Raw genomic sequence first — 144,179 nt, forward strand, 5'->3', positions numbered from 1 at the left:
CAAGCACGGAGTTCTGAGCCAATGGGATTTGAGCACATGTTCTGGGTTCTGTGAGCTTTACTCCGGGCTCCGTTTTATTTACTCTGTAAACTTTCACCGATTTCACCTTATCGGTACACTAAAATCTGTTTCTGAAAACATTTGAGGCTAGAAACAAGCAATCCATTTGCTAAATATTCACTCATATTAGATCTACAAGGCCTAATTTAAAAGTTGGTTCCAACTTTGGTGGCGTGCTCCAGGCTTGTGGAAGACTGGGACACCCCACGACACACCGGAACTCTCGGAAGCGGGAATCTTTGGTTTCATGTAAACGTTGGACAATAAAACAAAATAAAATAAATAAAATAAATATGATAGATAAATACATCTACGATAAAAACACGCTCTTTTTATTGGTTTTGTTTGGAGAAACACATGAATGACCATATAAAGACCATTTAAATTATGTTTCATAACGTAGTCATTTTGTATCATACAGCGATGAAAGTGAGATTGTTTTCATTGAAGCAAAATAATTGTTACTTAAATTACTGACTGATTTAACACTGATTCACATTTATTCAGACAGTTTAAACAAAAGAGAAAATACATGGTGAGATCATTTCAAGACAGTCCACAATTTACAACAGTGCTTTGGGAAATGAGGCTTTTGAACATGACGGAGAAAGAGATGACAGGGGAAAGAAGGTGTGTGTGTGTGTGTGTGTATGGTTGCGTGCATGCGTGCGTGTGTGTGAGATAGAAAAGGAATGGGGTGACAAAGTGGAAGAGAAGACGGGATGGGGTCTGTCTCTGTTAACCAGGTCTTCAGCTAAAATAACCAAAAGAGTCATTTTGTTATCTTCATATCCTGCTCTTGTTTAGTTATCTTGCTATGGAAGGTCCACATCTTTACCTGGTGAGTGTCCCATTTGACACCTTAATTATTTGGGGATGAAGAAAAGAGTTAACATAACTACCCCCACCACATTGAGCAGAAGTTAGAGAAAGAGAAGGGCGAGACGAGGTAAGTTGAGATTGGATGAAATGTGTTCTAACACCGAAAAAGAATAAGTGCAGAGAAATTATCAAATTGACCGCATCTCCCAGAATCCCTCAGATGCCTATCAGCCAACCACATCCTGATCCCACTAATCACTGCAGTTGCGATAACCGGATTATCCAATAATAATTATAAATAAATAAATAAATGACTGCAGTCCCCGCTCTCTCACTCTCTCTCTGGGGTATGCTTCAACTCCTGTGAACTGCCGCCGTTTCCAAGCCCCTCATTTGAACCCTCGGGCCCAAGTTCGGATAGGATCTCTATGAGTTTAAGTGGGACTAAAGTCCCTTTCCTACTGGACAAAAAACAAACACCCACTAACATCTGGCTTAAGTGTTTAGTGAGAAAGGTTACCGTGGCAGATGAGAGGACATGGTTAAGCCGCGTTCGGACTCGGCCAATCAGCCCGCTGGCACTTATTGGTCCGAGTCGGCTGGGAGAGTGTTCTTATGTGTTGTTTGTCTTACACTGAGGAACATGTGGTGCAGGAGCCAAGAGCCTGAGGACCAAATCACAAAACCGCCACAGACGCACACTGAGTAACCGGATTTATATGTTAGGTTCACGTTTGGCCAGCGTGCCCTGATATTGTTGTTTTATTATAATAAAAACCCTGCCGTGTTGGCACCTCACTGCCAGGAAGTCTCCGTCTCCCTCCCTGAACCTGTGCCCTGTGTCCGCCACCTGTGTTACAATCGGCATTCATTCCCGGTACAAAACAATCTGCAGTAGTTGCGGGTATTCATGGGCTCCAGCTCCAATTGGCAGTGACGGAAACATGATAGACATGCACATTTTCGTTCCTTTTCCAGCGAGATGCTATGACACGCTTGAAGCTCCAGATGTTGGCGCGGAAATACACAGGAAAAACAGCAATATTGTTCTTCGTATCGTGCAGGATTGCAACACTGCAAGGTGAGAGAGCTTTTCCTGATTTGAGGGGAAGAGGAAATCAGAAGAAAAAAGAAGATAAAAGAAGAAGAAGATAAAAAAGGAGTCACCACCATAACATTTTCACTGGCCTCCATGCTGCTTTCTACTGTTTTTTTTCCCAATCACACCAGAAACATGACACACCCATTAATGTTTGACCCCTTTTCCAGCGCATTCAGCGCATAACGTCAAACGTGACACCCCAGAAAAAAACACTCAAACAACAAGGCATAATCGTCTACTGGCAATGGGAAAGGAATCAATTGCTTATTTTAAGTAGGTTTCCCATGTTTAAAAAAGCAGATAACAGCCAATTTCGGTGGAAAAACAGTAAGATAAAAACAAAAACAGTCAATATCCTGTCATAGGACATTTTACATTGGAGTTCTAGTGATACCCATCTACACCATAATATGGGGTTGGATGGGATATAAACAGGTATGTAGATTGTACGATCTGTGCTTTAAGGTCAACTACCGTTTTATTTAGCACTGCCATACACAGCTGACCCGGGACCTAATTCAGGCTGGTCCATGACAGTTAGGCTTCAAATGCATGTGGTCTTCTGCTTTTTCTTTCAGGTGCTCCCGTTAGGGGTAGCCACAGCAGATAATCTGCCTCCAATACCTTCTGTTCTGCGCATCTTCCTCCCTTACACCAACCACCTACATGTCCTCCCTCACCACATCCATAAACCTTCTCTTTGGCCTTCCTCTTTTCCTCTTGCCTGGCAGCTCCATCCTCAGCATCCTTCTCCCAATATAACTCTCAACTCTCCTACACACGTGTCCAAACCATCTAAATCTGGCCTCTCTCACTTTTCCACGAAACTGTCCAACCTGAGCTGTCCCTCTAATGTACTCATTCTTAATCCTGTCCATCCTTGTCACTCCCAATGAAAATCTCAACATCCTCAACTCTGCCAGCTCAAGTTCACCCACGGCCTTTTTGTCAGTGCCACCACCTCTAAACCGTTCAACATAGCTGGTCTCACTACCGTCCTGTAGACCTTGCCCTTCGCTCTTGCTGGAACCCTTCTGTCACAGATCACTCCGGACACTCTTCTCCACCCACTCCAACCTGCCTGTTATCTCTTCTTCACCTATCTCCCACACTCTCCGCTGCTTTGGACGAACGACTCCAAGTACTTGAACTCATCCGCCTTCTCTACCTCCACTCCTTGCATTCTCAGCTTTTGCTGCCCTCCTTCCCATTCAGGCACATGTATTCTGTCTTACTCCTGCTGACTTTCATTCCTCTTCTCACCCCTGCAAACAAGAAAAGGCTCAGACCTGATCCTTGATGCAATCCCACCTCCACTTTGAATGCCTTTGTCACACCTACTGCGCACCTACTACTGTCTGACTGCCCTCATACATATCCTGTACCACTCTTACGTACTTCTCTGCCACCCCCGACTTCCTCATGCAATTCCATACTTCCTCTCTCGGCACCCTATCATATGCTTTCTCTAAATCCACAAAGACATAGTGCCACTCCCTCTGGCCTTCCCTGTACTTTTCCATCAGCATTCTTAAAGCAAACATTGAATCTGTAGTACTCTTTCCTGGCATGAAACCATACTGCTGCTCGCGTATCCCCACCTCTCCTCTTAACCCAGATCCTCTTAGCCTCCACTACCCTTTCCCATAGCTTCATGCTGTGGCTGATCAACTTTATTCCCCTGTAGTTAGCACAGCTCTGTACGTCTCTCTTATTCTTGAAGATGGGTACCGGTACACTTCTTCTCCACTCCTCCGGTATCCTCTCCCTTTCCAGGATGGTGTTAAACAGTCTTGTTGGGAATGCCACTGCCATCTCATCTAAACATTTCCATGCTTCCCCAGGTATGTCATCTGGGCCAACTGCCTTTCCACTCTTCATCTTCTTTAATGCTGTTCTCACCTCATCCTTGCTAATTTGCTGTACTTCTTGATCCACTACCCCCACATCATCCACTCTTCTTTCCCTCTCATTTTCTTCATTCATCAACTCCTCAAAGTACTCCTTCCACCTTCTGAACCCACTCTCCTCACTAGTCAGCACATTCCCATCATTATCCTTCATCTCCCTAACCTGCTGTACATCCTTGCCAGGTTGGTCCCTTTGTCTTGCCAATCGGTGCAAGTCCTTTTCTCCTTCCTTACTGTCCAACCTCTCATACAACTCGTCGTATCCCTTTTCCTTTGCCTTTGCCATTTCACTCTTTACCTTGTGCCACATCAGCTTTTACTCCTGTTACTTATTTTCCTTTCTTCATCTCTCTGACTATCCCATTTCTTCTTTGTCGACCTCTTCTGCTCCATGCTCTCCTGTACTTCCTCATTCCACCACCAAGAGTCCTTGTATTCCTTCCTCTTCCCACATGATACACCGAGTACCTTCTTGGTCTTCTCCCTAACCACTTCTGCGGTTGTTTCCCAGTCATCTGTTAACCGTTCATTCATTGTATACAACACTCCTCCTTTTTCAACTTCTACCATTGTATCTTTGGCGCTTCTTTAACTCTTTTCCTCTTCTTGGCCTCCAGAGTCATCCTACAGACTCTGCATGTAGGCACCAACGACTTTAAAATGCAACAATCAGAGAAACTTAAAGAACATTTTGTCAGCCTCATAATCAGTGTTTTGAACATGAACAAACAATGCATTGTGTCAGGCCCACTGCTCTCCCCCCATTTTGGCAACATTTTATGTTGTTTAGCCCATTAGGGCAGCTGCACTTCTGGCTGAAGGGCTACTGCTGCAACAGAGGCATCCCCTATGTGGACAACTTCACCACCTTCTACAATAGACTGGATCTTTTTAAGGACGATCATCTCCATCCAAACCATGACTGATCCCATCTACTTCCATAATCATTGGACTCACACTACTCTCCTGCAATGCATTCACCTCCTGACAGTCATTGAGTCCCACACATACACTCACTATACAGTCACCTCCTCCATCCGTTACTCCTTCATCCCACTCAGCTCTCCTAAATGGGACTGGTATGCCATCAACTATAATGACTATCATTTCCTTTCATAGACCTTTGGTAGCACATTCATTACCATGCCCTCTTGAGGCTAATCATAATAACATCATTTGAGTTCCTCAACAACCTCTGTTACCTTCTGCTGCTGCTATTTGTAAACCTGTGAACTTTGGTCAGATCTGTAAATAACAAATTACTTTTGTTATTTTACCCCCCCCCCCCCCCCATCATGACTTTTTATGTCATGATGGGGGGGGGGGGGGGGGGTGTTTGCTGCTATCTATAGAAAGGATTATATTTTCTTTTTCCTTTTTTTTTTCTTTTCTTTTTTTTATTATTATTATTTTATAGAAAGGATTTTAAAAGCACTCCCATTTCATATAATAGTTTTACATCATTTTAAGATCTTGGTTTTATGTTAAATTCTAATGATCCGGTGATATATATACTGACTGCCTAGACCAAATAATGCCTTTACCCAAGAATTTGCTGAGTTGTTATTTGATTTTATGTCAAAATATGACAAACTTCCGATTTTAGTTGATTTTAACATACATGTCTACTGCCCCAGCCACACTTTTGACACGTCCATGACACAATGCCAACTGTCCTGGAGTCTGTCACCCCATACAAAGACAAAAAGTCAAAACACTGCAGCCCTGGCTAAATTAATCCACCCATGACCTAAAGAGAGACTGTAGGAGAAAGGAACGTAAATGGAAGAAGAGTGGTTTACACATATTTTATGAGATCTGGAAATACACTTTGCACAATTATCAAAGGTCAGCTCAAGAAGCAAGAGCAACTTTCTTCTCTAACCTGATTGTTGCAAACCATTCTTACCCCAGAATATTGTATAACACCGTCTTAACACTTAAGTTGGCATCAAGGACACTGCACTTGGCTGGTTTTATTCCTACCTTAGAAAGAACCTTCGTTGTCACCATAGGTAACGACTCATCCTCTACAACTCACATTAACTGTGGTGTACAGCAAGGTTCTATTTTAGGTCCAATTTTATTTTCAATCAATCGACTGCTGTAACAGCAGCTGTTACCTCGCTGCTGTTCTACAGTAGATTGCCTCAATAATATCAACAGTCGGATGGCACAGAATTTTCGGGGAGAACACGGGGAGAACGGGGAGAACCTGCAAACTCCACACAGAAAGGCTCCTATTTGGGAGATAACCTGCCGGAGCACAGTGCCAAAAGCGCCCCAGGCGGGAATCGAACCCAGGACCTTCTTGCTGTGAGGCAGCAGTGCAATGCAAAGTCACTCTCCCGCCTCCAACTAGTTCGGAATAATAATAATATTAATAATAATAATAATAATAATAATAATAATAATAATAATAATAATAATAATAATAATAATAACCTTTATTTGTATAGCACATTTCATAAACTACATGAAACCCAAAGTGCTTACATTAAAATAAGGCCATCAAATAGTAACAATAAAAGAAAAGCAAACAAGCAAAATACATATACGGTACATTACATACATTTAAAGTAGAATAATAAAATAATTAAAATAATGAAATTGGTAAAAACAAGAATAAGCTAATAAAATATACAAAAAATATTAAATTAAATAAAAAAAATATTAAATGTTCCATAATTAAAGAGCCTTCACAGTCTTGAAGAAAAAGGGTTGATTTGTGTCCTTTATTGTCACAACGAAGGCAGAATCTGGAGATGGAAGAGCAGAGGCGGGATAAGCAGTTTTCTGCCAGAAAGGGTGAATTTGAAGGGGATTGAGTCATATTTTCAGAAAGCGGGAGGGAGGGGGGACTTCAATGCAGATATGGAGCCGAATTAAAGCTTAATCAATTACGCAGCCTTATTGAAAAGACCTTGGAGAGTGACCTTCGCTTCATGTGGTGGATACACGGGTGTTTAAAAAAAAAAGAAAAAATATGCAATAATTTCTCTCGGCTTGCTTTGATGAATGTCAAGCGCTCCTATCACCTCAATTAACCAGTCAGAGAGTTTTCAGGCCTCCCTGATGGCTTGCTGTGTCAGTGGTTCTGTGTGATTATGTATGTATGTGCGCCGTCCGGACAGTTGAAAGTGGTATTGGGAAGGCTGCTTGGAGGGGTGGCCTGATTGGTGGGCTGCAGATGGTCCCGGGCAACAGGCGTACAGCTTTCACTGATCCCGGGCACAATCCTCTCAACCCAGGAGGTGTGGCTGCTAAAACCACACCACCCACCCACCACAGTAAGGTATCATATTAGTGTAGGTTTGAAATTTTGAACTTTTGGTTTGAAAACCAGTTCTGACAGACAACTCTTTAAAATTAGTAAATTAATTAAAACAAATTTAAAATTATATATTCTGTATACGTATATATACAGTATATACAGTATATATACTGTATATACAATGTGTGTGTGTGTGTGTGTATATATATATATATACTGTATATATATATATATATATATATATATATATTGGACTGATGAGCTTCAATCCCACTAATAGATAAAAGAGTCCAACTACTGGATTCAGAGGATGTGGAGGTGGAGGGAGTACAGCAAAGCAAGCAGGCAGCAATAGGCCAAAAGGGCGTGGAAGGGTGTGTCCCCGTCGAGTTGTCTGACAGTAGCTTTGCAACATCTCCTTGTGAAAAATATCCGGTGGTTACTGGCTATGATGTATTGCAGCAGGGAGTGCCATAGAAAAACATTTGATAACTCCAAAATGCAAAGAAAAAATGTAAATGAACTCAAATTAGAATACAGGCGGTGGTGTTTAAATAATACCACCAAACCACTCAAAGTGGGCGCATGGCAGCTTGTATCAGATAATAATTTCCCATAATGAGGGGAAGCCAGCACTACAAGAGGAATGATACGATTGTTGTTTTTGGGAGTGTGCGTTCTTCCAGAGCAGATGGTGGTGTTTCTGACGGTGGTGGCAAGTGTGCAGGTTGATGAGTCGCCTCTCAGTTGTCAAAGCCGCTCATTAAGTGGGTTGTCATTAAAGCGGCTACAGCCGAGGTGGGTGACACCGTCTGCCAGCCGGTTAAAACGATTCCATGTACCCACTGGAGGAGGAGGGGTTGTTGACGGAGTGGAGTGCGGTGTGGGGGTCTTCTCGCTCAGAGACCGTTTCCCTTAACGGCACAGTTCATATGCGTGCCACATGAGTGTATTTTTCCTTTCGTGTAAGTAGCTGTATATCCAAATGCACCGACCCCAGGCACGGCTGATACAGCAGCACATGCACACACACACACAGATGGTGAGTTCTGTGACTACTGAGACAGCCAGCTCCGCCTGGTGTGGTCGAGTATCTCAATGAAGTGCAGCCCCACTGTGGCATTTACCAAAACAGGATTGCCAGGAGAGATCACAGTCCTCCACTGTAGCTTGACACAACGGCTCACAAACCTCAAGCCCGTAATACCATTCACTCATCGTTGAATGCATAAAAATAAACTCCTTCAGCTCCTTCATGTTTTCGCGAAGTTTATGCTTTTTTTTATACTGTAAAAAGACCAAAAAGATCACAATGCGACATCATAAACCACTCTTTGATGCTTTCACGGGCGAGTGAGCAACCAAATAGTCAAGAGGCCGCACCACAGTCAGCTAATAAAAATAGATGGGGGTAAGAAAATTTGAATAATAATAATTTATAGAGCTCTGTCCTATAGGCACAAAATACAATCATTCAGTCTTGAGGTAAAGACAGAGGAGTGCTCTTGTGTGTGTGTGTGTAAGTGTGTGTGTGTGTGTGTGTGTGTGTGTGTCTGTGTGTGTGTGTGTGTGTGTGTGTGTGTGTGTGTGTGTGTGTGTGTGTGTGTGTGTGTGACTGGCCTAGTTTTGGGGAGAATGGATTAATAAAACATGTCTGGCAATGGATGTAGCTCTCCCAGACCTGATTGGAGGGGAGAGGAAAAAAAAGGGAGTTGCCAATGCGTTGTGGGTCTCGCCTGCGCGTCCACTCCTGACAATGTCCCATGCTTAAAACTAAAAGGCTAATACAGTGCTTCATTTGGTTTTGACCTTATTTCCCTATAGCTTCTCTACATCTCTTCTTTTTCACAGTGGCCCGTAACTGCCATTATCAGAGGAATCCCTGGTGAAAACATACATTCGAAATACAGGATTTTATAGAATCCCAAAATATTCTATAGTAAATACTATGGTATATTGTGGTCTCTATAATATGCCTATGGTAGTACATGTATTCCTTTGAGATCCTATAGGTTAGGGTTGCTATAGGAATCCTATTCGGAATCCTGTAGGATTCTATAAGAGTTTGATGATAGTTTGGGACAAGTTCAAGTTCAAGTCAAAGTTCAAGAGATTATTTGTCACATACATACACATACGGTCGTACATATATGCAGTGAAATGTCATGACACCCGGTGATTATGCACAATAAGCTCTATAAGCTCGAAAAATACGAAAAATACTCAAATGTGCGTAATCGACACACGGTGCCCGCGCAGGCGGCCGCAAGGGGCGGAGCCACAATCGCGATCCTGGGTTCTATAATTATATAATAGAATTAATAGTCTGTGTTGTATTAAATATACATCTAAATCCTCCTAAATGAAACTTTACCATAACTTACCCCCAGTACTTACCTCACAGAGCTTGCATCCAGCAAAGTGCGGGCGCCGTGTAGAACTTGGCAAAACGAAACTCGAAAAACTGTTAGCTTTTTGCAGGCACCACTCAACGGACTTCATCTTCGGGGGCAGCCCTAAGTTTTTGCACACCATCCAAAACGACAAAGACTCCTATAAGAATTTCTATAGGATTTTCTATAACATTCTACATTCTATCCACATCCTAATGCTGGCTTAAAGGTCAGTCAATTCTCAGTGTCTGCTGGTATTAGAGGAATCCTTTATGGAAAAATGCTTTAGAAATATTGGATCGTATAGGATCCAAAAGTATTCTATAGTAAATCCTATTGCATCATATAGTATATTGTGGTCTTTAATTATACTATAATAGTACAAGTAAGTTAGGGTTTCTATGGGAAATCCTATAGGAATCGTATAGGATTCTATAGGAGTTCTCTAAGAATTTCTATAGTATAATTTCTATAACATTCTATAATACATCCTATCCTACACTATGGTATATTGTAGTTTCTTAAATATGCTATAATAGAATATGTATAGCTATAAGATCCTATAGGTTATGGTTCCTATAGGAAATTCTATAGCAATCCTATCGGGGATCCTAAGACTCCTAAAATAATTTCTAGAGGATTTTCTGTAATATTCAATAGTACGCCGGATAGAAATTTGTAAGGAATCTACTGTTAAACATGTGCCACTTAAATGCCAACACTGTGCAAGACGTCAGTCAATGCCCCCTGTGGAAGGGGTCAGCTGTGGTTTTTGAAACCACTTTCGCTGAATGTCTATGGATTTATAGTATACGTACCGGAAAAGCTGATCGTTTTCCATCGGAAAACCGATTCAAAGACAATAAATAATGAGTCCTCTGCTGAACCAAGCACAGTGTGCGTTCATCTGCAAAAATGTCCCTCTGGCGGGCCCCGAGACCCAATTTGGTTTCAGCACTGCTGACGAGATTACAGTGAATTTCTAAATGGCACGAAGAATGCGTTCCCCGTGATGTAATGGTCAGCGAGATCATTATTTTTCACGTTTAATAACAGTGGCAAGGAGAGAAGAAAAAGAGATGAGGGTAGAATGTTAAAGAGAGAGAGAGAGAGAGAGAGAGAGAGAGAGAGAGAGAGAGAAATACAAACAGAGGGGAGAAACTGGGAGATGGTGAAAACCGATCCCTCACCGAAAGACGATTTGAGCAATGGTTGCCATCGCAGTCATTTTGGGTGGGATTTGGCCCTGAGTGAGTTGAGTGAGCTGTCCAAACACCTGGAGCTGTTTGAATTACTGCTGTACACGCAGAGTAACAGGCAGGGGAGAAAATGAAGATGGATGACCCCAGAGCTTTGGAAAACACCCCCTCCCACCACCACCACCACCACCACCACCAACACCAACCCCACCCCCCCAAGTCAGAAACGAATGCAGCTACTGCCTCTCTCTGGAGCCCTCGTCCAGCTCTAATCCTCGCTAGAATTTAAGGAGATATCAACATGGCACCATGTGCAAGGTTATTCTAGCTTCCCCTTTTTAATTATTATAATGTTCTACTCCAGTTCCAAGATTTCATTTCAATAGTGGTTTGGATTTTAGTTATGTTTTCCCATGAGCCTTTCTGCCATTCCTATATTTTGGGGGCATTTTCTGACCATCCAAACAACCAGTGGATTCATTCAGTGGTACTCACGTCACACGCTTCCACGCCCTTATGGGCCGGCCTATTTAAGCAGCCAATCCCTCTGGCCCTACTTGCTTTGCTGCCTGCTTTGCTTGCTGTGTTGCTGCGCTCCCTCCACCTCCCCTGCATCCACCTGTTGGGTTCTACTCTTCTATCCAATGGGGGGATTTGAGCAAATCACTCCAATATTTCTAGCTCATTAAGTATGCCTATGTTTTCTCTACACCTCGCCCGGAGTGATGAGCACTCGAGCCCAACTGAAACGATGCTATTTGTGGCAGAGGAGGGGTGTGGTTAAGCCAGGGTCTGTGGGTGATGACATGGTAGGTCAAAGCCCCTCCCCCTAGTCCAGGCATCGTTCGAAAGAGGGAGCTATGGACCTCATCGGGCCATTAGACCGTAGTGCTCGCGGGCATCGTTTTGTGGATTATACAACCCGGTACCTGGCAGAGGGGCTGTGGGGGCAGGCGCAGCTGTGCCAGATCGCCCCAATCGGTCCCACTGCCGCTGATTGGCCCGACCCGACTGGGAGAGTTTTCATATGTGTCTTGCAGTGAGGATCGCGTGGTGCAGTAGCAGGAGCATGCGGGCCAGATCGCCACCAAACCGAACTGGCAGATTAATTTATTTGAGCCTTATGTTTACATTGGCCAGCGAGCCTTTTTGTTGGGCTGGAAATAAAAACAAACCTTGTTGACGCCTCACTGCCCAACCGACTCCGTCTCCCTTGGTGAACTGTGTGTGTCCGTGGGTAGAGTCACCCACTCTCAATAAATAAAGATTATTTCAAATTAAATCAAAGAGTTAAGAGAAAATCTTTTTAGGTCATTCATTTAAGTAAAAAACATAAAAAGTTTTAATTATTTTTTGTTTGTTTCCATTTTCCTTAGCGGTGTTAACATTGTGCTATTGCTAATTCATTTTGTATTATTTTTAAATCAGTTTGCTCCCTTGTTTTCAGCCAGAAAAAGAGACAAGCTTAATCCTCAATTGCATCTCAGGGGAAGTCAACAGCGTAGCGCAAATGTTTTAAATCCAATTGTCTACAATACAGCGATGGTGATGATCGCTTTTCCATTACCGCTGTTGTTTTCTAGAAATGAAATCTCAAAGACATTCGTTTCCCATTAGAACAGCATTATCATGCAGCCCCAGGAAGGTCGGGCAACGTGTCGCTCTGCTTTGCCTCCTCTCTCGATGTGGATTCACTTCATAGCAATAGCTGCAAAAGTCACAATTTCCTTGTCATTTTGGAGGAAAGTGACTTACTACCTCGATTTCTAATTTTCGTCGTATTGAACCTGATTTTAAAGAGAATTTTTTGAAATTTCTGTGAAGGGATAGTAGAAATTTTGAATGAAAGTGCAAGGTTATGGTCTGTTACCCGACGCATGGAGCTACGCAAGGTCTCCTTGCGATCTTGCGTAGCAAAAATTTGAAATGCCACGCCAACGGTGTTCCTCGTGTTACCCATATACTGTTTTCACACCAAATTAGCAGGTTGACCCAGGTTGTTTTAACCCGGGTCAACCCGCAAAAATTAGCCGATTGACACCTTTCCCATTGCCAGGAACAATGTTGTTTTTTTCTGCCGCATGTTTTCTGGTCATGTTCAACGTCACGAATGTGCCGGAAAGGGGCGTGTCAAGGTTCCAGTGTAATTGGGAACAAAACAGTAGAGGAAACAGCAACTTAAACAAACAACAACATAAAACTAAAAAACTTGAAAAAAACTATTTTAAGGCCGTTCAAAACAATCGGATTGTTCATGAACGACCCAACACTACAGTAGAAGCAGCGTGGAGCAGCGTGGAGCACCGGCAGCACGGATTATCCATGCTGCTCACCGTTCCTTTGGCAGCGGAGAGCATGGCGAGCAGGGAGCGTGGGGGTTCTCCGCTGTGGTCCCCATGGTGCCATCACCACTTTTTATTATTGTTATTATCCCTGATTTTTATTTTGGATTCTAAATGTGATATAAAATGATGGAATGAAACATGGATACTCCTGTCTATTTATGCGCCAGCGTCCGGAATTTCAACGCGTGTCGCATGGCAGGTATAGGAGCCAAAACATCAGAGCCAATTAGAGGTGGAGCCAATTAATACCCGGGTCTATTGCAGGGTCATTTGACTGAGATCTGGGTTTTATCTTTCCCCCTGGTGACAAATACTGATTGTTAGTGGGTGTTACCGGGTTTTTGGTGTGGTGGAAAAGGGGTATTTGAGGCGCTTAATACAAATACAACTCAACAAACGACACAACTGAAGAAGTGACCGTTTCAGGGACATTTACATTTTACATTACACTTTATGAGTGAAGGTTCCAATACGTTAAATACGTCGGCTTAAAAATTGTTTTATTTTTGTATTAAATTTGTATTAAATAAATAAACAGATTTATCATTTTATTTTGCATTCTTGTAGTATTTAATCATCGCATCTTCTCATTTATTTTTCTCCTTCAGTAGCCATTTTTAAATACCCTGTCCTTCTCTACCAAATTAGTGATTTTGACGCCCCCTTGTGGATTGACTCCGGCAGAGCCCCAAAACGCGCAGCATGGTATGTAAGCAAAACAGCCACGTACCTGCGTTTAGATATGTAAGGCCTAACAAGGTTAGCAAAATAAAAACTGTGAAAGCTCCAGCACAAGCCACAGATGTGTCTTGATTCCAAAAGTTTGAAAATGAGTTGGTGGGGATGAGACGGCGACTCTTTTTAAAATGTTGTATAATTAGTGACGTAGAAAGCAACTAAAAGTATGAATATACGGGAGTATCCTCCCTGCGTTTCATTGGAGAAGAGTTGTGTATTATAGTTAACAGAAATTTCGCCACTCAGATTCTTGCTTGTAGTCCGCACAATCTGCTCTGAACGGATGCTATCTGTAAACTAAACAATGCGTGACATGTGATGGGGGGTGTGATGTGACTGAGATGTTAGTGAACCATAACCCTCCAAGCCAAAGCCTGCGGCGCAGGGGGCGGGCCACAAGAATTCCAAAAAACAGCTGGCATGAGCGTGGTTCAAAGGCGGGTTTGTCTCCGTTTAGAAGCTGCCCGCCCACCGCTTACCCTACGTTTTAAATGCACACGGTAACCAAGAAGAAAGTCTATATATTTTTAAAGGTACCACAAAGTTAAAGCCTCACACTTGCCTTTCTAGCTTCGCGCACAGAAGCCAACTGAATATTTCATGAGTTACATTTGTATTGAAGGTGTGTCATCTGAAAGATCAGTCACTACTGGTGGGTTGGACCGGCAGTCCGGTGGATGTTAGTTTTCACTGTATTGACCACACACGTCGTGCATTTAAACATGATAATACAATTCACATCCAGCACATTAAATACATTGACTACGAAGTAACTAACTATAATGATTTGCATTTAATGTCAGCACCTGTAGTTGGCATGGTTACCATTGGTCCACATTGGTTATCGTGTGCATACTACTGCATTTTAAGTCGCATTCTAAAATGACGGGGAACCAACATGTTAATAAGGCCTTTGTTGAAAAATAGCAATGGTATCCTTTAAAATGGTGCAAACTCCCAAGTTCTTAGCATCACATATTGACAGACACTCTCTATCACCCTCTTTTATTTTTTTAGAGGTGGGGCGTGGTATTTGGGGTATCATGGGGGAAACATAGACATGGGCTGGGTGCCTAGAGCACCTACCAGATGAGGATGGATGAGGACATATTGGCTGACAGGGATGGGGGAGCTGGCTATCTAGCTTATTCAGACATGCACAGGGGAAGGGCCAGACATTGAGGAGAGGGGGTGGGGGTGTTGGGGGAGGGAGGGTTGGGGGTGGGTGGGTGTTTTCTTGTAAAGGCTAATGTGGCCTTCTCGTGCACTCTCCTATATGATGTGTTTCATAAAGTCTTTGTGTTATCTTTGAAATAAGCAAAATAAAAAAATAAAAAAGAGGATCGTCAATAATGTTTTTTTTGTGCCAGAAACCATCATTTTTCTCTCTTGGCTGTCTAGAGCCACCATGGTATTTGTAAACTCTCGTGAGGGTGACCTTCCCTGACTCCGCATTTATTACAGCGAAATCGCAGGGTTTTCTTTCCACATCAGTGGTGGCCAGGGGAGTTACCGTAGACAACCAGAATAAGCCCTCTGTGAGTCGGCAATTGATTTGGCTCGAACCCTCTCTTCAGGAGGGTGTTGCAGAGGAGCCTTTGAGCAGCGGTCGGGTATCCGAAAACAAATACAAACAGCGGGGAGGGAGCGGGAAACGCTGCACAACCCTATCCACGGGCTGCTTTATCAATCAATATGACCTTCAAGCTTCTCCGCTCTCTGCCTCAATCCCCCAGCATCCTCCGGCCCTCCAGCATACTCAAGGCCAGCTGGGTAACGTAGGCTTTCAGCGAGCCATCAGAGCTCATTAGCTAGACATCCTTTTAAGAGATATCGGCTGGGTTTGTGTCAATATCCTTTTGCGTTTTTCGGCAGACTCTCGATTCAGATGGCCTCATTTAAAAAAAAAAAATTAATGACAAAAAAACAAAACAACAACATGACTTGTACTTGTGGAGTCATTCCTTAGTGGTGAATTAAAGTCAGCTCTTGAAAATAAAGGAAACAAGAAATGGATTTAATAAATGTATACGGTGCCCTTGGGAAATCGAGTCCGGAACGTTTTAACTCACTTCCGTCTGGAGTGCCGGGCTCTCTAATCGGGTTACGTGGGCTCAGCGAGGAAGTAGTCAGGCTTCAGGGGGTTTTATTTGCACCTGGGCCAGTTTCGACAAACCCACTTCGCCCCCAATAGGCCCTTTAAGGTTCAGCTGCCTGATGAATCACTCCAGATGAAGTTCTTTAGGTTCTGAGGTGACCGGGCTAGTGTGGACCAGAGGCCACACAACTGGGCCTAAGGTTTATTTGTTTGCTTTATGGCCTCTAAAATACGCTCAGACAGTAAATGCTTCAGATTAGTAGTATTCAATGACTTCAAAAAAAACTCTCACACACATAAAAAAAATAAAATAAATTCTCAGAGGGGCATTTTAATTATCTGTGTCGGAAATTCATTAAGTACATTTAATGATAAGGTGTGACTTAAGGTTGTTCAGCCTTTGGACCTAAATTGTGTCAGGCCGCAGCAGTCGACAGCCTTCAGATGGAATGCCAAGCCGCTCTGCTAGCACAGATGTTGAGATGTATTCCACCTGCTGCGATGTGGGGGACTGAATTATGGCCCTGGGGTCAGAATGACTTTCCTCCATTATCCACAGCGCAGCGCGGGCAGCGTGGCCAAGGCATGGAGCAGACACAGCCACTGCTGGTAACAGCTGGTAAGGGCATACAAATGGCCAGCTGCTGATGACATGGGGGTGGTAGTCACTGAATCAATTGTAAAAAAAAGTATTCAGTTTGTTAAACCTATGTTTTTTTTTTGTTTTCCTCAACGTGTGTGTGTGTGTGTGTGTGTGTGTGTGTGTGTGTGTGTGTGTGTGTGTGTGTGTGTGTGTGTGTGTGTGTGTGTGTGTGTTAATATATATATATATATATATATATATATATATATATATATATATATATATATATATATATATATATATACCTGAATAAATACCACAATAAATAAAAAAAATCTATATATATTTTAAAAATATATATATTATTGTGTACAAATTTGTAAACACCTAGGTAGTCACTGAATCAACTGTAAAAAAAGTATTCAATTTGTAAAACCTATGTTTTCTTTTTTGTTTTCCCTCAACATATGTGTGTATGTATATATACAGTATAGATATGTAATAAATTCCACAATCAAAAAATGTACAATATATATACATTTAAAAATATATATATATTATTGTGTAGCAGTTAATTTTTCAGGATTATATTGCCTACATTTTCAATTTGTCAGGTTTATTTTCCATTATCCTGCCATATTTTATTGTGTGTATCAATTGTGAGGGTTATTGTATTATTGTGTATTATATACGTATTATATAATTATATATTATATTATATTGACATTTTCATTGTTACATTTCTATATTTTTATTCTATTGTTTGTAAGCAGGGCCGACTCTTCTAATAGAAGGCCGCCTAGAGTGCCATCCTGAGGGGGGGCGCGGAGAGGGAGCGATAGGGGCGCAATTTGCGCACCTGTCTCCCTCTCCGACGGTACCGACGGTGCCTACGGGGTGCCGCCAAAGGAGTGACAGAACAGTGTGGTTTTATTTTGGATGTAGGTAATATGACTGTCTCCGTCGCCGTCATTTTGCCTAGAGCGGCAACATGGCTAGAGCCGGCCTGTTTGTAACTATGTCTATCTATCTATCTATCTATCTATCTATCTATCTATCTATATCTTTATTACAAATGTTAAAACCTTTAGGCTGCACTTACCATTATATGTCACATTTTCAATTACTTTTTGGATGAAGTTTTTTTGTTTTTTTTTACATTATATGATTTAGGCTATGCGTACTATGTGTGTGTTTTACTATTTTTTTACTTGATCCAATAAAAATGTCTGTGCATTATATTGCATTGCACCAGTCCTTGTGTCGTTGTGGGCACACATATTATGTGTGCTTCTATAAAGATGGCTACGGCCACGGCTTCCTGAGTGGAATTGAAATTAATGACCGTAATCAGACAGCAAACAGTGAGCCAGGCAAGGGCAATTAATACAAGCAGGCGAGCAGAGGAGCTGCACCGGGGGCCATGCAGCCAGGACTTGGGGGGGCCCGCTGGTCCGGATGCCAGGCTGAAGCTGAAGAGATAGAGGATTAAGATACAGCAGCAGACTGACTCTGCAGAGCTACTATACCAAGACTAATGCACAAACACACAAACACACACACACACACACACACACACACACACACACACACACACACACACACACACAAAACACACACACACACACAGACACGCAGATGTCTGTAAAGGCGCTGGGAGGCTGGCAGCGAAGCACACCCAGTGCAAACCGGCCATGTGCTTGCCCACGCCAGCGTCAATGCCAATGCGAGCTGACAACCTCTTGGCAATGTTCTGATAATGGGGGGGTTTGCAGCGCCGCGGGAGGGAATGATCAGGACGGGCAAGAACTGCGCTGCGCAGGAGGAAAAAGCAGGACGGAGGGCTACAGTGGCAGCAGCTACCTATGATGGGCCCCTGGTGCAATGTTTTTGTTGTGGACCCTTCCTCAACCTCAGGTGCACGCAAAAATGCATTCAGTCCATTTTTCCCACAATTCACTGTACGTCAGGAATGTTAATAACATGAATGGATAACGGTAATAACGGCATGATGGAGGTAATGGACAACTGAATTGCTGTTTCCTTAATTCTAACCGATTGTTCCAGTGTAAAGGCCTGTGCAGTTGTGGAGTTCAATGCGGGTGCTCTAAGGCCATTGGCCCCAGCGCAGCTGCACTGCCTACGTCTCCATCACTGAAGAGATATGTAGCGGGGGGGGGGGGGGTTGTGCACTGTGTGTAATCCAAAATAAGTCTCAATGTGGTGTTTACATTTTTTGGGGCGGGGGGAGGGGTTACTTTTCTTCCTGATTGAAACATCCTTGGCTGTGTCCATTTGAGCATGTGTCTGGCATATATTTTCCTCTGGTGTAAGCAAACACAATGTAAACAAAGTGTAACCCCCCCAAACACACACACACACACACATACACACACACACGCATGCCCTCCGTCCTGCAGAAATTGCTCGGCTCCCCATAATTGACGCTAAACGAGAATGTCACCGCTCAGGATCTCTTCACTCAGCCCTTGTTTTGTTGCATGGGATTCGGCACATTCCCTGGAGGTCTCAGTTTCCACTGTTTACGCGAGATAATTATGCGTGCATGTGTATGGATACACCGGAGGGTGGAGGAGGGGGGCGGGCGGCTTACGAGAGGAGGTGCATTGACAGGAGCTGGCGACGGGCTGCCCGAACAGTCCAAACCAATTTGTGTCGAAATGGAACAATGATGTCGACTGATGGGGCCTGCCGTCCCCGACACAGGAGAGATGATAGATCTTGGGATTCAAGGATTCTAACGAACTCCCCCAAAAAATAACTACCTCCCTTATCAAAGGAAGCCATAACCATGCCTCCCAGCCTTTTAGCTGTGGAATTATTACTAAATTATTTGGGGGGTATATCATCTTCGGAGACAATAAAAAAGGCCTATGGGTAGGAACAAACTTTGAAAGAGCTGCTATATGAAAGCTGCTCTGTTGGAGAGGCAGTCCTGTAGTATACAGAAAATGACAAACCGATAAGACCAAACTTTGATTGCTTTCTCATCTGCCACATATTTGTAATTCGGTGGGCAGGAGAAATACCCGCTATTGACTAGGCTACCCTCTCATTCATAAATCCTTTTTTTCGATTGCCTTAAAGCTGTCACCTTCACCGACACCTTTGCGGCAAATCAATAAATAATCCTCGAGAATTCCATGACTCCTGGAATACAACATTGAACAGCAACCGCTTTAATGTGTCTGCCTCTTAGAAGCCTATTAATTTAACGGAGACAGTTCAAATTTGGAGATTTATCGTGTTTTTTCATGGCCAAATACACTCTCTGTTGCCAATAAACTTGCTCAGGTGGTTGTAGGCCCTACTCGGAAATTGATGAATTTCCACTTATGTAATAAGCGCTAAAAGATTTTTTGCTCTGGCCCAGGATCAACACATTTTCTCTGGTGTGGTTTGTCTGCCCTCTTCTGGTCTTTTTGTGTCAGATAATCATATGGGGGATGGGGGAGTGGTGGGCGAACTAGTAGGATGGAATAATGACTGGGAGTCTGTAAAAGTTTATTAAAAAAAAATCCCATATTTGGTATTCATCCCATATTTATTTACCTAGCACTTTATAAGAAACAGCCAGTCAATGTATTTGTGTTGCGCATGTGCTCCTACAGTGTATGTTGTTCCCATTGTTTGTGGCGTGGTCATCCTGTCCCGTCAAGAACACATTGATCGGACATGTGCAAGAAGTGAAAGGCAGCTGTGGCGAATTTGCTAGACCAGCGTAGCTAGTTTGTGGTCACTAAAGTGACAATATGGATGAACATTCACAAAGAAGAAAAGCACCCTCGGACGAAAAAATATCACCACCACCTCAAGTGACGAAGAAGTCAACTCAACTCAAATCGATCGATCGGAAGAGGTGATACCTTTGTGAAAAGTAAGCGACCATCTCGGAGCGAGGGTGGAAGTAAACCCGGATGTAAAAAAAAAAAAGTAGCAATTTCAAATTAAATTCAGGGACTTTGAGTGTAAACCAACCGACATAGATGTTATGGATTCGCACTTTTATCGCTAATTAAAGTTGGGACCCATTTAGTTGAACTAACACAGGCATGTATACCAAAGTGTGCAAATGAAGAACAAATATAGAATAAAGAATAAAAAAAACAATTCTGTGTGTGTGTGGGGGTTGGGATACATATACGTTGTTATCCATCAAGAACGTAAATTATGATTTTTTTACAATTTAAGTCAGTCTTTTATGGTTCACCACACATAGGCTGTTTCAAAAGGCCCATGGTTTCAAGTTGAGCTTGTTTCCTTATGAGAAACACACTCTCCTATTAGAAGTTAGGGAGGGGGCGGCATTCTCCAGAGTCTGAACCCCTCGCAGACGCCACTGTAGTGGTATTCCTGAAGCCGTGCGTCAGCACTGTGCCTGTGGCCAAACCGCTTATTAAAACGCAGAGGATGCTCGGGCTGTAAAAGCAGGAGGCGAGCAGCTTGTTATTATTCTTTTAGAGAGGTGAAACGGCCTCAGATCAATGGCAGGAGCGGTTTCCCTCTCACCGCAGCTATGGCCCCTGTAGAGTACAAAGGGGCCAACCCCATAGTCAAGAAATATTAACTATTCCAGAGCCGTTTTTTGTTTTTTTTGTTTTTTTTTAAGGGCAGCCAAGAATAATTCCCCACATTTAAGATGTGTTCCCACCAAAGCCAGGCGGTCTGGTGTATTCCTTGTCCCGTTGCTTTACATTTAACATGAGTGAGAGTGCCCGTGTGGAACATGAATCACCAAGAAGCATTCATTTCCTGAACTGAAACTTTGTGGAACTCAGCTGTAGAACATCTATGGTATATAGATATATGGGACATTTTATTTGAGTATTAGATATACACACTAGGTTAAAAGACAAGGAGATTAATGAAATTGCAGTGAAATTCAGGGAATGACTGAGAAACATTTCTGGGGGTGTTACTGCTGCCCAGACCACAATGGACCCCAACATAACCAGCCCAAGGCAGCAAAGGCTTTCCCCCTGATGCAGCCGGCCACTGTGGCTAATAAGAAGCAGGGTGCGCCAAAGAGAATTCAAGTAAGCATATACGTAAACAAATGTAGGTAGGAAATTAATTTGTAAAGGCATATGTAGAGAAAATGAGAAACTCTAAATAAGGTGTGAAATATGTTTACATGATCCCGACTCATCGCCCACAATCACCCTTCAATATTCCTGAACTTCAACAAAGATAGCTGTAGTCATTCATAACAGCAAAATGTTATTTAAAAATGTGCAAAGTCTTGAATACTAGACAGTTAAATATATTAAACTTAAGCTTGGATAACGTGAGAAGTTGTGAACTTGTTGTGGTGCATTCTAGGCGCCAAATAAATACACTACTCACAAAAAGTTAGGGATATTCGGATTTTGGGTGAAATTTCAGGATGAATCTAAAATGCACTATAACCTTTACAGGTGAACTTAATTTGACCTTCTCTAAACTTTTGAATGCACATGTCCAACTGTTCAATGTTTCAGTACTTTTTGCACAACTTGCTGTTCTCTCACAAGGAGCTGAACAGCTTGACGTCAGACCATTGTAAATTCGAAATTGGCGTGGTCTACGTTCTAGACGACCTGCAAGGGTACCTGACCACACCACTAGGCACAGGCATCATCGTCTTGCACGGGCCAAGGAGCATTTACGCTGGACGAGGGAGCAGTGGCCTCACTGCTGTTCTCTGATGAAAGTCGATTCACGTTGAGCAGAAATGATGACCGCCAACGATGTTGGAGACGTCAAGGAGAGCGCTACGCATCAGCCACTGTTGTCACCAGACGAGCCTTTGGTGGTGGTGGTGTTACAGTGTGGGCAGGTGTGTCTAGTCAATACAGAACTGCCCAACACTTTATGAATGGTACAGTGACAAGCCCATACTACCTGAACGACATCATTAATCCAGTCATTGTGCCCCTGCATGAACAACACAGGCATCATTTCATCTTCATGGACGACAATGCTCCAGCTCATCGAGGTCTCATCATCAGGGAATGGCTGCTGGAGACTGGGGTACCTCAAATGGAGTGGCCTGCACTTTCTCCAGACCTGAATCCCATAGAAAACCTATGGGATCAGCTGAGTCGCCGTGTAGAGGCTCGCAACTCTGTACCCCAGAACCTCAATGACCTGAGGGCCACCCTTCAAGAAGAGTGGGGGTCCATGCCTCAGCAGACAATAAGTCGACTTGTGCACAGCATGAGAAGTCGTTGTCAAGCTGTAATTGATGCTCAAGGCCACATGACAAGTTGAGACATTGACATTTCCTGTTGTGGTGTACCCACAACTGTTGTTGGCTTTTGTTTCAAATAATTGCTTGAGATGAGGAAATCACCATTGCTTGCTTCTACTTAAATGCCATACTTTCATGATATATCACTGTAGCGTGAACTTTTTACATTTTCCATAAATTTCACCCGAAAGCCATATATCCCTAACTTTTTGTGAGTAGTGTATATGGCTGTGGCAGTTTCTCCTACCACGTACCACCCAAGTGGTGGTTCAGGGACCTCCGGCACAGAAGACAGGATTGTAAACACCAGTTTATTGCAGAGAGAAGGCTAGGTGGAATTAGCCATGGAGCAGTGTCATGACAGGGCTCCTATCTAGGGTGTGTGGGGATTTTAACATGTTGCTCGTTAGACCAACTAACGAGCAACGGGTATTGACGAGGCCACTCTGACCCAATCACCTAGATCCAGGTCAGGCCTGGCTGTTCAAATCACACCAACCCCAAACCACAATAGCAAATTATGGAGACAGACAACTGAGTTTTATGCGGGAGGCATTAAAACATTTGTGCACTTAAGAATCATTTCAAATCTTTAGTATATCACATATTTACAAAAAGATGCCACCTTAACCCAACGGACGGACATAAATTACTGATGTAATCGAATAAATCCTCAAGGCATGATAAACGTTTATTTTCCCATAATTTCTTTCTTCTGGTAGGTGACCCTTCAAAATGAACAGGTGAGAGCGTCTCGTCACCTGCAGAGGAGCTGCAGCTCATTGGAATCCAACGTCAGGGAGGGCGACAGCTCTTCTGCCCCCATTAAAATGTCCCGCCCCCTGATCCTCAAATTGACAAACTTAATTTTCCAGCTGTTGCTGTCCTGTGGGGAGCGGATGAGGCCAAATGCCTGCTCATAGATGCCCAGGCAGCTAGCGTCCCGGTGGATGGTTCCAGCCACGGCCACGAGCACCAGCCCATGGGCAGAAGAGGTGACCCGGAGGCCGTGCGGCTCCAGGTTGGGGCTAAAGATGAGGCGCTCGTCCTTCGCCAGGGCCAGGAGACGTAGGCTCACCAACTCAGCACCCTCAAACTCCTCCGTCTGATGGCTGTCAGTGCTGTTAATAGGATTTGTTTTAAATAAGTTTGGAAAAAATGCTTTCAGCGTGAATGTTGCATAATTCAAGTGTTCAGGTATTACATAATACAATCCACCAGACCTTTAAGTGTTTTATTTTACTATGGGGTTCCATGTTTTATACCCACACACATTCAGTGGCCACTTTATTAGGTAGACCTGCTCGTCAATGCAAATATCGAATCAGCCAATTATGTGGCAGCAACTCAATGCATAAAAGCATGCAGACATTGTCAAGGGGTTCAGTTGCTGTTGGGGCCAAACATTGAAATGGGAAGAAATTTGATCAAATTGACTTTGAGCCCGAATGATTGTTGGTGCCAGACATGAAGGTTTGAGAACCTCAGAAGAGATCTCAAGAAGTTCACCAAGAATGGTGCAAAAAACATAAACATCCAGTGAATGACAACTCTGCCTTGTTAATGATCATCTCTAAGGAATATTTCCAGCACCTTGTTGAATCCATGCCATGAAGCATTCAGGCTGTTCTGGGAGCAAAGTACAAAGAAAGGATTAAAGACAACTATCCAACCATCAAAAGCAAATTGTGCCTTGATGAGAAATGGGAAAACCTACAACTTTAGAGAAAAACAAAAAACGTAGTAATTGACATGGCTATGACGCAGTATAAATAAATAAATAAATAAATAAAAAACCCGACATCATTACCTAGATATTAGCCGTAATTTTGCATCTGGCCAGAAGTGCTGTGGTCCCCAGTCTTGGGGCTGCTGTCCCCGTGAAAGGTTCTGGCTGTTGAGAAGCTGGAAGAACCACTGGCAAAACTGCTGGCCCAAGACCAGCGGATTGAAGCTTGCATTTGCCTCCATCTGATCAGGCTTGATATTCATTTCTGCAGCCAGTAGCCTGGTCTCATTGGCAACCAGGACCTGTGTGGAAGGAAAAACAAAATCTTGAATTGTCTATTTTAATATCACTGGCCACATGCCACATTTTGTAAATTGTAATTTGGCAATCGTATGAAATTCCCTTTCCTGATATTACAAGAGAATTAAAAAGGATTGCATTCCCCAGAGGTCCCGCCCAGTAATTCAATAGACCAGCTCAATGCTCAAATTAACATTGTTATTTTTCCATATTGTAAGGTTCCATTTCGAAGACTTTGGGGAAGAGTTAATCGTTCTGGGAAATAACATGTTCTCCACCCTTTTGATAAATATGAACCTACGATCTATTCCATAGATGGTACTTTAGATTTATTGTTGGGAGAAAAACATGTGTCATCAATACAATCTAATCTTTAGAAGTATCCCATATGTTGTCTGTAAGATAACATATGATCTACAAATGATATAGTGATACAAATATTAAACTTATTCTCAGAAGCCACAACTAAAGTATGTTTCAGAATTTATTGCAATTTAATTCTATTTTAATTATATTTCCTTTGATTCAAATTTGAATTGCAATTCTACATTATGTTTTCTACTGCCATTCACTCAATTCCAATTAAAGAATTGCATTAACCCTGTAACACCATTGTATCAAATTTGATACATGAGTTTACATCTGGTCTATGTCATCAAGATGATCAATACTTCCCTGAAAAAAACTGTTGTATACAATATGAGACATGTCTTCTGCTCTCTGGTGGATTATCTGTGCACTGCAGGCAGTAGAGGGGCATTCAATTCTAAAAACCAATATGGCTGCCTTCATTTAGAGACCCTCATGTTTTTTTGCAAGGAAATCTTTACTAAATTAGGAAAAGTTAAAGCCAGAATAACATTTAAATTGTTACTCATTTTTCAATGTAAATATTTACTGGTTTGAAGCAACTAATAAATACTTAGTACCTTAAAAGTTCCTAAAGATTATTTGTACCTTTTTTATAGAACTAAAACTGTTGAAAATGTGTGTATAAAGATATCATACAGCAGGTATATGAGGTAATTTATCTGTGTGATCAATGTGTGATCCCTGTGATTACCCATCCTTGCGGGTGATCGGTGTGTACACTGTAGTGTGTACACTACTGAGACAGGAAACAAGTCTTCAAATGTGCTGCTCTCTTTTGGTGTGTGCCTACAATAAAATGTTCAATGTGGGGGACTACCACCTGCTTGTATTCATATTTCTACACAAGTACTCTAATTACTTATTCCAATATATGCATTATCTTGTTTATCCCTACCTTTCCAGAGGACCAATGGTCCAGCGTCCTTTTCACCAACACATGCTTCTCACTATTTGGGGGCATCACAATCCCCTCTTGGGCCAGGTACATGAATATGAGGTTGCGGTGCACTTTCTTTCTCTTCAACAGCTCTTCAGCATCTTTGGTGTAAGCAAGAATTGCTTCCGTTGCCTCTGTAACGAAATAACAGAATAATTGAAGCTGGGTTAGTGTCCATTCCGCAGAATAACATGCCCTATATTAGGGGTAGGCAACCCGCTGTTCTTTAATCCTAAAGTGATGCAAGACGAGCAAGACGGACATGTCTTTCTAATGACTCAGGTGTTGGGAGTCATGCCGGCAAAACAGTTGTTCGTTCGCAACTCTGTAAATGCAAAATAATCATCCGAATCTCAGCTTGAAAAGAGTTGTGAGTGATGCTGTCTTCAGCAGCCCAGAAACATGCCAAACAAGTTCCGTGAGTTTCGATTTCGGAGAGTGGGTGAGTGAATGCATCTTTGACTCAAAAACTGAAAATAATGGCCCAGGATAGCATCAACATTGAAAAAACACCATCCATACTTTGAGCCGGCCACCGAAGTCCTCCACCCATTATACAAACAGAATAAACGAGTCTGAAACCACTTGTTAACTGCTGAGTCTCAAAAAATATCAGTGTATATAGATTTTCATTATTTTCATTTGTTATGTTTTTACATTCCTCCATAGTAAAAACGCGTATGCAAAATAATAATAATAAAACAAATTCATCTCAACAATCCCTCCTCCAGATCACTTGGCACTGCTTTCTGTTTGTGGAAAATGAAACCTAATCCTTACGTTATTCGCGGGGGGAAAATAGTACAGAACTCTAAACCGGCTCTTCCGGTACTAATTTATCATTAAACAGTAGTGATTTGTGGCCTTTGTAAAGCAGCTTTTTTCAACTCACCTGTGGGATTTTCAACTGTGATCATCTTGTTTGTAACTGTGTCGCAAAGTAAGCTTAAATCACCGTTTGACATTGTGCCTAGCAACCTCCTGCACCCAACGCGCTCTGTTTCCGAGAGCCCCGTCATTTGAACCACCTTCACAAATACGAATTATGTCGTTTGAAGACAATTCCGGCTTCTGCGGCTCTTCATAAGGAGTCCGTCGGGAAATGTCGTCCCTGCGGAAACTAACTCCAGCAGAGAAACGTTCCGCGCTATAATTGCGACAACACCGGGGGGGAAGGTTTCGCCTCTTGTTTCAGATTCGGTTTCCGAACCGATCGACTCGGTGAAAGATAAAATAAAGAGTCGTTCGATTTTCCAACTCTTCGTTCGTTGGAGTCAGTAGGGTTTCGTGCACAGTGAGCGAGGCAGGACCTCCGGTGAGTGATGAGGGAAGACCAGAAGAGTCGGTTCAACTCTGTTGAAGAAGAACAAGAAGAAGGAGAACAATCTTTATTTGGGCACACAGCACACCACACTACAACGCCGTGCTTGCAAAAAGATACGAGCCAGCCGGGGGCTAATGGACGCAGAGCTCTCACAAAAAAACATTGAATGGTGTCAAAAGTAGTGATTTGGACAGAGTCAATAATACAGAAGGCTGCAAAGAAATGTGGATCTAAGAGAAAATCATTGAGACGCATTCTCTCAAAATGACTTGTGTTAATCACAAAAGCAATATACCTGTCAAATGATGATGATTATTATGGTGGAATGCAAAATGTAAATCATTCACATCCAACATGTCACATCCATCCACTCCTCTTCATTAATTTCAGATTCTTCGTTCGCCCACTCGCTTAATCGAAACTCGCGAAGTTTCCGAATCTAGAGCTAGTCTCAGCGAGTCCCTACGTTGCCGGTTGCAGTTAACCGTATCGTGGACGAAAAGAACGAACGAACGACTCTTTTGCCGGAGTGGCGTCCCGGGTCATTCGTTCGCTACGAACGAACCGTTCACGAGTCTACAGCAGACGAGGCAGCGCGCTGGCGTCAGGTGCCAGTAATGGGCCGTCACGTTGCCTTGTGTTGTGCAAGCGCGGGTATATACACGTTTTAATTAGGAGAATTTAACTGTTGTTTGGCACCTTGCAGCCCGTCTAAAAGGTGAGTTTCGGTGTTACGGTTAACCTGCACACTGGCAGGTTCCTACGCAGTATGGAGAAGTATGGGATTTGATTAGTTCTGGATAAATAAGGAAAAAGAAAAGAGAGCACAAGCAGACAGCCAGCGCAGCTATGTTTACCACCGTGTGAGGGAGCGCAGGCCAGGGCGAGCTTGATGTCTAAAGAAAGGAAAGAAGTGTTGTCCCAGTCTGCAAAACAGCTCTTCCCCTAGTGCCTTATAACTGGACCAAATTACTTTGAAAGAAAACGCGCCAATATCTTTGAATTGTGTCGAACGAATCAAAAATAACCAATAGTAAGCTTGTCTGAACATAGTCCCGTTGGGTCCCCCGCTCGTTTTCATTGGGACTTCTGCAAAGCGAGGTCCCGTCAAAATTGGAGCCATCCATGGCGAAGTGCTACTCAATCCCAAATAGTCAAAAAGGTACGGTGCACTTTTCAACACAAACATATACATGTTTGTGATTACCCGCTGCGATGGCGCAATATGTCAGTTGTGTGTAAATGCCAAAAATAAACGACACAAAATATAATTTCCACATTTAAAGTGTCAGCCGAATGGCTTTTTCTTCGCCGCTCGCATTGTTCACGCTGCTCCCTAACAAGATGCTCACTGCTGCGACTAGTGGTTGGAACATTATTTGCAACCATTGGGTCATAGTAAGCAGTGGAGGTTATAAAAAAAAAAAATACAGGTACTCCTCACTTAACGACCTACCTGTTAAACAACCGTTCGGACTTACGACTATCTCTCTTGACCAGTCTGTGTTGTGTGCGGCGTCAAGCATCTCATTGCGCATCACCCTATATATACTATATACACTATATATACTATAAACACTATATAGACACTATGTACACTATATATACTTTATTTACTATATCCACTGTATAAATCTCATCTCATCACCGCGCTCAGTCTCAGTCTCATTCCCGCATTCTGTCAGTATCCACTACACTAGTATTCTCAATGGCCACGGCCCCTTACCGTGAAATAACACGGGTCCTCGCTTATCGACCAATTCGCTTGACGACCTGGTCCCTGAAACGGAATATGGTCGTTAAGTGAGGACTACCCGTATTCAAATTAAATAAACTACAATTAATAAACAATTGCATCTAGTTAAGAGTTGTATATCTAAATAAATAACATTCACATACATAATAAAAGTGCCTTGTAAGTTTACATTTACATTTAGTCATTTAGCAGATGCTTTTATCCAAAGCGACTTACAAGGGAGAATAACATTCAAGCTACATTGCGACAGAGATTAGTGTAACAACAACATTAGTGTAACAAGTGTAAGTTCCCATGAGATGTATTGAATATCGTTCAATAGTTTAGTTCAATAGTTAGTATAGTTTTTAAAATGGTATGCCAATAATCCTGTCCACAGCTTTACTGCACATGCCATGAAAGTGATCTACATAACTACAGCAAAAAGCGCAAAAGATGAGCATACATTGACATACCCTTTCCGTTCCTTTACCAAAAAGTCCAAAGCATGCGCTGTTTCCAAACCCAGTTTGTAAAATGCAAAAAAACACTTTTCCCAATTGCAAAGTGTCTTTAATGCCATCTTTTGTTGCTTTTTTGAGGGGAAATGGGGAAACCTTGTCAATGATATTGAACCTTCGACCTTCACCGGGGCAGTGCAAGCCGCCGCATCCCAATACATGAAAATTGTTGCAATATATCTTCCAACCACTAGTTGCAGCAGTGACCATCTTGTTAGGGAGCAGAATCAAAGAAGCCATCCGGCACTTTGCATGCGGAAATGATCTTTTCTATCGCTTATTTTTGGCATTTACACACAACTGACTGGGGGGGTGTCACGATTATCCAAATCCACGATTCGATTTCACTTTGGATTTTAAGGTCACATTCTATTTTCAATTTAAACATGTATTTCATTTTTTCAGCACTAACGGCTATGCCATTGTTAGACTATCAAGTCTTGATTTGTAAAGAGAAACACTTGTTTCTCAATAAGTAACTTTTATTTTAATAATAACAGTTATAAAATATAGCTACCGGCAACAATACACAGGGTCCAGTTTAGTCATGTTAGGTACTATTATAGGTTTCCGAGGTTCCCGAATCTGCGCTCTGTGATTATATGGCGGGGCGTTTAGAGCAGACCGAGGGACTCTCTCCGACCATGTCAAGCCAGATGTCACTAAAAATCTCAGAGTCTTTCAGTAATCGCTCGGGTTGGGCAATGTTCAGGCTTGCACCTAGTCATGCCATAGGTCACACAGAGGTAAAATATACAGTACAGACATTGTTTAATACACATAGAGGAGCGTTTTATTGATGATAGCAACATCGCTGCCATTCCAAGACGATATCAAAGGATTGCTCTCATCGATCGTTTCTATTTTAATTTCTTCCAAACGTGGCTACTTGAGATCGCTGATGGGTGACCCGATCGCCGACGTGGAAAGAAATATTTATTTGTTTTTATTAAATAATTCTCTTTTTAGCATTTTTTTGTTTGTTCTTGACTTTAGAATTTAATTGGGATTAAAGATTTTGAATAATCATCTTAACTCAGCGTCTGACGGAGCTTTGAAATAATTGAACCTTTAAGCATTCTGCAAGTAATACAGTTAAAAGTTAGGTGAATACATTTTAATAAGGGGTGAACATTTTATTTAAACATTAAAAAAATTGATTTAATAAATATGTCTCCTTTATTCAAACAACGGCTCCCTTTTAAAAGTCTGTGTGTCCGTTCTTGGTGTGCAGGGGCGGAGTTAAAAGTCATTCAGACTGTCGGCCAGGCGAGAGTCGTTATTGGATTGGGGGCTCTAGGTTTGCAGTTTGTGATTTGTCTGAAATTGAGGTACACCTAAAAAGAAGTATATGTTTGTGACCATAAAGACAGCTACAGAACAAAATAAAAACAAATTCACGCGACGGAGGTAAACTTAAAAAGACGTGAGAACAAAATTCGTAAGAACCACATGTCCCAAAACACCGTCATCAGAATACTCAATAAGAACCCAATAAGGGCTGAAAGAAGCACCAACTCAACAGTGAGAGAAGGTGGCAGTGGCTTTGCTTTACAATTTTTTAATATTTTTTTTTTTTTATGAAAGACAAAAAAATAGTGAAATCAAACTCCCCAAACAATGTAATACACAATGTCATTTATTGACAGTACCCGTATTTCCTCAAATAGTGACTGAGGCTTTTATTTACCTCAACTGCAGCGGGTGCTAAGCTTTCATTGGAAGCAGGCCTATATATCTAAAACCAAAGCTAACTAGGGATGCACATTTAAAGGAATTTCCTTTATCGATAGTTATTAACTTTAACAAACAATCGTTGATTAATTGATAACATAAAAGCTAATGACGTCACCAGGGGGTTTTCCCATGGCATGTGGGGAACTACGCAACGCCCCACACCTCCGAGATTTTGTGACTTGGCGCAAGGAGCGCTTCTCCTCATTTCATTTCATTTCAAAATGGAGAAGTTTGAGGCAAGACTCGCTCAGTTGGTTTGCGCATACAGGAATATTTATGACCCGTCTCGGCGCAAGTAGAATATATAAGCTTTTTGCCATCCTCTGCGACGGAATGAGTCTAATGTTATGGAGCAGATAAAGTCTTTCGCAGATATGGACAACGAGAGGCTAATAAAAATACTAAACATTACTAAAATTATTATATATAATAACAAAATAATTTAGTTTGATATATTTTATTGGAGTCATCACCAAAGCAACATCGCTTGTTTCGTTTTGTCGTTGTACCTGTCCCTCGCTAGCACAGGAACTGCACAGGCGCATCGCTTGAGGAGAAGAGAACACACACACACACTGACTCAGATTCAGCCTTGTTTACCGGTTTATATTTGAGGAGATACGGTATCTTAATAGCATGCTCAGAATAAAAAACAAACACGCTTTTTGACCTGGGAAAAGGAGGAATGTTGAGTGACCCGGAAAGTAAGGTTTAAGTCCGTCCTCTGCAATGGGGCAATGGTATTTGGACCAATCGCAACAAGGGGAGCTCTCAGAGTGAGAGACAAATGACAAAGTTTGCCTCAAGGTCTTGCGCTGAGAACACCGCAAGATCCTACAGAGTTACGAGCCTCTACAAGGCGACTCAGCTGATCCCATAGGTTTTCTATGGGATTCAGGTCTGGAGAAAGTGCAGGCCATTCCATTTGAGGTACCCCAGTCTCCAGCAGCCGTTCCCTAAGGATGCGACCTCAGTGAGCTGGAGCATTGTCGTCCATGAAGATGAAATTAGGCCTGTGTTGTTCATGCAGGGGCACAATGACTGGATTAATGATGTTATTCAGGTAGTATGCGCTTGTCACTGTACCATTCACAAAGTGTTGGGCAGTTCTGTATTGACTAGACACACCTGCCCACACTGTAACACCACCACCACCAAAGGCTCGTCTTCCTGACAACAGTGGCTGATGCATAGCGCTCTCCTTGACGTCTCCAACATCGTTGGCGGCCATCATTTCTGCTCAACGTGAATCGACTTTTATCAGAGAACAGCACTGAGGCCCACTGGTGCCTCGTCCAGTGTAAATGCTCCCTTGCCCATGCAAGACGATGATGCCTGTGCCTGGTGGTGTGGTCAGGTACCCTTGCAGGTCATCTAGCACGCAGACCACGCTGATGTAAACGGTTTTGAATGGTCTGACGTGACACTTGGGTGCCTCTCACCTCCCTTAAATGTGCCTGGAGTTGAGTGGCATTCATCATCCGGTTCCGCAGTGCACTGTTCACAATGAAGCGCTCATCAGTGTGGGATGTGGCCAAAGGACGTCCACTTCTATGCCTTTCTGTGACTTTTCTAGTCTCTCTGTATCTCTGTTGCAACCTGCTGATGACACTCTGTGACACTCTAAGCTCAGTGGCCACTTCCCTCTGAGAACATCCTGTTTGACGCCTCGCAATGGCGAGGTACTGTTGATCAGTTGTTAGGTGTCGTCTTGGTCCCATGATGTCAAAATGTGAACAGCATGATGAAGAGGACTGTTTAAATACCAATTCTAATTGAACCAGGAAATGTATTGGTCGATTCATGGATCAAACACCTGTTGTGAATTTTGCCGTTCAGCTCCTTGTTAGAGAACAGCAAGTTGTGCAAAAAGTACTGAAACATTGAACAGTTGGACATGTGCATTCAAAAGTTTAGAGAATGTCAAATTAAGTTCACCTGTAAAGGTTATACTGCATTTTAGGTTCATCCTGAAAATTCACCCGAAAGCCAAATATCCCTAACTTTTTGTGAGTAGTGTATATCATATTTCCTCAGATGTAAAATAAAGTTCAGTGCTCAAATAAACGCCGGTAAACAAGGCACAATCTGAGTCAGTGTTTTTTATTTTATTTTATTTTATTTCTTTCTCTGCCCTTGCAACGGCGCGTGCCGGTCCACGGGTCGGTTTTCCTGTGTTTTTATTTATTTTAGATCTATTGTTTTCGTTAGTTTATACTTGTATGATACTAACGTTTTAATCCCAACTAATAAGGGATGTTCTGCCTTGGATCAGGACAGTGGATTGTGTAATTGAGAGAGAGAGCGATCTCTGGTCCACTGTGCATCCCGTGTCTCTGAACAAAAAAAGAACATGCACGTTTATTTTAGATGTATTGATTTTGAGGAGCACGGCACCCAGACATAAGTTGAGGTAAATAAAAGCCCCGCTCACTATTTGAGAAACTACTTGTACTGTCAATAAATGACATTGTGTAATACATTGTTTGAGTTTGATTTCACTATTATCCTCTTGCAAAGCCACTCCCTACTCCTCTCGCTGTCGAGTTTGTGCTTATTTCGCAGCCGAGTTCTTATTGAATATTTTGTTGACGGTGTTCTGGGACATGTTCTCCAGTGGTTCTTACGTCTTTTTAAGTTTATCTGCCGCTCCCCCTTCCAGACAAAAGCAGGGTCATTGACTGCATTTGTGGGTGTGTCAGCTCAAAATCGACTGGCTGTTGTGGATGCGCAAAACATTTCACATCTCTCCCCTTTTACATACAGTATTTTAGATACTGTACTCTCTACTTATTTGTTATTAAAATGGTGTAGTTTGTTTACTTGGCAAAATAAATAACTTCTTAAAAATAAATTACGTAAATAATCTTGCCATCCCTCCCTTAAAATAATGAATTGTCCCGGTCCAAAAAACATAAATTGACTTGTTCTTTATTTTATGGATAGTTTAAGTGACATTTTTCATTTAAAACAATGCGCAGTGGTCTCAGCATCCATTTGCCGAGGACCAGTACCATTTAGAGCGTATCTTCCCTCCCATTGGATGTCGCCCGGCACGTGGCGCTGCTCATTTGCATAAAGTGAAACCTGCTCAACTTTTTTTGTCGCCGTGAAGCTGTCAGCTCATCGCCGGTCGTCACTCCACCCCCTGCAGCCAGATGAAGCTGTGAATCATTTGAAATGCATTGCTTTTACAGTCGTTTAGTTTCTCCCATTGCCTTGCTAAACCTGTACTGTGCCTCTTTCAACCTGTCTCTGTCGCCACTCCTAAATGCCTCTTCCTTCTCCAACCTTAGCTGTCTGAGTTTTGCTGAGAACCAGGGTTTGTCGTTTTTGTAACTCACCCTGGTCCATGATGGTATACAGCTGTCCTTATAGAAGCAGATGCAGGGTTTTACAGCCTCTGTGAACTCATCCAGAGTATTGGTAGTAGTCCTTAAAACATCTCTGTCAGTACAGTCCTAGCACACCTGAAGATCCTCCACAGCTTCACTGGTCCACTTCTTAGATGTCCTCACCACAGGTTTACACAGCTTTAATCTCTGCCTGTATGCAGGAATCAGGTGGGCTATGACGTGGTCAGAGCAGCTCAGGGGACGGCGTGATAGGCACTGCTTACTGTGGTGTAACAGTGATCCAGAATGTTCTCCTCTCTGGTGGTGCATTTAATGAATTGTCTGTATTTGGGGAGTTCATGAGTGAGATTTATTTTCTTAAAGTTGCAGAGGACAATAACTAGGGAGTTAACTAGGGAGTTTGGCTTTGTCCACTTCACACATAGTTTCTGGTTGGCAAGCATGCACTGGGCCTCCTGCACTTTGGCCTGTGGTGCAATGTAAACATCGACCAGTATGAATGAAACAAACTCATGGGGGGAGCAAAAGGGTTTACAGTTAATGAAAAATGATTCCAGATCAGGAGAAAAGTGTTATAGGATCACTGTCACGTTGTTACACTAGCCACTGTTATACCCCTTTCCCACTGCACCAAAAACCGGGTAAGACCTACTGACATCCGGCCTTTGTCACCAGTGGGAAAGGAAAAACCCAGGTCTCAGTCCCAGGTCAAATGACCCGGCAGTAGACCCGGGTTTTAATCTGCAGACGAATGATGAAGGAGGATCAGAAGAGTCGGTTCAACTCTGTTGGATGCAGAATTCCCCCCCCACCCCCCCAGGGGGATTAATAAAATACCATGTAATTTCATTTGATCATTTTGAACGGGGGTGTGGCTTATTCCGAGTTGAGTGTAAACAAGGTGAAGAGCGAGTTTGATAAGAGTTGTTTGCTGGCACAAAGCTGTGTCATGACGAATGAGGAACTACATTCTTGGCCAAGGTTCTGCTAAATCTACCACTGACTTCCTCAATATTGACAAATCCTAAAATCAACATAACAGCACTGGAGTTTAGTACTGAATTACGAGCAACATTGTAAGCCACTCTGTTCTCCACTTCACAGCCGTAGATGGGGGAGTTTGAGAGCAGCACCCTGGGCCGGGTGACTGTGTACTCCATCCAGGGTTGCCCCCACTGCGTGCAGGCCAAGGCCACCCTGGAGCGTCTCAGCATGCCTGTGTGTGATGTCGACGTTGGGAGGCACCCTGAGCTGCGGGCGAGGGTGAAGGAGCTGACTGGGCGCACCACGGTCCCGCAGATCTTCTTTAATGGCGTTCACGTCGGGGGCAATGAAGACCTGCAAAATATGGTGAGAAGGAAACCTAGTCCAATTCTAATCCAACCGTAGACAGCTTTGTGGCGTATATGAGAGAGTAGAGTAAATCATCTGTTCTTGGATCCCCCTACTTGACTTCAAACCAGGATCTGCTTTTATTGCGTCACAAGGCTGTGGAAAAATAATAATTGACCTTATCCTTTGAGTTTCTTCAGCCTGGTCCACACTACAAGATTTTTCTAATCTTACAGATGTTGAAAGTTTTAAAGACCCCACACACAATGGCATATGATGATGAATTTAACAGTTTTGTTCCTATAGTACAGGGGTGCTCACACTTTTTCGACTTGCGAGCTACTTTTAAAGTGGCCAGGTCAAAAGGATCTAGCTGCATAATTATAAAATATAAATATACCTATTTATTTATTTATTTATTTATATACTGAGTATACTTTATATATACAATATATGTTGGCGTGCCTTGCATCACTGCATGAACCCTTACAGCACAATACAATTAAATACATTTATGGTCACTACCTTACTCTGATGACTTTTACTGAATGGAGTCGGCCAGGGCTGCATAGTCCGGGCAGTAGCTGCTGGTAGCCAGCCTCAAGCAGCTTCCAAATGATCATCAGTCATGGTGGAATGCTATTTGGACTTACCGTAATAATCTTCATGTGGGAAAAGGCTGACTCGCATATACTGTATAAGTAGGGCCAAATAATGCAGACAAGGAGGGAGCACAATTCCTCATGTTTGGGTAATTTTCCTCTGTGAGTAAGTTCCAAAACTGTCCATGAGCTCTGGACTTCAGCTGAATGTCAGCCTGTAGTGTCAAGATCTCATCCTCCACTGCAGACGAGTTCAGGTGAAACAGTGTTGGATTGACTCAACCTCAATATCTTCCCTCAATGGGTTGCACATAAATGTAGTGATTGGCTCGAGTCAAGCAAAGTCTTGAAACCGTTTGTCAAAGTCTGACAGACAGTTTTCAATCTGCTCTGAGTAGCGCGCACTGTCAAGTTGCGCCCGCCCGTTGGGGCGCTCCTTGCACCCCTCCCCTCTCTGCCTTCCCTTGGGTCTCCAGCACTGATGCGAGGTTTTGAAAATTCCCCAAATAATGGCGCTGCAGCTTTGAGGACAGAAGTTGCATTTTTCGTTTGAAAGCATTAACTGAACTGATCATGTTGACCACGGTTTTGTCTTTTCCTTGCAACTCTAAATTAAGCTCATTCAACATGTTGGTCAGGTCGGTTAAAAAAAATTATAATTTTTTGAATGGCGCGCGATCTACCCGCACTACCTTTGCGATCTATCAGTCGATCATGATCAACGTATTGGGCACCCCTGCTATAGTATGTGGAGAGCAACAATCTTCCCAAGCAAACCACACACTAAAACTGCTTTCACACATGCACTTCGGACAATGTCCTCACCTGATTATCTGATTATCTGAACATTGTCCGGCTTTACCCTTTCACACATGAAGCAAAGAAACTGAGATTGTTCGTGACAGACACGTTTACACTCCCTGGAAATAATCTGTTTGGTTTAGAAGAGGGGCGGAGCTTGGGTAGAGCATGCAGGAGGAATTTTACAGCACACCCAAGATGGCGGACAATTTTTGCGTTGATACGTATCTGCAATATAAACGAGAGAGAAGAAAGGAATACGCAGCTGCTATGCGCTGTGCACACAGATCTGGAAGAAAATAAATTACTGCCGCATTATATAGACGTCTTCAACACACGACACGCTGTGAATGATCTGGACAATTACCTGCTCTGTGCACACATACCACTCAATCGGACATTACCCAAATGTTGTACTAAGGTGAATGCTTTGTAAAGTCAGGGTAATGTCCAGGTCAAGTGATTCGGACATTTGCATTCACGCATACAGCTTCTCCGGGTAATGCCCAGATAATTTCAGGTTTATAGTGCATGTGTGAAACCAGCTCAACAGATTCTATTCACCAAAGATTTGACACCAAGGAGTGACTACGCAAGATTACCGGAGTTCTGACTTTCAAAACCATAAATCTCACAGGATCAAACGGGACTTAAAAGTAAACAAACATGACGGAGGACGGGCTATAACTAGCAATGCTATTTTATGCACTATTGATTGACAGAAAATCCAAAAGGGAAAAAGGAAAAAAACAATGGATGAAGTCAGGGAGACGCCATGAACATGAACTGAACATCATGCAACATGAGCTTTTGCTTCGCATTGTTTGCATTTGCAGCCATGGCTACTGTTGTGTTCATGACTTCTTCCGTTTCACTCAGCTTAGCTCCCAATTGGCTAGTGGTTCTTCCCACGTGAAAATCCACAGCCTGTGTCCTCGGCTCAGCATATTTGCGATCTGTGCCACCAGGATGGATTTCCAGTCAGATCGGTGGAAGTAAAAAAACACTTGTAACATACCTCACACCACAGGATAATCTGGCACGATAATTTTTAGAATCATCAAAAAATCAGGGCTTTGTTCACGATTGTCATAAGTGGGGGGATTTGGGGCCAAAATCAGCTTCAATATCTTGTAGTGTGTTTGTGTGTCTGATCATCTCAGGCTCCTGAGGAGCTGCAGAGGCTGGTGCGTTTGGTGAATGAGGAGCCTCTCTCGGCCGATGCCCCTCCACTGCCTGACAGAGACCAAATAGAGGACTCGGCGGGGGTGGCCGATGGAGGTGAGATGGGCGTCGTGAATGAAAGCACTTTTCTTTATTTTATTTATTTATTTATTTATTCAACCACAGTTGAAGACCAAATTCCTGCTTGAAACTTCTAACACATTTTTGTTTTACTCCATGCCAAAACTCCAGGGTTGGGTTAGAACCCCAAATTCCATTGGGGCAGACTTAGACGTGTGTGTGTGTGTGTGTGTGTGTGTGTGTGTGTGTGTGTGTGTGTGTGTGTGTGTGTGTGTGTGTGTGTGTGTGTGTGTGTGTGTGTGTGTGTGTGTGTGTGTGTGTGTGTGTGTGTGTGTGTGTGTGTGCTTGGTTGAGTAAGTGATGTCAGGGCCTTGGCAGATAGCTGGTGCGAGACACCAGATACTCTCACATATGACCCGGTGTTTCTCTGTTGAAATATTGGAATTTCAGTGCTTATGTGATTCAGGATGGGATTTCTTGCTTTTGAGTTGGGCTCTGAGGGCTGATAACACATTATGAGAGATGGAACATTTTGTTTGTAGAGCTTATCATGGAGCTGTTGCTTGCTTTAAACCCAAGGTGCTCTGGTCATTGCTTTGGTGGTCAGGTTTGGGGACTGGGGATCAGAATTCAATGGCTTTTTATTGTATTGACTGAATTCAAGTAGTTGACTGAATTCAAGTTGAATTCTGTGTTCAGTCTAGGACATATTGTGTGTAATCACCGGGTGTGTTGCATTGACATTTCACTGCATATATGTATGGAAGTATGTATATGTATGTGACGAATAAACCTCTTGAATCTTGAATTCTACCGATGGTATCAGAAAAAGCATTCAGTACCAAATTTTTATATCTAAGAAGCTTACTGTATGCTTTCTTTGTCAGAAAACCAATTATAAAATCAAAGAGGGTCATGCTATGTATTATTTCCAGTTATTTGTTTCACGTTCAAGTTGGGTTGGAACCCCAAATTCCATCGGGGCAGACTTAGACGTGTGTGTGTGTGTGTGTGTGTTCCAGTATTGTATTTTGTATATTTGTATATCTTGTCTGACTATTAATGTTTTTTTATTTTTGGGCTATTTCTAGATATTTGACAATTCAATTTAAGCTGTAATTTTTATATATATCTTTTTTCTTATTTTATTTTATTATCATTTACACCCCCCCCCCCCCCCCCCCCCACACACACACACACACACACACACACACACACACACACACACACACACACACACACACACACCCACCCTGTAGAGTTTGAATGTGAGCAGGATGAGCTGGCGAACCTGGTAGAGGACCTCAAACGGGGGAATGTGATTGGTCCCCATAGGATGGGGCTGAGCGTGATAAAACAGAGCTTCTCGGGGAATCAGCTGCTTGACTGGTTGCAGAACAAGAAGGGTATGGGTGAGTAAGGCCCAATAACCGTCTTTGGTCGTTACTCAAGTATGTTAAACATCATAACCTAGATATCCCTATAAAGTTCCGTTCACATAAAATCGTGTGTGTGTGTGTGTGTGTGTGTGTGTGTGTGTGTGTGTGTGTGTGTGTGTGTGTGTGTGTGTGTGTGTGTGTGTGTGTGTGTGTGTGTGTGTTAGCTCGGGCTGAGGCCTGTGACACTGGCCAGGCGTTGCTTCAGAGGAAGTACATGTTCGTTGTGCAGGGCTCTGGGAAGCGTCAGGCAGGGCATTTCGGAGAGGGGTGCGAAAGGGACACCCTGTACAGGCTGCTGGAGCACCACCCCCACTCCTCCCTCAACGCAGGCCAGACGGCGGCCTGCAGCCCCCTACAGGGTAGGTCCAGATGGAGGCCTCTGGGCGGAGAGGGGAAGCCCGCTGGGCCCCTTCTGCTTACTTCCAACAACTTCGCCGCTCTCAATTGGCTGCCAGTGTGATGATTCAAACTTGCGTTCCTCCTTTGCCTCTGGCTAGGTGTGGTGACTATTTGCCTATGTTTGAAATCGAAGCCAAGTGACGTCGCTGAACGGAACCACCTCTTCACCCTTGTTTCCTGGTTGGAGATTTGAATGGTGTATGGTGTGCCAACAGTCCTATAGACGGGTTTTCTGTTTGCAAACTGTGGAGGATGCGTAATAACAAATTGTGGATTGCTTTCAGCATTTAGAGATGTTACACATCAACAACTAAAAGTGTACAGTCTTTCATTACACACAATTCAATTACCTGGCCCCAATACTGTGCAGGTGTTTCCCTCCTGCAACGTTGCACATTTACCACTCATCAACTTTTCAATGTCAAGCATGTCACAGAGAAAGCCGTCTATCGAGGACCATTTAACAAGCCACACGAGTATACGTCAATGGATGTACTGTTTGTGTGAGTGCACATGTGTATTCTTCTTTTCACCTAAAACCATCTTCCTACCCTTTTCCTTTTCTACCAATTTACTGAATTCCGGTTTCCTGCTTTCTAACGCTGTTCCAATTCTGCGCTTCTCGAAGCTTGCTTAGTGTACTGTAAACTGTTCGAGATTGAACGTCACTTTCCCGGGTAAATAAAATTCAAGTCATGTAGATATGAAGAATTTGCTATATATACCTATATGTTTTACAAGTAAAGTTAAAGTTAGTGTTCGATTTCTATTATAACCCTTTCAAGGAAATTTGACTCTGAAAGAGTAGAAATGAGAGGACGATAAAGTCATCAACATGTCATTCACGGCAATGAAACATCCACTTGTAAGGAGCCTACATATATCAGGTCTTGAAAGACGGAAGGGGTGAAATACGTCATTCTATAGTACTAAAGGACCAAGGTAATGGAAAATGTTGTGACACACATCTAAAGTGCTTGAGTTTCTGGCCTTTATGGCTCTCTCTCTCTCTCTCTCTCAGCTGCCGAACTGTCAACCATAATGAGGGAGATGGTACTTAAGTTGTTTTCTGAACATCTGTCTGCTGATGGCAAGGTAATGTCTACCTACTCTCAGACACTCAGTTTGTTAGTTCTCAAAGTGTGGCGGCATCAAGCCAATGCTTCGTGATACACGAAACATAGCCACTCCTGGTCAACTTTCTTTTTCGTGGCCAATTGCTGAGCTTTTCTTTTATTTTCCACTTTTCATGCCATATCGTAGGCGGTTAACAAAGAACACACACCGCCCTGCACCACTGTTCAAATCTAATTGCGAACTCCCTCTACCATTAGTAGGTACAAACACAGTCTCCCCTAAGCATCAAAGCTACTGGTGTCTCAACACTAATATGAATATATTTTAGACCCCAGATTCAATAGCGGGACGCTATAAATAATATAAATATAAATATAAATAAAAAATATAAATAATAAGCATATATAAATAATGAGGTATTTATCAGTTGCTTTCGCTTTTATTCATTTATATCTGGCATGGACATGGTTTTAGATTCTGGATTCATATGAAGGTGTGTGTTTGCGCAGAGCGTGGACTACAAGGGCATGTCGGCGAGCCCGTTGTTCGAGCGCTATTGCCAGCTGGCCGTGCAGCTGCAGCGGGTGGAGCTGCAGTCCCTGAGCAGGGAGGAGAAGCTGGCCTTCTTCATCAACACCTACAACGCCCTCGTCATCCACGGCTACCTCCGCCTAGGGGCCCCCACCAACATGTGGCAGAGGTACCGGGTAGGTCTCGACCCACCACTGAATTTAGGAGCCCTTCATTTCACGGTTGGCGATTTAGCACAGGGGGTCTCCAGCGCCCCAGGGGCCTTTCAAAGTGTGTGTGTGTGTGTGTGTGTGTGTGTGTGTGTGTGTGTGTGTGTGTGTGTGTGTGCGACGATGGGTTCCAAGATTGCCTAGAACTAGTCTTTCAGCGTATTTCTTACATAATAGGTAAAAGATGACTAGTCGATTATTATTATGGAAAAACCTGGCAACTAGTTAAAATCCTTGTGAAACTCCTAGTTCATACATACATTGTATGAACTAGGGGTTACTGTAATCAAGGTGTATTTGAAGAGCAGATATGAAGTTGTCCACAATATCCACTTTTTCACTAGTCTTGCTACTGTATACCACTTTTATGATTAGTAATGCTGCAATACCGTAACTTTTACTTACTGTAGAATAACTGCAACTCTCCCATATTGGTCTCACTAATCGCTAGTTAGCATAGTGCCACTAGTTGGCATACTGTAGTGCTAACTCGTGTTAAGTTGTGTAGATATATAGTAAACATGTTTTTATTTCTTATTTTGTTTAAATTTGTATCTTTCTTGACCGGACAGTTTTTTTGGTGGGGATTATTTTTGCTGCTGTAACGCCTGAATTTCCCTCGAGGAAGATGAGACTAAAGTTTTACCCCCCCCCCCCCCCCCCCCGAATGACCAAACAGTTCTTCAACTACGTCAGCTACCTGATTGGGGGAGAGGTGTTCTCTCTGCAGGACATCGAGAACGGGGTGCTGAGGGGCAACCGGAAAGGCATGGCACAGCTTCTCAGGCCCTTCTCCAAGACAGACCCGCGGCTACAGGTGTGATATCCACCACTACTTATCCCAACACCTTTTATTCAATAGCAGCCGAAGGATTTTGTCCCATTAAAAGTGCATTTTCTTCCCTCGTTAGGTGGCACTGCCGGACGCCGAGCCACTCATTCACTTTGCCCTCAATTGTGGCGCAAAGGGCTGCCCCCCCATCAAGACCTATACCCCACAGGTGAGAAGGTTATAGTCGTGAGGGTGGGGGAAAAAAAAGGATAGTTTGTTCCATAAACATAGTTAATATAGTATAGTACTTATTCTCCAAAAAAAGTCAGAGCTGTCAGCTATATAAAAGGAGAAATTGGCCATATGAGACGTGCCTCGTTGAGATGAGAAGAAAAGTTAAATTCAATGCACGACGGTCATACTAAAAAAACATTTTTTCAATAGATAATTTAGGCTTATACAGTGTAAAGGCACAGGCTTATATACAGTATAGGCATAACTCACTTAGGCATATACAGTGGTACCTTGATTTACGAGTGCACTAACATACAAGTTTTCTGAGTTACGAGCCGTCGTTCTGTCAATTTTTTTTGTATTGATATGAGTTACGAGGAGCGAGCTTCAAGTACTCCGCCGCTAGTTGGCGTGGCGAGCGAATCCGGCCAGCATCTCGTGTCTCACTCTTTCACTTCACTTGGTTACCTGACCTTGGAAGCATCTCTTTTGTGTTTTGTGCTCGCATTTTGTGCTTTTTGTGCAGTTATTTTGCCCAAAAAATTATTCTAACCATGGGTCCTAAGAAAGTAAGTGCTGAGAAGAAGAAGCTGATGATGTCCATTGAATTAAAGCATGAAATCATAGAAAAACATGAGCGAGGTGTGCGTGTGATGGAATTGGCGAGGCAGTACGAGCGTAGTACTTCTACCATATGTACCATACTGAAGCGTGTCCATGAAAAGATGGAGAATCTGCTGTTGGTGTGGTTGACAGAGAAGCAGCTCGCAGGAGATAGCGATTTATTATGTTTTTATACAGTATTTGTTATTTATAAATACATTTTTCTTATTTAAAAATACGTAACAAAAAAAAACTGGGGTGTATTTTTGGGGGCTGGAACGGATTAATGGCATTTCAATTAATTTCAATGGGGAAAATTGATTTGCTACACGAGCAGATTGAATTACGAGCTCTGTCACTGAACGAATTCAACTCGCAAGTCAAAGTACCACTGTATTGGCATAGGCTCATATATAGGCATACCTTATTTAGGCATATACTGTATATAGGTATAACTCACTTAGGTATAGGTGTAGATATAAGCATAAATTATATCAGGCATATATAGACATAGGTTTATATATAGGTATAGGTCGCTTAGGCATATTTAGGGTTATATATAGACATAGGCTCATATATAGGCATAACTCACTTAGGCATACACCAATCAGCCATACCACTAATAACCACTAATATTGTGTAGCTCCCCCTCGTGTGGCCAAAGGTTTTGACCCGTGAAAACATGGACTCCACAAGACCTCTGAAGGTGTCCTGTGGTATCTGGCACCAAGACGTTAGCAGTAGATCCTCTAAGTCCTGTAAGTTGTGAAGTGGGGCCCCCATGGATCAGCTTGTTGTTCCAGCACATCCCACAGATGCTTGATGGGCTCTGACCCTAACCCCAGCCATCCACATGATGTAGAAGAAAACATGATTCATCAGACCAGGCCACCTTCTTCCATTGCTACATGGTCCAGTTCTGACGCTCACACGCCCATTGTAGACTCTTTTGGCAGTGGACAGGGGTCAGCATGGGCACTCTGACTGGTCTGCGGCTACACAGCCCCTTACGCAGCAAGCTGTGATGCACTGTGTGTTCTGACACCTTTCTATCATGGTCAGCATTAACTTTTTGAACAATTTATGCTACAGTAGCTCTGTGGGATTGGACCAGATGGTCCGTCCTTCGCTCTCCAGACTCATTGATCAATGAGCCTTGGGTGCCCATTAAACTGTCGCCGGTTCACCGGTTGTCCTCCCTTGGACCACTTCTGGTAGGTACTAACAACCCCGCAAGACCTTCCGTTTTGGAGATGCTCTGACCCAGTCGTCTAGTCATCACAATTTGGCTTTTGTCAAAGTGGCTCAGAACCTTACACTTACCAATTTTCCTGCTTCCAACACATCCACTTCAAGAACTTACTGTTCACTCCATGCTGTCTACTGCCGAAAGCGCCTACAATGGGCATGTAAGCATCAGAACTGGACCATGGAAAATGGAAGAAGGTGGCCAGGTCTGATGAATCATATGGATGGCCGGGTGCGTGTTTGTTGTTTACCTAGGGAAGAGATGGTACCAGGATACACTATGGAAAGAAGGCAAGCCGGCAGAGGCAGTGTGATGCTCTGGGCAATGTCGTGCCTCACTGCAAAAATCGTTCAGGAATGGTTTGAGGAACATGACAAAGAGTTCAAGGTGTTGACCTGGCCTCCAAATTCCCCAGATCTCAATCCGATCGAGCATCTGTGGGATGTGCTGGAACAACCAGCCGATCCATAGGAGCCCAACCTCACAACTTACAGAACTTAAAGGTTCTGCTGCTAACGTCTTGGTGCCAGATACCACAGGACACCTTCAGAGCTCTTGTGGAGTCCAGGCCTCAATGGGTCAGAGCTGTTTTGGTGGCACGAGGGGGAGCTACACAGTATAAGGTAGATGGTTTTAATGTTGTGGCTGATAGATGCATAGGCTTATACTGTATAGGCAAAACCCACTTAGGCAAAGGTGTGCAAAGCACAAACTGTAGATCACCATCGGTGAAGGTGGTCTACACTCGACTCGGTGTACCATCACGCTCTATTTGCTCAGAAGTCCACCTAACCCCCCCCCCACACACACACACACACACACACACACACACACACACACACACCTCTTCTAGGACATCGACAGCCAGCTACGCATTGCGGCGGAAGCCTTCCTGGAAAATGATGATGGCTGCCTGGTGGATCCCGGGAAGCGGGAAGTGCATCTCAGTCAGATCTTTAAGTGGTACAAGGCGGATTTCGGAGGCACGGACGACAAGGTAGTGCTGGAGTCAGGTTAACTCAAAATTGTTGAGCTCTTTTCAAACTTCACACAAACTAATTTTCTTTTTTTCTTTTTAATTAATGTTATTATTTATTTTTGTTCCAGTTGCTGAACTGGGTGCTGGAGCACATGGGTGACTCGCCTAAGAAGAGCAGCCTGCAGAGTGTCCTTTCTGCCGGGAAAACCAAAGTCAGCTACCTCCCTTATGACTGGAGCAGCAACAGCACTCGCTGAGGCACACACAAACACACACACACACACACACACACACACACACGCACACACACACGCACTGACACATACTAAATGGCAGCCCTGGCCATGCTAAAATGCAAAAAAAAAAAAAAACGGTTCTATCTATTAATAAATATGAAGGTCTTCCACATCTGAAGCACAGTTGGAACATATTCCTAAGCTCTCTATAATTATACTCCAATCCCATATTTCTGTTCCACTTCCTGGCTTAAGTTGTCTCGTTTCCCATGTTTTAGTTATTTACATTTTTATGAGCTCTTGTTTGAAATTATGCCCCCAAAAATATGACGTGATGTAGACAATAGGAACCAAATACATTTACAAAGTCCCAATTCCCAAGATTATGTTCTTCTGTCAATGCCTCATGCATTATCGACGAAGCAAAATATTGCCTTTACATTTTTTTTTTTTTTTTTTTTTTTTTTTGTGCACATCAAACCGTCAACTGTTTAAGAGGTTCTGCACCATAATCGTTTTATCAAGTTTTCGAAAAATCATCCAGGTTTCGGTTTGGCCGATGAGGGAACTTACTTGAAGGCTGCCTCCAGTGTGCATTTTTCACTTCAGTCCATTGATTCCACAGTCACTGCTGTACTATTTTAGAAAAATACTTGATTTGATCAGTCAGACTGCAGCCTATTGACCGGTCTATCGAGTTAGCCAGGTATTTGAACTGTGGAAAATACTGTCATTTGAGTGGTCACGAACTTGACTCAAGCTAGTAGCCTGGCATCCGTGATAATCTGCTTCGTTGCTATGGTGCTGCCAAATTGTAACGTATAATTACGAGCTACGTCCTTGTTTTCCGAAGTGAAATTGACTGGAGGTGGCCTTTCATCATAAGCATCCCTAGATAATTTTGCACAGTATTACACACCTATTACACACGCACACACACAATCACAACCGGCTCTCAAACCACGCACAGCACACCGGCCTCTGAGCAGCCAAACTTGTTATGCAAAACGGAGCATCTGAGGTGAGAGGTGAACTGAGAGCAAAAGAACAACTTGGCGGTTGGAAAAACTCGTGCTACCTTTCAGCCTTGATGAGCCATATAGAAGTGCCCAGCTTCTTCTTTCTTTCCCCCGCCAAGCACAGACAAATGCAGAAATGAATTTCAAATCATGGTTCCATGTCTTTCATGTTTTGATCTGCGTCTACCATTTTGAAACCGAGGTACTGAATTTCTTTTTTATTTTTATTTTAAGTGGGTATTAGCGGTGTCACGATTACGGTTCGATCAATATATTGGATTTCTGATATCGGGCCGATATTGGCGTTTGATTAGATATCAGATATCGGCCTGTCAACAACATAAAACCCAGTCCCTGGGTAGGGCTGTGCGGTATACAGACTTTTTTACGTTATATCGATATATTTTCAAACAAGATATCGGATGAGACAATACGATGTTGCGTTAAAATACATTTCCTGTTTCTCCCGTAAAGCTGAACCAGCGTGTACCCTGCCTGTGCTCAGAGGGTGAGTGGGGGCAGAGGGATAAAGGGAGTCCTCTTACGAGACTTTTTTTTTTTTTTTTTTTTTTTTTTTTCCTAGACGCTTGAAAAAAATCGCGGATTGCATTTTTGGGATTGATTGAGGGGGAAAAAATATATAAAATAAAAAAAAAAATCTGTTCATAGACTGATGTGGTCTGATTACAGCTGTCATGCACTTTTACTTTGCAAATGTAATTTTCTTTTCTTTGCACATTCTATTATATTAAAAGGGGGGAAAACGTTAATTATTCATTTAAAGGCAGTAATATATCCTGGAATTATTACACTTTTTTAGAACTTTTTTTGGCGTGAAGAATTTTGAATTTTACAATAGTGAATATCGGCACAAAATATCTGTATCTGTAGCCGCAGTCAAACGAATATCAGTATCGCTCCTTAAAAACCCATATGGGTCGAACCCTAGCCACGATTCGATTTGACTTACAGTTTTAAGGTCACGATTCGATTAGACTATCGAGTCTTGATTTGTAAAGAAAAACACTTGTTTCTCGATAAGTAACTTTTATTTGGATAATAACAATTATAAATAATAACACATATATGAGAACATTTAAACAACACAGCTAAACAGTTAAGAGCTTTATCAAAACTAGGCTCTAATAAACAGTTGAACGTTTACCACGCTATTAGCAATTTACACATTGTTTTTATGCCCTGACAACGGTCATTTACATTTTCAAATTCTTTAAGAAGATGAATATGTTCACATTCTATCAAGAGAGGGCTTCTCTTTGAGCTCTCACAATTTCCCCTGCCGTTGAGAACTCGGTAACATCGGACTTTACGCTTTCAAATCCTTCGCCGTGGTCTTGTGTAGCCCTGAGGTCTAGAGCATTCTCTCTCTCTCCTTACTCTCGTCCCATGATAAATGAACTCTGACTCCACTAGATTGTGCTGCAACTCTGCCGACAGGGAGCGGAAGTATTGTGCCGCCTGTTGTCAATATCCTCAGTCCCGCAGCAGCATGATTGCTCTGAACCTGGATATAAACTCAAATGTCAGGCAATAGTACCCACAAAAATACCAGGAGAACCGCAAAACCTGTTTGTGATTTCAAAGTTCGAAATCAAAGGCTCGTATCGATCAGGTTTCAAATCGGAATCGTGACATCCCTAGTAGCTATTCAGGATGGGAAGTGAAGGTATTCGACACTGTACCCAGACACTCTTTCTGTGTCTACAATCAGCTTTGAATGCTGTGCAGGAAGAAACCCCTTTTTGGGCCGCAAAAAATGTGCTGTGTTTTGGAAATGTGTAAGTCCTCTCGATTGTTTTGTTAATTTCCTCCTCGTGGTTGTTGAATTTACAGTGGTTCCGTTTCCCAACCTTTAAAAGTTCAAGGTTAATGTTATAAGCTGTTTGAGAACCTTGTGACGACTTCTTATTCTCTGATGGGCTTCTTGATCAAAAAAATAAATAAATGCCCCGCCGACATGAGTTGGGAGCCCCCGGACTCTTGGAAGTCTCCTTAGTGGGAGGGAACTTCCTCTGTAGCCAAATTGTGATTTGCGCAAACTCAGGTGAGAGAAAAATGTGCAAGCCTCCAAAGCAAAACAAAAAAATGCTTTATGAACCTGTGTTGTATACTGAATCCTGTTGACTGTGTGCCATTTTCTATACTTTTCGTTTCCTGCATGAATCACCGGATCGTACCTTTTTGGAAACTCTCAGAAAAGCATGCGTTGAAAATGAGTCCACCGGTCTGGCACGCCTTAAAAACCCTGCAGGAGGAAGACTGGACACACTTTATATATCTGCATTGAGCATTTTGTTGAGACCACCTGATCAACTGGACTTACAATGTTATTCTGCATTTCAGTAGGCAAGAGTCTCTTAAAGGATAGGTTTGGTATATATTTTGAGTGATTTATCCAAGATATTTTTTATTTTCAGGATTTGCCCCATTAGACAGCTTTTAAGCATAGTAAGAAGCAAAGCATTAAGGGAGGTTGGTCTATCAAGTTCTAAATGGTCAGAAGCAACATTTAAATCAGGGATTGGTTGAAAAATGACGAAACTATCCTTTAAATGGATTCTCCAGTTTCTTTTGGAGATATGTGAAATGTTGGTAAACTTTTATCTATCTTACCCAGATTCAAACAAGTTAAATTGTGTTGCTGTGTGTCCTGTACCAAGATAGCGACGGGCTGAACGCCAACTGTGTAAGCTCAATGCAAGGCTGCAGAGGGAAACAACTAGCCTAGCTCCTGTGAAATTAGGGAATTACAGCTTCCAGCAAAAGCTGAGTTATCAGCAATGCATTTTGCATCCTTATGACTAGTGGGGAAGAAAGGAAATGGGCAAGCTGGCAAAAAGCTAATTTCCCCTAAAAATGTAGTTTTATGTGTTTTGTGGTCTGCAGTATATACAAACTAAAACACCAAGCCAACTTATGGTTGACGTTTGCTGGGTTAATATGATTCAGAGAATAGTCACATTGAGTTTCCCAAAATACCTCTTGTAACCAGCCAAAAATATTAAGCTGGTTTTTATTTGTTGAAATCACTGTTTTCCAGAAACTGTATCCTTTGTCAGGAAGAAAATAAGCATGAATTTTGACACGCTTATCTTGTTGAAATGAACAATATTGATAAATCTGTTTTTTCTGCCTCTTGCTTGGATAGAGCTTTCACTTTAAAACTGAAGCAATACTTTTTGTGAATTAATGAAAATATGCAATGACCATTAAATAAATCCCATATTGTGATCTGTCTGCTGATCTATTCCCTCACAGCCAGAGCTCTTTGAAGTTTTTATTTTATTTTATCATGCATGGAAGTGAATTGGATTTTCACTCAAACAAGAAGACAAAGTTTTATGTTCATTTATTGAAACAAATAAGTCAATTCCTATTACAAAAATAGATTCTTTTCACAAAAATGTACATTTGTCCTAAAAACCAACATTGTTCAACAATGTCGTTGTATACAACATGTATATACAGACGGCTCACAAATATAAGGAAAAACCAACATACATCTCTGGAACTCTACTGGAGGGATGGAACATTATTCTCCCAAAGGATATTCGCTCACGGTGTTTGATTGATGATGGTGGTGGAGAGTGCTGTTGGTCCAAAATCTCCTGCTGTGTACCCCTGTGCTGCTCTGTCCTTATTGAACGAAACTAGAAGAGCACAGGGACACTTACTCACTCACTCCCTTTCCTCAGGATCTCCTGTGTTGGAGGGAAATTTCAGCACGTTAGTGAAAATTGTGCCCAGCCACGCAGCCAGTTCCCTCTGCTTGTTGAAGTTCACTACCAACTCCTTGGTGTTGTTCACATGAAGTTCCAGGCAGTTGTCACACAACCCCACAAACTCATGAAGAGCTGAGCTGTGGTGCTCTGAGGGGCCTGAAAGCAGATACAGGAGGACTGTGTCATCAGCCAGTTTGACCAAATTACAATTTTGTAGGGTGGCCCTGCAGTCATCAGTGTAGAGGATGAAGAGCAGAGGTGAGAGGACACATCCCGGCGGGAAACATGCGGTTGGGACTGAACCGTAGCATTTATCCAGTGTCTTTCCGTCTTAAAGATTTGGCAGCTGAGCAGTGATCCCAATCTATATGCAGAGTGTCATCGTCAATCCCATTTAACCATGTTTAAGTGAATGCAAGAATGGAGCCAGTCCAGTATTCGCACTTGATTAATGTTGGCTTGTAGTTTGTTTTATTGTGGAGGGAGGGAACATTAGCCAGGTTGACGGAAGGTGTTTACATTTTTCCCTTTTAAATCTGGCTCTAATTCTGCCCTTTTTCTTTGCCCTTCTTGTTACCTTATTTTTGTTGTGAGAGGAATCCCCTTGGTTGGAAGAGTACTTGCATAGTATTTCCTCTGAAAACTTATTTGTAATAGTCTTTATAACTTTTCTGCAGCAGAAAGTCTCTGGAGGCTGACGGGAAATAATGCAAAACGTGCAGAAACACCAGTTTTGAGTGTTGAGTGGTCGTAGCAGCTGACAGAAAGCAGAGCCGAAAAATAGACGGAGATAACTTTGCCAAAATATGTTAAGACTGCAACATAAGCAGCCAAACGTTAAACATAATATCCCTGTAGATATAAATGTAACATGAGCGACATACACAAAAAATAGCACACTGATAAATATTTTAAAAACGACTGTACGAGCCAGGGCAGTCACCACATAAGCAGTGCTGCGGAAGCCAATGCCATGCCAAAATAATGAAACCTTCTCACTTAGATCTTGTATTCTTGCTATCCTGATCCAAACTCATGGTCAACTGGGCCTGCTCAGCATTTTGTATACATGCCACCAGAGCATGATAGGATGTTCATTGCTAGGTTGTGTCATGCACTAAACCTGTATGGAAGCACCTGCGTTCGTTATGTTCCTCCATTCATCTATTCAGGTTTGTTACCCGTCTGTATATTGGAATGCATCCAATGTTGAATACACTAAAGTAGGGAAAAAACTGCTCATTTTAAATTCTCTAATTACATGTTAAGGTAGGAAATGTTTGGAAACAGGTAATTTACAATATCGAACTCCTCGAGCCACCAAAGCACTGTACAAAAGGTCCTTTGGACCAAATGCCATACCGTTGTTGAATTTTTAATGGTATTTAGTTCTTATATTAACCCGTCTTACAATGCTTCCCTGCACTGATTCTGCTTATATGTATTGTATGTAATGTATTGACATTTATTCTGTTGTGTGTGTATATGTTTCTAGGAACCACATGAAGCCAAAGGCAATTTTCCACCTCGTGCACAATAAAGTTTGTGTTCCAAACCTAGCTGGCCATGAACAGGCATCAGCCTTCGTTCAGTATAGTCCATCCTGGTCAGTCACTTGGAGAGTAAAGGTGCTCCACAAGTCTGTTTGCCAGCCAACACAGGATAAGTAGGTGATTAATACACTATTAGTCACCATTAATACACTATTATTCACCATGGGGAACCAGGAACCAACTCCAGATCTCAACTGATGCCTGTGAGGAGTGTCTAACTGCAACATGCATCTTTAGGTGCAAAGAAACCAGAGCATCTGGAGGAAACCCACGTGAACACGGAGAGAATATGCAAACTCCACTCAGAAAGGCCCAAGTCGGATTGGAACCCAGAGCCATCTCCCTGTGAAGGGACTGTGCTAACCAATGCAACAATCTGAGTTTGAGACCCCTGCTGTGCGCCCTCTGTGCCAATCACAAGTGCTACAAGGAGTAGACCCAGCAGGCTTATCAAATTCCTATAAGTTTATTGCGGGGTTTCGAGCCAGTCACATTCTGTTTACTTCCAATGTTACTATCCAGTTATTAGCCAATCGGGTTCTGCTTTGTGGACGTCAATATGTGATGCCCCATGATTTACTGCTCTTATAAAACAAATTATTTCACTGGGCCAATAGACAGCTTGGGAAGGAAAATATGAGGTGTGGCACTTTAAGATATTTAGGTGATGCATTAGGTGTCGCAATAAAAAGAAAATCTTGTTGGATTTTACTGAGACAAGAACTTTATGCAGCGCTCCTATCAGTTGCAGTATTCACCCAATATCTTAACACAATGGTATTCAACCCCCCATCCCGGGAGGTTTCAAAAAAGTGCAAATAAAAAATGTGTCATATGCAAACTAACATAGTTTGTAGGAAACCAGGTCGAACGGTCACATTCATTTGTGGCTTTTATTACTTATTCACACAGGCTAATGCGTCTAACTAAGGAAATTATAATGAAAAACAAATAAATTTGCAATAAATTGTATTATCTTCAATGAACTAATGAAAATAAAAACCCTTAAAGTTAGAAACTTGCCATATTTCATGAAGTTTGATTAGTCAAATTATTAAAAAATTATTAATTGCAATTCCTACATGCCCCACAGTTTGAATACCAGTGCCTTAATGGGTCTAACCATAGACAATGTGTTAATGTATCGCAAAGAAGGTGGCAGACTTGGAACTGTATATGTGCAAAAATACTTAAGATCATAGAGAAGATGTAATTGTGCAAGAATTGTGCACGTTTGCCATCTTCTACTGGCAGTGCAGTGAACTGCTCCAAGGTGACAGTTGAAAAGGCAATAGAAGCATGACAGTCTGCGACATGACCAGGGTATTGTAAGATCATTTGCGATACCAATGCCTCAACTTCGATACCAGTTCCTCAAGGATACCATTGTTTTGTATAACGGTTTCCTTTTTTTGAATATTTGGAAATGCTCAAAGGTCATTTTAAATAAATCACAAATAAATAATAATAAGAAGAATAAGAATAGCTCAAGGCAGAAATGAACGGGGTCTAGGTTAGTCACAGCAATTGCACCAATGTGAAAACAAGCCAAATAACGGAAAAAAACAATAACTAACGTACTACTACACAATGTAAACAGGAAACCCCCCCATTAGCCACAAATAATATTTTCATTTCAAACTAGTGTGAACATTTCACTGCTTTACCGCTTAGTTTTGTTTGAAATGTCACCAAAATCCAGATAAATGTGAAATTATATTAATTTGTGTTACAATAATCTATACTGTACTGAGATAAGCCTGCACTGTCCCTTTAAGAGTTTAAGTGGCCACTTTATGATGTCATCTCTGCTGCGCTCAGTTCGTGCTAGTCGAGAGAAGATTTGCCAATATAAGAGTGACCAAGGCAGCCGTGGAGGGAGTATCTTCTACAACGCGGACACAGAACACAACGAAGGGAATTTGCATGTTAACAGGTGTGCGACCAATAGACTTATTAAATACAGTACACACCCATTACATAAACACACAACGTTTGCACGATGCCGCAGAGCTCCCCTCGGAGGTCGGCGCCGACCCTGGAACGCAGCATCACCTGCTGCTGTTTCTCGTCTCGTCACCCGGAGCAACCAACGCACACCATTGAAAGTAGAGCACAGCGCACCCAAAGTGAAAGCCCCCGCCGGAGCCACATCCTGCACTATATGCCATATTGGAGGATCGTGTCACAAAGTGCTCTGCTCCACCACTCCCGGTCCCTTCGCTCAGCCTCTTCCAGTACATCGGCGCCACACATTTTTTTTACTAACTGCCCCTACAGATATAGTCCGATGTGGATCAAACTTGACTGACAGCATGTGTGGACTGCCCCCAATACTTATTAATTTGTGTCCGTGGGTTCGACGGTTTCTGAGTGCCAAGAAGAAATTGAACAAAAACAATGGGGTTCCCACCCTTAGGGCTGTGCCACTAATAATAATAATAGGTTAATCATTTTTAGTTATTGCAGGCATTTGCAATGTATTTATTGCATATTTTCATATCGCGACGATAACAACACGTCATGTAGCCCTAGTACTGATCTACAGATTGTTTTGAAACTCATCAATATAGACACAATTTTGGTTGATGGCATAAAAGTATTGAATATTGACACCCAACCTTAATTAAAATGAGACAGTGAACCATATTAACACCTTTCAATTTTTGTTAACTTTGCTCAAAATCCTGGTCATTCGTCAGCAGCTTTCCCTCAGTAACCTTCCAATTATGGGTTGGGGTCTATGGCATTCAAGCATCAGAGCAGTTCCAGTATTATACCAGAGAGGATCATGTTGAAAGCTGTTCTTTATCTACAGCCTGGCCAGCAGACTGCAGCGACCTTCCCACAGCTCCTCACTCTGCTAACCTGGGGAAAGGAAGACACAAGTAAATAAGGTAATTTAGCAAAAAAAAAAAAAAACCTGGGGGATTTTTTTTTTTTTTTTTTTTTTTACAATATAGGTGCGTTTATGCCTTTGCGTGTGTGTGCGTGTGCGTGTGTGTGTGTGTGCTGTGGCACTTTGCACCATTATTGTATTTTTGTAGCTCTTAAGTTTCAACACCATTAATTATAGCAACGTAAAGGGTTTTGGACTTCCTTGGACTCCTCTGACAAAAAAAACCTTTCCATATCAAGTCTACTCACTTTCGTCATCCGAGTCAAAACCAAAGAGTGCAGTGCAGGTGTTGAGGGCTTCATGTTTCGCCAGCTCCTCTGGGATGCTGAAGGAGGCCAGGCATTTCGTGCAGCGGCGCCTGGTGGAAGCTGGCTGAGGCTTGGCCATAACTGGCTGCTTCATCACCAGGTCGCTCTCCTTTTTGTGCTTGCTCTTCCTGGGCAAGTAGGTCATCTGTGCAGACCCAGAATCAAACCTCCTCTTCGGCATGATGAGCTCTGACTCAGCCAGGTAGGCGGAGGGCGGCAGCCTCTTGAGAGACTCTTTGAAGAAGGGCGCATGAGAGAGCACGCCAGGTTTGGGGGTATTGGGCTGGAGGATGTCGGATTCGTCCAGCATCCCTGTGTCGTCCTTGTTTTTCACATTCAGAGAGTCCAACTTGTCCGGCAACGCATTGTTACGAGCATCAGAAATGGATGTCTCCTGTTCCGGTGCTTGGTACCCTTCCTCAGACAGATGTCCGTTAGCGAGTGTTGGGTCGCTGTTGCCTCGGATCTCTGAGTTGTGCACCTTCCCTAGCGATGTCTCGGAGTGGCGCAGACTCGGTCCGCTGTCTGAAACCGTGTCGTTATAAACCTGCGCTTCTCTTTCATCGTTCTCTCCCAGCTGCTCCGAGTCGTTTGGTTCCAGGTGGGGAAACCTGGACAAACTCTCTTTCTGTCCCCTTCCATTCTGGAGCCAGAGCTCCTCAATCTTTACCCTCTGCTTCCAGGAAGCCTCAGCGCTCTGTGGCTTCTGCCTGAAGGCTGCCCAATCAACCTCCTCTCTCTGCGGTACTGGGATGTAGTGTCTCCACTCATGGTCGTAGAGGCCGTGGAGGCCCAGGAAGAGCCGACCACAGTCTGTGTAGGAGCACCGGGCTTTGAGAGGCTGGTGGACCTTGATGTGGTCCCTCAGTTCCTGAGCTGTGTTGAAGCGCTGCTTGCAGTCCTGGTGCGTGCAGAAGTGGAGGAGAGGGGCATCGTGGAGCTTCATGTGGTCCTTGTACTGCTGCAGGAACTGCATTGGCCTGTCGAAAGAGGAAAAAAGCTGAAAACCTAGCTGCTCCGGGAAGATTCCCGTGGGAAATACCTAACAGCTATTTCAGTAGTAGGACATCCAAGAGTTCAAAAACAAAATTTCAAAATCTATTAACTTTAATACAGCTGAAAATATTTGTGAAAACAGATTAGAGCGCAAGATAAGTTAGTATTACCAAACAACAAACTTCCAAAGGAATCCAAATAATAATAATAATATAATACTGTTAAAAAGCTTAACTTAAATGGTGTTGGGGGCAACAGTCTGTTAGCATTCTGTCCAAGGTGATTAAAAAATATATTTTTAGGTTTGATTGTTAGTGGACGCCTTACTGGAAGAGTAGCTCCAGTTAACTGACTAAGTTTTTAGTATATTGATACTGATCAGTTGTAGGTTAACTTATGGTCTACTTTTGCAGTGTCACTCTTTTAATGAAACGAGCAATCTGTATTGATGCACATTAAAAATATATCTGGCAACATTATCCAAGCTTAAAGTGTGTGCTTTAACCTGTGATGAATTTATATTAGCATTGAAATCAAACTTTGCAAATTACACTGAAAAATAAACCTGAAGTGACAGCTTTTTCAAAATTGCATTTTGAAAACTAGCAAACTAGGGATGTTAATTATTAACCATTAACTGACAATAAGAATTTGGACTGATTAATATTATCAGTTAAACTGTTAAAAAATATATTTTTAAGTAATCAAAAAAAAAAAGTTTGTTGCATGGTTAAAGAAAAATAGGCTATACAATCTATTTCTTAAATAGAACTCATGAGGGCCTCAGGTGCAACCAGACGTGCCTTTAATTTCAGGTATTCTTTCTATTAATTCTCAGGTGTTCTTTCCCGGAACACGGAAGTGCCAGCCCCGGTAAGCTAAGCTGTTTACAAACGAAACATAGCAACAAAATTAAAAAGCTATATTTATAATAAACTGTTTAAAAAGAATATACGGTCTGTGACTGGTTTATCTATTATTTAAAGTAACGCAATCGTTTTACCCCAACCTAATGGTGTGCACCATCTAGTAAAAATGTGACTATATGTTGAACAAATACTGACATCCAAAATGAGTATTCATACCCATCACTAACGTTGTCAACAAGTCAGAATATTGCTGTTATAATGATATGAAATGTTAACATTCGTCCATTCATAAATAGTACATTTTAATCTTAATAGTCAATCTTAACATTTAAAAATGATTGATTAACAAGGTTCGGTTATCGGTCAGAAAAATAAATTCTAAATTAGCATCCCTAGCATCTACAGAATGTGATCAATTCCACTATGAAATGGTTGCGAATGGGGTTGGATGGTGCACATTCATTTTAAGAAAAAAAAGAAAACCTTTCTGCTAAGTATTAATCCAAATAATATTTATATTAGCAAAGTGTTTAATTTTGTAATTCATGACCGCTGTCAAAAAGTAGCAATTTGAGTTTGATGGATAATATCCAAGGAATTAACAGAAAGTAATGCATTTCCATGTTTTGATTTGTTTTTCTACACTACCTGCCAGGGGTGTCACGATTCCAATTTTAAATAAAAAATCTATCGAAATGAGCGTTTGATTTCAAACTTAAAAATCACAAGCAGGTTCACGATTCTTCCCGTATTTTTGTGGGTAATAGTGTCCGAGATGGTCGCCATATTGGGGCGGTCAAGATCGGCCGATAAACAAAAGCAGTGTGCGCTGGGCGGTGTGGGTCCCTCCGGAGTCAACTGCGGCTCGCCCGGCTCCGAACCGACTTTCATTAAATTTGGTTCGGAGTTGGGTGAGCTGTGGTCGGCTCCACGGAGGGGTTCACTGCGCCGCATCCATTAATGCACACTGCACCTCGCTTTCTCACTTTGCGTGCCTGAAAATGGCAACTTTGCATAAGATTCAGAGGATCTCACAAAACCTTGTGCTGTGATGGAATATCCGCACCACCATCAGTTGTACATTTACTCATTTATAATTTATATATATATACACACACACACACACACACACAGACGTGGCCAAATTTGGTACCCTTACAGCTCATTGAAACAATGCTTCATTCCTCCGGAAAAGTGATGAAATTAAAAGCAATTTTATCATGTATACATGTATGCCCTTGGTATGTCATAGAGTATAGCAAAGAAACTGTCAAAAGAGATAAATTATTGGTAAAGAGATCAATTATATTCTAAAATGGCCTGGACGGATTTGTTGGTACACCTCAGAAAATATTATAAATAATTGGATTATAGTGATATTTTAAACTAACTGTTTTCTTTAATTAGTATCACACGTCTTCAATCTTATAACCAGTCATTCAGCCTATTGAAATGGAGAAAAGTAGTCACTCTGTTGTTTGGTATCATCGTGTGCATCACACTGAATATGGACCAGAGATAGCAAAGGAGAGAGTTGTCTGAGGAGATCAGAAAGAAAATTATAGACAAGCATGGTAAAGGTCAAGGCTATAAGACCATCTCCAAGCAGCTTGATGTTCCTGTGACTACAGTTGCAAATATTATGAAGGAGTTTAAGGTCCATAGGACTGTAGCCAACCTCCTTGGACGCGGCCTCAAGAGGAAAATCGCCCCCAGATTGAACAGAAAGATAGTGCGAATGGTAGAAAAAGAGCCAAGGACAACTTCCAAAGAGGTAGAAGCTGAACTCCAAGGTCAAGGTACATCAGTGTCTGATTGCACTACCTGTTGCTTTTTGAGTGACAGTGGGCTCCATGGAAGAAGACCCAGGAGGACTCCACTTTTGAAAGAAAAACATAAAAAGCCAGACTGGAATTTGCCAAAATGTATATTGACAAGCCACAATGCTTCTGGGAGAATGTCCTTTGGACAGATGAGTCAAAACTGGAGCTTATTGGCAAGTCACATCAGCTCTATGTTCACAGATGAAAAAATGAAGCTTTCAAAGAAAAGAACACCACACCTACTGTGAAACATGGAGGAGGCTTGGTTATGTTTTGGGGCTGCTTTGCTGCGTCTGGCACGGGGTGCATTGAATCTGTGCAAGGCACAATGACATCTCAAGACTATCAAGGCATTCTGGAGCGAAACGTTCTGCCCAGTGTCAGAAAGCTGTCTCAGTCGCAGGTCATGGGTCCTCCAACAGGATAATGACCCAAAACACACAGATAAAAGCACCCAAGAATGGTTAAGAACAAAACATTGGACTATTCTGAAGTGGCCTTCTATGAGCCCTGTTCTGAATGCTATCGAACATCTATGGAAAGAGCTGAAACGTGCAGTCTGGAGAAGGCACCCTCAAACCTGACACAGCTGGAGCAGTTTGCTCAGGAAGAGTGGGCCAGATTACCTGTTGACAGGTGCACAAGTCTCACTGAGAGCTACAGAAATCGCTTGATTGCAGTGATTGCCTCGTAAGGTTGTGCAACAAAATATTAGGTTATGGGTCCCATAATTTGTCCATGTCATTTTCATTTGTTTTTATGTTACATATTGTTAAATCAAAATTCAAAAGAAAATGATGATTTATATTAGACATGGAATAAACAATGACGGATGCCAATTAATTTTATGAGTTTCAAGTTATTTCATTGAAAATTGTGGGTAATTTTTTTCTTCGAAGGGTACCAACAAATTTGTGTGTGTGTGTGTGTGTGTGTCTCTTTAGCAATAATTGATCTCTTTTCAGAGTTTCTTTGCTTTACTCTTACCATATCAAAGGCATGCAGGTATACATGAGAAAATTGCTTTTAATTTCATCACTTTTCAGGAGGACTGATGCCTTGTTTCAATGAGCTCTAAGGGTACCAACAAATTTGTCTATGTCTGTACATCCTATTTGTACACGCAAGTGAATGAGCTATGTGCGTTGCTGCTCTGTCTGTCTCCCTCCACCACGGGGATGCAGACAGGGACCGCACTGGGTGACTTCTGCTGGACTGTCTCTTGCGCCATTTATTCCAGCCTTATCATGGCATGTGTGAAAAGGGGCCAGACGGACATTTTCCTGAATATAGCTGTATGTGTAGTCAAACTCACTAGCGGTACCGGAAATGTTATTCCTGTAATTTTCTGGGAACCATGTGTGAAAGGTGCTTAACAATGGCATAGCCATGAGTGCTGAAAGAAAAATACTGTTTAAAATCGAATTATGACACCCCTACTACCTGCACAATTTGAAGAGGTCACACAGATTAAATATCCGCAGATTACACATCTTGTGCATCTGTACCTTAAGCATAGAGTACACCTGCTTTTGCTCATTGAATACATCTTCTCCAGTGCCTTTTCCTCTTTAATGTGGAACTTGATTGCGTGCTTCATGAGCGTAGCACCGATCTTCAGGAATACTTTATCACAGAGCTCCGAGGGGCACAGTTGGTACGTGATGTCACCACCACGGTAATCCTCTGTGGGTCTCCTTTCGTCTAGCACCATTCCCTGCTCGGCCGCCAAAGACAGGCCTTTCAGGATAACCACATCATCCTTAATGACCACCTGCTCATCCGTGAACTCCATCCTTTTGGAAACACGACAGTCTGGGTTCTTTTTGAGCCCTAGGGCAATCCGTTTGAGGAGAACGCGGAGGTTTTTGATGATGTTCTGCTCCCTACTGCATTTCGGCGACTTTGCATTGTTGCCGGGTTTTGATGCTGGCATCTGCGCATCGGAGGGCTCGGGAGGACATGTGGCATGTGGGACCAGGCTGTTTTCCAGTGCTTGCTCAGTTCCCTTTATATCCAGAGTCCTCGCTGCTACACACTCTTCTCTAACAGGATTGTTCCCAATAACTTCATCTTTGGGGCCAGAGTTATTCGTGCTCATTTCATCGATGTGCTGCAAAATGTGTTTTTTGGCCAAAGGAAAGACCTTAAACCATTTCCCGCAGAATATACAGTGGAGCTGCTTCGCCTTGAGGTGGGAGAGAGCGTGTCTCATCACATTCAATCCTTTGAAGTCTTTCTGGCAGAGGTTGCAGCGGTGTATCAAATGGCCATAACGCTGAGTGCGCAGCATTCGCTCCCTCCACGATATCTTTACTTTTACCTAAGAACAGGAATGACAGTTAAAAGGTTGGCAGAAGAATAAAATTTGTTAAATACTCCAAAGCCAAATCGACATGGAATATACCGATCAACCACTACATTAAAATCACTGACAGGTGAAGTGAATAACATTGCTCGTCTCCTTACAATGGCACTTGTCAAGGGGAAGGCTAGCCGGCAGACACTGCTAATGCCAGATTGCCTTCTTCCCATCGTGCATCCTGGTGCCATTTCTTCCGCAGATAAATGACACACACATCCAGGATTTAAAAGAAAATGTGATTCATCAGACCAGGCCACTTTCTTAAATTTCCCCATGGTCCAGTTCTGACGCTCACATTCCCATTGTTGGTACATCGGTGGTGGACAGGGGCCAGCATGGGCACTCCGACCGGTCTGCAGCTACGCAGCAAGCTGCGATGCACTGTGTTCTGACACCTGTATCGCAGCTTATCTGTGGGATCGGATCAGATGGGCTGGACAACGAGCCCATGGGGGTCCATGACCCTGTCATCGGTTCACCTTCTTTGGACCACTTTTGGTAGGTACTAACCACTGCATACTGGGAACACCCAACAAGACGGGAGATGCTTTGACCCTGTCGTCTAGCCATCACAATTTGGCTAGACGACGCTCAGATCCTTACGCTTGCCCATTTTTCCTGCTTCAACACATCAACTTCAAGAACTGACTGTTCACTTGCTGCCTAATATATCCCACTTGTTGACAGGGGCCATTGGAACAAGATGATCAATGTTATTCACTTCAACTGTCAGGGGTTTTAATGCTGTGGCGTGTATATACACACACACACACACACACACACACATACATTTATCATATGTATATATATATATATATATATATATATATATATATATATATATATATATATATATATATATATATACACACACAAATATATACATAAATATACATATATCCACGCATATAGACATATATTTACACACACAGACACACCCATTTACACACACACACCCCCATTTACACACACACACACACACACACACACACACACACAAACACACACACACCTAAATATGTTTATGTCTGGTGAGTTTACTCTTTACAACTCTATGACATGCCAAAGATTTTTAGCAAATACATTTTTCCCTCTTGTGCAATTAAGTTAATGGAATGTCAAAAAAAAAGAGCTACAGACTAATAACTGACGACTTACGAAAAAAAGGTTAAGGTATCAAGAACGGGGCCATGACCAGGACCTTTTAGACAAACTGGCAACCATGCATCAGCTGTTGGTTGCCAACACTGACAAAATGGTTGCCGATTTTGTTATCATTCCCTGTTATATTTAATATCTTGCATCATTTTTTTTTATTTGTCTTATTTTAAAATACACACTGTAGTCATCAATATCTTGAAAGTAAAAAAAATAAATAAAGAAATTGTTTTTAAGTTGTACTTGGATATCCTGATTTGTGGGATTTACACCCAGAAGTGCCGTATCCATTGGCCCTTGTACAGATGCTTCTGTTCTTGCTCTCGCTTTTGCGCTTTTCTGTTTGGTGGAAAACACACTGGCGCTCAGAAAAAGGAGCTTACCCTATATTCTGTGATGTTGACATGTTATCCTTAAACTTTTTTCCAAGGGGACCTATTATGCTCCTTTTCAATAAGTTAATATAGGTCTCTGGGGTCCCCAGAACATGTTTTTGAAGTTTTAAACTTTCACTTATTTCACCTTTTCAATCCACCAAAATCTGTTTCTGGAAAAATATTAGGTGAGAAATAAGCAATCCGGTTGCTGAATCTTCACTCAGTAGATCTACAAGGCCTAATTTATGTTTATTCCGACTTTGCGAGATTCGCACAGCGGATCAACATTAATAGGCAATTAATTTTTAAATACGTACTCCTAACTTAACGACCGAGTTCCGTTCCTAGGACCAGGTCATTAAGCGAATTGGTCGATAAGCTACGACCCATGTTATTTCACGGTAAGGGGGCGTGGCGATTGCAAACACTAGTGTAGTGAATACTGACAGACTGCGGGAACGAGACTGAGAATGGTGATGCGCAATGAGAAGCTTGACACTGAGACGCCGTGCACGCAGTGCGCACGCCGTGGTATTATATGCAGCGCACAAGAGACTAGTCAGAGAGCTGGTCGTAAGTCCGAACAGTTGTTAAACAGGTAGGTTGTTAAGTGAGGAGTACCTGTACTTACATTTCCACCGTCTGTGGTTTTGTCACGGACAGTTGGTATCAATTCCTCTCTCTTTTTAAAGATTAGTGCTGGTCTACGCAGCCAACAACAGCACTTCCCATGCTTAGCTCTTAGCTTAGCTTTTAGCCACCGGACCCACTAGCGGCGGCATTCAAGCCGTGGGTGGAATTATTCAGATGGGGTGCAGTTCTAATTCTACTGAGGCCCAACGTGACATAGGGTTGGGAGATAAATCTGAGTTTTCTTATTTCACAGTTTGTGTGTTAAAAGGCCCACCAGAGACCCAAATGTATGTCCACAAGCACTGAAACCATGGGTTTTTCAAAATAGGAACCCTTTAAAGATAAATTATTTTTTCCTCAAATAGAGAAAAAATTAAAAGTATTTGTCTAACATTATGTCCCGTATGCTCTGTTCTGTGACATTATGTATGACTACAGATAATTTTTTTCTACACTGTTCAGTAAAGAAATTAATCGGATTTAGGACTCAGATCTACTTGGAACTGGAATTTCCTGGATCAGCACTGAAATGCCAAAAAAAACAAACCTGAGAATTTGAGCATTTCAACTGTTTAACTGAAGGGTTGAGCTCATGTTCCGGGTCACCCATTTTCGCCTCTTTAAGGTTGAACTCTGGCGGTCGCTTTTTCTCAATGTTGGACATTTCTGGTTTCAGATAGTAGTTGTGGAAAGCTTCGATTGGAAAGCCTGACGACTCGAAGACCAAGTTGTACGTTTTATGCTCAGGCAGCAGCTCTTCCGACAGATTTTCACCAGGCATGGAGTCCACCTCTATTAGGGCCTTGAGATGTTCATCGAGGCCAATGCTGTCAACTCTGTCAATGTGGTTCTCAAGTCCTTTTGCCTCAAGGCTGTAGATGTGCTCTGATTTGTTGTCTTTTTGCCCAACTTTTTCATTAGGGTCATTTTGAGGCTCTTCCACGGTACCAGTCTCTGAGTTATCCCTTTTCTCGTTCTCTTCCAGGTACACTTCGTTTTCGGGATAAGAGACTTCCAGCTTTGCTAAGGGTTTCCTTCCACGTTTTTTACCCTTTACTTTAACCATTATTTCTTTTGCCGCCTGTTCTGGCCTAGGAAGTCCCTGCAGCCACCTTTTCTTCCGACCTTTCCTTTTCAGAATCTGGTTCTTGACGCATCTGGAAAGGTATTCCCTCTGGCGGTTGGAAGGATGCAGCTTGATGGGATTAGGGATTTCCAGGGTGAAGTGATTGTGCCTGAGTGAGTATTCAGGGTCGGTATCAGCGCGGGTCCATTTGAGGTTGTATTTGAACTCCGGGTCTTTGGCAATATCCTCCTCATCCTCATCAGACCAGGAGCTTTGTCTCTTTCGCCCCTGCCACCCCCGCCGCCTCCTGCATTTTCTTGTTGGAGGATTTTTAGACTCAGGCTTGGGAAGATTATCTGTGTCTCTGTGCACAGCTTGCGGTTCTGGAGGTTCCTGGGCAATGGGAGCTGGGACAGCGCACAAGCCCAAGTCTGGATGTGCAAAGTCATCTATGTTACTATGTGGTATGGGCTCTTCATCATACTCCTCTTCCTCCTTCATCTCATCAAGTACCATGGCCTTCATGTCCTTGTCACTGATAAGCTCCAGGCAGTGCGTCCTGAGGGTCAGGAGGTTCCAGAACTCTGGGTCAAAGCATAGGCGCTCCTTCAGCAGCTGGGAAAATGGGCAGAAGAAGGTAGTGTCAAATCAATGTCAAAATACGCATTCAAAAGCACCCCAAACTATCAGAGTCCATTAGATAAAAATGAGTGAATGGTTCTAAAATGCTTTGCAGTAACCTCAAATTGGATATTTGCTTGTTACTATATAAGGAAAAGACTGGTGTCCTGCCAAACTCAGCTCCAGGCTTAGGGTGAGGTACTTACTAAATGTACAGATGCGAATCATTATGTACTACTACATTTAGTACAGAGAGACAATGGCTGAATAGAGAAATGGATAAGGAAACTGATATTTCGAAGTAATATAAATCTGATCAATTTGTATCAATCGATTTAATAATAATATCTAACATGATGTGACTATAATGTTGTAATATACTCTCATAATCAGTTGAGGCTCTGAACAGCACGTTGAGACAGTGCCGATTCGGGCTAAACGGAGACCTAGAGAAAGATTAACATTCATTTAATTTCTTCATTTTCCGAAATGAAAAACACAAATGCAGATCTGCCAACCTTGGGAAAATATTTTGAGTACCACAATAGTGTAACAGGGAGTCTCTGTGGCGTTTGAGTTACTGCAGCTAAATGACTATCAGTTATTCAAATCGTAGCTGTCTTGTAACGAGGCTAATCACATTGTATGCAAGCTACTACGGCTAACTACATACAATATACAATCCCGTGAACTGATCACACTCACGTGATTGGACAGCTGCACATATGGACTACCGCTGCAATTTTCAGTTACAACAAAAGTGAGATTGCTGATTTTGACACCATTTATTATTGTTCATTATTCACTATGGAACAATAATAGAACATCGAACAGTCACTGAGTTCCAATAAAATTTAATATGGGACTGTCACCAAGTTTCAGTATAATTTAACGTGGAACTCTTACTGAGTTTTACTAGGACCCAACATACACTACTCACAAAAAGTTAGGGATATTCGGCTTTCGGGTGAAATTTCAGGATGAACCTAAAATGCACTATAACCTTTACAGGTGAACTTAATTTGACCTTCTCTAAACTTTTGAATGCACATGTCCAACTGTTCAATGTTTCAGTACTTTTTGCACAACTTGCTGTTCTCTAACAAGGAGCTGAACGGCAAAATTCACAACAGGTGTTTGATCCATGAATCGACCAATACATTTCCTGGTACAATTACAATTGGTATTTAAACAGTCCTCTTCATCATGCTGTTCACATTTTGACATCATGAGACCAAGACGACACCTAACAATCGATCAACAGTACCCGACATTGCGAGGTCTCAAACAGGATGTTCTCAGAGGGAAGTGGCCACTGAGCTTAGAGTGTCATCAACAGCTTCCAACAGAGATACAAGGAGACTGGAAGAGTCACAGAAAGGCATAGAAGTGCACCTCCTTTGGCCACATCCCACACTGATGACCGCTTCATTGTGAACAGTGCCCTGCGGAACCGGATGATGAATGCCACTCAACTCTAGGCACATTTATGGGAGGTGAGAGGCACCCAAGTGTCACGTCAGACCATTCGAAACCATTTACATTGGCATGGTCTACGCGCTACACGACCTGCAAGGGTACCTGACCACATTACCAGGCACAGACATCATCGTCTTGCACGGGCCAGGGAACATTTAAGCTGGACGAGGGACCAGTGGCCTCACTGCTGTTCTCTGATGAAAGTCGATTCACGTTGAGCAGAAATGATGGCCGCCAATGATGTTGGAGACGTCAAGGAGAGCGCTATGCATAAGCCACTGTTGTCACTAGACAAGCCTTTAGTTGTGGTGTTACAGTGTGGGCAGGTGTGTCTAAGCAATACAGAACTGCCCTACACTTTGTGAATGGTACAGTGACAAGCCCATACTACCTGAATAACAACATTAATCCAGTCATTGTGCGCCTGTATGAACAACACAGGCCTAATTTCATCTTCATGGACGACAATGCTCCAGCTCATCGAGGTCGCATCATTAGGGAACGGCTGCTGGAGACTGGGGTACCTCAAATGGAGTGGCCTGCACTTTCTCCAGACCTGAATCCCATAGAAAACCTCTGCGATCAGCTGAGTCGCCGTGTAGAGGCTCATAACTCTGTACCCCAGAACCTCAATGACCTGAGGACCGCCCTTCCAGAACAGTGGGGTGCCATGCCTCAGCACACAATAAGTCGACTTAAGGGCACAAGGGCACATGACAAGTTATTGAGACTATTTTTTGTTGTGGTATACCCACCACTGTTGTTGGGTTTTGTTTCAATAAATTGTTTGAGATGAGGAAATCACCATTGCATGCTTCTACTTAAATGCCCTACTTTCATGATATAATATCACTGTTGCGTGAACTTTTTCCATTTTCCATAAATTTCACCCTCAGCCTCTCACCTCCCTTAAATGTGCCTGGAGTTGAGTGGCATTCATCAGCCGGTTCCGCAGTGCACTGTTCACAATGAAGCGGTCATCAGTGTGGGATGTGGCCAAAGGACGTCCACTTCTATGCCTTTCTGTGACTCTTCCAGTCTCTCTGTATCTCTGTTGCAACCTGCAGAGTGACACTCTGTGACACTCTAAGCTCAGTGGCCACTTCCCTCTGGGAACATCCTGTTTGAAACCTCGCAATGGCGAGGTTGTGAATTTTGACGTTCAGCTCCTTGTTAGAGAACAGCAAGTTGTGCAAAAAGTACTGAAACACGGAACAGTTGGATATGTGCATTCAAAAGTTTAGAGGTCAAATTAAGTTCACCTGTACAGGTTATAGTGCATTTTAGGTTCATCCTGAAATTTCACCCGAAAGCCGAATATCCCTAACTTTTTGTGAGTAGTGTGTATATATATATATTTTTTGGTGCCGTTTCAGCTGGCATTTTGTACCTGGGTATTTTGACGAAGACCTGTCTAGTTGGCAGGTCTGCGAATGTAATAAAGAGAATTGCAGGGGATTTTTTTTTTCCTTCAGACTGCACCGTGCGGCCGGTGCCATGCCAGTTTTCCTCTGTTTTTCTATTTTAGATGTACTAACCCCAATTCCAATGAAGTTGGTACATTGTGTAAATAAAAACAGAATACATCCTTTTCAACCTATATTCAATTGAATACACTACAAAGACAAGATATTTAATGTTCAAACTGATAAACTTTGTTTTTTTGCAAATATTCACTCGTTTTGAATTTGATGTCTGGCAACACCAGGTTCCAAAAAAGCTGGGACAGGGGCATGTTTCCCACTGTGTTACATCACCTTTCCTTTTAACAACACTAATTGTTGAAGCTTTGTAGGTGGAATTCTTTCCCATTCTCGGGGTCTCCGCTGTCGTATTTTGCGCTTCATAATGCACCACACATTTTCAATGGGAGACAGGTCTGGACTGCAGGTAGGCCAGTCTAGTACCCGCACTCTTTTACTACGAAGCCACGCCGTTGTAACACATGCAGAATGTGGCTTGGCATTGTCTTGCTGAAGTAAGTAGGGACGTCCCTGAAAAAGACATTGCTTGGATGGCATCATATGTTGCTCCAAAACCTGTATGTACCTTTCAGCATTAATAGTGCCTTCACAGATGTGCAAGTTACCCATGCCATGGGCATGAACACACCCCCGTACCATCACAGATTCAAGAGGTTTATTCGTCACATACATATACATACTTTCATACATATATGCAGTGAAATGTAATGCAACGCACCCAGCATTCTCACATAGGCCCCCTTCTGGCCATCCAGATGCGTGAGCGTGGTGTGCAGTACCTGGGAGACCGCGTCATCCGTGGATCTGTTCTGCCGGTACGCAAACTGCAACGGGTCCAAGGTGCGGGGGAGGCAGATATAATCCTTAATCAGCCTCTCGAAACACATCATGACCACCGAGGTGAGGGCCACCGGACGGTAGTCATTCAGGCAGGCAGGAGAGGCGATCTTCGGGACAGGAACGACGGTGGACCTCTTGAAGCAGGATGGGACCACTGATTCAGCCAGGGAGATGTTGAATATTGTAGTGAACACCGGCGCTAGCTGGTTAGCACAGGTCTTCAGTAGTCGCCCAGATATGCCATCTGGGCCCGCAGCTTTCCTGGTGTTCACCCGCAACAGAGCCCTCCTGACCTCGTGCACGGACACAGAGTGCGTGCTCATCCCCAGCGGTGTAACTCCAATTAGCCGGCGAGCTAGCGGTGCTGTTGCCAGACTCGAACCGCGCATAAAAGGAGTTCAGTTCGTTGGAAAGGGAGGCGTCCACACTCGTGGGTGGGGAGGAGCTGCTCTTGTAGTTTGTTATCGTCCGCAGCCCCTCCCACAAGCGTCTTGTGTCCCCCTGCTCCATCTGTAGCTCCACAGTCTCTCTGTACGTCTGTTTAGCGTCCCTCACCGCCCTCCGCAGAGTGTACGACGCCGCTTTGTAATTGTCCATATTTCCGGATACAAGACCGTCATCGTAAGCGGCCGTGCGAGCATTCAGAGCGCAGCAGATGGATTTATCAACCCACGGCTTCTGGTTTGGAAATATCCGAATTTTCACCGTGGGAACGATGTTGTCTGCTAGCGCAGCTACAAAGCTCACTGCCACCTCCGTAAACTCACTGACGTCACTTGAACTTGATTGAAACATGTCCCAGTCTACGTCGGTCAGAGCTTCCTGAAGCACAGCCTCCGATTGATCCATCCACCGCTTCACATTACATTACATTACATTACATTGCATTTAGCAGACGCTTTTATCCAAAGCGACTTACAATTATTCAAACATCGACGGACGCAGCCATCAGGAGCAATTAGGGGTTAAGTGTCTTGCTCAAGGACACTACAGCATGCTAGCAGGAGGAGCCTGGGATCGAACCAGCAACCTTTAGATCACTAGACCACCAGCTCTACCGCCTGAGCTACCACCCCCGAAGCTTCACTTCCCTCTTCACCACCAGTTCTCGCGCGATCAGAGGCCTGTAAACGGGAACCAGCGAGATCGTGGCGTGGTCAGATTTCCTGAAAGCAGGGAGCGAGACGTTCTTGTATCCGTTCTTCTAAGATGCTGCACAGATGCTGGCTTTTGAACTTTGCGCTGATAACAATGTGGACGGTCCTTTTCCTCTTTGGCCCGGAGGACACGACGTCCATGATTTCCAAAAACAAATTGAAAGGTGGACTTGTCAGACCACAGAACACTTTTCCACTTTGTGTCAGTCCATCTCAGATGAGCTCGGGCCCAGAGAAGCCGGCGGCGTTTCTAGGTGTTGTTGATATATGGCTTTCGTTTTGCATGGTAGAGTTTTAACTTTGCACCTGTAGCGACAAACTGTGTTAACTGACAATGGTTTTCCGAAGTGTTCCTGAGCTCACATGGTAATATCCTTTACAGAATGATGTCCGTTTTTAATGCAGTACCGCCTGAGGGATCGAAGGTCACGGACATTCAATGTTGGTTTTTTGGCCTTGCCACTAACGTGCAGAGATTTATCCAGATTCTCTGAATCTTTTGATGATATTATGGACTGGAGATGATGAAATCCCTAAATTCCTTGCAATTGTACGTTGAGAAACGTTGTTCTTAAAGTGTTGGGCTATTTGCTCACGCAGTTCCTCACAAAGTGGTGAACCTCCACCCCCATCCTTGCTTGTGAACAACTGAGCCTTTCGGGGATGCTCCTTTTATACCCAATCATGACACTCACCTGTTTCCAATTAACCTGTTGACCTGTGAAATGTTCCAAACAGGTGTTTTTTGAGCATTCCTCAACTTTCCCAGTCGCCCCTGCCCCTGTCCCAGCTTTTTTGGAACGTGTTGCAAGCATCAAATTCAAAATGAGTGAATATTTGCAAAAAAACAATAAAGTTTATCAGTTTGAACAATAAATATCTTGTCTTTGTAGTGTATTCAAATGAATATTGGTTGAAAAGGATTTGCAAATCATTGTATTCTGTTTTTATTTAGATTTGACACAATGTCCCAACTTCATTGGAATTGGGGTTTGTATTTATTTCCGTTAGTTTCCTACTTGCATGAAACGAAAAACGCAAAGATAACTGAGAGACCGTCCCAGCTCCATCTCTCCTGGGCACACCAGAAAAACAGTGTTTTTGTTATAGATTCTGTTTCCTATTAACGAAACAATCAACCCTGTGCGCTTTGTGTGTAAATACTCTTTACTTATAGATAATACTCCACTCTGCGTATTTCTGGTGATGAAGGCGGATGGCCCATCAGTCTGAATATTGGGACGCACAGGACAGCGTCACGGATCACTGAAATTAAAAAAACAGCGCTGTTCTAGTGTTATATGACACTTAACTATACGTTGAAATCAGTGAGTGCCAAGAAATATATATATTTTTCTTTACGGTTTCAGGGCTTACATTTCAGGTTCAGCACTTTATCATTCCCATGCCCATATATACAGCATATATATATATAATTCAGACCTGTAGGGTGTGGAAGCGCACGTTAGTGCGGACAAGGTTGTTGTGGGGATGCTGCTCCTGTTCTAGTTGCGTGTAGAGCACGCACACGGTCTTGTAGGCCTCAAGACTCCGCTCCTGGCAGAAAACTAGCAGGGCGCAGGCTCGGCACATCTCCAGGTCGTGGGGCAGCAGGAAGGCGATGGTCTTGCAAAACAGGGAGTGGGCCGCCGGGTCGGCCTGAATGTCGCACATCTGCAGGGCTCTGCCGCAAAGCTCCACGCAGAACTGGATTCCGTCACTACCCAGCTGTCAGGATTAGAGAAAAACAGAAACCGTGACTAGCAATAATTCTGGGCCGCGAGGAGAAATTGTGATCTTCGGTGTCGGACGCACCTCCACAGTAACTACTTTAATGAAGGGGAAGATGGCTCGGATGTTGGTGGAAGAGGAAGCCAGGCGGTGGCACTCAGCCAAGAAGCCCTCTCGAGATGGTTGGGCTCTGAGGTACAGCTTGCTCCAAATGAAAACCAGATCCCTGGGAGTAGAGGGATATAATCAAAATATATTTTTCAAATTGCACAAAAAAAAAGAAGAACTAAGATTATCAAAACATTAAGCACTGCTGCAAATTGTACTGGTTCAAATACTGAATACCAGTGGTGTAAATACTTTGTTACTTTACTTAGGTATTTTTTTAGAGAATCTTTTAACTACATGAGTTATTTTATTTCTCTCGACTTTAACTTAGCTGCACTTAACCCAAAAAAACATTTTATGCCTAGCAACCTTGCCCGTGTTAAGTTTCCTTTTTGCAGCATTGCTACTGAAGAATCACAGGCATGTTCTAGAGAGTCACAACGAGAGCAGCGTGTTGGAGAGCGACGATCCCAGTGACGGCCTCCTCCAGCAGTGTTGCCCGTGGCCATGTTTACAACAAATGTTTTGTCTGAGTGAAAGATACATCTTACCGAATTAAGTGCCTCCTACGCTCACCGAAAAACACAGATATATTGGCAACCAAAATACAATTGGGGCAAAAAATTAAAACTAGGCTCATACCAAAAGTCTTGTTTTTTTTCCTCCACAGCATTTATTTATTTTTACTTTCGATACTTAAGTATCTTTGATCTCAGCTAGACTTTTACGCAAGTATTATTCTGATGATGGACTGGAGCAGTTTTTTAGTAAGATACCACTACTTATACTGAAGTGTGGCTTTCGAGTACCCCCCCCCATTGCTGAATATTAAATTAGGGACATCATCAGCATTTGTTATTTGAGGTGCGCATTTTACAGAGTACTTTGGAGTTCAAACAACTTATGATTATGACTTATGACAAACAATTTATGATTTTAAATGTTAACCTGATACAGTATCAGTTGAGTGCATCTGCAGCAGTAGAATAGGATAAAAAGTTGGCTTTGAAAGAGGGGCACAGCTAGTGTCGCAAAAATTAAGAGTCCACGCTCTCTATGATATTTGTACTACATATACTGTATATCACTTCCTATGCAGCAGTATAATTTCCCTGCAGTGTCCTGTCCAGTACACGGCAAGTCAAAGGTCTCAACACCACATAACACACTCATTGTTTCATAGGGGCTCGGTAAGGCCTACTGCGAATATTAACAGCAGTTAAAAGTTAATACAGGTACTCCTCACAACCTACATGTTTTAACGACCGTTTGGACTCACGACCCTTTCTCAGTCTGGTTTCCGCAGTCGGTCAGTATTCACTACACTAGCAATCTCAATCTCCAAGATTGAAATATCGGTAAGGGGGCAGCTCCTTGCTTATCGACCAATTTGCTTAACGACCGTCGTAGGAACGGAACTCGGTTGTTAAGTGAGGAGTACCTGTATATCATTAAAAGTCATCCCGTGTTGCTTTACTATTGTTTGGGCGGATACTAACCAGATGTAGTACATGTCCCCGTTGTGTAGCTGCTGGCGGAGGAAAGCTTCACACAGTGACAGGAGCAGCTCATCCTTCTCCACGCTCTCCGTGTTGCAGATGATCTCCACAGCATCGCGGCCATCTAGTTCTGCCATCTGATGTGGGGGGTGGACGCAAAAGGGACAGGTTATCAAATGTCAAATCCCTTTATTGATGTAATGAGGGCAAGGGACAAAACTAGAAAGGCGATTTTTCACTCAATCTTACCAGCAGTGCTAGGGTCAGAAACCTTTTCTTCAGACTACATCACTCCTTGTCGGGATTGAACCACGGTTGGAGTAAGTTTACGTGGCAAGAAAATTTGCCATTTTCCATGAAGGAAAGAGCTGAGAAATCTCATGGCGGCAAATTGCCAACATTTGGGTACAAATTAATAAATACACAAAATGTATTTATATAAAATAGGGCTTGACAGTAACTGTTGCCATCGGCAACCAGATTGAGTCAATAGGCAAACATTTTGTGGCTTCTGGTTGCCCCCTTTGGCAGCCATTTTTTTGCAAAGCGTGCACCCCGAAATAAATAAATGAATTGCATTAGCGATATTTAAATATTGTTGTTACAGTCGGAACCAGAACACTTCGGTTCTCTGTGTTGTTTTCCGCCATCGGGGCGCATGGAGAGCTGTGTTCGAATCTGTCTGGAAGTGGACGATTTACACATATTAAAATAAATTTATGATTCCCCTTATTTAGAATTCTTTGTTGAAATGTGATCCCTGTGCATTTTGTAGGCTTATATCTGTTTTATCCTATTATTGTAATGCACACTGACTGACCCAAAAAATAAAAAATAAAATAAAATAAAATAAATAAATAAAAACAACTGCTTGACTTTAAGAATCTCAGTCGACTGACTGGTTTCCGACTGATTATTCAACTCGTCGACTTTCAGGGGGAAGCCCTAACGTTTCAAACCTCCTAATGCTGCAAATTCAACAAATGACCATTTTCAGTTCTTTACAATCTATAAAATGTTTCAAAACTCTGTTGTGCATAATAATTTGAAACAGTGCATTTTGAGTTTTTTATTTTTGATAAAAATACTGCTATCATTGGGAGGTTTGTTCAATAACATTCAAATTATACCCTAACAGTTGACTTAAAAATTATACTGACTGTCATTTGCATCGACTATTTAGAAAAATCTGAGAAAAATATCATTTGCATAATAATTTGGAATGCGGTATAAATATGATACAATATTCCCATTGTAGTGTTGAACTAAATGGGTTGCTCGGGCTGAAGTTTCAACTTATCTGAACCATCGGTTAGACTGAAAGATTTCAACGCCACAGAAGGTGCAAACTTTTTTGTGAGTGGATCTCTCTATAGGAAACCAACGCCTTCCTGCTGTCCATAGTGCTTTGTTGAGGGTAGAAAAGCTTCAGTGTCTCCGTACCTCCTTGTGCAGGTGCTCGTGCAGCGAGGCCTTGGACAGGCAGGTGAGGTAGGCCTGGTGAAAGTACAGGTGCTTCCCGGCTTCGTGGTTCTCCACACAGATTTTGGCGAGGGCCATGGCCTCCTGCAAGCGATCGCACGCCTGCAGGTAGCGCACTCGTAGTTCCAGAAACAAGGGCGTCTCGGCACTCAGGTACTCTTCAACTGCGTGTGTAAGAGAAAACACTGTTTTTTTTTCTGTGGAACTTTACTTTTGGGTGTATTTGTTTTATAACCTACTGTCTGTTTGTGGAAGCAGGGCCCCTCTCAAAATGCCTTGAAGTACTGGGCTCTCCCACGGTCCTCCGACTTTGATGACTTGCTTCACTTGTTGCATGTAGACGTTCCTGTGCCGCAATAGCTGTGAGTGGCATGCCTACAAAGGAAAGATTTATTAATTGATGGGAAAACTGGTGAGACAAAGGTCGTTTATTTCATACCAACTACTCAAGAGTGGACATGGATTCTCAAAATGTTCATCTTTCAAGCTTGTTTTAGGCAAAAACATGGATAGTCAGGTTTCCCTCTGAGGCAGGGTTTCCCATACTTTGATTTATTTGTGGCAGCCCGCCTAAATATCAACTTTGACCACCACATACTGGTTTCTATGTTTTTTTACTATTTAAAATGGGTAAAATCGTATTACATTGTAATACACACAACGCATTAATATTCTCTCTCTAGAAGGCATTTTCTCACCACAGGAACATTTTCATAGTTCTTAGAACTTTTGGAGGAACCATCCCTTTTGTGTCCATTGCAGGAACTAGGAACAATCGTAGTTGTTACAACGTCGTTCTTTAGGTCTCCTACTCCACGGCAGGGACTAACCGGCACAAGAGGAACCTTCAATGACGTAAATGCATGACTTGTCAAACACATGAGCCAATGCACCCGTGCAACCCGTGTAAAAACAGTAACAACCGAAGCCAAAAATAAGACGCTTCATTTACAGTAAACATGTCTTTGTTTACACACAGTTTATTTCCAAAATATAATAAATAAATAAATAAATAGATAAATAAATAAATAAATAAATCATCCCCCTCTGCCCCGACCCTCAACTGGGGCAGCCTGTCCTCAGTGCGCCCCAACAGAGTTACATCATTCTAGGCTGGGAGGTGCTCTCTGCGCCAATAAAAAGAAAAAAACAATAAAAAGAAAAAACATTAAAAACTGTGTTTTTATTGTATTGTATTTATTTAAGTATTTATTTAATTTATTTTCAGACGTTAATTGAATGAAACAAAAAAAAAAATCCTCATGGGGTGTCCCTTGTCCTACAAAAGTCGGAACAAACTTTTAAATTATACCTTGTAGATCTACGTAATATGAGTGAAGATTCAGCTACTGGATTGCATATTTCTCACCTCAAATTTATTCAGAAACAGATGTTGATGGACTGATAAGGTGAAATAAGTTTGTTTACAGACTAATACAACACAGAAATTGTGCTGAAACCCCATTGGCTGATGTCACTTCCTACTGCCACCTAGCTGTGATTGACCTCACCTGGAAGGAATCTATGATGTCTTTCAGAGGTTCTTCCACAAACTCTTCTTTGCTGAAGAAGAGCATGAGCTCAAAGAAACTCCTGCAAGACAAGAGGAAAAGCACATAAAAAACATCATCGTCCTAAAACCTGGAAACAAAAGGAGTGCTGGAATTTAAGAGAGGGAATTATAATTAATCATGAATGGGGGGGGGGGTAATGGAGGACAGAAGTGAATTACAAGGTAAAGATGAAAATAAAGTAGCAGCATAAATGATCAAGAAGCAGATACAGTATATGAGTAAATTGGCAGTTCGATGATACAATGCAGTTTCAAGTTATTGCTTCCATGTGTGGCAAAGTAAATAATCTGTATCTGTGCACCAGCGGGAGCTTGCTGCAGGCAGCCGGCCCCACCTCCCTCAACATATCCATTCCGGTAATGGAGCAGGAGAGATGTCTTTTGTGATAATAGTGAAATTGCTTCTGAGACGAATATCTTAATCTTACAAGTTGGAAACAGGTTATATGGCCTAAATAAATAAAATGTTCTTGATTTGTCCAATACCATTAACAACAAGTACCGGTAACGTCGGGACTTATTCATACTACAGACTTTTATTATTTATTCCCTGGGCCCTTACCCCTCCTTTAAAAAAAGGAAAGAAAAAAGAAACACCTCTCTCAGCATCAGACATCTTTTGATTTTAAAAAGGGTTTTATTTAACAGTAAGAATATGCATGTTTTATAAAAGTGGAATTATTTAGGAATTTAAAAGTGCAGACAACCCCAACCCAGCTACACTCTTAGAGCCTGTTTGGGGCTGCCTCTTCCGACTGGTGGTGCTGGGCAGGGGATGTCCTGGGCATCGTCATCACAGGACTCTCTGATCTTGCGGAAGAGGTAGTTCTGTCTGACTGTCCAGTCCAGGTGGCGGCATAACAGGAAGTGGATCTCTGAGGGGCAGGGCATGGACGTCACAGAGCAGCTGGAATCTGGTCCCCTTGCCTCAGAAGACACCTTGTCCACAATCACACCAGCATCATTGGCATCAAAGCTGTAAGACATGAAATAGAATCTAAATCCAAAAATTGTATTTATACATTTATTTGTTTCACTCTAACTTTAGTGTAAGCTTTGTAGAATCATTACTTGCACTTTATGCACAAGATAGTGATGCACTCCTCTTTCCCCACAAGCTGAGGGATGTTGATTCTCTTTACATTGCTGTTTTGAACAAATGCTGCAATTTCAGCAAGAGTGTTCACCCTTGTCTTTTGGAAATGCTGCTTGATAAGTCCAAAGCACCAGTCTGGTGAAAACGTGGTGTTGCCTGCTATCAGGAGTGTAGATCCATGCAACAGTGCAGCTTATGCAGTGAACGCCAAGCACAGTACCAAAGCATGAACTTGTTTTTGTTCTGTCCACTACAGTTATCACCGTGAAGGTCTACCTCGGTCTCCCCAAGACCGCAGTCTTGGAAGAAGTGGTGCAGGTAACTTATCACAGTGCTGCCGCCTTTGCTGGATGACATACCTTCGTCCACCAAGTAGTTGACTTGCTGTGGTATTCCCTCACAGCAGACACCAAAAAGGCCACACTTTCAACGAGTCAAGAAGTACATTGGGTCTGGCTGATGGGAATCTGATGGATAATGAACCTGAAAAGAAAAATAAAGGCCTTGAGGAAAAATGTGAACAGAGAACATGCAAAAAACAGTGTTTGATCTATCAGGTTCTGGAATGTAGTGGACGTGGGGTACTAAGCACCACTGACTGCCTTTCCCCCTAGAAATGTTAATAGTTGACCAACCCATATTTAATTTCTGCTGTAGCCTTTGGTCAACCCCTTTCATGTAACTCTCTCCACGATGAACAGGCAAAGTTTACATTACTTCTTTAGACCATGTACTAACCTGTTGAGCGAAGTCAAAACTGTAATGCATCTTGATGTGGTTGATCGATGTGGTTGCCAATTCTGTTAATAAAATTGCGAAAATACATCACATTTAGCAGGAAATATACACATCAATATGTTAGCTAGAGATGTAGGCTAACGGCCTATAACAGGATGGCACCGTTGTGATAAAATGATAATTACCTGTGAATGACCAGCTCTGTCGATTTATACACCATCCACTGAATACTGGGTCCACTGCCTCTTTCTTTTGGTTGGGTTTTCTTGTTGTCTGAAGTCATTTCACTGTGTCTCCCACACAAAAGAATTTTACATGATTCCTTGTCAAGCCTGCCATTTTCTTTTCCCCCCTGGCCACATTTGCAGGTAAACTTGAGGATTTTGTCCATTGCCACTTGGTCATATTCTGCATCACCAAACTCAACGGACTTCATCAACTTCTTCGGTATCGTCGGTCTCCTCCGGTGGTTGTTGAAAATATTCAGTTTCGTCGTCACATTCAGGTTGAAATCCGCTGTTTGAAATGTTCTCCGAGTATGGGATAGTATCAGATTCAGCAGCGATGTCGTTCTCCGCATCGCTGTTGGTGAACTGACTCATCACAGAAGATGTAATCCAAAACGAGCTGCCAACACTGACTTGGATCTATCGCACTGGTCAGATTAAGGTCCAAGATATGATTTAGAGCTTCCGCCATCCGCTTCGCATAATCCATAACAACCCGGAGATGAAAGTTTTCATGGACAAGTGAAACCAAAGAATCCTTGTGTTGTGCTTTAAACATCTGTTTACAGAAGTGACTTTTTTCTTCTTCATGGATGAAGTGAACTGTGTTTCCCCATGTAATCCAACGGGAATATTTAACCCGACAGTTTAACATTTATCTACTATTTATAAATAAAACACGTTTTTGAAAATACATTGAGAGATAAAAAAAAACAAAAAAAAAAAAAAACACAAAGGAATACTAATCTGGAAAAATCTCATTTACTTTCTAGAAAGGATCTTTCAACTTATTTGGCCGCTCGTGGCGTTTTTAGAAATGTGCGAGATAGCGGGTTTGCTGCAGTGGGTCACACACAGCGAGAGAGAGAGAGAGAGAGAGAGAGGAATGAATAACAGTGAAGTCCTATTTTGATTAAAGTAATTGTACATTTCAGTTTATACGTTTATAAAATACATTATTGTGACGGCAGTTTTCTGTTAATTTACTAAGTGCAAGAATGAAAGTGAAAGAATGATGTACCCTAAAATGAATGAATAAATAGTGATAAATAACCATGATCACAATATAAAGCAAAATAACCGCGCAACCCTAGTTATTGTTATTATTAATACAATGGGGAAAAACTTAATTGAAGTTAAATACTACTTTAAAATAAAAAAAAAACCTACAAAGAACATGACTTGACACAATTTGCTCTTACTGCACGAATTATACTCAAATTTTTGGTTTGCTGACACTCAAGAGAAAAACTACTTTTGTATCACGGTCTGGCAAAATGTTTGAACAAGCCACACCATCTTTTGGGTTGATACCGTAATGGCATCTAATTTCATTTTAGGATAGCATTACCAAAGGCATTATTATCCAATTTTTGATTAACCACTTACAAGGCCAGGCTGCTGAGGGTGCCGAGGATGTACTGGCACTCGGCTGGGAAGGCGGCAGCGGCTGTGGTGAAGCTGCACAGTGCCGTCCTCAGCACCTTGAGCTGGGGGAGAGGCACCTGCCATCTCCCTGTGTACTCTTCCACCAACTGCATTGGGTAGAACACAGGAACACAGTTTTCCCCATCTACCTAAATCACATGACTTATTCTCATAGTTATGGTAAGTTAATTTTAATAATTTACCCATTCATCATAATAATTTTGATCTTGTAATAACTTGTTTGTTGTTCTTACTTATATAGAATAACACCTGTGTGTTATAAAACAGAAATGTTAGATCATTAGTGGCCAAAAGCTGCCAATAATGGGCGCCTTTTTGATTAAACTGTATATAGGGCTGTCTCACATTGCCCTAAATATTTATCCATGAACTAATTTTAGACATTTACTTACATCGTCATCGTCGCTAACCGTTACCCTGTCGGTGTACTGCTGTGGTGGTTCTGGTATTGACAGCCAGCAGTGCTAAACACAAAGTAGCATTCCAGCTAACTAACCGACCAAACTATGTTAAGACAATGGCATTGTTTCTGGACCCCAAGGCGATTGAATTGAAATTGCAAGCGTTAAACGGGTGAGCGTTTTTAAAAATGTATGTACGTCTATTTCGTGGTCCACAGGATAGACGCCAGTCTAGATAACGGCTGGTTTGTTCGACAAGCTAGTAGAGCTAACGTCACCGATGTGAAACCTTGCATTCCCTTCCCGAAACAAACTGTGCCCATCGACCATTTTGAGCCCGACCTACCTCGCAAAACCCGGAGCAGTATTCTTTGCTTTTGAGCGAGGATTCCTCGCTGCAATAGCTGACGAACAGACTATCCAGAGCTGATTCGAACCTGTCTACCTCCAAATCACTTTCGCTGTCCGCCATTCTTGTTACTTTATTCAGTGAGTAGCCGCGGTTGCCAGGTATGCAAAGCAACATCCCGTAAGTTAAAATAAACAATCGCAACCTGGCAACCCATACTCGACACGTTCAAAGCTCGATAATGATGTTTTTGTTTTTTAACAGTTACCCCGTATGGATTGGACCGGTAGTTCCCTAATGTTAAATGGCAATTCTGCAATTGATTCTACATCCTCATAAGACAGACTCTTACGCCAATGATTGTTTTATTATCCAGGTTTTCTTGTTGCTGGCTTTGGGTTCCACTAAATATCAATACTTTATTATCAAATAAACACGTGAAACCTCTTGTATGAACTGTGTGTATGTGTATCGGAAATGCAAAAAGTGCGTCTTTAATGAAAGTGTGTGTGCGTGTGTGTGTAAGTGTGTGTGAGTGTGCGTATATATATGTGTGTGTGTGTGTGTGTGTGGTGTGTGTGTGTATGTGTGTGTGTGTGTGTGTGTGTGTGTGTGTATACACACACACACACACACACACACACACACACTCCACTGGGGGGTAGTTTCACATTTAGTAAACCACAATGCACAGAAAACGTAGAAGAAACCCGGAAACGGAAATCCGTTGTATGGTGCGTTCAAAGTTCTGTGAATCTTTTTTTTTTTGCTGTTTTTATGTACAAAGACCACTTAAAACCAAGCGTAAATCAAAATCTGCTGTACTTATTGGAGTCAAACCCGGACTAGATTATAAGAGGCCCAAATTGTGTTTCATATATTGCCTATTTGGTATCTGTGAAACCTCTATTCTATTTGTGAAAACAAGAAAAAGGGGGATTTTAGTGTAATTCTCCACATTGACTACACAAGACCAGGTATAGATTAAAACAACCAAATATACTTAAAGAAGAAGCCTCTATTGCATTTCAGACCATATTTCTGATTTGTGAAACCTTGATTATATCTGTGAAAATAGGAGGACCACTTGATATCTTCTGTCTTAATTGGTTGTGTGGTGCATGTGGTGCGTGCTGTGGGTCAATTAACCCGTCTTCTCCATTCTCCATCCTGTATCCCATCAGATTCTGTAGCAGAGTCTGTTAAATTAGGTTGGAATGTATCTGGCTACCGGTGTGTTGGTGGCATCTTTGCATATGAAGTAATTGTGGAGGGCAACACATCACAACTCTATTCCTATTGCTATGCTTTTCAGTGGACAGTCACAAAGTAAAAAATAGCTGGAGGCAGCAATACACAGGCTCTAGCCATTTGAGGTAGGTATTAAAATTTTTCCGGTTCTGTGAAACACTGCACAAGTTACAAAAAGCGGCCATCTGCTTGTTGGCTGTAAGCCACAATTTGTCATTGGTATAACTCACCGTGGTGCTTGTGGTAATGCAATTCAACTCTCAGAGACTGATATGAGACATCCCAGCGCCGGTTTTGGAGAGGTCTGTATGGCGCTGTAATGGTGATCCACTTGATTAGGTCGCACAATTCTTTAAATGATATTTCATATGTTTTATATAGGACAATAGCCTTTTTACATGTTACGTAGCTTTTAAAACACATTGCCTTGGGGTATAATGGGTCTCTTAGAGCTCATATGAATAGACGCTGTTCTTTCAGATAATGTCATACTGTATTACAAAGACCAGATCACATTCCATCTTCACTCAACCTTGTGTGGAGATAGGGATAACCCCGGGGGGCTGACAGAGCATTGTGGTTTGTTTTATAGCACAGTAAGATTGTATCTGTGACCAGAGTTTGACTGTTGAATCATTGTTTGAGAGAAGCAGCCGGGGATATGATTGTGGGGACATAGTCCTGTGAATGACAACCTAACCGATGTTACACAACCTCTCATCACTTTAAAGCCCTCTTCAGCAGAAGCAAGGGCAGACTGATCAGATCACTGTTTTGAAGTACATCTTTATCTTTCTCTTTATTCTGCAAAATAAAGTTTGTTTTCCCGTAGCGGGCAGATTAACGTCAACGACCACGCAATGAGAATTCTTCAACAAACTGGCGATGAGCATTCACTGCTTGGCTCTGGTTATATATATAATTGTGGCCTGCGTGCAGGATATTGAAATGAACAATGAAATTCTCGCCATGTCGGCGCACCATGGCCAGAAAGACTCCACCTCCCTCCCTAAACCCTTACCTGTGGGAAGAGACCCCCACAGACCACAATTATATATAGAACTGAGGATTTATTATAATAATTGTGGATAATAGTCCTCTCGGGCGCAGGAGGAATGGTGTTCCACTTCCAGGAATGGTGTTCCACACGAGTCCGTGCGCCGATTTCCTCTGAAAGACAGACAAACATTAAGAAAACTCCCTGCCTCGAGTCGGACAGACCAGCACCGTGTGGGCGCTGATTGGGCCAATTCGAGGCAGCTTGGTGGCCGCGGGAAAGGGAACCGTGCTGTGCCCCTTTGTCCGCCACAATAACTAATCCAGTTTTTTGTGGCTTAGTTTATAACTAGTTTTAGTAAGTTTTGTACAGTTAGGTTACAGTTAGTTCAAAGGCCCATTGTGTGGTTGGCTTTTTTGTTTACTCTATTTGCAGTGATAAACTTCACATGAATCCTGGGGGATATTATTGGTGTTTGGGGTATGTGACCGGCTGGCCAAAAGATCACTCTTGAACATGTATGGATGAAATGAGTTTGGAGCGATTTTATCAGTGTCTTGGGGTATGTTAGCTTCCTGGCTGACACATATCTTGGTGAAACGGGCAAATGCATAAAAGTGTACATAACATGTCAAACTAGCTCCACACATGAGTCCTTGGTGTAACAGTGGCGTTTTAATCTAAAACAGCTGGTGGGATTGCTGGAAAGGATATTGCAAGGCTTTAAATTAATTTGAAAAAAGCATAGCGAGGCGAGGGTGAAGTTAATTGAAAAAGTTAGTTGAAAAGAGTAAAGTTAGTAGAGTTAGTTAAAAGAGTAAAGTTAGTTGATAGACTGAAAGGATTATGGAAGAAAGGCAATAAAAGTTAGCACATGATTCATTTGGGATTTTGAGTTTAGGATGGAACTTGGAACAAGGAAAGTGGTAAATGTCTTTTTACTAAGATAGTGGTTCAGCAGAGGAAGCTGCAAGACTGAGTAATTTAACTAATAATCAAATGGTGCTCTGTGTGATTATGGTTAACTAGTGGTGTTTAGCAGACTAAATGAAAATCTAACTGAATTTAAGTGCCAGTTAACAACAGTAGTCTATGGTAAGGTAGTATGACTAGATATTGAGCGGTTTGAACTGTTGGATAGTGTTCAGAGAGATGTTTGTGGTCGTGATCATAGTGGTGTGGTGAGTTGTAGCAGACATTAAGTTGCTGGAAAAAGTGCCTGTTGGTTTATTAATGCAACTTTGGTAAAGGTAAAGGAGTATGATAAGTGTTTGTTTTCGAAATTTTAGTTTGCGCTTTTTTAATAGATTTTATTTTTTAGGAGAGCAGATATGATGCATAATAACATCAGAAATGCAATTGTTTTTGGTTTACAAAGTTTGGTTTATTTATTTTCTCTTTTTGAGTTCTTTGTTTTGTGTTCTTGTGTCAAAGTGATCTGCTGGTTGAGATAAGATAATCCTTTATCTATCCCACAATGGGGGTAGTTTGCAGTGTTACAGCAGCAACAGAATTGGCACAATGAAGCATGAGTAAATTGGTCATTCTAAATTAAAGGATATGATAAATAAGTAAACAGTATAGGTTAGAGTTTAAATTAAATAGTAATATTTCATGAGTAAATTGTCAGTTTTGGTGTGATATACAGTAGTGCTTTTGTGTTCAAATCGGTTTCACTTTCAGTAAGGCTGGTAATTTTTCAAGTATAATCGAACAGCATTAATTTTTTTATTTTCTTTTACTCTAGAAGTGATCTCGACATAGACATAAGACATAAGGTAGCTGTTGATATACAGTATAAAACTGAGCAAGCAGGTTAACAAAGAGGGATAATTGTTTTGTTGTGTACATTAGAGAGGTAATGGAATGTGTACGTTCGCTAACTAAAAATTGAAAAACTAAAATAAATGTGAAATACGTTGGCCGTTTCAATGGCTTTTAATTTTGGCACGTCAAATTAAAGTAATTAAATTAAAGTTTTAATTTGGCTCACTGGAGCATGCAGTGATCTCGCGAGAAGACGGAAGTGAGTACAGATCCAACATGGCAGTGCCCAGCTGCACTGACTAAAACACCGACAATCCGCTCCAACTCAGACAAATACCAAAGGCAATTGCAAAAAATATTAATATATATGAAAACAACAAACAAAAACAAAGTGGAGGACCTCGAGGATTATATAGATTTTTATTATAACAAGTACATCATGGAGGAGGATCAGGACTGCATTAATTCCGCGAAGAGGAAGACGACGAACTCAGTAACCAATACCAATCTAATCCCGAGTGCTGGAGGTTAGTATCTTGGATGAGATTAACAAGAAGGTGGACATGTTTGGTCCACTTCCCCGAGACATTACCAAGATCAAAGCCAGCCTTGATTTCCTGCACCGCACGGTCAGCAAAATGCAAAAAGACAACGCGGATCTAAAAACCTCCGCGAAGCTTCTCACAACGGAGGTGGAGGTTCTAAAAAAATAAAATAAAATAATGAAAGAGATTATCCTGGATATACAATCCAGAAGTATGCAGGACAACCTAATTTTTTTCTGGGATCCCAGAGAACAAGACCGAGTCCCCAGAAAACATGGTGAAAGACTTCCTCCACACTGCCCTGAAACTCCCTAGGGACACTGCGAAGCATATTACCTTCCACCGGGATTCACCGACTGGGACACAGCCTGGGGAATCATCCCCACTCCATCATTGCCAAGTTTGAACACTTTAAGCACAACGATCTGGTTAAAAGCAAAGGATGGGAGCTGAAAGGAACCACGCTGGGCATGAAAGACCTATTCCCCCAGGAGATCAATGACCTAGGGAAGGTGCTGTACCCAAACCTCACGGAGAACCGGCAAAAGGGTAAATGCTTTTCACTGGTTGTTGATAAACTCTATATAGACGGTCAGTTATTCCAAGACTCCTCCACCACACCCTGGTTATTTTGATCATTATGTATATATTCTGTTAATTCTGGTAATTATATACTGTGAGATGTAGAAATTAGCATGCAATCTACAATATGTCAGGATTTAAAATATCGCTCACTCTCATCATTTCACCCAATCCCCCCTCCCTACTTCTCTCATCATCTCACCTCCCTAATCTCTCCCTCCCTATTTATCACTCTCACACTATTCTGTCTCTCACTATATGTATGTCTAACTCTCCAATGTTCTATGTTAATCTTTGTCTATTTGTCATTTGTTTGTGTAGATGTATCCCTACAAACTTCCTGCAATACTAGGACAGTTGAAAGGAATGTAAAGGAGGAAAACCCAGACTTATCTATGGGAACGCATGGGCATGGTAGTATAGCTTTTACCTTGGATGCACTGTGCCATCACCCCTTAACTAACTTCAGTGACACCCATTAAGTTTGTTAGTTGGAATGTGAGAGGCTTAGGCTCTGTCATTTGACAGAGTTAATTTGACATATCTCTTTTCAATCCATAACAAATTTGGCTTTGGAGAGTCACTCATTCAATGGATGAGAATCCTCTACAACTCCCCATTTGCTTCTGTCATCACCAATGGTTACACTTCACAGCGTTTCACTCTACAATGCGGCACAAGACAAGGATGTCCGCTCTCCCCTTTACTATTTACCATCTTTATTGAACCCCTCGCAGCGGCCATCCGTCAAAACAGTCATTTCGTAGGCATATTAACATGAAACTCTGTTCACAAAATCAGTTTGAATGCAGATGATATCTTGTTGTACGTACGGAACCCAATATCAGCCCTACCGGAGGTGTTCAATCTTATATCTAAATTCTCAGCTACCTCAGACCAATCAATAAATTGGACTAAAACCACGGTCTTACCACTCAAGTTCAAGTTCAAGTTCAAGAGATGATTTGTCACATACATATACATACGGTCATACAAATATACAGTGGGGGGGTGTTGTTTCTTGATGAATTTGATGTGCTGATGAATGAAGGAGTGACCGCTGATGCTGACTTGATTAAAATAATAGTTTTATTACACAAATCAGCATCAAACCAGACTTGCCATGGACGACCTGGGAGAGAACAGGAGCCAGATATATTCTCTCTCGAAAGTAGTAAAAGACTTGTCTTTTATACTAGTACGGGGATCATGTAGCCCATCTGGTCACAGTGCATCGGTCACAGTTCAGCACTTGTACAACGTAAATCTACACATTTCCTCCTCTGGCCAAGCTGGAGGCATTAACACATTTCCTCTGCTGACTTAAGCTGAATGCATCAAAACATTTCCTCTCCCATAGGGCCTCTGAATAGACACATTGTTATTTTCGTTTTTCCGTATGACATGGAAGCAATAAATTAAAAGTAAGATACGTTAGTACTTATACCATACAATCACTATACAATGGGCTCTGATTCTTGAGAACCTAGGGCCCTCATTCAGACACCTCAGGGGACTGCAATGCTGCAACCCAGAATCTTCCCTTAACCATCACAAAAGCCAGCATTAGTTAACTTGGTATTGATATCTTCACCAATCTGTCAGATTTGTTTACCCTTAACTTTACTCCATTGCTCAAATCCATGGAAGAAGACCTCATTCGATGGAACAACCTACCCATCTCACTAATAGGTAGGATAGCAGCAATGAAAATCAATTTACTTCCAAAAATAAACTATATATTTTCAATGACCCCAGTGCAACCAACAGTACATCGGTTTAATACTCTAGACTCAATAGTCAATACATTTTATTGGAAATACAAGAAACCGAGAATTAAACTAGCAACGCAAAAGCAAAACGAAGACTGTGGAGGCCTAGCATCCGCAAACTTTAGATACTACTATCTAGCGAACCATCTTCAATTTATAATTAAATGGTTATAACGAGAGCAACAAATGGGCCATCGATAGCGAGACATAAAACAAACAGAAAGTCAGGAGTTATCATTATCTGATCTACAATTCCTTACTGAATCAATTAGGAAACATAATTGCTTTAAAAGCCCATTCATCGCAACAACTCTGTCAGCCTGGTGGAGATTCCTCAAACTCAGTGGTCACACTCTATCTCCAAACAAATTCAAGTCAATCTGGCATAACCCAGAATTTCTGGTTAAAAACAGACCAATAATCTTTAGGTCTTGGAAAAGACAAGGAATTACCCATCTGGAACAAATTTTTGAAAACAATTTGCTTATGTCTTCCCAACCCTAACCCAAAGGTATAATAACGGTGGCCACAAATTCCTTCAATTCATTCAACTACAGCAGTCTCTAAAAGTTAAAATCAAATTGACGAACAACATCCTACAACCATCTCCAATAATTGAACATCACACTCATATCGGTCATTTAAAAAATCTCTTTTCCAGAATATGCAAACTTTTATTAAAAACAGATGATACTTTATCTTTACCTACAATGGAATGAGACCTTGCTGTGCCCACCGATATCAACCTGTCCATGCTTATTTGTAACAACACCTTTTCTCCAAAATGCAACTGATCCAATATAAGATTCTGCATAGTGCTCATATCACGGAACACAAAATGTTCAAAATTGGTTTTGTGGATGAAGACATTTGCTCTCAGTGTTACTAGTGTTACTACTTTCATGCCTTCTGGCTCTGCCCACCTATCCTAGCATTCTCGACCAACATCACCAAGAAGCTATCAACCCTTCTGGGTCCCAGCATTCCGATCTTCCCGACTATATGTCTTCTCAGTGACCTCTCTTCAGTCAACCCACCACTTAAACACCACCAACCCATTTTGATCGCCTTAATAATTGCCAAGAAAATAATATTACTCAATTGGAAAAACAGAGATAATCTCACCAAAAGCAATGTTGATTCATTAAATGAAATATGGGCTACTTTTATCACTGACATACTGTAACTCCATCATTTAATACTTGAGTCTTCCTTAGTCGGGGCAAAGTCATGGTGTTTTGGGGCATGTGGGGGTCCGACTGGTCTGCCATGGCTCTGCGGTTGGGTGGGTGCCAAGTGCCTCTGGGGACGTCCCTGGTGCATAGGCCTGTGGTCGTGGGGGGTTGGGGTGGGGTTGTGCTCCTGGGGAGTACCTGAAGCTGGCGTCCGTGTGTTGGTTTGGGGGGTGGTTGCGGGTTTGGGGCTCGGTTTCGGGGCGGGGGGTGCGGTTTGCGGGTTCGGGTGCAAGATAAGTGGGTGGGGATGTGGCGGGCAGCTGCCATCTTGCCTGTCACGCTCCTGCTCCAGCGTGCTTCTTGTCCGTCCCAAAATTTTAATCCCACTGATATTAGCTTTGAACACAAACACTTGCACACCAATCCCACTCCAAACAACACTCCACCAGACCAGGGTGTGCGGGGCAGGAGGGCTGTAGGTGATTTGGGTTAAACTTGCCTGAAGGACTCGCACTCCAACACCCCGCAATTTTAACTGCAATTGCCATCAGCACACGTTGAGCACTGGGGTTTTCCGGGGTGGCGGTTCAGTCTGGGGGGCATGGTTGGCCGGGGGGCGGAGTCCTGGCGGCTTGCGTCTGGTGGATTAAGGTGTGCTGCGACCTGGCGGGGCTATCAAGAGCGCAGCCGGGTGCCTTCTGGGTCGCCTGGGGGGGCTGCTTGCTCTTGTTGGTATAGGTTGCAGTGTGGGGGCAGCTGACGGCCTTTTGCTCCCACTGTGCGGCCTGCTGGCATGATGGGGGGGGCTAACGTCCAGGTGCCCCGCACTGAGCACACTCTGCTACATGGATGGGCACTCGCGCTCATGGCCGGGTGGGGCGTCTGGTAGTCTTCGGTGGGGCGGGCTTTGCCCTTGCACGGTTCGGGCATGGTGATGGTCTGTCGGCGCGTGGCCTGGATCCGGGCTTGCGATCCGTGCCTGGCACATGCGGTCCGGATTCTGTGCCTGCGGCTGCGTCTTGTGCCTGCACTTGGGGGTAGGTTGTATGTGTGCGCCCCTGGGGTGCGGGGTCTCCTTGTGCTCCCTGGGTCTGGGTTATGCTCCTTGGGGCCAGGCGTGGGGGTTGCTAAGCAGCCCTCCAGCTTCTCTGGGGGCCCGGGGGTCTTCTGTGGCTGCAGGGCAGGGTGCTCGGGGCTTTCCTGCAGCCTGTCTACGCGGCTGCGGAGCTCAGGGGGGCTTCGAGGCCCTTTCCGCTGCTTGGAGGTGCTACAACATAATACCAACCTTATACACCAGAACCAATTGGGATAAGTCATGTACACTCACTGGTGGACACATTACACACACACACACACACACACACACACACACACACACACAAACACACATACACACACACATACAGGCTGTCCCATCACACACACACTTGCAGAACGCCACCACACTGCTGCTTCGACTGCACCCCAGCACCCTCCTGGGTGCATTCCTTTCCTTTCCCCCCTCATTTACTGCCATAACTATGACAGGAGGAGGCTACATGGCCAATTGTAGTTCTATTTTCCTGGACCTTATTAACTGTTTTTCAAAACATATTGTCCTCCAATGTTTGTTTTTGTGTAGTGTTAATTGGTTCTATGTTTAATTGTCTCACCCATGGTGATTCTCCCTCTCTTGGAGTACTGTAGTTGTTTATGATAAATAGTCCTTTATTTGGTGGTGGTTCTCTTTAACAAAAAACTGTGCTCTTGTCAACCTACAGGCCATCCATAGGACAGAGTTATTGCAGCAGTTCTTGATGATTTAAGAATTAATAAAGAGTTGAATTGCAGGTTGAGAAGTTGAACTCCACTTGCAGACTAACTCTGTTCTAGATGCAATGGCATACAAATACTCTGTGTTGTATGACCAGCATGCTGACAGCACAGGTTAAAAAAATACAAACAATATATACATATTTAATTTGAAAATATCTTGTGAATCGGTTAAGATAAGATAAGATAAGATAAACCTTTATTAGACCCACAACAGGGAAATTTACATTGTTCCAGCAGAAAAAAGGGGACTGCATAAAATAGAGAGCATATCAACTTACACATTATGAACAATTTAAAATATTTAGAAACATAAAAAATAAAAATATCACCATAAATAGGAACCACAGTACTAAGTGTATTGCACATATCTTGACACGTTGCACATCAGTTAAGCACATAACATAAATTAATGTTGTAATTGTGATTTGATGGATAGTAACCAACCTGTGTATTCATTGTTTTATTTCCGCAGCTTTTAAGCATTTGAACAGGAATCTACTGGGCTGCAGTTTGACTTTCGACCAGTGTAGATGTGACTACGTTTGATTGGGAAGACCTGAAGAAGTGACAGGATTGATCAAAGAAAATTGCTCTACAATTGAGGCCATGAGTTCAAAGTTCCTTGTAAATTGTTGATATTATTTCTGTTTGTATTGCAAATATGATTATTTAATAGGCTCAATTGGAATTATTGTGAAATGAAATGCATGCAAGCATGGAAAGACCTTGGTTGAATTTAGATACCTCATATTGAGCTCCATCGTTAAATTATTGTCAGATGTTATAGAGTGCCCTATAGAACCAGAATCATTTTGATTAGTTCTTATTTAAATGTGACATGTGGCCGTCTGGGACTGTATGATAAACTGCACCCACGTCAACTGAAAAATAACACAATCTGTAAACGCCCCCTGTGTCTACATATATGCCTTCAGAGTTTCAAGGGCGGTCCCCTCACAAATCTAAGGCACAAAACCAAATTTCAGGTGGATTTGCGTCTATACAATACTGAGTCCCTGGTTATTGACTAAAATGTCGATTGGGTGAACTACATCTATTATAATCAACATGGCTTTGCCATGTTCATGTTTCAATTGTTCGAGGCCCTCTGTGAGCAGCTAGACACAACATCAGTGGAATACTGCCTGGCTGGACAAAATATTCTGCAAATGGGGAGTCCTACTATCCAAAGCTAGTGTTATAATGCTCGTTATTTGTTTTATTCTGATGTTCATCGGATTTTGTGAGGTTTTGGGATGTGTTTCTCATTTTGTTATGCATTTCTGCATTTCATTGTTATTTGTTGTTTCTTTGAAGCCTCTTTTATTTAGTACATGTAGATGTGGGGATCTTTGACCTCTAAGGGGGTGTGATGGTGAGGCTCAGAATGGTTGAACAAAGAACTCCTTCACAGAGCTTGTTAGGAGCTTCGAACATCTGGACGCAGCAAAGATAAAGATAAGGTCTTATCATAAGGCGCCCTTCTCTCTATGCACATGTACCTGTCCTGCAGAATATATGACCGGCTTGCTCCGATCATCCCTGAAGGTTGTGGGGGTGCAGCAACCCAACCAGAATTTTCCTCTTTGTTTTCCTCCTTAGATACGCCCTCACCCCTGGCCAAGCTGGAAATTGAGATCTGGTAGTAGGCTGCGGTCTATGGTCCCTCTACGAGGCAGGTCCACTATAAGCATGGAGCTCCTCAGAGTTAGATATAGACGTGGTGAAGAACTCAACATTCCACCAGATGACCCTTGGACCCCACGCCCCTCCAGTCCGATCCCTCTCTAACCTGGCTACTCCCTACCTTGTTATATGGTCATCTTTTTCCTTCGCCCCTCCATCAAAAGGACTTCCTGGGTTTCCCACTGGGTTTTAACGGACGTCAAGGGCTAGGTTTTTTTCTGATAACTATATACAAATGGGTTATTTGTTGACATACCATTTATTTCTTGTGTAACGATTATTTATTATATTGAATTTGTTCCCGCTTTATTCTTAGTATACATTTACCACTTCCGGTTCCGGTGACTTCTTTACGTGTGCGTTGCTGTTGTCTTTACTGTTGTTTTTTGTTGCTGCTGCTGGAGTTGATATTGCTGCTGCTGCTGCTACTGCTGCTATTTCTGTTGCTGTTGTTGTAGTTTCTATTCTGATATTACAGTGAGAGGATTATAGGAAGGGTGTGTCTTCAGAGAGATGGTCAAAAGGATCTCCCTCCCAAGGTCAGAATGAAAAACTTGACCCGTAATTTAGGGACGCTAATTAAAGGACCGTGACAGGATTAAGATGAGGCAGTGCACAGAGCTGAAATTTCCGTTTCCGGTGAGGGCTACCATTTCGGGTTCCGGTGACGTCTTTGCTCTGCGTTACTCTGTTGAGATGAGATGGTACACACTGTTGACTCAATACAGATGAGGAGATTTCTTGTTCCGGTGAGAGCGACCACTTCCGGTTCCGGTGACGTCTTCGCTTGTGCGCTGTTGCTGCTACTATTGCTGCTGCTGTTTTCTGTTGGTGCTATTGTTTCTGCTGGTGTTGTCATTGCTGCTGCTACCCTTATACCTAAACTAAACCATCCACCATTACAACTGTATACATTGGAGTTTTCCTTCATGTGTTTAACCACCATAAGTCTGATTTTTCTGTGATTCTCTTCATTTTCACTGATTGCAAATGATAATGCCAGAAATAAGCAGTTACTATCGGCTACAATGGGTTTTGTTTCACAAGGGTCACTACCTATAGCTTTATGTATTCTAAAATTTTAATTTGAATGACAGATGTTTCATTTTAAGCAAAGTTTCTTTTGTTGATACATTGTCAATGGAAGAAATAGAAAGCTTGTATTTACATACTCATTGACTATAATAATATCAGTTGAATTAAAATTTGTCAGCTGTCTAGTTCTATCAGGATTATTTTTTTCAGATAATTATTTCTTGGTTCAGGTGTTTTATTACACACCTTGAGTATAATATGCATTTCTTCACTGTACAAAGTACTGTCAGTATGGTCAATAATGACACTGAGTGACTCCTTATATTGTCACACGTCTTTGGTATAATTGCTGGCACAGATTTATAGATTTATAGATCACGTTTACTTTTGAGTGGTGGAATGATTGTCTTCCACATATGTCTTTGCTACTGGATGCTTCGTAGTATTAAATTACTTTGCCTTGTCGTTGGGTGTCAATAACATCTGTGTGTAGTCTAGGGTTTTCAAATATCGGTTGACTTTGACTGAATGAATGTGTAGTATCACAGAAATCACTAAAGACAGATTGAATCTTGTTGTAGTAAGCTACAGAACTACTGGGTGAGTCATACTGATGGTCTTCATCTTTGCTCCTTGTGTGTGAATCAACAACTGCATACCACGATCCCTGCTTGATAATTGCACATTATTTCCACATTATTACCAGAAATAGTTAATTAGCATGCATCATCACCATCATTTAACAGTTATTTCTGAATTGCTTTATCAATTGGCATAGCTATATTATATAACACAGAGTCAGTGATCTACAACAATTCAGCCAGTTAGCAACTCAGCATATGCTATTTGGAATGTTGTATTAAACATAGTTTGTTTTCTTGGCAATTCTATTATTACAATATAATCTTATTTTACTATCTCAATAAAGATGAGTTCCTTTAATAAAAACATAGTCAAGGTCATTTGGTGTCCATGTGCAAACATTCTCAATCTTGTTTTTAAGTATTGCTGTTAAACTGATAGCCGCACACTGCTTGTTCCCGGAGTCTCCAATCATTGCATCACCTTGATGAAATGAGCCTCTTAACACCGGTATGTATGGGGAATCAACATTTATATTTAAAGGCTTCTCATGTAAATTAACGTTTTTCATAGACATAGTTTCAGTATTTATTTTTGTTATTTTTTTAGTGGTTATTTCCGGCGCGTGTTTGTGTTTCATGGCTTTTTTCAATGTTTTTTGAATTCTGCTAATTATTTTTTCTTTTAGAACACTGTGACTGACCTCTAAGCCTGGATGTTTCGGCAATTGCTTCTTTATTGCCTTAGACCAGGGGTGTCAAAGTCAAATACCACAGAGGGCCAAAAAAACAAATTTGCTACAAGTCGAGGGCCGGACTGTTTCAATGTTTATTAAAACATATTGAAATGATTGCCAGTAATTTCAAGTGAAAAAATGTTTCAACAGACAAACAGCAAAAAAGTAAATTTCCTTCAAAAACAAAAAATGTTCCTTAATATCAAGATAAATGCAGAAATGAATTTGCATGCATTATAAACTGAAAATGCATTATTCTGCTGCTCTATGATCCTAACCAATCACTGCTTTCAAATAGTAAAATGAGAAAAAAAATCAAATCAGTTGTATTCTTTCTTATGGCTCTAATCTGCAATTTTCCTGAGTCCATTCAACTGAAAAAAATAAAATAAAATAAAATACAAAAAACTATGGCACACAGACAAAAAAAAAGTCTTCCTTCAAAGAGAAATCACATGTCCTGTAGAAACAAATGTAAAAATGTAACTGAATTAAAAACTGAAAATACGTTAATGCTCTGTGATGCTCACTTGTCTGAGGCTGAGCCTGATACTTGGTGGTGTCTCATCTTTTGTACAAGTTCATCAATGATTGGGGTCAGGCTCTGAGCTGAGGAAATCCTCAGGATTGAGTGAAGGTGTTCATCAGTAAGACGGCTCCTATGTGATGTTTTGTTTAGCTTCATCAAAGAGAACAGTTGTTCACACAGGTATGTGCTGCCAAACATAGAGAGCGTCTGAGCAGCCTGGATGCGAAGCTGGGGCATTGTGTCAGGGATGAAACGTGCAAACTCAGAAGCGCACACTCTCATATTTTTCCTTCAGTGTGTCATTACACTGGAGCTCAATCAACTCAATTTGTAGGTTTGGCGGTGCGCTTTCCACGTCAACTGCAAAAGGATTGCTGAGCAGTTCAAACCTGCTTTTTTGGGCTTTAAAGTCGGCTAATCGGCATCAGAAGTCGGCGGCAAGTATGTTGAGTTTATCAGCAAAATGTGCACTCGTGAACACAGCGGTAGGGAGCTTCTCTTTCATGGTCTGGCAGCTCGGAAAGTGGCTCAAGTTTTCTTTCAGCATCTGCGTCTCCCACAGACTCAGCTTGGTTTTAAACGCCCTCACTGTACTGTACATGTCAGAGATGACGCGCCCCCGTCCCTGCAGCTGCAGGTTCATTACATTAAGATGGCTCGTGATGTCGCACAGAAACGCCATTTCACACAGGAAAGTTTCATCTCGGAGCTCTGTTGTGTCTTTCCCTTTCCTTTCCATGAACAGACAGATCTCCTCACGCAGCTCGAAACATCTTTTCAGCACCTTTCCCTGGCTTAGCCATCGCACCTCTGTGTGATAGGGCAAGTCACCATACTCTGTATCTAACTCGCACAGAAATGCCTTGATCCGGCGGTGATTTAAACCTTTGGCTCTAATGAAGTTAACTGCTGCTCGCGCTATGGTGCTCATTACATGTTCCATTTTCAAGGCTTTGCCACACAACGACTCCTGGTGTATGATGCAGTGATAAGCGGTCAGCTCACCTGTGACATTTTCCTCCCGCATTCTCTCACGGATCCTTGCCACCAATCCACTCCTGTGCCCACACATTGCGGGTGCTCCGTCTGTTGTCAGTCCCACAAGTTTTTCCCAAGGCAGCTCCATTTCATTTACACATCTAGATACCTCTTCATACAGATCTTGTCCTGTAGTTGTGCCATGCATTGGACGTAATCCCAAAAACTCTTCTGTTATGCACAGGCTGGAGTCTACTCCACGGATGAAAATTGACAGCTGGGCAATGTCAGATGTGTTGGTGCTCTCATCCACAGCAAGGGAATATGCGATAAAATCTTTTCCCTTTCCCACAAGCTGATGTTTTAGATTGGTGGAAAGCTGGTCTACACGTTCAGCAACGGTGTTTCTGCTTAGGCTCATGTTTAAAAATAGTTGCTTTTTATCTGGGCACAAACACAAATACAAACTTTTAGCATACAGTTTTTGATAAACTCTCCCTCTGTAAATGGCCGGGCTGATTTTGCGACGTCTTCTGCCACAATAAAACTAGCCTTGACAGCAGCCTCACTTTGTGATTTGGCTTTTGTGAACAGAGCCTGGTGGGAACTCGTAAATTTGTAATTGCTGTCGGTACGAAATGATTCGGAAAATTCTAATAACTCAGAAAACTGTAAAACGTACCTAACACCACTAAATTTATATTTAGGGCTCCAGCCCGGCTGCTCGGCTTTTCATCATTATTATTCTCCTGGGCATCTTTTGGGCTAAAAGAAGAAAAAAAGCCTGGACTTAACACCACGTTTTAATTCTTCTACCTTCTGTAGCCTTTGTTCCGTGTCCATATTCTTGTCTTTGTCTGTGTGTTTCTGGGACGTTTCATAGTGCCTTCTTAGATTATATTCTTTCATTACAGCCACACTTTCTCCACACAGAAGACACACAGGTTTGCCTTTTACCTCCGTGAACATGTACTCTGCCTCCCACCTGGCTTGAAACCCCCTGTTCTCAGCGTCCACCTTTCGTTTAGCCATTTTTGGGGAGGGGGGTAGCTGAAAGTTGCTCTGAATGCTGATGAATAATGAAGCAGAGGCCCGGGGCTTGCTGCGCTGCAGTGCTTTCGCGGGCTATCGTTGCGCGCCAATGCACTTGCAGTGCATTGTACTCACGGTGCATTGTTGGAATGTAGTGTTAGGGGCCATGTCCACAGAAAGTGTTGGGTTAGCGTCGGCCTGCGGGCCGGTTCTAATAGTAATTAAATATCATCCCAGGGGCCATAGATAATTCATTCCCTGACTTTGACATGTGGGCCTTAGACTTACGGCTACTTTTCGGCATCTGAAACATGGATAAATACAGACTTTGCCATTATTTTATATCACAAACATAATAAATACATGTGTGGTGGATGGGATGGCTTGAGTAGCCACACCTGATGCTTGTTGGTTGGGCTAAGGAGCAGCAGGTTTAAAAACCCCATCTACACATGCACTCCGGAGAGAAGCTCCGTCATGACATACTCCATCTGCTCCTGGCTAATTCCACCTAGCATCCTCTCTGCAATAAACTGGTGTTAACAACCCTCCGTCGTCTGTGTCTCTGTGCCGGAGATTGCCTGAAAACCCACTTGGGTGGTGTGTGGTGGCGAAATTGCCACATGTTATTTTCAATTTGTATTTTCTTACACTTCTTGTGCTAACAACCCACTATTCAAGAACACAGTTAAATAGATGAATTGCCTGTAAATCAATACAGACAACATTTAATAAACATCAACTTGGAATATAACTTATTATGCAAGGAATCTTCACTATTTAGCACCTTCTCCAATTGAAGCCTGCTACATTTTGCTGCATGCCGATGAAATTTCTTTAAAGCAACCATCTATCTTGCCTGTAAACCAGGACTTGTCATTCGTATAACTCATCGTGTTATATGTGGAAATAGAGCTGCACTCTCGTGATGAACAAGTGATTGTTTGGTGCCGTGATGGGCAATGATGACGTTGTGACAGTTTGATCCTGTGTGGGACAACAATGAGCGAGTGACGTATTTATAATTCTCCATGTACAGGTTTACTGATGTTCTATAATTCCATGAAACGCAATATGGACTCACGTGCTTACAATTTGTATCTTACGACTTCTTCAAATCCCGAAAAGGGTCGACATCTTCCAATGATTATTTATCATTTTCCGGGTCCTAGTTTTCCGATGCGATCTGAGTACATGAAAGACATCATGGACTTGCACAGTATGTGTGTTCCAACTTCTTTGAATCCCGCAAAGTAAGAAGGGAAACAACATCGCATCTAACCCCGTGTTAGATGCAAACAGAAAGCCTTTATTTGCAAAAAGAACAAAACAGATAAAACATCAGTCAAACAGCCCCGCCAACGTCAAGCAGGTAAGATGATAAACAGACACACATGCAGTTTGTAACCACTACAGAGCGATGGAGTCTACACCACGTAGCTAACACGGTCCAAATGGATGTTCGTAGCCCTAACCTGCAAATATATAGCCAAATGGATGAAAGCGTCTTACTCAACAAACTCATCTTGGTCCACCACTCGACTGGAAGTTTTAGAATCTTGGCGAATTGGCAATGCATGAACATTCGACTACCTCTGGTAAAATTCCATCGTTTTTTCACAAATTCCTGCACCGAATATAGATCGATATAGATTCAATTTGAACCACAAGATGTCTGTGATGTCCCAGCTCTAACGAGACCTCAATCATGTCCATCAGTGCAGCAGTTGATGTGTTCCAGACACTTTTAGCCCAAAAGATGCCAAGTAGAATAATAATGATGAAAAGCCGAGCAGCTGGGCTGGAGCCCTAAATATAAATTTAGTGGTGTTAGGTACGTTTTACAGTTTTCTGAGTTATTAGAGTTTTCCGAATCATTTCGTACCGACAGCAATTACAAATTTACGAGTTCCCACTTGGCTTGGGCCGTATCCCAAATTGAATATCGTGATGCAGTCCCGAATAACGGTATACACAATATTATCGAAATTTTTTGGGGGGGGCAGTAACAAAGAAAGTGTTCCCATTATGCACGGCAGCGCACAGCGTTTTTTTGGTTTCATTCAATAACAATAAATACATCTACAATACAATAAAAAACACTGTATTTGTTTTCTTTGGAGAGACGGTGAACTTATGCCGGGTCACGGGGAGAATGAATCCCAAGTTGCGTGTGGGCATTCACGTAACGTGTGTGAGGAAAGGATCTCCCGTTCACCGGTCAGCCCTTGTGCATTATAATAACAGGATAGAACAGATAGAAGTTTGCAAAATACACAGGGATAACATTTCATTGGGGAATGATAGATCACGTGAATCATAAATATATTTTTATATGTGTGAATCGTCCGTGTCAGGACATGGACTCGAACACAGCTCTCCATGCGCCCGATCGCCATGCCCTGTTCCTCCAAATAAAACAACTACAAACAGTGTGGGGACAGGCCAGGGGGGTTAGGGGCACTACTACTACACTCATTACGATTATTTTCTGCTTATAATGTGGGGATGACAGGGAGAGAGTCACTGAGAAAGTGTCCCCATGACACATGGGGACCCGGTTTCATTCCAAACTGTTCCATCTGAACTTGTTTCATTCCATAAGCAGACATAGATTAAAATACCCTTCATCTAAAATCACTTCATCGCACTTCATCACAAAATGCCCTGCACGCATATGTCCAATTGAATAGTGTACTTCCTCTCTGTGCGCGCAATTGAATGAGCGCCAACCATAGTTCCGGACGGGGTGAGGGGGGATATTTTGAGAAAGTGAAAATATTGCATATGGTGGCAATTATGCGATATTCGATATCATCGAATATCGGCCCAGGCCTACGTCCCATTATTTCACAGTTCTACAATTCCAGAGTATTTCACAAATTTATGCTTGAAATATAGACCAATGAGGATTAAATTATGTGGACCACAGCATGCCACCCAGGGCAATGCGACATATACAATACATATATTTTCCTTGTCTTACGTAATTGCTTATGGTTATTGTTACTGGTAATTATAAATCAGGAAGTTTGTATACATTGATGTCTCTGGAATATCTATAAATTCTGAAAGTGATGTTATTGGGTTTATATTTTAGAGAACCTAATCTGGCGCATGACAGAAGCATATATTTATGACCTTTAATACACTGCGCTTTGTTTAACCCAAATGTCTTCTGGTAAAATATTACCTGTTACTTTGTAACTTTGTATGGTAAAGAGTTTGTATCTTATATTACTTTATTTCAAGTTCAATCACAACTATATCTGTACTTGACAGTATTTTGGTAAGGTTTGAGTTATTTACTCACGTGATTTGTGTAGTCGGTGAACTTGCCCATGCGCACAATGATTCCACTGTTGTAGCATGCGTGGTGCCATCTTGGTGAGGTGGTGATTGTTTATCAAAAACTCGTTCCATAATACTGAACTGATTTGGATGAAACTCGAACAAAGCCAAGTTGGAAATGCCCTGAATACGCACCCGTCCCTTTGGGGCTTGACCCCTAAAAATATTATTATTATTATTATTATTAAACATAAATAATAATAATAATAATAATAATAATAATAATAATAATAATAAATCACAATTAAGATAATAATAATAAATCAAACATTAAGAGCTGAAATAAATGTCCCCTATCCTGATGAAAACACCTGTGTTGGGTGCATAAGTGCATACATGTTCACGTGCATGAACGTGCAATACACTTCAGTGTTTTGGGGGTTTGAAAATGTTGTCACCCTATTCGGGAGGAGGAGCAGCCTGAGTGATACTGCATCTGGAATGCTCACTTTTCAGCACAGCAATGACATCCAAGAAGAGGTCCGGGTTCAGGTCTCCACAGCAGGTCATCTCATTGCCTGGGGATGTAGGCTCCTCCATCCACAATATTGGTATTGGCTAGATGTTTCACTTCACCATGACATTCATGATCGCCGCGATATTGACGAGATTGAACCAAACCAAGGTGAAGCATTGTGTTTCGTAAACCCAGAATATGATTGATTCCTTAATTTTTATTTTACCATATCTGCAGTACCAACAATTTCAGTTTAGATCAAAGACCTTCTAAAGTGTGTTGATTTGGAACAATATAAACAAAGATATCTATCAGTTGAAGGGTATCGGAAGTTAAATGAAGAATATTGTGGCAGTTTCAGGGTCCTGCGGCACAGAGACAGAGACAATGGGGTTGAGAAAACAGTTTATTGTAGAGAGTGGATTGGATGGACGCGTGTCATGACAAGGGCTCCTCACCTGAGTGTGTGTGGGGATAGGGGTTTTACTTGTTGCTTGTTAGACCAACCAACAAGCAACAGGTATACAGCCACACTGATCCTGGGCCCCAATTACCTAGACCCAGGACAGGTGTGGCTGCTCAAACTACACCATTCCCCACACCACAGACATCATGGAGATTTAGTGTTTCCCTGCATTTGCGTTTGCATTGCATTTTACTTAAATGGAAAGACTATATGAACACACATGATGTGCAAATATACTTTTGAAGAATGACTCACTTGATTTCCAATGGGCAGAATTGCAGAATAAGAATCTGAATCAATTGTCACCTGAAGATCATGAATCTGAATGAGTGATTCGTGAATGTGTGTGTGTGTGTGTGTGTGTGTGTGTGTGCGCGTGTGTGTGGACTCGCATATGTGTCTGAGTGTGTGAGGGCGAGGGTGTGGATTTGAAGTTGTGAGCAAAAACAGGGTTCGGAATCGAGTTTGAGGTGATTAACCTTTATCAATTAATACAAACATTCTTCAAATGACAGCAGTCAGAGAGAGGACACATTTTATCATACTTAAATTAATCGTGAATCTCTCCATGATGGTGGTTATTTATTCGTTGTTCCCTTTGTCAAAGTGTTTAAAAAAAAAAAAGATGCACTAAATTACAGCTAGTGCAAAATCTGCAATCTCACTTGTAGTCATGGGGTGGCGCCACCACACAGTAATGTAGATGGACACTGCGTACCTGAAAACAACCGAACAGTCTGCAAACTGCATGGGCGGGAGGTGTGGATTTCATCGCCACACAACTAAGCCAACAATAAACAATGAGTCAGCACAGGACTGTATACAAAGCAGGTATATGGGTATATTGTCTTCACGGCCAACTGGTATTGAACTGGAAAGTTGACAGTGATGGCAGCAATGGCACACACCCTTCAGCCATGGCTGTTATGTTATATAGTGAGAGAGAAAGTGAGAGACAGAGCATACATAACTGTTGGGATTGTCATCTCTCTGACGTACACCCTTAAGCTACACTTGCTCACTGCCTGTGTATTCCACATATTATGCCTTTCTTTGGAGGCTGTGAAGGAATTGTAGTTCCATTTTCCAAGAGCTGTGAGTGGGAGTCAAATAATGAGTATTTCTCCACCAGTGCCTCTGGTCACGTTGATTAACTTGACGTTGGCTATGGTGTGGGTGGGGTGTGGTATGGCTATAAGAAGAAAATAATACATAAAAAGTGCCTTTGGGTAAAGGGAAAAAAACCCAGAGAGGAGATCACAGGTCACACAAAACCACACACTAGTTACCAGTCTCTCAACTTCCTGCTATCAAAGCAGTGGGGACCACGCGATATCTTTCATCATCTATCTTATTCATTGGGGGGTTTTTTTAACAATAAATCAGTGTCTCTCATTGAAACCATTAAACACTGTCAAAAAATTGACATTTTCTAAAAAAGGAAAAAATTAGTGAAGTTAGTGATATGGAGTGATATTTGCCCGCACTGAAATTATTGGTAGCGGTTATTTGGAAATAAAACGGCACCTATGGGGATATGCATTTTAAAAAGTGATTGCTGCTATTTGAAGAACACCTTTAAATAGCAGGACAACCAAATACATTTTAGACCTCTGACCCCCAAGGTGTAGTTATTTCAGTTGGTTTGATGGTTATTTACACCCTGCATGTGTAACATATTTGGAATCGGGGGCAGTTCTAGGCATGGCAAGGGGGGGCAATGCCCCACCAAATGCTCTGACTGTCCCCCCAAACCGATCACCCATGACGTCATTGGCCCTATATGGACATGGGTGGGGGATTTCTTTTGATTGTGGGCATGTGTTTGTTTTGCAACTTTTTGTACGAAACAGCTGGTTTCACTCATTTTCTATTCCACCAGTTCTCGTGCCATCGTTGCTAAAGGCTGCTGCCCGCGCTCTCTGCTTCAGATGGATTCAAAAGTGCTCCAAATTTGTATTGGCTCGAGAGACAGGAGGTGATGCTGCATTCCATGGGAACTCGGAAAACTGTAATTTGTGTCTGGAGTCCCCATGTTAAAATAACATCAAATCTACAGAATAGTTCAAAACAACTTTTATACGTGTTAAAATGAATAATAATCTATACAAAGGGAACATTGTTCACTGTTATTGGTGTGCACCACAATGTTAAGTCGTTAAGTCAGGCCTATTATCTTGGAAAACTCGGGCGCAAGCGATCAGCTCTGAAATGGCAACTTAAATACCCCCCCACAGACACACCCCCACCCCCCACCCCGCCAACTTGTGAATAAGCCAATCAATATTTCTTACTGCCCCCCCAATAAAAGCAGTCTAGAACTGGGCCGTTTGGAATGTTTCACTCATCATTTCGATATAACCGTAAGATCTGCAAATCGCCATGGCAGTTCATTAACAACAGTTCAGTCACAACTCCATATGCCCTTGTGCTTCAGATGGATATAAACAGCTGTGGCTAGACTTGAGGGAGGTCACGTAAATGGACATATTGGTTGGCTATTTTAAGACCGTGAGGTGAAGCGTACCAATACTGCCTAGATCCCCTCAAAATGGTCAGTAAACACCCATTTCCCCAATTCCAGCACATCAATGTCTAACTGCACTTCAATTAACTTTGAGATCTCCCATGTCTAATAATAGAAAAGTATGGATTTCACCTTCCAACTATGTTGTTGGAGAGCTCATTGCTGATCCATTTGGGACGGTGGAGTGCTCTCTGAATGACTGGGAGTGGGTGTTGATCATTTTCTGTGTGAAGACTTACATTTAGGCAGCAGTCTCTGACATCTTGCATTAGTTCCCCTCACCCCAAGTTGCCCCTTCTTCCTGCTGTGAGGGCATATGTGTTTGAGTATTTGCCTTTGAGTGTGCCAGACCATGCATAAGAATGTGCCTCAGAGGTAATGGTTGCATCGAAACAGTTTTTGAAAAGCTTTTTTAAAGTCCTCGTTGAAGACCGTGTAGATGAGTGGGTTGATCAGCGAGTTCAGGTAGCCCAGCCACGTCAGGAAATCAGCCATTTCCGTGGAGGTGCTGCAGGAAGTGCAGGTGTTGACAATCACCTCCTTGACAAAGAAGGGAAGCCAGCATATGACGAATGCGCCCAATATCAAGCCCAGTGTGGATGCCGCTTTGCGTTCCCGGGAGCCCGAGATCCGTGGGCCCTGGTATGACTGGCTCCGGCGTGACTCGCTGAGGCAGGGCTCGCTCCGGCGCGACTTCCTCCGGGCAGTTTTTGCGGTGATACGCACGCGCTCACGTTCCTCAGTGGACTGATCAGAAAGGGACTTGTCCTGGGGGATCATTGGCTCCGGGCTTTGGGGAGCCCCTGCCCCCTCCTCTGCCACAGCCCCACTTCCAGCCCCTTCCCCTGCAGGGTAGGAGGAAGGGATCATACTCCCATTGGTCATGCAAGAGTGGCGGCTGGCCCGACTGGCCTCCCTGCGCATGTATAGGGTCTGGGCGGCCCGGTAGATTTTGTAGTAGAGGATGAGGATGAGCAGCAGGGGGATGTAGAATGCTCCCAGGGTGGAGTACAGGGTGAAGGCAATGTGGTGGTGTTGGATGATGCACTGGTCGTCCTGCTCAGAGTCCCCGTTGTAATGCCGCCACACCAGGGGGGGCAGGGAGATGAGGAAGGACAGCAACCACACCACTGCTACCATGGCCCCAGCCCGGGCACCCGTGCGCTTGCGGGAGTACTCAACGGCGTTGGTGATCGCCTTGTAACGGTCAACTGCGATCGCGGCCAGGTGGAGAATAGAGCAGGTACAGCAGGTGATGTCCACACACAGCCAGATGGTGCAGACCACCTGACCCATCACCCAGCTCTCCTTCTGGATGTAGATGATGCCGAAGGGCATAACCAACACGGCCACCAGAAGGTCCGTCACTGCCAGGGAGCAGATAAGGTAGTTGGCTGGGTGGTGCAGCTTGCGGGTCACCACGATAGCCGTGATAACCAGGCAATTGATGAGAGTGGTCAGAACAGCCAGAACAGACAGGGTCAGGGTGAGCAGGATCTTGCTGGAAGGGGCTCCGGTGGTGTCCAGGGGTACATAACTGCCGGCACTGCTTGTGGCAGACCCCTCTGTGCAGTTGGGGAAGTCCATCCTGCTAGGAGAAGGAAAAAGTGTTTTACTGGAGATTAAGATAAGTGTAGAGCTGGAGATTAGATATGTGCAGAGCTCAGGGGAAATACTTTTTTCAAAATTGGCCTGAATGGAATCATAGAAATCCTGTGGTTTTGCAACTGCAATCATCTCTCTCTCTCTCTCTCTCTCTCTCTCTCTCTCTCTCTCTCTCTCTCTCACTCTCTTTTAATAAGATTTTTAATCAGTAGAACAAACTTTAAGCCGGACAATCAACATTCCGAACAGGCAATAGGAATATGGTCAAAACAACAATTCCATTTGTCTCCCTCCTGTGCTCGTCTCGATATACGACACACCAACGAAGAGACAAAATGAGTTGCGTTTTTGCCTTTTAAAACTCATGGTCATAAAGGTAACAAGCAGGCAGGCCGATGTACCTTTCTAGGCTCTGATGTTTCCCTCCCGCCTGCAGTGGGTTCAGTGCGTTGCAGACCGACAGCTCTGGTCCGTCCAATGTGAGCTCCAGGCAGACTCTGCCATCACATCACCCCTCTGTCAGACATCAACACTGAGGAGAGCTGTGAGGGCGGGAGAGAGAGAGAGAGAGAGAGAAGATTGAAGGGTTGTAGACAAAGTCAACTTCGTAACAAAAAAACTGAAAAGCAGAGACGAGAGCAAGGACAGAGACGAGGACGAACCTACACTAGCAAAAACTGTGGGGTTCTGTGCTAGTAACGGCGTGTTGTACTTATCGTTGTGCGTTCCTGTGTCTTTGCGCATAAGGGAGTGGGGGTGGGGTCGCATGGGGGCCTTACGCAAACATTTCCCGGGCTTATGCTTCTCCCTCCCTGTTGCATTTGTTCTCCTTCTCCTCCTTATATTTACCCCTCAACATCTTTAAAATCTTTTTTTTTCATGGCATAACCTTTTTCAGAAGGTTATATTTATACTTCTCCTTTATTGGAAATACAATTGTCTTATAACCTTGACTTGGTAAGTGTAGAAGTTGGCGAAAAAGGTTGACGTTATAATTAGTTGACAGGCCTGCGAAGGTCTGGTCTAGTCTTGTTGAGGGGCTCATCACTCCCTCTGTCAGTCTAAACACACTCTTTTTTGGGGTTTATTTATTTTCTTATTTATTTTTTACAGGCTGCCCCTTCCTGCGAATAAAACCCTCATGGAAACGCCTGAATCCCTCCCTCCCTTCCCTTACCTCGGCTCCCGGCATGGCTCAGCATTCTGAAGACGTGAGTGGGAACTGTTGCTATAGAAACGCAAGAAGTTCATTTTGCCTAATGCGCTGATGGAGCAGGAGGGAGCGACCAAACTCTGTTACACTGTCAGGTCTCTTGACTGAGACTGTTTTGATTCCCGGAAGGATGGGATGGAGGGTTGGGGTTAGGCAGGTGGAAAGGCTGAATGGCCACTAAATTAAATAAGCGCCAGGGGAAATTTGCCACAGGGAAACAAAGCCATGTATATTGGCATACTTCAATTCATAATAACAATATTACTTTTAAATTTACATTTATTCAGTTAGCATTTATTCGCTTTTGTCCAAAGCGACTTACATTAATTTAAGTTTTTGAGCACCTGTTTCTAAATTCAACCAGATACATGTGCAAGATAGCTGAAAGGAATAGTGGGTTTTTTTTGTTAGTTTTTTTTTGCAATTAACTAAATGCATTCTGAATGATCACCATGATCATTATATTATTATGACAAAATACTGTAAAATAAATGACTCTTAACAAACACAAAACGAAATATTTACAAATCAGTGTAAAAAAAAAACCCGCACTTTGTGTTTTTGTGGTATTTTTATGTCCGTGGCTTCAAAGGCAGACTGCATCAAACACGACGAGAGCTCGGGTAGCCCTCATTGGCGCACACTTCTGCCAAAACCTGTTATTGTTGTGATGAGAATTTTTCCATTTTTACCTCCTACCAATTAAGAAAGATGCTGAAGTGGAAAGAAAAGGAAGGATGGGGATTTAAGCAGAACTTACCACACTATTTATTCAGGGGAAAATACATGGTAATTACTTCTGCAACGCCACCATTGTCCTTGCTTTGTGGCAAGGCTATATAGAGTATGTATAATTTCACTGTAGGCTCAAAGTGGATCTAATGGAAATACCTCAATGTGTTTGTTCACACACATCTCTGCAATTTGTTAATACAGGGGTGGGGGTATGAGTTTAACTAAAGGTCCACAGTAACCTACTGCAATACTGCAGTGCACGGTCAAATATAAAAGTTAATATCAATGCAAAAAAGGGTGTTTGAATAAGACTATCTATCTCTGTGTTATTCAATCACAGTATGACAGATTTAAGAAGGATTTACAGTATAGAGGAAGTATGGAATATCTTAACTTCGGTCTCTCTCTGAATCCACATGACTGCAGAGCATTGTTTGAGTCTCTCTATTGTCTCGCTGCTGGTTAAAGTCTTTCCCTCTCGTCTCAGCTCCTTCCCGAGTTAGTGTGCTGAAACAAATCAGTGTTGGCAGAGTGGAACAAAGGTTGAAAAAGAAAGACTGAAATGTGAAAAGTGCGGAGACGGCCAAAACAATTGCTTTAAACGGTGATCTGGTGGCTGTCTCGATCCATTAAGAAAGCAAGTCTGGAGAATTGATCGCATTGATACAAGGAATACATTGATCCTCCTCCCTCACTGATATCAGGGGGGCTATAACGAGACGTGTCTTCGTTCTGCAGGTGACAGATTCGGTGTGCCGATAGAGCAGAGAGCCGGTGAATGCCGAAGTGTTTGAGGGGCAAACACCCAAGGACAGTCTGAGCCTGTGATACGGAGATTATGGTCTAATCCAAGCCAAACAATCTGCCTCACAGTGTACGCAGCCGAGGCACAAGAAGTGGCAGACCTGAGGCTTTGAGTATCCAATGCGCGGTCATCTATCTACAGTATTCGCTATGTATGTATGTATTGTAGGTATGTTTGTGTGTCTATCTATCTATCTATCTATCTATCTATCTATCTATCTATCTATCTATCTATCTATCTATCTATTTATCTATCTGTCTCTTAGTGATGCAAAACACGCAAACAATTTATTCATGGCAAACAACTCTTTTAAATGACTCGGGACTCGTGAGTCACTCCGGCAAAAGAGTCTTCGTTTGCAGCTCGGTAACTGCAGCCGGGCATACAAGCTGACTTGAGATTTGGATGTCGAACTAAAATACCTGAAAGCCCCAAGCAGAAGCAAAATCACCTGAACCGATTCTCAAATGAACGGAAACCGTGAGTCATGAGTCACGCCTCTCCCAGATCTGATCTGTGACTGTCTGTCTGGAGCAGAGCAGTTACCATACCACACGGTGATGCAGGGAGTGAGCATGCTCTGCACCACACTCCTATAGAAAGAACTGAGGACCGAAGTGCTCTCCGGCCTCTTTAAAAAGTATTGGCGTTGGTGGCCTTCCTCACTATGCTGGCTGAGTTGATGCTCCACGTGAGGTTATCCATGATGTGCACCCCCAGGTAGTTAAAGCAGGAGACCATCTCGACAGCTGTTCCTCCGATGTATTAACCGAACACTCCGCTGCGTGCCTGGATCCTGGACTTCCTCACAACCCAGGTGGTTAGGGTGGGGAGAGACATGTCCAGCTCCCTCACTCTGAACACAGGATCCCCCCAGGGCTGTGTCCTCAGCCCACTACTGTACTCCCTGTACACACATGACTGTGTGGCCAGGTCCAGCTCCAACACCATCATCAAGTATACTGACGACACCGTCGTGGTGGACCTGATCAACGACGGCGATGAGAAGGCCGACCGTGAAGAGGTGGCTGAGCTGTCACTCTGGTGCGAGGACAACAGCCTCCTCCTGAACGTCGACAGGGACACATGCGATTGGTGATTAATGGGAATTTTGTTGACAGGGTGAGCAGCTTCAAGTACCTGGGAGTCCACATCACAGAGTACTAAACATGGACTACACACATAGACACTCTGGTGAGAAAGGTGAGGCAGCGTCTTTACCACCTCAGGCAGCTGAAGAAATTCCGGGTCTCGTTGAGGATCCTCAAGTCCTCTTACTCTTGAGCAGTGGAGAGCATCCTGAGAGGCAACATCATTGCCTGGTTTGGGAACTGTACTGCTCAGGACAGGTGGGCCCTGCAGAGGGTGGTGCGTTCAGGTGTAGTCTGTGTCGTTCTTGATGCTCCTCCACATGCTCTAGGGTCGTTGGTGGAGAAATGACCCTGGATTTGGAGAGAATAGGTAGCTTTGGCCCTCTTTATACCCACAGTGAGGTTTCTCCTTGCTGCTTTCAGTGCAGATGTGTTACCAGACCTGAACACGGAGTCACGGATTTCCAGCAGAGAGCAGAGCTATGCATTCAGCCAGGGTTTCTGGTTGGGGTGGATGGTAATTGTTCTGGTGGTGGTAAGATCCTCCGCACACTTTCTGATGTAGCTGATGATGGATGACGCATACTCCTTCAGATCCACATCTCCAGTGCTTGATCCATGAGTCTTCTAAATGAGGATTAAATTTAAGTGTGAAGGTGTTTGGCATAATTCATATTGAATGTGATGGATTTACACTTTGCATTCTTCAAAAATGAATAATTTTGACCAGAATGGAATTCCATTCACAATCCCGAGCTGAACCAACTTAACTGACTCGTTACACCGTCTGAATCAAACAAGTGAAGAAGTCGTTAAACTGAACAAATCTTTTAACTGAGTCACTCATAAAGAGCCGAATGTCCAAAAAGAGTCAAACATTATATCTATCTATCTATCCATCTATCCATCTATCTCTTAGTGATACCAGATGCGCAAATGATTCATTCCTGGCGAGCGACTTTTTTTAATGACCCAGGAGTGATGAGTCACTCCAGCAAAAGGGTCGTTCGTTCGCGACTCAGTAACTGCACCTAAACTCAAATGTCGAATGAAAAGACCCAAAATACACCAGTCGCGAGTCACGCATCCGCTCCAAGCATAGGCAATGGGACCCGAATCGATTCTTGAATGAACGAGAACCGAGAGTCGCAAGTCACCTATGCTCTTCAAGGCCCACAACGAATCTACTCCCGATAACAATTACTGAGGATTAACTTAATGTGAAGTGGAAATGTGTTAGTTCATATTGAATGTGACTTACACATTGTGTGAATGTGTGATTTACACATTGCATTCTTCCTGAATAAATAATTTTGACAGGACTAAAGGACTATGGCGTTAGACAAGCCAGCTGTCATTAGCGCAGGAGCTGGCCCTGTTTGCACCGTCACTCCTCCTAGGGCTAGCCTGGCCCCCATACCCCCGGCAGTCTCTTTCCCGGTGCATATCCTGGAGGAACGGCAGCGGGGAATATCCTTTGGAGCCCCGAAAGAACCAGCAGACTCACACAAGTCCGGCAACGGGGAGAGCTTTCCGGGCTACCAGGCGAGCTCCAGCCAACTGTCCTCGGCTCCACCATTGGCTCGGCTAATGGGGACCGAGCTTGTCGAGGTGTCCCAGCAAGCGACCAGCAGGAGGGGCATCCCCATCACAGCCGTACCGGACCAGGTACGGCCTCCATGCTGAACGGGTGCCAGTGAGGGGCTTCTAGGTCTACCTCCAGCTTGACCAGGCCCAGAAACTGGGCTACCTGTCCTTCCCTGTGGCAGAGGGGCCCATTGACGACTGCCTAGCTCCAGGGGAAGGCATCGGCCTGGGAAAGAGGCCCACCCTACCCTCCATGTGGCCAAGCAGCTGGCGTTGCCAGTAGAGAAGGCCTACTTGGTGCCTGGGCAGGCGGCCTGCAGCGTTAACACACATGCCCTGCTCCAGTGCTATTAGGCGGCACTGGTGTAGGAGCGGAAGGCCACAGACATTTCCCTCCACCTCACTCACTGCTCGGCCCAGGCTCATTCCCTTCGGCTAGAAGAACCAGCGTAGCTGGAATCGGAATGTGTTCCACCCTACAGAACAGATACAAGGGCAGCAACTTCCCAGGAGCATTCCCAGTCTCAGACCAGGCCGCAGCAGGGCCCAACTTCCACAGTAAGCAGGCCCTGAACCTGGTAAAAAAAGGGGGTGGGATCACTTCAAAGTGTTCCTTTCTCTCGGATGTTTACCACCGGATAGAACACGTTTTCAGTGGAAGAACACATACAAACCATTTGCCACATATGTTCCCAAGTGTTCTGTGTTCCGTTCCCAAGTGTACCCTGAATCACATGCCCCCTCCCCCATGCCTGCCACTGTGCAGTGGACCTCCATTATAAATGCTGGCAGATTGCGCGTGGGGCCCCACAGTACCATAAATTTTGCCCGATATTAGCCCTGCGAATGTTAAACAAGCATATAATGGTAAGATTTATTCGACCAACGACTGGTTTGTGAAACTAGATCTGAATGATGCTTATTTTCACATCTCCATCCACCCCTGTTACAGAAAATATCTGCGCTTTGCCTACCAGGAGAAAGCCAACGAGTTCCCCATACTCCCCTTCAGGCTTTCATTAGCCCCACGGGTGCTCACAAAATGCAGGGAGGCAGCAATAACAGTGTAATGGTGTTATCGTCAGCAGGGGGTGAGAGTGTACAACTATTTGGATGACAAGTCCCAGAGGAAAGTCTGTCAGGCGCCAAGTTAAACCTTTCCCCCCTGTGGGGTCTAGACTTCGCTATCAGCATGGAGAAAAGCAGTGGTGTAAGTACCACCGGTGCAGTGGACCCAGTGGCCTCCTTATTGAACGAAACAAAAGAATGCGTAATGGACCGTGCTTAACGAACACTCCCCCCGTCAACAGATTGCCTTGAGCACCAAAATGGCTAGAGCCAGGTCTGTGTCGGTGTGGGTGTGCTTGGGGAGGGGAGGGTATAAAAAATTGTAGCGCGCCAACACAAAGTTTGGGGTGTTTGGGTCTGGTTTCTAAGGTAGCTACCATGAAGGGTTAACCTATATTTGGTGAAACCTCTAATACCCTGCTAATAAACAAAGCGAATGCAATACTTCACACTCTCTATTCACATTGGCTAGACTTTTGTTTAAATAACTGACCCATACAACTCTTTTGAATGAAAATAATTAACAGTTTACTGATTACTTTTCATATGTATAAATAATAACTACCCTTTTAATTGAAAAAAACAAAAAACATCAATAATGCAAATCAGACCGCTTTAAAAATGGAAAAACAAACAGTACACACAAAACTTCAATCCCTTTTCTTTACACCTATTTCCCCAATATCAAACAGGTCAATTTGACTACCTTGCACGACATTAACCAAAACCGTGGGCCCACACACACACATACTCCCTCACTCGCACACACTTGTAGATGGATACCGTTGCAGGCCTGTGCGTCGCTCGGGTGCGGTGCTGCCGAAAAAGAGTCGTCGACAGAGGGGGAAAAAACAAGTCCAATTCACAAGTCCAAAGTAAACCCTGTAAAACAGGTTGTGGTCTGAAAAAATAAAACAGTGGTGGAGGTGAAATCCTCGTCAGGAATCACTTGAGGTGAGCATGCTGTGAGGTGAGCAGAAGCGGAAGCGGAAGTGAGTAGTGAGCGGAGAATCCAACATGGCGGCGCCCTGCTACACTAACTAATGCGGTAGCTCCACCTCAGACAAATTAACAAAGCGAATTGAAAATAATATATATATATATATATAAAAAAAGCGAACTCCGCACGAAACCAAAATTGAGGACCTCAAGGCTTATATCGATTTTTTTTATGAAGCATACGTGATGGAAGAGTACCAGGACCGCAATAATCCCGTGAAAAGAAAGAAGACCGACTCAGCAACTCTCACTGATGATCTCATACCGGGTGCCGTAGAGGTTAGTGTCTTGGATGAGATTAACAAAAAGCTGGACATGCTCAGTCCACTTCTCCGAGACATTACCGAGATCAAAGCCAGCCAACGCGGATCTGAAAACCTCCGCAAAGCATCTCACAGCAGAGATGGAAGTTGTAAAAAAAGAAAATAAAATAATGAAAGAAACCATCCTGGATATTCAATCCAGAAGTATGCGGGACAACCTCCTCTTTTCTGGGATCCCAGAGAACAACACCGAGTCCCCAGAAAATATGGCAAAAGACTTTCTCCGCACTGCCCTGAAACTCCTGACGGACACCGTGAAGCAGATCACCTTTCACGAGTTCATCGACTGGGACACCACGTGGGGAACCGTCCCCGCTCCATCATTGCTAAGTTTGAACACTTCAAGCACAAGGAGCAGGTTAAAAGCAAAGGACGGGAACTGAAAGGAACCACGCTGGGTATGAACGATCAATTCCCCCGGGAGATCAACGACCGAAGGAAGGTGCTGTATCTTCTCCTGAAGGAGAACCGGCAGAAGGGTAAACGCGTATCGATGATTGTTGACAAATTATATATAGACGGTCTGTTATAGACTCCTCCACCACACCCTTGTTATTCTGATCATAATGTAAGTATTCTTATAATTCTAGTTATTATATACTGCAAGATACAGGAAAAAATATCGCTCACTCTCATCTCACCCTCCTAATTCCCCCTCCATACTTCTCTCATCATCTCTACTCCCTAATCCCTCTCTCCTTTCTTCTCCTATCACTCTCACTCTATACTGTCTTTCACTTTATGTATGTGTAATCCGGCAATGTTCTCTGTTTATCTTTGTCTACTCATCATTTGTTTGTGTAGTTATGTATCCCTACAAACTTCCTACAATACTATGGCAATGAAAAGGAATATAAAGGAGGAAACCCCAGACTTATGGAAAAGCATGGGAACGGTAGTATAGCTATTGCTTTGGATGCACTGTGCCATCACCCCTTAACTAGCTTCAATGACACCCATTAAGTTTGTTAGTTCGAATGTGAGAGGCTTGGGCTCACCTGCTAAACGTATCAAAATCCTAACTCACCTCACCAAGATGAACCCCAGCTTCTGTCTACTGCAAGAAACCCACCTCACTGCATCTGAGCACCTCAAACGCAAAGCTAAATGGGTTAATCAGATGTTTTCCGCATCATTCAACTAAAAAAAAAGAGGTATCTATATTGATCAATAAAAGTATAAATAAATACTAATAATAACTATTAATCAAAATAAAACCACAATACCAGACCCAGAAGGGCGTTTCATAATGATTAATGGGATTTTAGGTAACATCAAATTAACCATAGCTAATATTTATGGCCCCAATGAGGATGACCCAAATTTCTTTCAAAATATATTTTCAAAACTTTTAGAATTTTCTGAATCAATTATCACATGGGGAGGAGACTTCAACACAGTACTGGATCCAAATTTAGACTGTTCTCAAACAGAAATATTTCCAAATCCTGGCGTTCGTCGGACACAATACATGAGTGATCTTGCTATTGGGGATTGTTGGCGATCAAATAACCCACATTCTCATTCTAGAGAATACACATATTACTCACCACCCCACCAAAGTTTCTCTAGAATTGACCTTTTCTGAACAAGTAACTCTGCACTGTCCAAAATCACTAATCCAGAAATCCACCCTATTGTAATTTCTGATCACGGGCCGATTAGTTTCAACCTGATAAATGAAACAAACCGGAACCCTCCTGGCAGGTGGCGGTTTAACGCCTCACTTTTGACAGATAAAGAATTGAATCAATTCTTTTCAAGAGAATGGACTTCCTTCATTGAACTGAATGACTCCCCAGAAATATCACCATCCTTACTTTGGGAAACAGCTAAGGCAGTTCTAAGAGGTAGTACTATTTCATTCTCCACTCACAAGAAAAAGAAAGGACAAGAATGCCAAAATAAACTTGAACAGCGACTAAAGGAGTTGCATTCCCAACAAACCCACTCATCTTCTGAGCAAATCCGAAACGAGATCAGGACAATTACATCTCAACTTGAAACTATCATCCATCAAAAGACACAATTCCTTATGACACAAACAAGAGCAAATTATTTTGAATTCAATGACAAATCAGGTAAATTTGTGATAGTGAAACGTGATAGAGAAAAATCACTTATTACAGCCATCAAAGATTCACAGGGTAGAATAACATACTCTCCGCAAGACATCAATAACATATTTAGAGACTTTTATAAGAACCTATATGACTCGGATAATGAATCGAATATATCAAACATTCACTCATTCCTTAATGATATCGACCTTCTTAAACTTTCAACGGAGCAGGCTACCACCTTAGATCAACCACTTACTCAACCAGAATCAACCAGAACTCAGGAAAGCGCTCTTCTCTATGCCCAACAATAAATCACCTGGATCAGATGGCTACCCAGTAGCCATTTTATAAACATTTCTGGCCACTTATCTCCCCTTTATTCATCAGAATGGTTACAGAGGTCAAGTCAATCTCCACCATGCCTCCGCACAAGAACACTGTTCTCATTTCGGTTTTGCTGAAACCCAAAAAGGACCCATCTTACTGTACATAAGGAACCCAATTTCATCCCTACCAGAGGTGTTCAATCTTATATCTAAATTCTCAGCTATCTCAGACTATTTAATAAATTGGACTAAAACCACAGACTTACCACTCATTGGCGGGGGCTGTAATGCTGCAACCCAGAAACTTCACTTAACCATCACAACGGGCAATATTAGATACCTTGGAATTTATATCTCCCCCAATATATCCGATTTGTTTACCCTTAACTTCACTCCATTGCTCAAATTAATTGAAGAAGACCTCAATCGATGGAACAACCTACCCATCTCACAAATTGGTAGGATAGCAGCAGTGAAAATGAATATACTTTATATTTTCAATGACCCCAGTGCAACCAACAGTACATTGGTTTAATACTCTCGACTCAATAGTCTACAAATTTTATTGGAAATACAAGAAACCGAGAATTAAACTAGCAACATAACAGAAAAACAAAGACTGTGGAGGCCTAGCAGCCCCAAACTTTAGATACTACTATCTAGCAAACCATCTTCAATTTATAATTAAATGGTAACAACCAGAGCAACAATTGGCGCATGGATGGTGAGACACTGAACAATCTGAATGTCTCACTTATATTGGTCACTTGAAAAATCCCTTTTCCAGAATATACAAACTTTTATTAAAAATAGATGACACCTTATCTTTACCTACAATGAAATGGAAAAGAGACCTTGCTGTTCCCACCGATATCAACCTGTGGAAACTTATTTGCAACAACACTTTTTCTATGGCCCCCAACTCCAAAATGCAACTCATCCAATAGAAGATTTTGCACAGAGCCCATATCACGGAACACAAAATGTTCCAAATGGGTTTTGTGGATGAAGACATTTGCTCCCACTGTTCCCTTTATACCAGAGATGACTACTTTCATGCCTTCTGGCTCTACCCACCTATCCTAGCATTGTGGACCAACATCACCAAGAATTTATCAACCTTTCTGGGTCGCAGCATTCCATTCTCCCCGTCTAGTATATGTCTTCTCGGTGACCTCTCCTCAGTCGTCCCACCACTGAAACACCACCAACCCATTTTGATCGCCTTAACAATGGCCAAGAAAACTATATTACTCAGTTGGAATAATAGAGATAATCTCACCACATCCCAATGGTTGCAGTTATTAAAAGATTACATCTCAATGGAAAAGATATTGGCAATATCCCAAAACCATGTTGATTCATTTAATGAGATATGGGCTACTTATATTACTGATATAACTCCATCATTTAATACTTGAGTCTTCCTAAGTCGGTGCAATGTCGTTGCGCTTTGGGGTATGTGGGGGCCCTCCTGGTCTGCCGGGGCTCCGTGTTTGGGTGGCTGCCCGGATGGCTCTGGGGACATCCGTGGTGCGTGGGCCGGTGTTCTTGGGGGATCCCGGGGCCCCACGGGAGAGTTGGGTGGTCTGGGGGGCGGCTTCCACTCCTTTGCCTGAGTTGAGCTGGCCTGTCTCCGGTGGGGGGGGGACTAGCTCCCGGGGAGTACCTGCAGCTGGTGGCCGTTTGTGGGTTCCGGGCGTGGTTGTGGGTTCTGGGGCTCGGGCTGGGGGAAGGGGGGTGTGGGTTGCTGGTTCTCCTGCAGCCGGGGGTTGTCCGCGGGGCTGTGGAGTTCGGGGGGTTTCGGGGCCCTTTGCGCTGCTTGGAGGCGCCACAACATAATACCGACCTTCTACACCAGTACCAAGGAGATAAGTCGGGGGACGGTAGCTCAGGAGGTAGAGCTGGTCGTCTAGTAATCTAAAGGTTGCTGGTTCAATCCCAGGCTCCTCCTGCTAGCATGCTGTAGTGTCCTTGAGCAAGACACTTAACCCCTCATTGCTCCTGATGGCTGCGTCCGTCAGTGTTTGAGCAATTGTAAGTCGCTTTGGATAAAAGCGTCTGCTAAATGACGAAATGTAAATGTAAATGTAAGTCATGTACACTCACCGGTGGACAATTTACACACACACACACACACACACGCACACACCCACGCATGCTAGGAGTGCACCCCAGCAACTGGGGGTGCTTCCCTCTCCTTTCCTCCCTCATTTACTGCCATAACTTTGACAGGAAGAGGCCACGGGACCAGTTTTAGTTCCAGTTTTCGCTGGACCTCATTCAGTTTTTCAATACATGTCATCCAATGTTCATGTTTTTGTGTAAATGTTGTTTGTTGTCTCACCATGGTGGTTCTCCACCTCTTGGAGTAGTGATCAGTTGTTTATAGACCCAAACATGATAAATAGTTCTCCAAAGAGGGGGGTTGGTGGTGGCTCTCCATTACCAAAACTGTGCTCTTGTCATTCTATAGGGCATCCACAGGACAGAGTTATTGCAGCAGTCCTTGATGATTTAAGAATTAATAAAGAGTTGCATTGCAGGTTGAGAACTTGAACTCCTCTTGCAGACTAACTCTGTCCTGCAAATGGCATACTGTGTTGACAGTCTGTGTTGTATGCCCAGCATGCTGACAGCACAGGTTGAAAAGAAAAAAAAAAATCAAGACGTACACCACCATCCTGGACCACCAAAAGGCCACCACCCAAGAAGAGATAGATTCGTCTGCCACAGCCCTTCTCCAGAAGCTCGACGAGGTACGCAGAGAGAGGTGGACAGATACAGTGGAGTTGGTAGACTTCACACACTCCAATCGCAAAGCCTGGCAAACCATAAACCAGCTGACAGGGAGTATGTTGATGCGCTCCAGGTGCCCAATAACTGCAAATGCCATTGCCGCCCAGCTCCTCAGAAATGGGAGGTTCCCGAATGCAGATGGAAACTTTGCATGCACAACATTGCGAGAAGCGTAGCCCCTCTCCAGGGCAGCCAGCGTCAACTCCAACATCTCAGGTGACTTTACGGCACAAGAGCTAGCTAGAGTGATCGACAACCTGAAGTCGGGAAAGTCACCAGGGCACGACAACATCCACCCGGAGCTCATAAAACACCAAAGCCTGTCATCTTCCAGGTGGCTGTGCTCCTTCTTCTCCTCATACAAGATCCCAAGGACCTGACGTTGCGCTACCATCATTGCCCTCCCAAAGCCGAACAAGCCCGATGACGACCCAAAGTCATACAGACCAATCTCGCTCCTCTGCATACCATTCAAGATCATGGAAAGGCTCATAGCAGGATCAACCCGGTGGTGAATCCACAGCTTCCGAAGGAGCAAGCAGGCTTCTGCCAAGGAAAATCAACGGTAGACCAGGGTGCACAACTCTCCCAAGACATTGAGGACAGCTTCCAAGCCAACAGGAAAGCTGGAGCGGTGCTCCTGGACCTAACTGCTGCCTACAACACAGTGTGGCATCGTGGTCTCCACCTGAAGCTGCTGCAGATGATCCCTGACAAGCACATGGTGTGCTTCATCATGGAGCTTCTGGCAAACCGCAGCTTCATACTCAAGACCAGCGACGGCCAGCAGAGCAGGTTACAAAGACTAAAGAACAGTGTGCCACAGGGGTTTGTCGTTGCACCAATGCTATTTAACATCTACGTCCACGACCTTCCAGTGACTGAGTCAAGAAGCACGGCTACACGGACGACCTGGCTATCTTGCGCCGAACACCGTCATGGACTATGACTGAGGACGGGCTCAACCGAGACATGGGCATCCTGGCAACATACCTGAGGAAGTGGCGACTTCAGCTCAGTATAGGCAAGATGGTATCGGCAGACTTTCACCTCAACAACAAGGAGTCAAAAAGAGAACTGGACTTGTTTGTCTACAACAAGCAACTAACATTTCAGCAAGCTCCCAAGTACCAAGGTGTGAAGATGGACCCTACAATGGGCTTCAAACAACACCTAGAAGAAGTCAAGGCCAGGGTAACATCACGGGCAGCGCTCATCCATCGACACGCTGGTACGACATGGGGAGCCGACGCCAAGACGCTACGGATAGCAACTCAGGCCCTGGTCTTCTCTGTAGCAGAGTACTGCACACCTGATTGGGGACCTAGTCCACACGCAAAGAAGGTGGATGTGGCAATAAACAACGCGCTCTGAAATGTGACAGGCTGCCTAAAGTCCACGCCGGTCAGCCAGCTCCCTGTCTAGCAGGGATCGCCCCTGCCACCATCAGAAGGGAAGCTGCCACCTACGCTCTGGCAAGAAAGGCCAAGATGTATAAAGAGCACCTGCTGCACCAGACAACAACCACGGTAGCGCCCCCAAGCAGACTGGTCTCACATCAGCCCTACAACCTGGCGGCACAGAGGTTACTGCAAGCGGCTCCAGAGGGACAGTCAAGAAGGGAATCGCTCGTCTCGTCCTGGACGGTAGAGTGGGAGGCTGCTGAACCCACGCGACTCCACTGCCACATCTGGGACCCAGGTGGAGGAGTCAAGGGTGAATAACTGCCATGCCGACAATGGACAACACTAAACCGGCGGTGAACAGGTGTGGGTCGCTTCAAAATGGACAGTGCTGCCTGCGAATGTGGGGAACCTGAGCAAGCAACAGACCACATGGATGCGATCAATGGATGCGACTACTACAGTCTACCGTCTGAAGCTGGTCTCTTCGAACTGGACCTGGCGCGATAGTGAAGTGGACATATGATGTCATACGAAAGAAAGAAGACATTAGCGATAGCATACATCAATCGCTAGGGCGGGGTCATACTGTCCCACATGGTGAAAGACTTACTGCTGTGTGCGGAGTGGTACTTCTCTCCCTCTGGTGATCCACATCCCTGGCAGACTTAACCACGGAGCAGACCTATTTTCCAGGGAGATCCCCTGTGCAGCAGACTGATGCTATCAACCCAAGGTGGTGGCGGAGATCTGGAGACAGTTTGGCCGGGCGGAAAGTGAACCTGTTTGCGTCACAAGAGACGACACAGTGCTCATTTTGGTTCTCCCTGGGGGGGGCAGACCCCCATTGTATGTAGATGTGCTGGCCCACCAGTGGTCGGAGGCACCGCTCTACGTTTTCCCCCATGGCACTTATCCTGCCGTGGCTCCTATTGGCCCAGCAATCTGTGCTACATGTGTGTATGTGTGTTCCCCTCTGACGGGACCTACTCCCAAACCCGGACCTGTGGTGCCTCCAGGCCTGGTACCAGAGAGGGTGAAGCTCCGATCATCAGGCCTGTCAGGGTGCCCACTCCAAGTACAAGCTGAGGTGGCGTATTTCTGCCTGGTGGTGTGAGCAACAGGCCTTCCGACACGCCCCTTCCGACTGCCCTACAGGACCAATATTGGAGTTCCTACAGGGACTATTCGTGAAGGAAAAAGTGGCCTCTACACTTAAGGTCTTTCTTGCAGCAATCTCAGCATGTCATGTAGGCTTGGACAGCTTCACGCCGCCCACGGGTGTCGCGTGCAAGAGAGCCTTAAAGAAGACCTATTATGCTCCATTTTGCACAAGTTAATAAACAATAGATATCTGAGCTCCCCAAAATGTTTTTTTTTTAAGTTTTTGTGGAAAATGCCACTCAGATTATGCATTCTAGCCATTCTTAACATGCCTATAAAACATTGTGTTCCTGACACTCTTTAAGTGGGAGGAGCCATCCTTCCGAGGCCCCTGGTTCTGTGAGCCAATGGGGTTTGAGCTTTATTCCAGGTACCGTTGAATTCAGTCTGCAAACACTCACTTATTTCACCTTATCAGTGCATTAAAACTGTTAATGAACAAGTTTGAGGTGAGAAATAAGCAATACAGTTGCTAAATCTTCACTCCTATTAGATCTACAAGGCCTAATTTAAAAATACATTCTGACTTTTACAGCATTGTCCGGCGCAGCATGGAGCTTGGCGCACCGAGCGATACTGCAGGGCTTGGGGCTTTTTTGCTTCATTCGATTTCGGAAACATGTGAAAATAAAATAAAATAAATACATCTACAGTTTTACTTTACATCTACATGCAGCAAATGGCCTTGTGCTGGAATTGAACCTGGGCTGCTGCAGTAAGGGCTCAGTGTTGTATATTGTGTGCTCTACCCCCCAATTCTTCTTTTAAAAGATTTGTGGTGGTTTCCGCAGCCAACAGAGCACTTCCCATTATTAGCTCTTAGCTTCGATGCTAGTGGGTCCTATTGCCCTCCAACTGTGGGTGGAGTTACTCAGATGGGGGGAGGTTCAATTTAGAATGATGCCCTTGGTGAAGGACGCCAGCAAAGCTGAACGGCTCGTTTCACCACATGTCTTATGAATTAGAATGCTAAAAAAAACCTGACCCTCTTCAGGGGGGCGTCGGTGGAGGATATACAGTATGTTGTGCAGCTTCTTGGAGCTCCCCACACACATTTGTACGGTTTTACATGTTGGACGTAACTAGGGTGGCAATGCCACATGTTGTGTTTGCCACGCATATTTGAGTATGATGCAAAAAGTATCCCATAAGCATTTTCCTCACACGTCCGCTGGCATGTCTGGGACAGACACTCCAGTGGGGTGTATTACCATGTGGACCTCCCTCAGGTGATCACCATACTGTAACATTATGGTATATGATGCCATGAGTAATAGATCGCAGTCCCTGCGATGGGGAATGTCTATTTTGCGACGGCAACCATGGTTCCCTGAGAAGGGACTAGATATATTACTGTGCTGCAGTGCGGTTCCCTTCCGAGGCGCTCAGCAGTGAAAAGAGGAAGAGAGGAAGGTGAGTTGTGGTACGGTGCCCCTCCGAGGTGCTCAGCAGCGAAAAGAGGAAGATAGTAAGGTGAGCTGTGGTTATATACATAGGGGTGGGTTGAGAGAGCAGCGTCGTCACTTTCTCTACCATTGGGTGTGAATGTAGAGTCTTCGATTGGATTACATAATCTGTATATCAGTCCCATGAGTAATAGATCACAGTCCCTTCTCAGGGAACCAGATGTTTCACGCTAAACCAGAGCACATTTCATGTTTGTCAAAATTGGAGCTTTTACACACTGAGGAGGGACACAATGTCATCCGTCTCTCTCTCTCTTTCTTTCTCTCTCTCTCTCCCTCTCTCTCCTTCGCACTCTCTCTTTCTGCCCCTCATGGATGGATGGGGGGAGGGGTTCCATTATTGAAATATTGTCAAGAGGGCAACATCTCATGTCTGAACTAAGTGGTTTGGACAGTCAGCATCAGGTTCTGTCAAGGGCTTTTGTAAAAAAAAAAAAAAAAAATGCTGCTGTAAAACATGTACATAAATATCTATTTGAAAAAACGACTCTCCTGGCAAGAGATAGTTGTCTAAACTTTCCTTTTCAAATCAACTAGCTTTTCATCGTAATAATAGCTCCAAAGATGCCACTGAAAACTTATCTTGTGTGAGCTTGTTGGAAACAAGGGATTGGAGGGCAGGCAAGAATACGCATTAAAAGTCATTTAGGTTTATACTACACCTGGTTTGAAAATGGGTTTGTAAAGCTGATGTACCCCTTTCACGTCCTTTAGGTTCAATTACATTGCCAAGCTCCCAAAGCAGTCATCGGTGTGTGTTCGTATCTACTCGTTTCAGGGCTGACCGTAGCTAGCTGCTGACCGTAGCTAGCTGCTGGCTGTCGAATGGCACACAGCTGCGCTGCTTAAAGACTCATTAAAAAATAAAAAATATTTTCCGTTCTTTGTAAGCTATAGCAAGAGTTTGGGTACCAGAGCCATTCCTTATGCAACGGAAATACTGTATTTTTCACATGTATCGCCGTCTATGACCATATGGTCAATTTTTCATTATTTTCATCAATGAAACACTCCTGTGGCAATATTTTCAGCACACGATGAGACATAAGAATAATTAGATAAATATATAGAAAATATTGTTAAAAAATAGGTGATGCATCGTCATTACATTTTCTTATACTATATATTCTAGAAAAATTTCATTATAATGGTATGTCATTGAACAAATGTATGTGAAGTCCTTCCATACATTCAATAAATATCGTAACTAATGTCATTTGTGACCCACCACAGACTTTAGGTACATTTGGTGACTTTTGACTTTTTTTTCATGTCATTTGAAAGCGAAAAATCCGAGCTTCAAAACAAGGTGTCACTTGTGCAAATCAAGCAAATGTTTTCAAAAGCTACGACCTGTTAATGACAAGGGTGTGGCATGCTGTGTTTCTGAGATAATCACCATCAAAGTTTTCTCCACGCTTGGCTTCATTCAGCCAGGTCCCAGAAGGCAAATGACTTGGAGGACCAAGAAGCCGCATGGGAACTTGTCACATGGTCACTTGACACCCTGCTGAATGGGGCAAACTCTGCATTGTTCTTGTGTTTATGGGGAATGTTGAACAGCGTCATTGACACACAACATCTTCTGTTTTTAAAAAGGCTTTTATTTAACAGTAAGAACATACATGTTTTATAAAAGTGGAATTATTTAGGAGTTTAAAAGTGAGGACAACACATTAAAATGTAGAGTCTATCAATAATATGAGTCTCTGTATATGAGCCTCATGTGTCATTTAATATATAAATATGTGTATGCCAAATAATATTCAAAGTTTTTGGAGTTATTACGTGGGCTAACCCCAACCCTACCCCAGCTACACTCTGAGAGCCTGTTTGGGGCTGCGTCTTCCGACTGGTGGTGCTGGGCAGGGGATGTCCTGGGCATCGTCATCACAGAACTCTCTGATCTTGTGGAAGAGGTGGCTGTCTGGCTCTACCAGTCCAGGTGGTGGCATAACAGGAAGTACATCTCAGGGGAGCAGGGCATGGACATCACGGAGCAGCTGGAATCAGGTCTTCTTGCCTCCAGATGACACCTTGGCTGCAACCACACCAGGATCTTGGCATTAAAGCTAGAAGACATGAAATAAAATCGAAATCCAAAAATTGTATTTATACATTTATTTGTTTCACTATAACATTAGTTTGAGCTTTGTTGAATCATTACTTGCAGTTTATGCACAAGACAGTGATGCACTACCCACCGAAAAGGCTGGTACTGCTTGATCTGTGGCAATGGTCTGAAGTATAGGCTCAGATGTTCTTGCCAGTTGAAGCTTTGCACCAGCACTGTGCCATCCTCTTTCCCACTAGCTGAGGGATGTTGATTGTCTTTACTGTGCTGTTTTGAACAACTGCTGCAATTTCAGAGTGATCACCCTCGTCTTTCTGAAATGCTGCTTGATAAGTCCAAAGCACCAGTCTGGTGAAAACTTGGTGTGGCCTGCTATCAGGAACTGTAGATCCATGTGATGGTGCATCTTATGCAGTGTATACCAAGCACAGTACCACAGTATGAACTTGTTTTTGTTCTGTCCACTATAGTGAAGGTCTACCTCGGTCTCTCCAAGACCGTAGTCTTGGAAGAAGTGGTGCAGGTAACTTATCACAGCCTTGCTGCCTTTGCTGGATGACATATGTACCTTCGTCCACCAAGTAGTTGACTTGCTGTGGTATTCCCTCACAGCAGACAGCAAAAAGGCCACACTTTCGAGGAGTCATGAAGTACATTGGGCCTGGCTGAAGGGGATCTGATGGATAATGAACCCGAAAAGAAAAATAATGGCCTTAAAAAAAATTGTGAAAAACGGAAAATGTGCAAAAGCAGTGTTTGATTTGTCAGGTTCTGAATGTAATGGACCTGTGGGGTACTTGGCATCATTGACTGCCTTTCCCCTAGGAATGTTAATAGTTGACCAACCCATATTTAATTTCTGCTGTAGCCTTTGTCGACCCCTTTCATGTAACTCTCTCCACAATGAATAGCCAAAGTTTTCACTTCTTTACTAACCTGTTGAGCAAAGTCAAAACTAATGCATCTTGATGTGGTTGCTTGCAGGTTGCCAATTCTGTTAATAAAATTGCGAAAATACACACAAATCACATTTTGCAGGAATATAACAGGATGGCACCGTTGTGATAAAATGATAATTACTGGTGAATGAAGAGAAACAAAGCTCTGTCAATTTATACACCATCCACTGAATACTGGGTCCACTGCCTCTTTCTTTTGGTTGGGTTTTCTTGTTGTCTGAAGTAATTTCACTGCTTCTCCCATTGCAGATTTGTACATGATTTATGGTCAAGCCTGCCATTTTCTTTGCACCCCTGGCCACATTTGCAGGTAAACTTGAGAATCTTGTCCATTGCTACTTGATCATAATCTATATCACCAACCTCAAAGGACTTCATCACGTCATCAACTTCTTCCATTGTAACAACAACGGGCGTATTGTTGTCTCCTCCGTGTTAGGGGGTATGCTGAGTGAACACAGGTGCAGAGAACAAGGCAGAGGCGAGGTGGCAAAAATAGAGGTTTACTCAAAACAAGTACAAAAACTGGGCAAAAACAAATAAGAAGTCTCGGGAGCTTGGGACAAGAGCGTTGTCATGAGGTTAGACAAACTCAAGACTGAGCGCCTGAGGACACAAACGACAGGGTCTAAATAGGGACGACCAAACGAGACACAGGTGAAAGATATCATCTAATGAGGCAGGGTAATCAGGAACAGAAATAGGTGAAGCAGAGCAACCTTGAAAAGGCAGTACTGGCGGCATCTAGTGGCTGATGCTGGTAGGACCCGGGCGAACCCTGACAGGACCCCCCCGTCTAGGAACGGCTCCCGACGTTCCTCCAGGGAGTGTCGGGTCGCGACGGCGGAAATCCTGGATCAGAGAGGGGTCCAGGATATCCCGGGCCGGAACCCAGGAGCGCTCCTCCGGCCCGTAACCCTCCCAGTCCACCAGGTATTGCAGGGCCCCGCGGACCCGGCGGGAGTCCAGGAGCCGGCGGACCGTGTAGGCGGGCTGACCGTCGATGATGCGAGGCGCCGGAGGAGGCCTCGTGGTGGGCGCCAAGGTGCTGGTGACCACCGGTCGGAGCCGCGACACGTGGAAGGTGGGGTTTATCCTCATGGACCTGGGGAGCAGAAGACGGTATGCGGCAGGATTGACCCGCCGCACGATCTTGAAGGGCCCAACATACCGTGGCGCGAGCTCGCGTGACTCCACCCGTAATGGAAGGTCCCTGGTGGACAGCCAGACCCTCTGGCCCGGACGGAGCATAGGCGCTGGTCTGCGCCGTCGGTTGGCCTGGATCTGCTGCTGCTGGGATGTCCTCAGCAGGGCCTGACGAGCCCTCTGCCAGGTCCGTCGGCACCGCTGGACGAACCGCTGGGCTGACGGCACTCCCACCTCCGCCTCCTGCTCCTGAAACAGAGGAGGTACGTACCCGAACTGGCACTCAAACGGGGACATGCCAGTGGAAGAGCAGCGCAGAGTGTTGTGAGCGTATTCCGCCCACACTAGATGGTCGCTCCAGGAGGCAGGGTTGGAGGTCACGAGGCACCTCAGTGTTGTCTCCAGGTCCTGGTTGACCCGCTCCGTCTGGCCATTGGATTGCGGGTGGAAACCGGAGGACAGGCTGACGGAGGCGCCGAGGAGCTGGTGGAATGCTTTCCAGAACCGGGATGCAAACTGTGGACCGCGGTCTGACACCACGTCCAGGGGCAGGCCGAACACCCTGAAAACGTGCTGCACCATGAGCTCAGCAGTCTCCAGAGCTGAGGGGAGCTTGGGCAGAGGAATAAAACGGCAAGCCTTGGAGAACCGGTCCACAACGACGAAGATGACGGTGTGGCCCTGAGACGGTGGAAGGCCGGTGATGAAGTCCACTGAGAGGTGTGACCAGGGCCGACTGGGGATGGGAAGGGGATGCAGCAGCCCCATGGGACGTGACCGGGGGTTCTTGTTCTGGGTGCAGATGGTGCAGGCAGCGACGAAGGACCGGACGTCCTGCTCCATGGTAGACCACCAGAAATGCCTGCGGAGGAACTCGAGGGTCCTGGAGATCCCCGGGTGGCCAGTGAGGCGGGATGAATGCCCCCATTGCAGGACTTGTAATCGGACAGCCTTCGGGACAAACAGGTGACCCGGGGGCCCGTTGCCGGGATCCGCCTCCCTCCTTTGGGCCTGCCGGACCTGCGTCTTGATTCCCCAGCGGACCGGAGCCAAGATGCAGGAGCTCTGGAGAATGGGCTCGGGGAGTTCAACCAGCTCAGGAGGGTCGAACTGTCTGGAGAGAGCGTCAGGCTTGAGGTTCTTGGACCCTGGACGATACGACAGGATGAAGTTGAACCGATTGAAGAACAAGGCCCATCGGGCTTGACGGGAGTTGAGGCGTTTGGCATCCTGAATGTATGTCAGGTTCTTGTGGTCGGTCCAGACGACAAATGGGTGTTGGGCCCCCTCCAGCCAGTGCCGCCACTCCTCCAACGCCAGTTTGACTGCCAGTAGCTCCCGGTTCCCTATGTCATAGTTCCGTTCCGCTGGGGTGAGGCGACGGGAGAAGAAAGCACATGGATGGAGCTTCTTGTCGTGAGTCCTTTGGGACAAAACGGCCCCCACTCCCACATCGGAAGCATCCACCTCCACCACGAAGGGTAGGGTAGGCTCTGGTGTGGCCAGGACAGGGGCAGCGGTGAACCGCATCTTGAGAGCCCTGAACGCCCCCTCAGCCTCCGCAGTCCAGGCGAAGCGGGCTGTGGATGTCCTAGTGAGGGCGGTGAGGGGAGCTGCCACAGTGCTAAAACCCCGAATGAATCGCCTGTAAAAATTGGCAAACCCGAGGAAGCGCTGCACCTGTTTGACCGAGGTGGGTGGTGGCCAGTCCCGGACGGCTTCGATCTTGGCAGGATCCATCTGGACGTGACCCTCGGTGATGACAAACCCCAGGAACTGAACGGTGGTGGCGTGGAACTCACTCTTCTCCAGCTTCACATAGAGGCCATTGGCGAGCAGGCGGTGAAGGACCTGTCTCACATGCTGTATGTGTTCGGGAAGGGTCCTGGAGAAGATGAGGATGTCATCGATGTAGACGAACACGGAGCGGTTGAGAAACTCACGGAGGACGTCGTTTACAAAGGCCTGGAAGACAGCGGGAGCATTGGCCAATCCAAAAGGCATGACCAGGTATTCATAATGGCCGGTAGGTGTGTTGAAGGCGGTCTTCCACTCATCCCCCTCGCGGACACGGACGAGATTGTATGCGTTTCGAAGATCCAGTTTGGTGAAGATGGTGGCGCCTTGCAGTTGCTCGAAAGATGTGGACATGAGAGGAAGGGGGTAGCGATTCTTGACCGTGATCTTGTTCAGACCACGGTAATCAATGCAGGGACGCAGGCCGCCATCCTTCTTACCCACGAAGAAAAACCCTGCGCCCGCCGCGGAGGTAGAGGGGCGGATGAAACCTGAAGTGAGCGCCCCCCGGATGTACTCCTCCATGGCTGTAGTCTCAGGGGCAGAGAGAGAGAAGAGACGTCCCCGAGGAGGGCAGGTGCCAGGCAGAAGGTCGATGGCGCAGTCATAGGACCGATGGGGAGGAAGCGTGGTGGCCCGTCTCTTGCTGAAGACCTCCCTCAGATCGGCATACTCGTGGGGCACTCGTGAAAGTTCGGGATGGATGGGACCTTGAATACGGACTGGAGCCAGGACACGGACAGGAACTCCGGAGTGGGCAGGGGCTTGGGAAGGGGCCCGAGCTTGGACACGGACTGGAGACTCGAGAGGGTGAGAAGACGGACTAGAACGAAGACAGGTGGTGTGGCAGGCAGGGCCCCATTCGGTGAGACGCCCGGAGGCCCAGTCCAGATGTGGGTTGTGACGGGCTAGCCATGGGTAGCCCAGGACCAGTGGAAACTCAGGAGAGTGGATGAGGTGGAGTTGGATTACCTCTGAATGTTTTCCCTCCAGTGACAGCCAAAGGGGGGCGGTGAGATGGCACACGCTACCGGAACCCAGTGGTCTTCCATCCAGGGCTGTCACCGTGAGAGGATGCTCTAGAGGTGCCAGAGGGAGCTTTAGGGCTTTTGCTAGCCCTACATCCAGGAAGCTTCCTGCAGCGCCGGAATCCACCATAGCTTGGAGGGAGTGATGTTGATCTCCCCAGGCGAGGGAGGCAGCCAGCAGGACCCTGGTCGCCTCGAGCTCGGGAGAGAAGGTTGGCCTCGTCGCAGTTCTCCCTACCCTGGACGAGAGTTGGCTTTTCCCGAGAGCTCAGGGCAGGAAGAACGGAAATGCCCCGGGATCCCACAGTACAAGCAGCAGCGCTCTCTCATCCGCCGGTCACGTTCGGACCGAGAGAGCCGTGTGCTGCCTACTAGCATCGGCTCCTCCCTTGATGCTGGAGGCGGGCTCGGGATAGCCAGGAGATGCTCGGGAGGCCTCGTCCCCAGAGCCGCTCTGCGCGCTGGTATTGGTGAAGCGGGGAAAACGCGTTCCCCTTGTCTCTCCCGGAGGCGGTTGTCCACCCGAATCGCTGCATCGATGAGCGTGTCCAGGTCCTCCTGCGCCTCCCGGGATGCCAGCTCGTCCTTGACACCCTCATTGAGGCCCTCCTGGAAGGTCGCAATGAGTGCCTCGCTGTTCCATCCAGACGCCACTGCGAGGGTGCGGAATGCGATGGCGTAGTCCGCTGCACTCTGTCCCCCTGGCGGAGCGGGAGTAGCCGTGTCGACACCCCCCTCCCACTGACTGAGTGGTCAAACACTCGGCGCATCTCCCCGGCAAAAGCCTGGTAGCTGGAGCAGGCCGGGGTTTGCCGATTCCAGATGGCTGTGGCCCAGGAGAGTGCTTTGCCGGTGAGTAGCGTGACCACGTATGCCACATGTGAGCGCTGGGTGGGGAACTGTGAAGGTTGGAGCTCGAAGGCCAGGGAGCATTGCGTCAAAAAACCACGACACCCTCCTGGGTTACCGTCGTACCTCTCTGGCGCCGGCAGTCGTGGTTCGCGGTGATCTGGAGGACGCGGGTTCATGGGAGGCAGCGCTGGCGCAGAGGCCATAGGTGGAGCCTGTGCCTGGCTCTGCTGGACGGCCTGGGCGAGCAACTGCAGGTTGTCCAGGACCTGTTGGAGAACCCGCTCGTGTCGGCCAATCGCAGTCCCCTGGTGCGTCAAGGCCACCCGCAGGCTTTCCATCTCTGGAGGACGACTCTCTGCTGGGTCCATGTTGTTGGCTCAGTCTTGCTGTTAGGGGGTATGCTGAGTGAACCCAGGTGCAGAGAACAAGGCAGAGGCGAGGTGGCAAAAATAGAGGTTTACTCAAAACAAGTACAAAAACTGGGCAAAAACAAATAAGAAGTCTCGGGAGCTTGGAACAAGAGCGTTGTCATGAGGTTAGACAAACTCAAGACTGAGCGCCCGAGGACACAAACGACAGGGTCTAAATAGGGACGACCAAACGAGACACAGGTGAAACATATCATCTAATGAGGCAGGGTAATCAGGAACAGAAATAGGTGAAGCAGAGCAACCTTGAAAAGGCAGTACTGGCGGCATCTAGTGGCTGATGCTGGTAGGACCCGGGCGAACCCTGACACTCCGGTGGTTCTTGAAAATATTCTGTTTCATCGTCACATTCATGTTGAAATACGCTGTTTGAAATGTTCTCCAAGTCCGCGATAAGCTGCACTGTCGTTCTCTGCGTCACTGTCGGAGAACTGACTTTCATCACGGAAGATGTAGTCCAGAACGAGCTGCAAACACTGACTTGGATCTATCGCACTGGTCAGATTAAGGTCCGCCCACTTCTCATAATCCATAACAACACAGATATTAAGGTTTTCACAGACAAGTGAAACTGAACAATCCTCGTGCTGCGCTTGATTACGGAAGTCAAGGCAAGTCAAGTCAAGTCACACTTTTTTTATAAAGCGCATTTTATACCAGGGCAACACAATGCGCTTTACAAAGGAAATGACGTCAGCTTTTTTCTTCGCAGATGAAGTGAAATGTTTCCCCATGTAATCCAACTGGAATATTTAACTTGGTTTTGAAAATACGTTCAGAGATAAAAAAAAATCACAAAGGAACACAAATCTGGAAAAATCAAATTTTCCTTCTAGAAACGATTTTTCAACTTATTTGGCTGCTCCTGGCGATATTAGAAATGCGCGAGATAGCGGGTTTTGCTCCGGAGGGTCACATTTTTCTCCAAGGGATCAAATCTCATTTTGGAATGTTGACAAACATATCTTTCTCATAATTCTTCGAATAAGCAAAGAAATAACAATTTCACATCTTATCGGGGTCACTAACGTCTGTGACACAACGGGCAAAAAATCCGGGCATTAGTATATAAATGAGGTCCACTTACAATACAATTTGAAGGAGCTTAACCCAAGAGTGTCACCAACCAATGCTCTGATCGAAGCAGTTTTCCCATGATAGACCTCAAAAATACAGCAGTGCCAGTGGAAAAAGAGAAAACACCCGAAGATGAACGATTGTGTAGACTTTTTGTATAGGAGGATATTTTACACATCTCTGAAAGGAGAGTGCCGAGGGCAGAGAGCAAATCTTGACGAGACGAGGGGTGCGGACACGCACACACGCACATACGCGCACACACACACACACACACACACACACACACACACACACACACACACACACACACACACACACACACACACACACACACACATACACAAGCCAGTATTGACAAATAAAAGCCCAATGAACTTCACCTACTGTAGATACAATTCATGCATGCTTCCTCAGACCAGCAGGCAGTAATTATATCATCTGCCAATGGTTGTTCCTTTGCGGGGAAGAACACAGTTGTTGGTTCCCATTGTTTGTAACTGTTTTGTAAGCGCTTTACTATTGAGAACCACTCTGCTCCAGCTTCACACTATGCAATGAAAAAAAGACATTAAAATCTCCTAATCGAAAACAGGAAGCTCATAATGTAGTCAGGCCGTCTGTATACAATATAGCAGAAAAGAATGGGCTGTAAACAAGCATTTAATCAAGTTTTTCAGGGTTTTATTTATATTTATTTACTCTTTTCTGCAAATCAGCTGTTTTGGCTACAGCATGTGGAAAGACTTCTGTGTCACAATTCACAAATTATATATATATATATATATATATATATATATATATATATATATATATATATATGACTGTGTGTGTGTGTGTGTATATATATTGTGTATATATATGCAGTATATACATTAATTGCATTATTCAAATTTGAACAAAGAAATTGGCAAAGGAATTTAAGGGCCTAAAAAATGTACTGCCTTAACACATTATTAACCATGTTAACTTTGATAGCCATATATATATATATATATTTTTTTTTTTTAAATACACACTAAAAATGTGGCAACATACTGTAATCAACGTTATACTTTGGGTGTACTGCGGCAATTGCAAAAAGTCATGTCATACAATGTCATTTCACTTTTATACTAAACATGATAAAATAATACACAAAGACACGTGTGGCTGTAATTATTTTTTTTTGCAGCAAAGTGGTAAGAGCTGCAGCAGAGTGGTAAATTTCTCGATAGTAAAGCGTTTAGTGAGGTTTTGCTGTTAATGTCAAACATTATGGGAACCAACATTTTAATAAGACCTGGGTTGAATCTATCCTTTAAGAATGTATCTGAGGGAGTTTAATTTGAAAACCTGAGTCGTGGGCTGCTATCATTTTTAGGTCTTGAAAATTAATAATAGATACTTTTTTCTCCTATAGACACTGTGTGTACAAGATTATTCAGCTTCAGCTTCAGCTCCGCAAAATTATTCAACCAACTATGTTATTAATTCCAGCGATTTCTTGGAGTGAAATAATTAACTTTTTGAAAAGAACGGCAGACCTTTAACGTTCTCCACTTTGAAAGAAGAAATTTCAAGACAGTTTCACTACAATATTTTGTGGGATGTTTTCGAATATATCCAAGATAAACTCAAAGATAACTTCTACTGATTTTTAAAGTTAAAGTGACCTCTGTGATCTTTATCTGAAATTTCTCACCCCAATGGCAGAGGCGTTTGCTTAATTCAAGTTTTGGGGGTTTTTTTCTGAAAATGTCCTATTTTTTTCATCTCTTTGACATTGATTTCTGGTAGTGAAGTTGCTCATGTGGCAGTTGACTTGGCAGTGGGCAACGCTGATGAACATGACTAAATGGACATTTAAAAGGCAATCTCCATCCCACACCTGCCTTGCTGCCAGATTCTCACTTCACATGCAGCATTTTGCCATATCCGCCCACAACCACAGGTTGTCATCTCCCAAAGCGACTGTGGTCCAACAGGTGTAGGTCGACGCAACACTACGCTTAATATGATATATTAGGCGAGGGAACACCCCCCTGCTCTCCTCCCCCATTAAGCCGCCAATGCAGTTCAAATGACCTTTACATAGAGGTGAAAGTGAAGCAGTGCGTTGGAGCATTTAGTTATTCAGATCAAACGCCCTCTGCTATTAGCGATAGAGCGTTGACAAGAAAAGCAAGGGAAAAAAAATACTATAATACACTCACGACTGAAACACACTTGTGAGAGATTTCAGATTTTGAGATATGCAGTTTCCCGATGGCCAGCCACGCACATCACCACAGCACAAATAGACGTCAAGCTTGCGACAGGCTGCTTAAGTACTTCTGGCAAAGACCATTAGCATCCATGCACATTTAATGAGGCTGTCTGTCAGAATTGTCCCAGGGTGGTCTTTGCGTGCCTAATTCCTAGGAAAAATTATTACGGTGGCATTAAAAGCCAAGGGCAGACTTCTAAGTGGGTACCTAGAGGTCAGACAGTTTTGTCATTATGCAACTCCTCTAATGGAGTGTAACCTTGCCGCTGCCTTTAAAGCCAGCTCGCTATAGTTGGAGTACAGGCTAGCAATGACAGTTGGGAGTTACTCCGGCAAAAGAGTCGTTTGTTTGCGAATCGGTAACCGCAGCCGGCCACACAGGACTGAAAAAGACTAGAAAAGAGCCGAGAGCCACCAAGCTCTGCATATCATTCTGCATATCAGCCTGTTACAGCCGCCCCCACCCCTACCCCCCACCCCTGCCCCATCTGTAATGAATCGGGGGTAAAACATTTTAGGCCCTTAATTTGAATAAAGTAATTCCATTGGTTGAATAAGCACAGCGGCACGTGCAAGGAGAGCGCTGCTAAGTGATGAAAAGTTTGGCTCTGAATCAGTGAGTTGAGTGTTTTGATTTCAGCCTGTGTTTGGCTTCAGTTTGACGGAGTGACTCCGCAAGCACGCAAGTGAGTGAATCTTCTACTGGTGAAAACAGAAAACAATTACTGAGGCTTAAATTAATCTGAAAGAAGGGCGAAGGCATTTAGCATAATTCATATTGAATGTGACTGATTAACATTTAGCATAGCCCCTTACTTAAATAATTTTGAAAGGATTCAATTATTTTTGTGAGGATTTCATTCACGACTCCGACTGAATACCGACTGAATCAAGCAAACAAAGTATTGGAAAAATGAACAACTCTTTTTACAGAGTCCGTTATAAAGAGCCAAAACTGACAAAAGAGACAAACTCTTCATCCCTAATCCAGACCTCTTAAGGCGAGATCAAGGCAGGACCCAGTCTTTTTCCCAACTCTGCATAGGAGGCTATGTTTTGCATTAACACCACAACAACACATTGCTTTTCACATTCAAAGTGGACAAAAAAAAGCAAGAAAGTGTTCCCACTACGCACGCTTGCGCACTGCGCTTTTTTGGTTTTCATTAAATTACAATCAATATATCTACAATAAAACACACTCGGATCGCGAAGAACAGACCGCTTTATGCCACTCAAACTAGGAAGTTGTGCCTGGGCATTCAGGTAACGTGTGTGAAGAAAGGATCTCTCTCTTTCAATTCTACATATGTAGAATTGAAAAAATAAGGAATTTGACTTATTTTAGGATTCTTACCATGAGAAATACCATGTGTGGTGTGGTGAGCGATATGTGTTGAGTCTTAAGCATGAGACATGGTCAAAGACATGGTCAAAGCATGAGATTTGCTCTGTATAGCAATTATTAAAAAGCTTTTTTTGTAACATAATTTTCGTAATGCAAGTAATACCCTGGAGCTCCAACGTCAACACCGGAGCATCTATGCCACGTGTGCCACCACGTCCAAATCCTTTATTTACTTCCACAAGCACCACCATTATCCGTACAATTAATAAATAGAGAAAACATCTTTTAAAACAATCCAGGTTTTTTACTTAAGCCATTTATGTGTGATATTCCAGTGCAAAAGGCATCTACCGGGTCCAAAAACTCCACAGCCGCAGCAGACAGGAAAGTAAAGCAATGGATGATGCACTTCCTTTGTTTCCTTTGTGTCGCAAATCGATCCCTCCTTTTCCCGGGGGAGATCATACCTGTATTTTAGTTTCTCACAATCCTATCATTACTAGATTATAAATATCTAAGCAACGATCTCCTTCAAGGTCTAAACGGACAACTGGGGGGAGGTGGGCGATATTCGATATGCCCCATGCCTAATATATATATATATATATACATAAATATATATATATATATATTCATAAGAGCACCTTTGAATTTGCTCATCGCATCATATAGCAACGTGGCACTGAGCCTCAATCACAAAACTTGACTGAAGTTCTTTTTACTTTAATTCTCGAGAAATTAGCTTACAAAATATTTGCACAACAAAGGCACCCAGAATGGAGGGTTGTGCTTAAATAAAAATCCCAATCACAAATCAGAAAAGTCAGAGGGAGAGAAGAGAATTTGCGAACATACTGTATCTGCTCGGCCCCTGAGGACAAGCTCTAATTCCTTAGCATGACTACCCAAGTGCTCCGGTCAAAGCAAATACCACTCACTGTTCTTACTAAATATGTTTTCCACCAATTTAGACACTGGACAACCTCTTGAGCTAATGATGATGATTATTGACCATATACAAGTCACAAGGCTACCAAGAGCTATGTGGCAAAAAAAACCCCTTGGGCATTGAAAAGATGAACGTGCATATTCCTAAGACACAAACAGAAAAATAAAGGCATCATAGAAGAACCAGCTTTTGGTTCCACAAAGAACCTCTCAGAGGTTCTCAAGAACCATTTCTTTGAACCTTGTATTGGCTAATTTAATAATAATTTAATACAATTTACAGTAACCCTCTGTTAGCGACCTTAATTCACCATGAAGAAACCTTCATGGACCATGAAGGGGTTTTTTTGCTTATCACCACCTACCATTCAAAAATCAAATGGATGAATAAAGAATGAAGAACCTTACCCCAAATATAACATTAAGAACCATCCTCTAAATAGAATTGTTTTTTGCGGTAGCACATTCATAAAAGCAGCCACAATGAGTCCCTCAACAGGGTTTGTAAATTTTACTGGAAAAGTAAAATGGACTGACCGAGCAAGGTTATTTTTGGGGTTTGTTCAGCTTTTCCAATTTTTCGTTTTATGACCCAACCATTTCTGTTCCAGCTTTAATTTCTCCTGATTAATCAAGATTTGTTCGAATGTTAAAAGCCTATTCCACCTCCAGCGATTTAAGTTTAGTTTCAGTTTTCAGAAAAGTGTAACATTCTAACACCAAAGCAACCGCTAAATGTGCTCGCGGTTGGTTGAGCGGATTATAGGGCCATCTAGTGGATCCAATTCTATTGGATGCTTTTTCACTATAGAGAATGGGCAGCCAGGTGACGGCGCATTGTGTTCTGGGTAGCGGTCGCCATTTAAAAATAAAGGAAATTAACGGGCTCCATCGGTATGAGCAGTGGCTCTGTACCACATGCACACAGACGAACTGAAACAGTGTTTTTGTATGAATACCTCCTCCTTATTTATTTTTGACACTTTTTTTGTCCAATAGTTTGTGACTTTAATTTGTAACTTTACCTAATTTTTATATTAACTTTTTTTTTATTTTAACTGACATGTCACACACTTACAGAGAAGGTACAGTCACTATTTGGACTTTTCAGTGCAAGAGATTTTACGTCAAGTTTTTATCTATATATTATATCTATATGTTTTTATACTTGCCTTTATCTCAATTGTACTTGGAATGTCAGTACTTGAAGATTATACTGCCATTTTACTTCTTTTACCTGTTGTATATGCACTAATCAATATTATGTTCATTATGGTAAGACGTGGTATGCAACGTATGAATAACACTGTTAATGCAGTCTGCATCACAAGGGGGTTTATGGGGGGGTTCACTACTACTACTACTACTCGTTCTCTACCAAGCGCCCTGAAAAGCGACAATGCCTTGCCACGTTCGATCCAGCACTCAAGGACATGTTTTCATCAGATCGAACAAGGCAAAAATATCGATAAAGAACAAAACAAGGACGTGAAAATAATCATGTCAATTTTGTCTTGCTCCAAATTCCGTGATTTTTTGATGTAGTTCAGTAAATAAAGGACACAATTTTTATTAACCAATTGATATGTTTGGTTTTTTTTGTTTGTTTTTTAAGAATAATTAGCTTGCTTCTGAATAAGCTTTGAAACAGTCAAATCCCTCATGCAGCAGCAGCAGGTATTAAGACACATCACAGTGTGAAATGAAGTCCAGCATGTGGATATATATATTTTTGTCACATTTCTCCATGCACCCCCTCCATCCGGTGTGTACAAGCAGTACTGATAAGAATCTTGCGTCCTGGAACACCTCAGTAATGAACCCGGGGGCGCTGTGCTGGAGTAGAGAATCACACAGGAAATTAAAAGATCCATTTTTTCATGGGAATTATTTTCGGCCTTATTCACTGAGCTGCTTGGGAGCAGCTAATCAAGGCCAAACTCACTTCACTGGGTGTCTGTTGGTGCAAGTGTCCACCCCCACGCAGCACCAAAACACACACAGAATAAAGAAAACGCAGACAAAAGAATGACAGGACATATTGGTTTTTGTCTGACCACTCTCCTGAAAATGTTCTGAAGACCCCGTAGTCATTCATTATAAAAGTCAGTCAATAAAAAAACCTCCCTTTCATCTAGACATGTGGGAATGGACAATTTTATGAAAAACAAAAGCAAAATAAATGACTTCCGTTGTAGGGAGCTTAATCCATGATTTGAAGCAAAAACGATATTGTCATGCAAAGCATATAAACCTGACACATCTAAGCACTAAGGCCAGCGGAGCCAGAAAAATGCCTTGGTATTTAGCATTGAAAAAACAAAACAGTTGTCATTGAAAGACAGGACATTGGCATTGACAACAAATGTCATTGAAAACCTTTCAATGATAAAAGAACTCAACGGCCTCACAATCAAATTCAAGATATTTTCATAAAAACATGAACTCAATGTGAAAAACTTGCTTTTCATTTGTTACGAAGTTGCATTTTTTGTCAATAAGTTAAGAAGAAAAATACGTTTTGTCTTCCATCACTCCTTCGACATCAAGGAGAGTTGTTTTCAGAGCAGGGGTGAAGGAGTATGATTTGCTAGTAATTTAGATAATTTGGGTAAAATGCTGCGTCACAGGTTAGATAGTTGTCCGTCATAGCGAGAAGTTAGAAAATACAATTGTCTTGTAGTGATGCAAGACCCGCAAACGATTCATTCATGACAAACAAATAGTTTAAAAGACCTGGGAATGGCGAGTCACTCTGGAAAATGAGTGGTTCCTTCGTAACTCGGTTAGTGCAGCCGATCACACAGGTTGAACTTGAATCATTTATTGTACCCCAGTCACGAGTCACTGAGTCGGCCAGGCCTGAATGAACCTAGTGTAGGGCCCCAGGGCAACCACACCTCGAGGGCCCCACCACCCCCAATAAAAATTAAAGAAATGGATCATGGCGATGAATACTGTGGCTTTAGATAAGCATATATTACTGATAAACTACAGGGCTCTACACACATTCATTAAGAAAGGTTGGAACACACCATATAGTATACACTGACCAGTCACAACATTATAATATATACTAATATTGTGTAGCTCCTGCTCGTGCCACCAATACAGCTCTGGCCCGTGGAGGCATGGACTACACAAGACCTCAAGGTGTCTTGTGGTATCTGGCACGAAGATGATAACAGCAGGTCCTTTAAGGCTTGTTGTTCCAGCACATCCCACAGATGCTCAATCGGATCGGACCCTAACCCCAGCCATCCACATGATGTAAAGGAAAACATGATTCATCAGACCAGGCCACCTTCTTCCCTTGCTCCATGGTCCAGTTCTAACGCTCCCGTGTCCGATGTGGGCGCTTTCAGCTGTGGACAGGGGTCAGCATGGGTTCTGGGTTCAACTGTGTTCTGACACCTTTCTATCATAACAGCATTAGCTTTTTCAGCAATTCCTGCAACAGTAGCTCTTCTGTGGGATCGGACCAGATGGGCTAGACTTTGTTCCCCACGCACATCAATGAGCCTTGGGCGCCCGTGACCCTGTCGCCGGTTCACCGGTCATCCTTCCTTGGATCACTTTTGGTAGGTACTAACCACTGCATACCGGGAACACCCCAAAAGACATCACAGTTTGGCCCCTGTCAAAGTTGCTCAGATCCTTACGCTTGCCCATTTTTCCTGCTTCCAACACATCAACTTCAAGAACTGACTGTTCACTTGCTGCCTAATGTATCCCACCCCTTGACAGATGCCATTATAACAAGATGATCAATGGTTAAGTGATCAGTGGTTTTAATGCTTTGGCTGATCGATGTATATGATATATATCAAACCCTTTGGCTGGCGACCCCTAAAAAAAGTCCAAGTGTCGCCACCCGTCATTCTGACCTGCCGATGTTTGATCTAACAACAGCATAATTAATTACACGTACAAACCTCTGTGGAGTTGGCACCCCATGTGATTACAATTAGAGTAAAATGATTGCCATTTGTAATGTGTTTGTGCTGATTTGTGCCGCAAAATGTATAATTTGTGCCGCTATGGTTTTTGATGAGTTTAACATTACTCAGCTGTTATGTAACTTTCCGCCCCATCGCCATCCATATCGCCATATCCTCCATAAAAATAGCCTTATTCATTTGTGCTATGTTTGTGCTTAGGGTGAGCAAACGTCCCGCTTTGTGCAGCACAGTCTCGCATTTTGACCAACTGTCCCGCATCCAGACCAGATTTCCTGCATTTTGACAAATTGTAGCTTGTACCTTTAAATATATATATTGACATTTATTCCCATGCATGCTGCACAGAGGCTTTTCTATCAGCAAAAGTGCCTGCTCTTGGTGGGCTGGGAGGTGGGTTGCTATGGTTACAGGGACGCTCGGTGCAGCTCCAAAAGAGCCTACTTACATACACACACAGACACACACACGCAAACAACCGTGTCTCTTTCCCTCGGCCTCTCTTGAGGAACATGTAGCCTACAAAAAAGTTTTTCATTTTGCATCTACTGAATAATTTAACTGAGAGAGTTATTTCTAAAATATTATTATTTTTGAAAATTTGTCGGGACCGGGATTGGGACGTGACCCATGGTTTAATAACCCCCGGTTTGTACCATAGATACCATATAGATACCATATACCGTACACACTATATATTATGAACTATAGTTTACACCATAGAATTACACACCATAAATTATATCCTATAGTTTACAACATATATCATATACTATAGTTTACACCAAATATCATATACTATAGTTTATATCATAGATTTACAAGCGAGCGAGTGTTACCTCCAATACAAAAGTCTCATATGGAAAATGGATATGTGGCTCTATTCTGGAAGGCTGCAGGACAATAGTAGACAATAGAGCAATAGTCGCTTCTCTGACCTCCTCTTGACTCCTGCAGTTTTGTTGTCCCGATCCCTGCTAGGCTGAGTTCCATCACATCAATGTCGCTGTTGGTTCCACTCCTGCCTGTACTGCCTCCATTGTGTGGCTCGAGGTCTGGTAGATACCCGCTCATGGACTGTCATGGACATTATGGATCCAATGAACCCGCAGACAATCTGAATAATATGTGTATTATTTTACCAGAAGACAATTGGATTAAACAAAGTGCAGCATATTAAACATCATAAATACATAGACTTCTGAGGACAACTGACAGGCACCAGAGTAAGTTCTACAAAGTAAAAACCAAATGACATCACTGTCTGAAGTTATAGACACTGCAGAGATACAGTATATATGTATACGATCTTCCTGAATTATAATTACTGGTAACAATAACCATAAGCATCGTCTAATTGCAATTATCCATGTGTGGCAAATTAAATAACCCAATGCACACACATACAGGCTCCGTGTGTGTGTTTTTGTTTCATTCAAATAGGAAAACATAACATCTAAAATAATAAAAGCGCACTGTTTTAATTTGTTTCATTTGGAGAAACGTGAAATGAGTACACGTAGCGGAGCGTAAATGCGTATCGGCGTTTCCATTTGTACATTTATGTCACTGCTCTACACTTTTCTTGCAAAAAACCTGCATGTGTGATGTAACTGACCTTCTTGTTTGGATGTAATTTATATATAGCCTTAAGAGGACTGGATTAGTGTAAAGAATGTCCTCATTTGATTCAAAGATTTGTACATTTGAGTTTATTTATTTCTAGCTTTATAAAATACATTATTATTGTGAAGGCAGTTTTCAGTTGATTTACAAAATGCTATAAAATGGTGTTCGTCAAAATGGATGAATAATTGTGATCCTATTGTTATTGCTCTAACTTTTTTCATTTTTAATCTTGGCATTTTTCGGGCTAAAAGTATCTGAACGGCTGTACGCAGAGTTATGGTGAGGTCTCGTTAGAACATTCAAGTTTGATCAAAATCTTTCTATGAATAGTGGAAAAATACAACCAAACTTTTTACTGAGTCACTCGTAATAGGTCCTCTCTAAAAAGAGTTGTCTTGGGAGAAAATGTGTTCCATTAGTTGACTGTTAGTCTGGTTTGGAATTGGTAATGATATCGCCAGTTAATGTTGTAACTATTTAAGCTTAGCTTAGCTAGCTATCTTACCAGCAAACTTTTCCACCAGTTGTGAAATCATAGTTTTTATACAGTAGTTTATATTATATATGTTATAGTTTATTTTACATATTTCACACAAGCTTCATACACAACAAAAAGAAAAAATATATATATTGTTTGATCTGCCAACAAATACTTTTTCAGGTAAATGTTTTCAATGGCTCATATGGGGAATAAAATGTGCTTTCATTTTAAAATATCTTGTTTTTTAGCACCAATTTTCTTTGCAATGCCAAATATTAAGATACATTTTCCAGCTGCATACAAGGGCAAGAAAAGGGAACAATGGATTAATCCATGACACAATCTCAAAATGTTGTATCTTAACGGTTGAAAACTCCGCGTGCGACAGTGTCTATTATATATGTCAAAGAAGTCCTTTTTGTATGGCCAGGCGGAGGGAAAGGACTGAGAAGAGCTCAGGTCTAATTCCACCTGACGAAACAGAGTTTTTTGGTTTTTTTAACCCTGCTTTTAAGGCCATTGTTCTCTCGGAAGGGCCAATGAGAGAAAGTCATCCCTCCGGTGTGGGCCACTTTATTAGGAGTGGCTGGGTGACGGATGGTTTCATCAGGTCGCACTCAGTCCCCGGAAGAGTTTGAGACGTTCTCCTGGAACCGACCCGTGCTGCTTGTAATCCTCAAAATTAATTCCAACCAGTGCCTTTTTTTAAGAGGCAGGGGAGTTCCATCCTCATCTG

General features: G+C 43.3%; 4 protein-coding genes across 4 annotated transcripts; 1 reads left to right on the forward strand and 3 right to left on the reverse strand.

The window, feature by feature from the left end:
- Positions 1–23,331: 23,331 nt before the first annotated feature.
- On the reverse strand, positions 23,332–27,200 carry cUnh3orf38 (chromosome Un C3orf38 homolog). Its single transcript, XM_080019472.1, has 4 exons — positions 27,008–27,200; positions 26,074–26,249; positions 24,588–24,808; positions 23,332–23,898 (listed from the first exon to the last, which is right to left on the reverse strand). The coding sequence occupies exons 1-4, from the start codon at positions 27,132–27,134 to the stop codon at positions 23,535–23,537; spliced, it is 888 nt and encodes a 295-aa protein (XP_079875598.1). The 5' UTR covers positions 27,135–27,200; the 3' UTR covers positions 23,332–23,534.
- Positions 27,201–28,058: 858 nt separating this feature from the next.
- Positions 28,059–50,752, forward strand: LOC307243847 (uncharacterized protein). Its single transcript, XM_080018811.1, has 11 exons — positions 28,059–28,157; positions 35,893–36,138; positions 38,687–38,804; positions 40,028–40,180; positions 40,372–40,566; positions 41,628–41,701; positions 42,193–42,390; positions 43,103–43,240; positions 43,335–43,424; positions 46,135–46,278; positions 46,389–50,752. The coding sequence occupies exons 2-11, from the start codon at positions 35,899–35,901 to the stop codon at positions 46,515–46,517; spliced, it is 1,479 nt and encodes a 492-aa protein (XP_079874937.1). The 5' UTR covers positions 28,059–28,157; positions 35,893–35,898; the 3' UTR covers positions 46,518–50,752.
- A 462-nt stretch (positions 50,753–51,214) lies between these two features.
- On the reverse strand, positions 51,215–81,662 carry znf654 (zinc finger protein 654; the record flags this gene model as incomplete). The annotated part of the gene is made up of 12 exons (XM_080019502.1): positions 51,215–51,414; positions 55,959–56,998; positions 61,215–62,029; positions 64,787–65,920; positions 72,330–72,614; positions 72,702–72,843; positions 74,225–74,361; positions 75,668–75,870; positions 75,946–76,081; positions 77,218–77,299; positions 80,730–80,875; positions 81,537–81,662. The coding sequence occupies 12 exons, from the start codon at positions 81,660–81,662 to the stop codon at positions 51,215–51,217; spliced, it is 4,446 nt and encodes a 1,481-aa protein (XP_079875628.1).
- Positions 81,663–105,191: 23,529 nt separating this feature from the next.
- On the reverse strand, positions 105,192–106,409 carry LOC307244434 (5-hydroxytryptamine receptor 1F-like; the record flags this gene model as incomplete). The annotated part of the gene is made up of 1 exon (XM_080019589.1): positions 105,192–106,409. One exon carries the CDS (start codon positions 106,407–106,409, stop codon positions 105,192–105,194), a length of 1,218 nt encoding a protein of 405 aa, XP_079875715.1.
- Between the last annotated feature and the right edge of the window lie 37,770 nt (positions 106,410–144,179).

This window comes from Zeus faber (assembly GCF_960531495.2).
Source record: "Zeus faber genome assembly, chromosome: 18".
NCBI lineage: Eukaryota > Metazoa > Chordata > Actinopteri > Zeiformes > Zeidae > Zeus > Zeus faber.

Bases quoted from the DNA above. Each gene is read 5' to 3' on its own strand.
- LOC307243847 (XM_080018811.1), top strand. From the start codon at position 35,899: ATGGGGGAGTTTGAGAGCAGCACCCTGGGCCGGGTGACTGTGTACTCC. The intron at 38,805-40,027 runs GTGAGATGGGCG...CCCACCCTGTAG, and splicing joins GGCGGGGGTGGCCGATGGAG to AGTTTGAATGTGAGCAGGAT. The intron at 41,702-42,192 runs GTAATGTCTACC...GTGTTTGCGCAG, and splicing joins ATCTGTCTGCTGATGGCAAG to AGCGTGGACTACAAGGGCAT.
- cUnh3orf38 (XM_080019472.1), bottom strand. From the start codon at position 27,134: ATGACGGGGCTCTCGGAAACAGAGCGCGTTGGGTGCAGGAGGTTGCTA. The intron at 24,809-26,073 runs GTAGGGATAAAC...CCTTCCACACAG, and splicing joins ACCATTGGTCCTCTGGAAAG to GTCCTGGTTGCCAATGAGAC. The intron at 23,899-24,587 runs GTAATGATGTCG...TCCTATTAACAG, and splicing joins AAATTACGGCTAATATCTAG to CACTGACAGCCATCAGACGG.